Source organism: Brachypodium distachyon, chromosome 5, assembly GCF_000005505.3.
Source record: "Brachypodium distachyon strain Bd21 chromosome 5, Brachypodium_distachyon_v3.0, whole genome shotgun sequence".
NCBI classification, from domain to species: domain Eukaryota; kingdom Viridiplantae; phylum Streptophyta; class Magnoliopsida; order Poales; family Poaceae; genus Brachypodium; species Brachypodium distachyon.
This window is the reverse complement of record NC_016135.3, coordinates 11,455,964-11,596,653: the sequence shown is the minus strand read 5'-3', so window position 1 is coordinate 11,596,653 and position 140,690 is coordinate 11,455,964. Positions and strand designations below refer to the sequence as shown.

At 47.2% G+C, this 140,690-nt stretch overlaps 10 protein-coding genes across 15 annotated transcripts in view; 6 read left to right on the top strand and 4 right to left on the bottom strand.

Annotated features, from left to right (window-relative positions):
- LOC100821667 overlaps positions 1-2,196 on the bottom strand; it is a 6,078-nt gene extending 3,882 nt beyond the window's left edge. The window contains exons 1-6 of the mRNA XM_010241538.3: positions 1,940-2,196; positions 1,727-1,837; positions 949-1,046; positions 466-552; positions 220-350; positions 64-136 (exon numbers count right to left, since the gene is read on the bottom strand). Of these exons, the coding sequence (XP_010239840.1) occupies positions 64-136; positions 220-350; positions 466-552; positions 949-1,046; positions 1,727-1,837; positions 1,940-2,123 (684 nt within the window). The 5' untranslated portion in view covers positions 2,124-2,196. The remainder of the gene's footprint in view (positions 1-63; positions 137-219; positions 351-465; positions 553-948; positions 1,047-1,726; positions 1,838-1,939) is intronic.
- Positions 2,197-3,860: 1,664 nt separating this feature from the next.
- LOC112269512 lies at positions 3,861-5,124 on the top strand. Its single transcript, XM_024456365.1, has 3 exons — positions 3,861-4,280; positions 4,683-4,741; positions 4,809-5,124. The coding sequence occupies exons 1-3, from the start codon at positions 4,008-4,010 to the stop codon at positions 4,855-4,857; spliced, it is 381 nt and encodes a 126-aa protein (XP_024312133.1). The 5' UTR covers positions 3,861-4,007; the 3' UTR covers positions 4,858-5,124.
- A 188-nt stretch (positions 5,125-5,312) lies between these two features.
- Positions 5,313-16,663, bottom strand: LOC100821362 (protein LAX PANICLE 2). Its single transcript, XM_003579602.4, has 4 exons — positions 15,582-16,663; positions 15,332-15,382; positions 15,091-15,163; positions 5,313-6,054 (listed from the first exon to the last, which is right to left on the bottom strand). The coding sequence occupies exons 1-4, from the start codon at positions 16,271-16,273 to the stop codon at positions 5,893-5,895; spliced, it is 978 nt and encodes a 325-aa protein (XP_003579650.1). The 5' UTR covers positions 16,274-16,663; the 3' UTR covers positions 5,313-5,892.
- Positions 16,664-39,552: 22,889 nt separating this feature from the next.
- LOC112269373 lies at positions 39,553-60,193 on the top strand. The gene is made up of 4 exons (XM_024456043.1): positions 39,553-39,888; positions 52,029-52,254; positions 53,870-53,923; positions 59,674-60,193. Exons 1-4 carry the CDS (start codon positions 39,553-39,555, stop codon positions 59,937-59,939), a joined length of 882 nt encoding a protein of 293 aa, XP_024311811.1. The 3' UTR covers positions 59,940-60,193.
- Positions 60,194-79,956: 19,763 nt separating this feature from the next.
- LOC100833146 (serine carboxypeptidase-like 45) lies at positions 79,957-83,234 on the top strand. Its single transcript, XM_010241537.3, has 10 exons — positions 79,957-80,284; positions 80,815-80,916; positions 81,056-81,151; positions 81,273-81,365; positions 81,449-81,528; positions 81,648-81,929; positions 82,005-82,138; positions 82,256-82,348; positions 82,475-82,592; positions 82,706-83,234. The coding sequence occupies exons 1-10, from the start codon at positions 80,038-80,040 to the stop codon at positions 82,856-82,858; spliced, it is 1,398 nt and encodes a 465-aa protein (XP_010239839.1). The 5' UTR covers positions 79,957-80,037; the 3' UTR covers positions 82,859-83,234.
- Positions 83,235-84,719: 1,485 nt separating this feature from the next.
- On the top strand, positions 84,720-86,926 carry LOC100846360. Its single transcript, XM_010241536.3, has 2 exons — positions 84,720-85,250; positions 85,806-86,926. The coding sequence occupies exons 1-2, from the start codon at positions 84,819-84,821 to the stop codon at positions 86,691-86,693; spliced, it is 1,320 nt and encodes a 439-aa protein (XP_010239838.1). The 5' UTR covers positions 84,720-84,818; the 3' UTR covers positions 86,694-86,926.
- A 129-nt stretch (positions 86,927-87,055) lies between these two features.
- Positions 87,056-90,146, bottom strand: LOC100846665 (trihelix transcription factor ASR3). 2 transcript variants are annotated; one of them, XM_003579599.4, is made up of 3 exons: positions 89,109-90,146; positions 88,646-88,687; positions 87,056-87,604 (listed from the first exon to the last, which is right to left on the bottom strand). In XM_003579599.4, the coding sequence occupies exons 1-3, from the start codon at positions 89,758-89,760 to the stop codon at positions 87,315-87,317; spliced, it is 984 nt and encodes a 327-aa protein (XP_003579647.1). In that variant the 5' UTR covers positions 89,761-90,146; the 3' UTR covers positions 87,056-87,314. The 2 variants fall into 2 exon arrangements, with proteins under 2 accessions (XP_003579647.1, XP_010239837.1); XM_010241535.3 differs by having other exon boundaries at positions 87,056-87,601; positions 89,109-90,145.
- An 8,296-nt stretch (positions 90,147-98,442) lies between these two features.
- Positions 98,443-100,780, top strand: LOC100821064 (protein MHF1 homolog). The gene is made up of 4 exons (XM_003579601.4): positions 98,443-98,630; positions 98,742-98,813; positions 99,936-100,016; positions 100,275-100,780. Exons 1-4 carry the CDS (start codon positions 98,483-98,485, stop codon positions 100,400-100,402), a joined length of 429 nt encoding a protein of 142 aa, XP_003579649.1. The 5' UTR covers positions 98,443-98,482; the 3' UTR covers positions 100,403-100,780.
- A 21,549-nt stretch (positions 100,781-122,329) lies between these two features.
- Positions 122,330-131,116, top strand: LOC100846052 (protein MEI2-like 4). Of its 5 annotated transcripts, none has more exons than XM_010241532.3 (15): positions 122,330-122,818; positions 123,384-123,490; positions 123,687-123,732; positions 124,210-124,476; positions 124,761-125,179; positions 125,259-125,417; positions 125,552-125,668; positions 125,743-125,891; positions 126,880-126,986; positions 127,066-127,512; positions 127,796-128,435; positions 128,534-128,618; positions 128,719-128,787; positions 129,320-129,499; positions 130,480-131,116. In XM_010241532.3, exons 2-15 carry the CDS (start codon positions 123,422-123,424, stop codon positions 130,639-130,641), a joined length of 2,916 nt encoding a protein of 971 aa, XP_010239834.1. In that variant the 5' UTR covers positions 122,330-122,818; positions 123,384-123,421; the 3' UTR covers positions 130,642-131,116. The 5 variants fall into 5 exon arrangements, with proteins under 5 accessions (XP_010239834.1, XP_010239832.1, XP_010239831.1 ...); XM_010241530.3 differs by having other exon boundaries at positions 124,135-124,476; positions 126,895-126,986; XM_010241529.3 differs by having other exon boundaries at positions 124,135-124,476.
- A 1,391-nt stretch (positions 131,117-132,507) lies between these two features.
- Positions 132,508-134,779, bottom strand: LOC106865484 (flavonoid 3'-monooxygenase). Its single transcript, XM_014895578.2, has one exon. The coding sequence runs from the start codon at positions 134,590-134,592 to the stop codon at positions 132,790-132,792; it is 1,803 nt and encodes a 600-aa protein (XP_014751064.2). The 5' UTR covers positions 134,593-134,779; the 3' UTR covers positions 132,508-132,789.
- Positions 134,780-140,690: the final 5,911 nt, after the last annotated feature.

Sequence of the window (140,690 nt, the reverse complement as noted above, 5' to 3'; positions counted from 1 at the left end):
AATAAAGATTGATGTTGACCAAGATGAAACAACTATACTAGAGTATTAAATAGTACAACAGACCTTAGCTTTCTTAATATCTTCAATGCCCCCCAAGTAGTCATAGATCTTTTCTGAATATGGATTGAACATTAATCTGCACACATTTAACCTCAGACAATTGCAGCAGCTTGCAACATGGAAACCAGTATAATTGTATAAACATCAAGGAGCACCAACCCATTTATAGTGAAGTCCCTCCCTTGGCAGTTTTTCCAGCGAATATAATCATTCTTGCTACAATGTGGGCTCTTTGAAGTGTGTGCTTGATTGCCACTTGACCCTCTAGCGTAAGTATTAAAACTTGACACCTGCCAAGAAGGATGAGAAATGTCCAGTTGGCTGCATATGTTGTGTGAAAGAAAACATATTTCAATGATTGCCAACTCAAAATATCAAGCCAAATCAGGAACAATGTATACGAACCTCAACAATAGAATTATTGTCATGTACATGAACTATGGGAAAACGCCTTCCAACTATTACAGCTGATCCTGTAAAGGTGTCTTTCACCTGCAGGAGTTCAAAATAGTTCCTTTATTGGTAAAGTATCTGTCTTATTTTGCCATCTCAAAAAAAGTGTTGACAATTTCTTCTGCAACATAACTACAAAATATGACAACATACGCAAAAGTAAAGTTCAAAGAAGTATAGTTTTTCTTAGGCACTTCACATATTACGGATAGATGCATCCTTAAAGTATCACTTTATTTCTGCATGTACCAAATATACAGAAAACACATTACCTATGCTTGTTACAGTCAGCCTTTGCAAAATTATTCAAGAAGTATTACAAACACCACATTTCAGTAGAAACATTAGCTCCTAAATATATTCCACATGACTAGCCAATTTCTTTTTTAATAGAATTATTGCACAAAATAGTATGCTCGCCATTTGAGTTATAACCTGCCTAAGATCAGCTGTCGTTATTATGTCAAAATCTTTTGGGATTTTCTTCATTATGAGATCTCGAACACAACCACCAACCAGGTACACATCATATCCTGCACAACACAGAAAAATATCACTAACCCCGAGTGCAATAACTGAAAAGTTCAACTCCAATGGATACTCCACCTGAAAACATAAAATATTCACTTATCATTGTGTTATGGTCTTAGAATAAAAAGGAAAAAAAACACTACTAAATTTTGTGCCTGGCTAAGAGCAGGGAAACACAATGGAACTAAACTTTTTTACAAGATGTAGTAAGCAATAAGAATATTTTGCCAGAAACATTTCTTAACCTATTTAGTACTCCCTCCGTCACATAATTCTTGTCGAAATATTACATGTATCTAGACGCTTTTTAGGAATAGATACATCCATATTTGGGCAAATTTGAGACAAGAATTATGGCACGGAGGGAGTACCATTTACCCTTGAATGGTCACGCAAGCATTTCATGGAAAATAAAGGAATCCTCTATTTTACTAGCATCTACCGGTCCAGCTGTTCTTACACATCAACATGCAAGTACTAAACTAGAATGTTGCCACAAATTAACTGGAAACTCATAGTTGCCTCTAAAGGAATAACCTTTCACCCCAAAAATTTATTTTCGGGCTGGAAAGGAATCAGTCTGAGTGTATGAGAAATATTGAAATATTGACTCGAATTCAGTAGTAGTAACATTGCAGTGTTTCCACGGTAAGCGGACGACAAGACCTAAACCAAGAAGCACCTCTGCTGCGGAGGCGGTGGAGGACGTTCCATGCCTCGTCGGGGATCATGGACTCCTTGAACCCGAACCTCTTCGCGCTCACCTTCTTCCACTCGGGCCCCTCCGTGTCGTCTGCACAAAACCCAGCCCGTTCGGCAGGTAAGCGAACACACGGTGTAGCACCGCCACCGTCAGAACAACAGAGCATCCGCTGAAGAGGGAACGTATAATTACCGGCGGAGGCGGTCGATGGATTGGAGTCGGAGGGCGAGGGAGAAGGGGACGGGGACGGGCCGCGGCGTCGTCGGCGCGGAGTAGCGAGAGCGGCAAGGGGCGAGGGCGTGAGGCGGCTCGGCCGGGAGAGCGCGCCGAGCCCCGAGGTGGCAGCGAAGCGAAGCTCCGGCGAGCGCAGCGCCATTCCGGTAAGGAGGGGGCAGCGGCGGCGGCGGCGGCTCACGCGAGCGAGCGCGCGAGGGGGATGAGATAGGCAAACCAAGAACGCGAATATGCGACGCCATACGATACGACACGCCTCTCCTGTGCTGCTGCGCAGGGGCCCAGGCCTTCCAAATGGGCCTAGCCTCAGCCCATTCACTTTTTCCACGTCGCTCGACCAATTTCTATGCTTAAGGCTAGCAAAGGCTTGAAATGGGAAAAAAATCAAACCATAGATTAATGCAAATTAAACCATCTCATTCTAACATGAAAGCTCGTCATTTAAAAATTTTCAAGATCATGAATTTGCTATTAGTAATTCAAGATTCAATTCTAAAGCAACCCAAATTACCAGGCGATAAGTAACAATAAAGAAAATGAATCCGATTTCCCTATGCTAAGCACGCTTAAGACAGGTGCTACTATGGAAAAATTAAATAAATGGATCAAAAGATAATCCAAAATCCTCGTCATATTATCGAAAGACAAGTCGGCATAAGATGGCTCGAACGACAAGTCAATGTAAGGACCAACAAAATAGGCCGTGAGACTTGTAGCTGACGTGAATAAACCTATTTTGACTATAGTTTTAGAAAATTTAACATGTAACAAACGGGCTGCACCAGTGACCGGCTCATTACGTAGTAGTGTTTCTGTGTCAAAGCACATATCTGCAGTCTGATCATGCTGTGCAACTTTTCAATAGGCCCATGCATGTGTCCACCTTAGAGACTTGTCATTGTAATGAATTGCTTTAGATCACATTGTGAGGCTCATTTTGAGAAGAACATGGAAAAATTGTGCTGCGATCACTAGGATATATTATGACAGCACAGTAGCGTCCTAAAGCAAAGCAACAGACGCAGACGTAGAACTGAATGATGAAAGATGGTGAGATATTCCTTTCTTTTCCAACAAAAGGTGTTCTCGGTTTAGAGGCTCTCTTAGAATCATAAGACTTTTCCTCTATCACTCACTCAGTTCAGTGGCTTTCAGTATGCGAAAAACATGCATGATTTGGTGTCGTTTTAGCTCCCTAGTGGCATGTTGCATATAGCTTCTCTTCAAGAGTATGCCAGAATGGCTGTTGATCTGTCAATGTCCTGACATACATCGTTACACACATATGCCATCAAGGTTGATGGCCTTGCCATCTCCTGTTTCCCGACACCTGTTCACAGCTCTGCCATGGGTTTACCACAAATTGAAATATCTCTGTCCATTTTTATTTTTTTTGCAGGGACCATGTATAAGTTATTACACAATATTCTGGGAGGAAAAGACATCTCGTTGTCATCTGATCTGTTTCTTTCCAGATAGTTCTTACTTAGCCGATTCTGTTCTAGTTATTCAAGCAATGTGAATTGTGAACTTCACTACTCACTAGTGCGTGCTGCACTGTAAATGGAAATGCTTTTACACCAAGTACTTTTGGTTCTCTAGACTTAAAGCAAGTACATGATCATAAATTGCACACATGCTGCTTACACAGATATGGTCTCTGGGGGTCTTTGACCGTTGCATGGATTCCAAGCAAGCTGCAGCCTGCAGTGTACTGCTGAATCATCATCTTCATCAATATAGCACTCGTACATGATTTGACAAGCCATCCTTTTTGCATCACCTATAATCAGAAGCTTGTAGGCACGTATATTGTCTTTAACTTCTAATTAATTTTTGTTAAGCTTTGATGAATGCAGCAATTAAGCATGAGCATCCACTTGCAGTTCGTACAGAAGATGCGGTGGGTGGAACAGTCTCGTATCTTAGCTAGCTTTGTTTCTTCTCCGTGTTTTCCGTGATTCCATCTTAAATCAATGCGAGTCCTATTTAGTTGCAACATGGGAGCTCATTCCATCTTAAATCAATGCCTCGTGATAATCAATCTGAACTACTACTATTACTCGCTGCCGGGTGCACATCAGTGGGCACATTTATCATGTGTGTGATTTGCAGTGTGCAAAGAACCTTCTATCATGCAGTGCTCTACCTGATCATTCTGGTGTCTCTGGAATACTACAATCTACCTGAACTGAAGAACACAACTGGAAATAAAATGGACCAATCTGATGATGTCAAGCTTACCTTGGCTGATGTACTGAAACATACTACCGAGGCCATGTGGAGCATGAAGATGCAGGTACACTTCGTTTTCCCTTGATAACGTTATTCTGAGAGCCGCCTCGGTTTTGCTACTGAGTAGTGAGTACTGACGCCACGTTTCTTTCCTTGTTTCTCTGCGTTGTGAGCGAGCAATCAAAGAGAAGAGAGGGCACCAAAACCAACAACTACAAACCTTGTTGCTTGTTATCATTATCCCAATTGAATTGCCAACCAGGTCTATGGTTCAGGTTCAGAAATGTGGTTGTTAAGGTGGCCTTGTCAACTGTCAAGAGCGCACGCGCAAGCCAGCTAATCCCGGTTTTTAAGCCATCTTGCTGAGTTTTAACTTACGTACTCCGTAGTACTATACATTGCCTTAATGCTGCTTGCTGGGAAGCTCAGCAGCTTGTCTTAATCGTGTTTATTCTGTTTTTAATAGCGTTTATCCTGCGCCGATCAACTTGTCTTTCTCAGCAGCAGTGTGCGTTGCAATGCCTGGTACGTGTATCTCTGTCTGTCTGTCTGTGCTTTGGAGTTTCTTGACCTCACCTCATCGTCTCAGCAGGAGCATCATACTGGCGATGGCGACCCTGTACTGGTTGGTTCCTGACTGACTGTGAAGGGTATTCGGTGACACATTGACGTCTCATGTGGTGTAGCTTTCCATCTGGTTATACTACCTCAATTCTTGATTAGCACTCGCTCTAATTTATTTGTACTACTTGCTGTATTATCCTGCTCCGACTCTAAAAAGAGCCGGTGCTCTGTCTTGGCTTTTGTTCCATCATAGTGGTGCGTGAATGTTTCTGAATTTGATTATGCAGACTCATTTCACCTTGTCCTTGAGAGCTTGATGGGATATGGATGTTTATGTCAGTGTTTGTATTGCATAGTTGCATTATGTGAAATGAAATCTTTGGTGTTCTCTGCAACAGATATCTGATGTATTATTTTCATCAGAGACAGAAATTGCTGGGTAAAGTTAGAAGGGTAGAGCAACTGACAAATCTCTGAACTGAAAGATGCTACAAATTGTGTAGACCAACTGAATTTCTGTGGCACAAACCACTGAAACAAAAATAAGAGCTTCAAGGGACAAGTCATGAACAAATAAAATGCTCAGTGAGATGTCAAGTTTGTTCTCTGAAGGTCTTTAGTAAGGGGAACATGGCCTTCTTCCAACACAAAGAAAAGAAGCAGGCACCAGAGAACAAAATGTGACAGCTGGAATCTGAAATTAGTAAATCAGGTGAAGTGAGGGCCAAAATGACTTGGAAGTGCACTCTTCAGTGAAACCCCTTCCTCTCACAGTTTTGATTTGATCTAATCCTGTCAGGCAGCTTCCAAGCTGCTTTCTCTCATAATTCACTGGAGAAAACAAGCCTGTATATAAAAGGGGTGGCCAAGGAACAGCCTCCAGTGTGCCGATGAATTACCTCGCCGTTTGTCAAGTGAAAAAAACTCCATTCCACAACCTTCTCTTTTGTGGTTCATGAATAGATCAGCAGCAGCGCGATCCCAGGCGGTCAGGAATTGTCATCCGTCATGCCGCCTGTTGTCGGTACAGTCACAGCCGTACCGGCAAATGGTTAAAAGAGGGGGTAGAATCTACATTTTGTGAGTGACATCAGAAGGGAGGGGGTTGTCTACTACGTTCTTCTGCCATACTGCAAAACCATAATGTGGTTAGCGGTCGACATGTCTGGTGCAACCAGTGGCGACACGGCATCCCTCTGGCACCAGATGCTGTCACGGAGATGCTGCAGGGTCATGAACGGGAGGAGCGGGCGCCCTCGGCATGTAATCTCCACCTGCAGAATATAAACATTTTGCTCAATTCAGTTTCAGTGTTGAAAGTGAAAACCTACACTTCTTCAGAGAGAAACCAACATGATGTACATATGACTTCACACTGATGCACTGAAGCTACTGAATCGCGACCAAATCAACAAACAAGACTCAAGTGGGTTACAAGTCAAGCAAAAAAAAAGTTTAGCAGGACATCAATTACTGTTGCTTTTTTTAAGGTAAGGCATCAATTACTGTGAGGTGAGAGGATGGATGGAAGCATTGCATTGCATTGCTTCTGGTGAGAGGAACATAGTGATGTGATGGGACTTTTTCTTTGTGCAACCACACAAACATACATTGCAATTCCATTCCATGACTGCCTGCTCTATTTTGTATTGTACTTTCCTATTTTCGGAAAGTACAATACAAAAGAGAGCAGGCAGGTCCAAGTTATGCATGCCTGATGCTGATGTCTGATTCCCCTGTTAGTTTCTGATGATGGCATTTCATTACCTTCTCCTCCACAGCCACATGTGAGATGCCAACCCCAACCAACCAAAGCTAAACTATACTAAACGTGCTTGCAATTGCAATGGCAAGCACAGATCTGAGATGCCAAACTACATTAACTCTTGCCTACTCTAATTTATTACTTGTCCTGTCCATGGATGAATGCACTTGCTTTAACTAATCAAAACCTCGGGATCAAGTCAACGGGTGAAGTCCTAAAAATGAGTGTCCATCCATGCTAAAACAAAAAACTTACTGAACCTAATCTACCAAAGGATGCTGATTAATCTAATGGTTCTTCTTCCTTCCCAAAACTGACCAACAAGAGCGTGCAAGCACTCCAGCTTCTCTGACCGTGCTGCTCTACCAAACATGCCATTTCCATGGCATGACAAGGACATGCGGCCCTACTCCTGATTATGATTTATAGATGATATTGCACCACCGACATTGCCGACAATGACAGCAGATCGTGATACAGAGCCTAAAATGGACCTCGCGATTCATACTCTCTAAAATATTGAAAGCGAACTGATTAATAAGCGTGAATCGATCTGATAATTGGTCCCAAGGATAATGGCAGGTTTATGGCAGTATGCAGTACAGCACCTAGAGTAGATGCATGAAGGATGAATGGGGCTCCTCTGTGGTCACATATTTGCAAGTTGAAGCACCTTAACCTTTCAGCCTCCGTCCCCATACAATGCATCCATGTAGTAACCAACGCCAGCTCAAGTGAAAATGGTTATCTGGCCTGACACACTGTTTTTATGTTTCCATGTCGGTGTCAATAAATCAGAGTTTTTACTTCTGGGAAAAAAAATGATCTCCCTCATGAGGTAATCTTAACTATAATCCTTGTAAATTCAGTTCACTACACTTCAATTCCATGTTTTTTTCCAATTCGAATGATTTTGAAAAATTTCAGGAAAACATCCTTCACACAATGTACAGTGCAAGTACTTGCTTGTACGTCTCCTTGCATGAGTCAAGAAGTACACATATCAAAACCACCATCAATATCAACGTATTTTTGTTGTACATACATATCCTTTATCATTATATCAGTGGTCCTAGAAATATATATGAGAAATACGGCATACCTACTACCTACCTCCAGACAATCACGTATGGATCAGTGACCTCACCGAGAGGCTTATTTTCATTGGTCAAGATGTTATAAACATGGTACTATTTCAGGTTTATAAGGTCTACGCATATTTCCAGATTATCAATTTGATGATCTAAATATGTATTGTATTGCACAAAAACTATACCATTAAATTCGTATTCGAAAGAAATTTTTATGATTTATTTATTTTGTCATGTAATTATGTTTCTTTAGTCAAATTGGTGATTTAGGAAAACGTGTGGGCCTTATAAACCCAGACAGAGGGAGTATCTCCTAACATCTTGTATGTGTGACTCAAAGCATCTAATTGGATTAAACGTAAATTAAATCTGCACTAGCTAGTTGTTCTCATACTGATTGGGTAAAAAGTTGAATAGTCATAAATGTAACTCAAGATCGTGCAAATTAAGGTTAGCAAAGAATGGAACTGAATAGAATCTTGATCTCTACACTTCCAATGTGGTACGGTTTTTTCACACACCAAGCTTTGCGCAATGAACTAATTCATAAATGAAGATAACCCAACCTGAGGAGTACCATCTATACGTGTTCAGTAGTGTTCAGAAGTCAATGTTCAGTCTCAAATCAGTTTCCAGATAGAAATCACAACTACAAATCAATAATAGTAAGTCTAGTTATTTTTTTAATTACACCATACTACTACAATCAAGCAAAACAGGATATGTAAGGCAGAAAATATCAACTTAATTAAGAAGTTTGGTTTCCACCGGAACTAAGGAAGTTCACTGATTTTTCGGCTGAAGCCTAACTATCTTAGCTATCCTAGCCATCAGAGTTTTTCAGTTGTAGAATGAGTACTTATTTTAGACAGGGAAAGTTATGTAAAAAGGTTACCATAGTTACTATGTAATACTGTGAGGTCAGCATGTCTGCACGTGGCCGGCCCAATATGATGTTTCGAAGTGCAAAACCCTCTTATTTAACTACGAAGTAATTCATTTTCGTAGTGAACCTGCTCTTGTTTTAGAAAACTATAATTTACACAAGTCCCCAAAGATACGCACGGAGATATGAGATCAAATTTAGCTAAAGTCAATTCGATTGTCCTAACCATCAAAAATTTCCATCAGGTCCAAACTGGCTATAAGACAATAGGCATAACAATAATAAGCCCTAGTGCTAGGTCTAACATGATCATGTGAGCGTGCATTTTTCTGCCTGGAATGTAACTACCAATCACACAAAGCCAAGTTAGACAGAGGGTTACTAATAATATATAAAAGCCTAATCATGTACCACCACACTAACAACAAAACTACAAAAAGAAAGGAACACCTATTAATTAGATATACTGATTAGCAAATTATATACCAAGCGCGAATCTTTAGCCGCATCTATCGTGCGTATATGACGTTATTAGACGTGCCCAACACTTTGGCAGTAAGCAGAATTATTTAAAGACCCCATAGATCACTATAAATATTGCAAACCTTAAGGCCATGTTCACCATTATAAGCCAATCCATGATAGCTAGCTATCATATCATGCGCGCCAATTGTATGTACGATCATGCATGCATTAATTCATGGATCGGTCCTTAGTCCTTACAGCAATCGTCCACTAAATTAATGCAGTCAAAAACTATTATGTGTGCGTATCAAATTTGATTCCTTTGGATTATTGGTGTAATTTCGTACAGAAGTTTTCTATACTATATAAAATCTGATTGCATAGCTAGGCAGCTAGCTAGTGTTAATGTATAAAATCTTCTTATCCTATGCATCCAAACTATAAGAAAAAGGAACGATCACTAGTGCTGTTTAGGTGGTTGTACTAGTTGTAACAGCAGCATGTTATCACTAATTTGCAAGCCAAATTTGGCATCGACAATATAAGCATCATTTAAATAAACGGTTTTGCTATTTTTTAGGTGACTGAGAAATAACTATTTCTTAGTCGATGATCACAACCTTTTGATTCGATCATTGAGATTCGTGTAAAATTTATGTCAAATAGACACCCCCTTAAATAAAATTCCACGGTCTACAAAGTATAGCTGGCCACACTGATTTGGGGTTGCCATCCTGTGACCCATGATGCACATATATGCGCATGGGTGCGCGGCCGGCAAAACGTCCAACGTCCCTTAATTTGCCCCCGAAGAAGCACACCTAGCTACATCAATGTGACCCACGAGCTACCGCTGCTAAGTACTAATGGTAGTCGTCTACTACTGCCACTACTACTAGTCTAATCACGAGTCACTAGCTGGTACGATAATTTCCTATATTTATGTTCATATACATATAAGAGTACTTACTTAGGGTCAGCCGATCAGGGAAATAATACTTATGATCATGAGAGGAGAGGGGACCGAGTAATACAGGATTTTGCACATATTGCAGAGAAATTGATTGATGGACTTAAATTGGTCGACTGATGTGCTAGGTCCCAACCAACTAATGACTTACACACATAGGAGGAGAGCTTATATATACAGATCAATTCATGTTTTGGTTGCTGGCTAGCTTGGTGGCATGCATGCATGAACATGATGCATATATATTTGCATGTCATTATGCATATACTGCATAATAAACACTTAGCCCTGGCTAGGGAATATTTTCTAGCTAGCCATGGCCACAAACAAGTACCCTTCAACTAACGCTCCAGCCTTTAGTTTCTCCGTAATTTAATCATCGTGGGGGCTTGTACGTACTTGATTACTGGTTAAGTACGGGTGCAGTTTTAGCTGCTAATAGTTGGAGGGACGAGGCGTGCATGCAATTAATGCTGCACATCATAGTGATTCAGGTGTGCTTAAATTATTAGTAGATCTTGTTCTGGTTGGTACGTTTCTCAGCTAAACCCCTCTCTTAATTCCAATTGGCAAATTGGTAGGTGCACCAACGAAAGTGCTCAGTTAATTACTTATCCTGAAAATAAATAAATAAACTAAATCACTGCAACTTGCCGCCCTTCTAGCTAGCTAGGTAACCACTCTTTCTACAAAAAAACAAGGAGTACAGCATATATGCACATGGTCCCCCAGTCCATATATAGCGCTATATTGGGAGATCGATTACTGGAGGTGAATTAAAGCTAGAAATATATTTTCAGTGCCCTAATTAAATTAACTACAGTTAATTCTCCACGGCTCCTTGTGTGAAGTGCAGTGCTTCCCTCTTAATCCATAGCTAGAAACTAAGCACGATACGTCCGATCCAAGGCATGCATGCATGCGAGGGAATTGCAGACCAGTCCTAGTAGTAGTTAGTGGTCCATTTGGCTTTTGTGCTTCCGTCTATTCCCTTTCATTGAGATGCCTCACCCTTCACCAACTTGGCATTATTCTCTCTCGCTCTCTCTATACTATGCACACATTTTTGCATGGCCCCCGCCCCCATGCACATTTTTTTTTTAATTTCTCAAGATCTTCTGGAAACCAATCATATGGGCATAAAAACTAGTGATGTACGTGGTGGATCCATTTCATTGGCTAGCAAGGTGGGTCCACATGCATGCATGTGTAGTGAAACTATTCCACACACAAAGTGCACCCCACTTAAGGTTCTACGATTTGTCATCTAACCACACAACCAAAAGCTAGATAACTAAGCTATCTGACCTTCCCTTACTCTTAGGCTTTGTCGATCTGATAGGAATCTATGGAACTTGTAGCTGCTGGTGGTTCCACAGGGTGCATGCACGCTTAAGTGAGGTAAGCTCAACGATAGCATGACGGTAGTATATTACTATATAGATCATTAATTGAACTGATGAAGCAACGAGGCTTCATCGATGCATGTACATGCCAAAATTGTCGGTTGATATCTGTAAAAGTTGCTAACGTTGCACATGCAGACTGGCAAATTTGACAACATACAAATAGGAGAAATTAAACACAAATATATGGTCACCAGGTTAATATAATGACTTGACAACTATATAATCTACACGAGACACAATATAGGTGCATTGGATTTGATCTTTACAAAAAAAATCATCTTAAAATCATTTTGAAACGAAGGCTAGATGCGTGCCATATTAAGTGAATGACTAAGATAGCAATTGAGGAAAAGAGCATCAAACTACTAGAGACAAAGAAGAAAGTACAATTTATATATATGCATATATAAAGTGGAAGAGCCGTTTGGTGCATGCATGATGTGTTAGTATATTAAGTCATCCATGAACAGATGGAATCTTTTGATTAGCTAGCTAAGAACCACTAAGCTCTGATTAATACTACTACATATTATCCTAATCAAAGCATGGCTACATTCCATATTCTGCGTAGATTGTTAAATCAAACACGCATCCCTAGTCATGAGGAACTTTCACTACTAAAGACTGGCACACGTTTCAACCTAGTAAAATCATCACCGTCTCTTTCTAGAGAAGAACCTCCTTAATTATTGAAGTTCAGATATATAAAAGTAAAATTGGCTGGTAGAGACAAAGTTGACCCTCGAAATATTTATTTGCATGGCATCTTTTGCAAGAGATAATAAGACGAAGAGTGAATTTGTTATGCATGCCGACGGTTAAGCGAGGCCATTCAGGAGCAGATGATAATTATGCAAACAATAAGCATATTTCCTACATCAAGTTGCATGTATGTTCTGATTAAGCATATCAATCGTACTACTACATCGTGCGTGCATGCATGCTGATAGATAGCTAACAATAGTGATGATATATAGGTTATAGATGATTGAATGGCTTCATACGCCCTTTAATATTGCGAACTGCGAAGAGATAATACTTTAACCTTTTGCTAAGAACATTTTTTTTTCAATATCCTTGGGTGTATTTTCTGGATCTAATTTGTTTTTCAAAGCTTTCTGTATTTAAAATTCAGGAATTTTCGTTAGAGGCTAGTAGAAGAATACTGGCTACTTAGGGATTGCATTTCTACAATATATATATACTCGATCAATATTGTAATTAACCCCTTAAAATGATGCATTAGCCGAAGATATTTCAAAGCAAGTGAACTTTTTTGATAATGTTTATGTGCAAGATTGTACAATTAGTAACATCGATTACATGTGGAGGGTATAAAAATGTATAGGTTGCCGTTCGGCATTCCTTTATATAAGAACACGAAAATTGAGCCAATCCAAATCAAGCAGTAGTTTGCCTTATCTTGTTGTTATCTACTGGTCTCTGTCTTAATTAATACATGCTTGTATGGAGTACAGTACCACTGAGCTCCTAAATCAGAGACGAGGATTTGATAAATTTTGGAATTATTATATATTATACTCCATTTGATCTTTAAAAAAAATCTCTATTTGATACTCCCTACGATCCATAATAAGTGTCGCTGATTTAGTGCAAAGTTGAACTAAATCGACGACACTTGTTATGGATCGGATGGGATATGTATGTTCATTCCTACGTTCTCTGCTGAGCTCTTTGTTAAATGGAAAATTCTGGCCGGTGGTGACTGTTGACTTGTTGAGTGCATATACAACCCCAAGCAGAGATTTGACCTTCTACACAAATGCAAAGTCACACACTACAACAAATACGTACTATTTGGCACTAAGAAGGGCATGTGGTTTTGGTTAGCTAGTCAATTTCTAGAAATATAAGTGCACGATAAATTAACTACATAAATACGTGAATTTTCACAGAACTGAGTCAATTTTGTAGCCATATAATAATACATGATTTATAGAGTTGAAGAGTAGGATCCTGATGCGTTCAAGACTTGTATATATATATTCAGTATATGTCATTGTTCCTTTTTCTTTGAAGACTTTCAAAACCGGAAAATTAAAAAAAAAACGCATGCAGTGCTTTGTACCGTCGACATTTAAATACATAGATCTATGGGCGTCACTAAGTTGTTGCATATATTCAGTATATGCATTAATTAGTCACGTCAAAAGTTAGCCCATCTTTCCTTTCATCATTGGCCGGGGTACGGCATACATATAAGATTGGCCAGATAGTACGTAGTAGCGCTCTTTGAGATTCATCACAGAAACAGCAAGCAGGCACGGACGCACGGTAGTAGTATAGCTCGCTAGTCGCTAGGAAAGTATAAAAGGTCCATTAATTTGTGAACATAATTAACATAAAGAAATGTGGATAAGAAAAACGACTTTTTAGCTAGAGTATACTTATTATGGATTTTTTCTATATGCGTGTACGTACTCCTGAACAAAAAGAAGCCTATTGTATCATTGCAGTTACTGAGAACATTTTGCAGGCTTGATAGCCAGGCCTATCGAGTGCAAAAGTAAGCAAGATCTCCAGGTCATAATGAAAAGGATCCATCCCTGTACGTGATGGAGCAAAACATGGTGTGTGTTTGTGTTTGTGTTGGTGCGTGTACGTTGTTCGTGTACACGTACACATACACACACTATATATCCTTCTCTCTCTTTCTCACACACAGACACTCGAAAGCCCTACTTGATGCTTCCATATGGTGAGGATGGTGCATAGCTTTCAGTGATGCATGGTAGGTGAAGGAGCATTTTTTTTTTTTGCTCTTCTTCTCTTCTAGCTAGCTAGGGCACCATCTACACATCTCTCACAAATCACAATGCTAGTAGCTAAGCTTTACACAAACACAACCCCACACAAACACTGAAACACAGGCAGCAGATGTAGAGGAGGGCACACACTAGTAGCTCTTTGAGTCTTGACTACATGTATGTACATATATGCCTACTCCTGTGTCCTAGATGTGAGCATAGCCCTGCAGCCTCTGGTGCATGCATGCTAGTACTAGCCATTTGAGGCATTGCAGTGGGGATAAAAGGGCTCAGGCAATGATGAGCTCCTTGGCCATTTCCTGGCCCCTACGGTGCATAGGAAAAGAAAGAACAGAAAGGCGTGTGAGCGCTAAGCTCTACTACTAGTAGCTAGCCGAGCCGAGGCTCCGTAAGCTAAGCTATAAATAATAGCTTCTGTGTGTTTGCATGCACCCAGAGGGCAAGAAGAAGAAACAAGTAAAGTCCAATCGATCCAACACAACACTGGCCAGTGATAACTAACCATCTTACTAACAACATCTCACTACTTTCTCTCTTGTTCCCTCTCTCTCTAGGATGGATAGATGGATGGAGGAGTTCTTGTCGAGTGGTGAGGGGATGATGTGCCATCCAAGACGCACACCCCTCACCTACAATAGGAACACCCCCCCCCTTAGTGCCATGCTTAATTAGCATTTTATTAATAATGCTAGCAGGAGAGCAGGCATATGTATAATGTTTTTATTTTCTCTAGTCCCACATCCCCGTATGGTACAAGTCGTCCCTTTTCTAGCTGTAATGTTCTTTTCATCAGCGATGTTGGAAAAAGCAAGGGGGGAAACATGCACCTTGGGACTAAAAAAAATCGAGCATAACACAAAAGGCCGGGGAGGGGGGGATAAAACGCAAATGCTTCAAGAACGGATATTGGAATTGTAGATGTTGAGTATAAATACCTCTGATTCGTCTTCCAATCCAAGCTTGTTAACTAAGTACTTGATCAACAATCTAATTGGCATCCTCCCATCCCTGAAAAGTATCGAAAAGTATGAAGAAAAAAGCTTGTTAAACCCTCATATTTTCATACTGTAATTTAGAAGGAAAAAAAAGAACAGGGAGTTCACAGAATGCAAATGCAAGATATGACAGCAACGAATTCAGATTGTAAAGAAAGAGGAGAGACGGCAGTAGAATTACTTGATCCGTAAGTAGCTTCTTGGAATCTGAGGCAAGAACGGCTCCCTCCCTCTGCATAAATCAATGTGGCAATAACAGAAAGTCAAGTAAACACCGAACAAATAAGCTTATTTCTGGCGAGAAAGAAGAATCGAAGCAATAAGTCTAAGAAGATGCAGATGAAGAGTCTGCATTTTGAACACATGAAATGCTCGCGTGAGCTACAAATTAAAGAGGCTAGCTAAAATGCAGCAAGAGTATATACACTCACTGGTGGGGCGCGGCCTGGAGGACGAACCAGACGCCGGCGGGCACCGGCGGAGGCAGCACGACCCTGATCGTGTCGAAGCCGGAGGCGCTCGCCGTGGAGCCGGGCGCGTAGAACGCGCGTTGCGCTTGCGCCTGATGAGCAAACGGGAGAAGAAACGGCTGCTGCTGGTGCTGCTGCGCGGGGCTCCACGGCGGCATCTGCCATGGCGGGCCGGCGCGCGGCCCACCGTCGGGTATTTGCATCGACGCCTGCGGAATGCCGGGCCGCGGAAAGGCCCCCGGCGGCATGGGCATGTCCAAGGCCGGGAGCACGAGCATCTCCTGGCGCGGCCCGCGGTCCGCCGCGGCGAAGAGGTCGGCTTCTGTTCCGGAAGCAGAAGCAGCAGCGCTAGGGCCGAGGCCGAGACGGAGCCAATCCCCGCCGCCGCCGCCGCCGCCGCCGTTGCTGCTGCTGTTTCCTCCGCTGCTGCTCCCGCTGGTGCCCGCGGGCTGCGGCGGCGGCAACACAGCTGGCTGCTCGTCCTCTTCCTCCTGGGGAGGAACCTGGTGCTGCTGCGGCTTTGGGCTTTCCTGGTTTATGGGCTCCTGGGCCATGTGGTGCGGCTGCGCCGTCACAGCGTCCACGCCGCGGGCGACGAAGGGCGGCGTGCCATGCTCGTCCCGGAGCAGCTGCAGGTTCCGAGCCGGGACCATCCGGGCCGCCGCCGGTTCATGCCATCAGCCCGGCCGGCCCGGCCCGGCCCAGCGCTCGCACGCCAACCCTCCTATGCAACAATCCCTCCGAACAAGAGATCGATCGAGACGCGTCACGTGCGTAGCTCAGCCACAGGAGATCGATCAGAGGAAGAGGACGACCAAGACCAAGAAGAAGATAGCCAGATAGAGTGTATTAGGTGGGCACGCGAGGAGAAGTAGCTAGAGTGAGGAGCAGTAGCAGCATGGCACGGAGGCACCAAAAGACGGAGAGAGAGAGAGACCTCGGTTAGCAGATCAAATAGTTCGCGAGGGGCGGCAGAGAGAGAGAGAGGGAGCGCTCTGCCCCTGCTCTCCTCTCTCTGGCTTTCTTTTTAACTTTTGGGTCCTCGCGGCTCGCAGGGACAAAAAGAACAGAAGCTGCAGGCAGATATTTAAGCGCGGGTGGTCTAGCGCGAATAGCCCCGCCGTGCAGGGGCTTCCTTGGAAGAAAGAGCAGTCGCGAGTCACGGGCCCCACGCGGCAGCTTGTGTAGCATGATTTACCTTTACCCTACGGTGGGGTCGTCCTTGCGGTAAAAAAATGTTTGTTTTCCTTAGCCCTCCTTGTGTTGCGTGACGTGGCGGCACATGTGCTTCCGTGGGGGTTTCTGCGCGGTTGGGCTGGTCAACCGGGCTTTGCATGCCGAGAATCACCGACACGGCGGCACGTCCGATTTGCCAAACCAAATGACACGAAAAGAAAATAATGCAAAAGGTACGAGCTTCAGTATGACATAGGAAGCCCACAATTGCTCGAATCTTGCTCCCAGACTCGACCAAATAATATTTCCAGAAATATAAACGCCGGGTAAAACTACTAGCAGTAGCTGTAAGAAATTTCAGAAGTGAGATTGAAAATGTTTTCCCAAAACTAAAAAGAAAGGAAACAATAATTAGTAAGGGAAGAGAAACGATGTCATTTGCATATTCTTTTTTGGAGGAACCAACCTTGTGCAATTGGGCTGGACTCCTGGACCACGTTATAAACTTTGTTGGTACGTGGCCCAGCAAACTTATGACAATGCAAGTTTAGGCTAAATGACGATGCCTAGTTTCACCAAACCCTTTTTTTTTTCAGGATTCAACACTATCTTCGTGCAATTTTCGCCCGATCTTCGAGCATTGGTATGCATCGACGGTGTCGGGGCTACTCCACAAATCATACGTGCGACCACAAAAGTCACATTTGTTGACATGTCTGATAATATTTAGCCCTTTTTTGTTCTGACGAAAATGCTTTTGTTTTACCGTAGGATCGGTCGGCCCCTCGTCCGCACGTATACTCTCTGTAGTCCTTCACTATTGAGGCCTTAATTCCTCGGGGTTCCAGTAGTTTGCTCGCAACTTCCATGAGAACATATTTATGGTGGCAGCTTCCATGAGAACATATTCATCACGATCTTAACGAAGTTGATGTTATTCCTACTAAATCATATCCTCCAGCAACAAATAATCAACTTCCCATAGAGGGATTTCGGTCCTCACGACTTAAATTGGAGGGTGACATCATTTGCTAATTAGAGTGTCAATTTCTGGATAAGAGCAAGGTTAACAACACACTAGGCACTACAATTAGCCAACATGTATACTACTCCCTCCATCACACATTAAGTAACTCAAGTTTGGCCAAATATGGATGTATATACATCCAAAAAACGTCTAGATACATGTAATATTTCGTCACTTAACATGGAACGGAAGGAGTAGTTAGTTATAAATATGTGCTACTCTATACAATGCACCCGTCTCACTTTCACAAAGTTTTAGAAACTCATGCTGCAGCCGGCTCTTAGAGCAAGTACAATTATAAGGTGATGTCAGCAGCCTATAAGAGTTACAAAATATATTTTTTGCTTCGTTGGAAAAATAGAGAAGAAGCGGGCGCCAGCTTGAACACGAGCTCATAGGAACTTTGTGAGAGTGAAACGCAGGTCAAGTATTGATAAAATAGTACTTGCTTAATTATAGCCTTTTTTTTGCACAACTTGAAGCCAAACTATGCATAGTAACTATTGCGCTAGCTATATATGACATGGAAAGAGCCAGCACTCGACTATATTATTATCCTTCCTCTTAATTTATAGTCTGCTTCTCTACTCTCTCCTCTTCTCTCTCTTCCAACAAAGTAAAATCATGATATAATTAAACTCTTATAGCCTGCTTACATCACCTTGTTGTATTTGATACGAAGGAAACTCTAACGAATTAAGATGTCATGACAACAAGATATATCAAAAAAAGTTCTCATCCGGCTTCTGCATAATAAGCTGCACACAATCGAAAAAGCCCACAAGGTAAAATCAACGTGATTTATAACAATCAAGCAACGTGCAAATCAAAGAGCCTGGAATCGTAGACTACTCCGTCACCCGTGGTGGGTGAACACCTTCTCGATTGTCGTCTCAAATAAATACAACCGCAACGAGTGACCCATCCCTCCTCTCTCCAAAGCAACGACCAAAAATGGAGCCAATGAACCCGTAAAAGGAAGGATATAGTCATTTATTAAAAAAAACAATATCGTTTCTGCATAACCAAATCAACCAACAAAGAGCAGCCGCTACCATCAAAAGTTTACGCCTAAACTTATTACCTATACCATTCATGCAACTGCCAGAAATATTTGACACGCTTCGTGGTGGGGGAAGGTTAGAAGCCACTCAAATGGGGGACCATAAAGAACGGGAGCTGAGGAAACTAGCATTAAAAAAAGTAATTGTCCGATTGCCTCACATGAGAACATAAAACACAATCATGACTTCCATGGCAGTTCCATTTCAAACCGTCACCTTGAGCGGCACTTTAAGTCTCCACCATTGCTAATTCATCCGAGACACGTCAGAATGCACGAGCGCACTGTACATGGAACTAACCAAGAACATATCAGATTGATGTAAATTCTACTAGAAAAACTTCTTGGCCCTGGGTCAGATGGACCATTTCGAGCTAACGATTTCAAGCAACCAGCTTGGGGCCAATGATGTATCTCGAGAAAGTAACATTTGACACGGAGGAACAGACGACTTTGGCGATGGTATGATGCATGTCGCAGACGATACCAAACAAGCCTGAATATTGCTCACATACAAGCCGAGCACCCAACGAGATGTCCTCTTAGAACCGGACTAGGGATCCGTCTTGGATTTAATAAAAAGATTTGAAGCGTAGAAAATCACGATTGACGGTCGGCCCAAAAATGGGAGTCTCCTGGCTTCCACTCGACTTGAGAAAAGGCAAGAGAACCAAAATACTTATTCTGAAGCAAATTCTTCCATCTTTCATCAGCAGCTTGGAAACCAACTTTAATTTCGAGCAGGGGCCGAATTCTCATCCAGATCTTGAATCCCCACCAATCATTGTGGGCTACGGATTAGACTTGCACATATTAACAATCTCCTCTAGAAAATAAGCTTTAAGGTCGTCTCAGACGATGCCATAAACGGCGACAAGACTCAACTCAAAGCGACCCACTTTGTTCTGACCCTCAGCACTCGAACCCTGGTTTACTCTAAACACAATGCATCCTGGCTCCTCTACTGCCGCCAGGTGACCTCCCATGTGGACGCGGTAACGAGAACACTAAGAGCATCTCCAACAGTTGTTACTAATCAGGTACTAGATTGTGCAATTTGTGCTCTTGTTGTATCACCATCATGCTGCACTCTAGATGAATCGATCACCGTACACAAGCACGAATTTGGGGGAGGGGGGGGTAGACCATTTATGCAGTATAGTAAAGCTCCTTATGACATCGGAGTGGCATTTAGATGTAGGATTTAACAGCTTGTTAAGTGTGTTACGGTTGTAGTTATATAAAGATTAAATCTTCCAGGGCCTTTGTACTATTTTCTAGAGAAAAAAGAATTGGTCGAGATATTTCAGCAATAAGCCAATAACCAGATTCCACGAGAGAGTGCGGCTAACCACACGACCAAAGTTTGAATAAAACTTTTGGAACTACGGCCCTAAACGAAATTTGTATTTGAAAAAGGTTACTTACAATTATGCAATTAGAGAGAGAGAGAGAGGAGATTGTAGAGCCCTAGCCCGGCGGGACAGGTCGGCTTTTGCCCCTAGCACAGCTCTTAAAAAATTTTTTTTTTTAATAAGACTTACTAAATTTACAGAATCTTTCGGTAACTTAATCGGTGGTTTTCAACTAGTATATGATAGTTTTCAAGTAACCTTCTTGCCGTTCGTCCAGCTGTTTGCCACGCGTGCGGCCCTCCCCTTAAACCCTCGGCGCCGCTCCTCCTCCCTTGGTACACCGGTGCACCACCGCCGCTGCTCCTCCTCCCCCGATTTGTCGCTATCGTCGGCACCGCGCGCCGGATCTGCATCTCGTTGTGCCACTAGGGAGAGCCAACGCCAGTGAGTATTGCTTTTTTATTTTATTTTTGAACTTTTCTGCGAATTAAAAGGTTAAAATATTTTCTAAAAAATAGAAGCTGAAGAATTAAAGTTTCAGATAAGAACGCAGCCCATTTGGGTTTGTCGGAATTGCCCTCTAGGTTTGTTCCTGGTGGAGCTCCGCCCATTAATCTGCCCCGGTAGTTTCACTAATCACTAGTCGTGTTAGGTAGGGACGAGTGCATGGCTCTACTCCTGCTGGATCTATGTACGGCACAAGTTGGAAGATTTTGCTGGCTGGCCAAGTGGCTTGCATGCCGTTTTGAGAAGCGGACGGCACAACCAATTTGTTTGGCCGCGCGCTAAGCTAGATGGGCCACGGTACAACCCGATAGATCGACGCCTTTTGGTCCCTGGCTAAGCTAGGCAGCGCATCGAACTAACTAAACAATCGGAACAGATCTTGGTTTTGGATCTGGGATGGCACCGATTGAGGTGCTGCATGTACGTACGTACGTATAGAGGCATGTTGCTGCTGCTGTTGCGGTGATCTTGTCCAAGTTGCGCGCGCCAAGTGGTGTGGTGGGGTTTTGGTTGATAGATCATCGGTCTTTCCAGAGTCCAGCACTCCAGCTTTGGGTTGGGTGTGAGGTCGTACCAACTTATCCATGCAGCTTGTAATTTAATTAAGCCTCTCCCCTCCTGCTGACACTTGTCGATCCACAGCGGCATACACATGTGTTGTAACAACATGCTCGTAACTGGGATTTGCCGGTTGGATCCTTTCAGTTACACGACTTACACATGCATCCTTTACTTTGCAGGAATAGTTGCGCGCGCTTACACCTTTCACACTTTTATTCCGTGATTAGACACTCTCTGGCCTCTAGTCTCCACCACCTAATTTGGCTCACACCTCACATGCGGAAAACACCAGATTGGAACATAACTGATTGCATTTTGTACTCCGGCCCACGCATCAATATAGAATAGGCGTACCACAGAGATTCAGGCTTATTCGGTTTGCAGGATTTTAAAACCATAGAAATAAGAACGGCAAAGGATTGGAATGTCATGCACATTACAATCCATATGAATTTTAAATGAGATCTTACCTAATGTGTAAAATCCTTAGAAATTAGGTCAATTTACACACAATTCTTAGAAATTGAGCATCTCTATTCCTGTGAAATGAATACTACTCGTAGAAAAAAATTCTAAGGGTTGAAATCCCACGGAGTTCCTACGAGAATCCTTCAAACTGAAGGAGGCCCTAGCCGTTAAACTTTTATTTTAATACAGCATTAGTACCAAACTGTATTGCATCTTGACGCGTCAACAACAACGTAATTACTACAGCGGGCTAGTCCCCTTCAATCAAATAAAGAATGCAGGTACTACTGCAGTAATCAAACAGGACGGACGGACGGACGGAAAGGGCAGCCGTGAAAAGTCCACCGAAAAAGAAACAAAATTAGGATGTGTGGGAGTTGGACGGACGTGCGTGCGTAGGGTTGTGTGCAATCACTGCCACACGTGTGTGCTGGCCGGGTGGGTTACGAATCCCCTTGATCACCTCAGTTTTTTCTTAGTAAATGAAATTATTGGCACTCTCTCTTTTCTCGATATTACACATATTATGAAACGTACCCGTCGTCTCACTCAACGTCGCACGTCACGCACGTACCTATCGACGCATTTATGCCGTGCATGCCAACGTACTCCAGCTCCATTCCCCCCCTCATCATCCTCCCGTCACCACGCTCGTCATGCATGCACGACCGTCGGTCCCAACAGAGATGTTGTAAATAGGATTTTAACTGTTCATTTGTTGAACACAGTACTCTCTTGTGTATATTAATCCAACAGGTGGGCATGTGTCCATTCCATTGATTGTTTGGTATGGAGGGGCAACCGGCCGGCTGTGAAATGGCACCTAATTAAGCCGATGGAATATGTAGGTTGGGGCCGGAATGCATGCCCACAATTTAGCTGGCCATGGACTCGATCCATCGTGGAATAATACTAGTATGACGGTGGAGCAACTGCATGCAAAATCTAGCGATGCGTGACACGGCCGGGGCCTGCTGGGATCTGCGTGTCTCGTGTGAAGGGGGCTCTCGATCTTGCATGCCCGGCCACCTGATCGGATCAGTGCGGTCGATCATGACCCTGTCGTCTCCTTGTTTCATTTTCCTTCTCCGACCGACATGGAATTTCGGCGGACCTTAGTCCACTGGCCGATCGATTGATGAGATATATATTTTCGTCCGATCCATAGTCACTTTCCCTTTTTCTTTTCCTTGTCGTTGTACGTCTCAAAATTAAGGCCAAGTCCTCTGCTCCGGAGTAGTATCTTTTTTCTTTCACGCACCCACAAAGGAACAAAGTAGAGAGTCTACTCGCACGTATGTACGTATGGCTCGAAGTCGAAGAACGGACGCTGGACGCGTTCGCACGAATGATACAGCGGGTCGCAGTACGGAGTGATTGTGGCGCAGGACAGCACAGCTTGTCGTCTCCTTTTGTTTCTTGTTTGCGTTGTGTGGGCCGGGGCGCACGTACGTAAATCTGCCTAGGTCGCTGTTTGACGTGACACACGGAATCCCCATCACACAGTCGTTTCCACGTCCATTCCGGGGCTTCCAGAACGCACAGTGACCGATCGATCGAGAGAGATACACACAACATACTCTATATGGGATCACCAGCGTGCGCATAGGGTGGCACGCAAGCCGAGAGCTACAGCTTGGGTAATTCACCGATCTTATGTCTCTAAAACCTCTCGCCAGTTCTTCGTGCAGCCGCTGGGTAAATATATGCATGCCTAGCCAAGGCAGATCGGAACCACTGTTGGACAGAACGGGAACGGGAGTACTAGTTGGCACGAAATTCCATGCGCTGCATGGAACAGCGGATTCTTCTGCAAGCACTCGTGGAGGGAGTACTGTGCTGGGCACTGGCCGGCCGTGAAGCCGATCGACCTGTGAGCGCTCGATCTATAGTCCCAACAGCAAGAGGACAAGAATACGTACGTACCTCATGATGATTCCTCGGCGATCGAGCACGCACGCAATGCAGCTAGCAGCTGCACTGTGTCTCCGGAACGCAACGCCTAGCTATCCGCGGTTTGACTTTGCATCGATTGACTACCGAATTTTAAAAACAACAAGACAGATCAATTGCGCGCGCTTTCTTCTCCCATATATAGGAGTATTAATTTTCACTGTCTCGTCTCATCTCTCCCTCAGACAGGGGCCCTTGTGGCTACATGGATGTGACTGGACCTTGTTTTTTCTAAATATAAGGTTGCTCCCTGATCCATGGGTGCACTCGATCAGCTGCTCTCGTCGCCAGCCAGCCCCATCACTTATGATCTGCTGCGCCTACGAGCAGAACGTCTTTTTCTCTACTCCTCTGAACTCTCTCCTCGGTAAAGAAAATCCACCGTTACCCACCTACGCCGATATAAAGAGGGCTCGCGTGCAGAACAGAGACGCTCTCGATCGATAAAGACTTCAAAATAGATTAAGGTTTTCTTTCGTGACTTACCCCGGTACTCTTCAACTGGCTTAATGCTCAACCTCCAAACTAAAACAAGTTGTTTTTACAACCCCTTTACCAAATGGGCGGCCGCATGGACGCACGGTCTATGGTAGATAGACGAGTTGCAAGCTATTTTTTTCTTTTCTTTTTTCAAAAAAGAGGTTGATCCCGGTCTTTGCCTCTGCATCAAAATGGTTCACATAGCCGCGCTAAAAATGAGAGGAGAGATGTGACAGAGAAAAATGGAGAGAAATGAGAAGGCAGACGGAAAGACAGAACAAACCGGAGAAATAAAGAATGAACTCATGAGGCAAGGACTAATGACATGACACACAAATTCCTCCTTTGGGTCGAGAGTTGTAAATAGATCTGTTTTGAAGCTGGAGGCTCAAGTTTTTAAGTGCATTCAAATATTGTCTTACTCTAAATGGGATAAAAGACAATATAATTAAGTGTAGAGCTTATACTGAAGCCTTTATAACAAGTCGTGGTTCGTCAGCGAAGGACAATGGTTACGTGCTGCCACCGCCCCCAAAGTCGTGGTGGCCCACTTTTTGCCTCTTGCCATATTGGTTGTGGTTTTGCTTCCCCTTCTGCGCCAGCGGCAGTGTCTAGGTATGAGCTATATATGGTGGAGTTGTGTTGTTTGTGTGTTGTCTCTTGTGCTCCTAGGGGAGCTTGTTGGGTTTTTTCCTGACCCTCCGAGGCCTTGTTTGGCCCAGATGAAATTCATGAGACTTTGAGGGAATTTTAGGAATTCTAATTCAAAAATGGACTACAATCCTCAAAATTCCCTAGAAATCCCCCGAAATCGACTTACCAAACAAGACCTAAGGATGGGTCAAGGCAGATATGGCTTATTCCGTGAAGGGTGCTAGGAAGACACTGACTTGACGGGATTCTTCGTCGGTTGCATCCCGTGGGTAGCGACCACCAAGGAGTGCGGGACAAGGCGGGTAATGTTGCGGTGGCCGAAGAAGAACAAATGCAATCATACGGTAGATTTTTCTGGTTAATTGGTAGTAGTTGGGTTCGCACCGCTTGGCGATTTGGAAAATGGGGTGTTTGTTCTTAGTTTTGTAGTGGAGCAAAGAGAAGATAAGAAAATTAAGAATTGAAAACCACACATGGATCTGCTGAAGCACTACTTTTGCAACTTATGAAAAGAACTGAGACGATTTTTAAGAATTAAGGCTATTTTAAGTAATCCGCTCAAGATGCTACTCTTTCCGTTCCATAAATATTGACACGGTTTTAGACTAAACCTAGTTCAAAATCGTGACAATTTTTATGAAACGGAGAGTAGCAAGATACGGAGTACTTGATTAACTAACTGATCGCGAGCACATAGAGAAGATATCGATCGCACCGGCCACCAGCTGTAACTTCGTTGCAGAACTATCTAGCACTGCAAAGCCAGCCAGCTAGCCCTCTAGCCGATCTACTGTCGCTGCTGGCCTGCTAGGCGCCAGCGCGACCAGCTGGTCGTCGGCCGCAGCTACTTTCCTTCTTGCCGCGCCTGCTGGCCTGCATAGCTAGCAATAGCTAAAGTCCTACCTGGACCAGTTTATTACTCATACGTAGTACATGTGTTTTGGTACTGCTCCACTCGCAGCAAGCATGTCATGCATGCGTGCATGGCCGCGTGCGCGCCTTTGCGGTACTGCCTCGACTACTCGTAGCAGGGAATCTCGATTGATCGAGCCAGCAGTACAAAACCGGACGTACAGACGTACGTACGTCGTCCTCGATCGATTATACGCATGCTTGGAAATGTACGTACATAGACTTGTTCCTTTGTTTCTTCCTTCATGGAAGCTAGCTAGCTAGCTACTGCTCCTAGTACTAGCAAGGAAGGCGCTGATGGACCACAAGAATCACGTCACTGATCTGCATGCAGGAGCTCGATCCACACGTATCGAATTGCTTGAAAGATCACACACAATCGAATGAAGATTGTACTCCTGCGTGCCCTGGCTCAGCCTTTGGCTTCCTTTGGCAACTCCCCCCTTTGCAGTGGCAGGAGCTAGGGTGAAAACCTTTTCTCCCGTTCTTTTGTCCTTCTCTTTCGTCTTCTTCCAAGAGCAGGTCCCGTGTAGCTAGACGCGTCCACGCATGCGCTTTTCAGCCGCACCAGTTTATTTTGTTCTTTTTTGCGTTGCAGCGCTTGCAATAATGTGTACTGGTTCAGGCTAGCTAGATCGCTACTAGCTCATCTTTTGCAGCCTTACCGCTTACTAGGTCAATCATGTGGAAGAGCACATTAATACCAGAAGGTGTTCGGATGTAGCAGTAATCCCTCCATTCCTCGATACAACTTATACAACTTGTATAAATTTTTCTTATTTGTTCCATGATACATCTCGTTTTCTCTTAGTATCCGCATCCGGCCAATAGCTACTCACATCCATTTATTATTAACCCAATATGAATGGACATGCACTACAAACGAGAGATGCCTTGATTCAGGTGCACAAATCTATATGAGGTGTATTTTGGAATAGAAGAAGTAGCATTTGTTGATCAATCAAACAGATAAGTGCCAACGGAAAAACCTAATCAATGAAATATTTACCATATGAGCTTATTACCTATATCCTCCTTTCCTAATTGTAAGAACGTCGCCTGCCAAAAGGTCTTACAATTTGGAAACAGAGGAAGTATATTAGTAGAGAAATCTCTTTGGATGAAAACAATTTATACTATTCGTAGTATCAAGTCAGCGAATTGTAAGGCCTTTCTTCATGCACGTTTTTAGAGTAAATTTCACAGAACCACATCTTTTGTGACAGTGTTCTCACAAACCACAGTTGTTGCTAACAGTCTCACAAAATCACAACTCTTGGGGCAGCAAGTCTAAAAAAAATCCTAATCTCGATCATTAGGCGGCTTGATGGTGTTTCTGACAACCCGGGTCCACAAGTCAGTTGCCACGTCAGCCTTCCTGGCCCATCTCCAATGCCACCCGGGCCCACAAGTTAGTTGCCACGTCAGCCTCCCCGACCCGTCTCCAATGCCACGTTGTGGGCTCGGGTCGTCAGAAACACCATCAAGTCGCCTAATCATCGAGATTAGGGTTTTTTGAGACTCCTTACCCCAAGAGTTGTGGTTTTGTGAGACTGTTAGCAACAACTGTGGTTTTGTGAGACCACTGCTAAAAAAGTGTGGTTCTATGAAATTTACTTTTTTTTTCTTCATGCACGTTGCTCTGTGTCTTTTGTGTGGGGCATCCCACAAGATCATCATAGCATGCTCTCAGTCCAAGTCCAAGCCCCCTCCATGAGAAAAAAAAAACACAGAGCACCAAATTTCGGCAGCAACAGAGAGATCAAGGAGAGGTTCAAAAGGCTACATACAGATAGCGCGCGCGGCCGGGAAGATCAGCAAAGTTGGATGCTCTGATCGATCAGATCACTAGATCCTTTAAAAAAAAAAAGATCACTTGATCAATGACAGCACAATGCTTCACCTGGTGGACCATGCATGCGCTCGTTGGTCCATATTCTTATTCTTCATCTCATTGCATTATCGCCATGATCGATGCAAGCTTCCCCAAATGGCTCCCCTACTGGAATCATAGAGTCGGGTGGGCCGGGGCTCACTGCCTTTTCCGGTTGTCTACTCTAGTTTCTTGAGGCTTTTTTTTTACATCGCAGTCACTTTTTTTGTAAGAGTCTATGATCAACATCAAACTATCCTTGTTCCAAATGATAGGACCGCACCGTTTTCAAACTTGAGTTTGCAAAAATGACTTGCAACCGAGAATATACGCATATTGAAAAACAATAATTCCCGTACTGTCCCGATACAAGCATGCATGGCCATGCATGCAGAGGAATTGAATTGAACATGCGTATTGATGGCATATACTGTCGACCTTTTTAGCCTGGGAGTGAGTGAGTATTGTCTGCAGCCTAACAATTAATGCGCACAAACACATCTGCAATATGCATATATGATCATAATTATACAGGCTGCGGGGTCAAGTCGTACTACTAAAGCAGCAGCTCTGAGAGAGAGGCCGGCTGGGTACAATTACATCCACAGGAAGCAGCAGCATGTATGAGAATGATGGCCCTTGATTTGTGCTGCTGCGTGCCCTCTCATTCATGCATGCCCCAGCAGCCTGCACCGCGCACTGCAAGTCTGCACTGCGTCTGCATGCAACCTGCAAATCATCTCCGTTCTGCACAGTGATAATGTACACAGCCAGCGGTACAAACACCCACAAAACAACAACAACCATGCAGAGATGAGATCGAGGCATGCATGCATGCATTGCAGAGGAGCTCCTCAAGGCCATTTATAATGCACCTGGCAATCTACATGCCACTAGATTACGAGAATATAATGTACGTACTGTGCATATCGATCAGCATATATATGCCATTGATTGCATATGTGCTATGTAGGACTAGTGCTAGACTGGGTCGATCGACCTGCTCTGCAATGATGGTTCTACGACTAGTACGTACGCGTGTGATCTCGACTCTGCAAAATGGTGGGTCGATAGCTTGTGTGAGTAGCATCCACAGTGTCTTGAGTGCATGCATTGATGCGTGGATATATCACGATGGCAGAAAAAGATGTAGAGGGGCGCCGGGAGAGGAAGCGAGATAGGTAGACCGCTCGAGCAGTGAAAAGACGTGGCAGGACTTTGATCGGTCGCCTTCGCGGCTTTCCATATCATATGCTTCGATCTAACGTACGTACGTACTAGTACTAGCTAGCTACACGAATATACATGCTGATTAAGCAACCAGCTAGCAAGATAAATTTATCTCTACGGAAAAAAAGCTAGCTAGGTATAGTACATGCATGCATGTGCATGCCTAATGATCTAATCAAGTATGCCTACGTAAAGCTTTGTCTCTACCTGGGCGTCGCCACCCGGTACATAGAGACGATGGTTTTTTTTACTTTTATACGCACCTTCAATTAATAATTCATAAAATAGTTCCTTGTAGGATTTTTTTTATGGATCTTCCATGTTCAATTGTGACATTAAAATGGGGTCAAAGCTATTCGAATGAGTTGATTTATGATCGATACCAATTTGAAAATCTCAGTGAAATCATCGAAAAAATAGTGATATTTAATTAAACATTTCTCATTTATGTTTTCATTCTGGTTTTACTAAGATTTCAATTCGGTTTCACTAAAACATTTCTGCAATTTCATTGAATTTCAGTAACTTGAGGAAGGGTGCCATGGAAGCCTGTCCATGAGGCCTCATACGTAGAATTTATTTCCCGTGTTAATTAAAGTGATCTCGATTTTCAGAGTCCCTAGCTATTTTACCTTTACCAGGGGCATGCGTGCGAACCATGCAGCTACCAATTTAGTTTGGTCAATATGCAATCGATGGAAAATGGATGGGCAAGAAGGCACCGCATGACATAACAATCCCAACCAGTAATCATATACAGTACAAAACTCAAAGTCGCACCATAAGTATACGTACATTGTCGTTGAAGGAAAGGCGTGGGCCAAAATTTGAGGCATCCATCAATACATCTATATATGCTGTTACTGTTAGCTACTGAAGTAGAAAGTAGAAACACGGCACATGGATGCACAAAATTAATTTCTCGTAGTTCTTACGAACCCATGCGTACGTACGTTCATGGTGTCGGTAGGCTGAAAAGGAAAAAAGGGGAGAGAGAGAACTCAACAGCTTCACGATGAGATCGAGAGGGAGAGGGCAGAAAGCGAGCAATTGTCTGCGTGCTGCTGGCTAAGTGGCGTGTAGGCCCAACATGTGAGCCGTGGGCCGGGGTATACTGAATACCCGGAGTCCGCACGCGCGCTCAGGTGGTGGGTGTGGGCCCGATTTCCCCAAACCCATGCAGACATGAGTGGGCCAGACGTGCATGAGGGGAATATATTTTTTTCTGGCGTCCCCTCCCTGAGATCTATCTTCAATTCTTCGTCCCCCACCTTCACGTACTCTCCTCCTCGTTCTCCTCACCGGCGCTGGGCGCTGCGCCTGCGGCTCATTCTGGCTAGTACCTGGTTGGGGAGTTCCACCATTGACATGCATGCAGCAGCTCGCTTAGGGCCGGGCGCTTTGCAGTTGCAGCTGCAGGCCAGCTTTCATCAAGTCCATGGAGAATGAATGAATGAATGCACCAGACACAGGACGTACCGCGCGCTGATTAATTAATTACTCTCCTAGGTAGGACCACTTTTCGTCGTCATGTTTCGTACATTCACCGAAAGCACGTACGGCAACGCAGACCAATTAAGAGAGTACTCTATGTGAGTGCGCCGTGTGTGAGTTGGGTCAGGGCCTCAGGCTCGTTCGGATTAGGTTCACCCCAATGCAATTGAAGCTAACAAACATTATGTTTACTTTCTCACTACGTCCCATGCTAAGTGACGTTCCATTACATGTATCTAGACGCTTTTTGATCTAGATACATTCATATTTGGATAAATTTGAATCATATTAAGGAATATTAAACTGGTTTCAGACGCACTCGATCGAAGGGATCTCCTCTATTTTTCAAAAAATAATTGCTAATCACACTGTTCACTTGTAAATGATGAATGTGGCCCCTGGTGGCTTGTGGGTGACACGTTGTACGTACACTTACTCAGAGTCAGATGGAGGCACCTACAAATGGAACATTAATGTAAGGTGGGCTTGAAATTCTAGATTAATTATGTGTGGTAGACTGGTAGGGCTTTGTATGCCCCGATTCTTAACCGTACCTGTCACGCATGCATGCATGCGGGAGAACAATGCTGTCATCTTTAACTTACTATATGAACCCTAGGATTAGTGTTGGGGCATTGCCTTTTTGCTAGTTTTAATATATGAACCCATGCATGCATCTTTTTCTGGTTTTTGCATGTATGCTGCCTATAGACTATAGTTAATCAATTAATTTACTAGCTAGTACCATTAGCTACAAGGTTGCAACGCGTGCAGATCGTGTCGCGGGGCTTTGTAGATCGAGGAGACGTACACTGACTCGGAGTAAAAAGTTCTATGCATGTTGCATGCAAAGCATCTTAACCAAATTACTAATTAATACTGCTTAAAACCCTTACACGCATCACAGTACGGCCGGTGAAACAGCCATCATGTCTATCATTTCCTAATCTCGCGTGACAGAGTACACAAAAAAGGACACGGCTAGGGTGAATAAAATAAATAAAGAGCTAGCAGTTGTAGTAATTCCCCACTTGCATGCATGCAACTGTCTTAAAGATAAAGTGAGATTTCTTCACTTTTATTTTGCTCTCATGTTGATATTTACCTTGTGCATGCATGCATGAGTGCGTGTGTGATAGCATATCACTCTCTCCTATTAGCACGAGTGTTGCTTCTACGTACGTCTATATATGAACTTTGATATATCCCTGGAAGTTAGTGCACAAAACTTGTTATTACTAGCCCATAACGGAAACAAAAAGGAACACTCATGGCCCCTCTGGGAGGAAGAGGAGGGACAAGAAGAATATATTTGTAAAGGTGCTCCAAAAGCTAGGGCTCTTAACCCTGATTAATTATGCAAAGGACATAATGATGAGGTGTAGTGATGGTTTGAACTAGAAGCATACTGCCTGGCTACATGCATGCAGCATGCATGCAGAGGAGAAAGAAAGGAGGGAATATTTGGGGGCCAGTGGCATTCATGCATGCATGTCCCTGATCAGTTCGCTTCATCTATATTTCTGTGTCACAGCAGGTCATCAGGTGTATATTTATTTGGTAGGTGACAAGTATGGTACGTTTACAAGCAGTGCTAACACAACTAGCAAGGGATGAAATGGGGCAAAATTCTAAAGAAAACACATCATTGTATGCTTTTCATAGGAATGTGCGGGCTTTTGTATGCATGGTGAAAGCTATGAGTATGGACACAATAGAGCTTTCTATAGTTCTATAAGCTCTTAGTGTTCCATATTATTAGCATCTTATGTGTCTCTCCAACAGATTGAGATTGGTGTGATGGGTCATCCAAAATATAAGACATGCATGCATGATCGACCTTTTATGGTCTCCAATACACAAATTTGAGTGTATATGCAAAAACAAATTAGTAAAAGGAAATAATTACATGCATAAAAATATTATGCAAAATAAATACAATAATATTATTCTTATATGTGTAATACATATACTTTGACATATAAAACCCCGGGAAATGCATATTGGCCGGTATGGGTAACGGCTTGCACTGGGAGAGACGTTGCAAAATCCGCACTCATACTACCCCTGAATATAAGATATTGGAGCTTTGTCCTAGCCTAAGTCAGATTTCTTAAATTTTGACCATGTTTATTAAAAATGTAACTAACATATACAATATCTAATTAAGTATACTATACGTAAACATATATATGATCACTACTACAGAAAACCCTATCCGTGATCCCCTCCAATGGCGGTTAAAACGGACCAAAAAACACACCGCCACTGAAGGCCTCTTGAGGCATCCACGAGCGCCACAGGTGACGGTGAATATTGTCCCGAAACAAGTCACCGCCACTGGTGGTCCATCACCAGTGGCGGTGTTTGTCACCGTCACTGTAAATCCATGGAAACCCTAACAACCACCAGTGGCGGCCGTAAAAAAGACCCGCCACTTGTAGGCCACGCGATACATGATGGTACTACTCAGTCTTAGTGACCTTTCCTGAACCCCTTAAGCACCGCCCGATCATTCGTTTAGAACTCAACCGAACGGGGAACGCACTGAGCACCGAGTAGTAACCATCGGTAAGTGGAGTGGCAGAATCCCTTTTATGCTGGTCGGAACTCATGTAAACTACCGAGGTGGGACTAAAGAGGGGAAACTTGTGGGAGAGCACTAGTGGCGGGCCTCAGGTTTCCCGCCATTGCGCCTCCAGTGGCGGTTTATTTTTCCGCCCACCGTTGGAGGTCACCAGTGGCGGTTTATCCGTACACCCGCCACTCGTGACCTTCCTATATATAAGTACTGTGCGAGCCCGAAACTGTTCGAGCTCGCGCGTCTGTCTTGGACCAGCTGCAGCTCTGCTCCTCACCGGCGGTGAAGCCCTGCCAAAATTGATGGCGGCGGCTCGAAGGTAGCTCTCCCCCCCCCACATCTCCTTCTTCTTTCTCTCCCTTTTTCCTTCGCTTCTTCTTCTTCTTCTTCTTCTTCTTCTTCAATTTGGCCAAAAAGCCATTAATTGCGCGGTGGCCGGTGGTGGCAAATCCGGCCCCGATCTCTCTTCGGCGGCTCTCCCGGGCTGCTCCTGCTGTCTCTGGAGCTCCCCCTCCCCCTAGCGAGGGCCCTCCCTCCCGGATCCCTCTCTCTCTCTCTTTAATTTTGCTCCGATGAGCTCCCTCTCTCTAGCTCTCTCTCTCTCTAGCTCTCTCTCTCTCTCTAGCTCTCTCTCTCTCTCTGTAGCTCTCTCTCTAGCTACTTATGGGGGAGCTTAGCCCCTGGGGGTTAGCCCAAGGGTTAAGCTTAACCTCGGGACCGGTGTACGTGCATGTTAAGCATATTAAATGTGTGTTGACAACGGTCTTCGTGCCGTGTATTTCTTATGTGATGTGATACCGGCCGTCGTGCCGATGTGGGTGGGGGTAATTTGTTTTTGATGCAGGCATCAAATTTTGTAGTGCAAAATTCTATTTTTTTAGCAAAAGTCATGCAGAAATTTTCCATTTTTGTCGATCAAGCTGATTTGTTTATTTTAAAAAAAATTGTGTTGTAGCTCGATGGGCCGTGGTTGGATGTACGAGGACAGGTTACGTGTTGAGTGGATAGAGCGGCTGAAGACTTTTGTCGATGCTGGCATGGAAGATATGCATAGGAAAGGGGGTGATAAGATGTGTTGTCCCTGTGCGAGATGTCGGAACAGCAAGCTGTACAAGCCAGAGGATGTCGAGATGCACTTGCTCATGCGAGGATTTGTGTCTGGTTATTCAAGGTGGACTTCTCACGGGGAGGATGGCATTGAAGTCGATGATGGCATTGAGATGGAAAACATGGAGTTTGACGACCAGCCTGGTGAAGAAGCATACCGTGGCCAGGATCCAGTACAGTAGGATGGTTGAAATGCTGGACGATCAGCATCTGCAGAATCAGTTGGATGACCCCGAGGATGAGAGGGTGTCCCGTAAGTTCGAGAAGCTGAGGGAGGATGCCGAGGCACCGTTATATGAAAATGCCGGCGTGGATAACAGTGTGCTAGAAGTAACGCTCGAGGTTTTGCGTATAAAGGCAAAATACAACATCGTGAACTCGGGATTCACGGAGATTCTTAGTTACCTACATACGGTACTTCCTCCGGGCAACAAGTTGCCTAAGAGCACGTATGAGGCGAAGAAAGTTACATGCCCCCTCGGGTTAGAGGTCATCAGATATCATGCTTGTCCGCTGGACTGCATCATATATAAGGGCGACTACAAAGACATGCACAGCTGTCCAGTATGCAAAACATCCCGATACAGGAAGAAAGACCCCAATCCTGACGGCGGCGAGGAGGAAGAATTGAAGCGTCGTGCGGCGGCAAAGACGGTCTGGTATCTCCCGCGTGGCACCAGGCTGGAGCGTTGGTTCTAGAACGAGAAGGAGGCCAGGTGGTTCATCTATCACGACGTGACTCAGGCGGATATCGATCCTGAGGGCGTGTACCGCAACGATGATGGAGTACTCAGACACCCCGCAGATGTGGCTCAATGGAGGACTCTGGACGACGAATTTCCCGAGTTCGGCGCAGAGCCCAGGAACATCAGGTTCGGGATGAGTACGGACGGGATCAATCCGTTCGAAAACTTGAGCAGCAAACACAGCACATGGCTGGTGATCCTGTTCATATACAACCTCCCCCCGTGGCTTGTCATGAAGAGGAAGTACATCCACCTATCAATGCTCATACAGGGCCCTAAGCAGCCTGGAGTTGATCTGAACGTGTATCTGGAGCTGCTGAAGGATGAGCTCAAGGAGCTTTGAGAGAAGGGTCGAAAGGTTTGGGACGCTCATATGAAGGAGGAGTTCACTCTTTGAGCAGCTCTCCTGACATGTGTGCATGACTACCCGGCGAACGGGAACTCATCGTGCCAGTCAACACATGGGTACAAAGCATGCACAAAGTGCGGGGACGAGACAGAAGGGTTGTTCCTGCCATAATCAAAAAAGATTGTGTACATGGGACATCGTAAGTGGCTGGAGATGAAGGACCCTTAGAGGGATGATAAGAAAAACTTCAACTGGAGGGCAGAGAGGCGGCACAAACCGAGGGAACTGACTGGACATGAAGTATACAAAATTATCAGGGACCTCAAAGTCGTGGCCGGGAAAGCACAGCCGGCTGCTGGTCCAGATGGCGGCCTTACGTACAAGAGGAGGTCAGTGTTCTGAGACCTGCCTTACTGGAGATTCTTATAGAGCCGTCACACCATAGACGTCATGCATGTCGAGAAGAACGTGTGTGACAGCCTGTTGGGCTTGATGATGCACCACGCGGACAAGTCAAAAGATGGATCAAAGGCACGGAAGGACCTGCAGTGGATGGGGATAAGGGAGAAGCTGTGGCCGATAGAGGAAGAGGCGCCGCAGGTAACAAGGATGGTGAACGCACGATATATACGCGATGCAAACCTGCGTGTTACAGTCTGAGCAAAGCCGACCTGCATAGAATGTGCGAGTGTCTCCATGGCATCAAAGTTTCATCGAACTACTCATCCAGCATCAAGAAACTCGTTGACATGAAGAGCCACAAGCTGGTTGGCATGAAGTCTCATGACTGCCACATGATTTTCACGCAGCTACTTCCGGTTGCAATAAGAGGCTGCATGGAGCCATGGGTGAGAGAGACGGTCATGAAGCTCTGTGACTTCTTCGACACGATCGGCCAGAAGTCCATCACGGTGGACCATTGCCTGCAACTGAGGGACACAATGATACAGATATTGTGCGAATGTGAGATGTTCTTTCCCCCAACGTTTTTCGACATTATGGTCCATCTGATGATCCACGTCGCCGATGAGATCTTGTTGTTAGGGCCATCGTTTCTGCACAACATGTTTGGGCCCGAACGATACAACGGGGTGCTGAAGCGATATGTTCGTAACAGAGGGCGTCCCGAAGGAAGCATCATGGAAGGCTATCATGCAGAAGAGTGCGTTGAGTTCTGCACTGATTGGTTGGCGGACCGCAAACCCATAGGGGTCCTTGAATCATGACATAAGGGGAAGCTAGAAGGTGAAGGTGGGCTTGGCTGGAAGGATCTTGATGTGCATGCCCGCCAAAGAATGGACGACTTTATAAGAGCACACACAATGGTGCTGCAACTCACGCCAGAGGTCGAGCCGTTCATCGACATGCACATCGAAGAACTTTGAAACCTCAACCCTAACAGGAATGATGATTGGATCCAGCGAAAACACAATTCTACATTCGCCATGTGGCTCAAGGATCTTTGGTATCCGAGGGCTGCGGCGAATGAAGATGAGAAGATTGTTCAGAAGTTGTCACGGCTTCCCGACCGTAATGTCGTGACATACCAGTCATACGCAATGAATGGGCATACGTACTACACCAAGGCTCAAGACCGTAAGAGTACGTAGCAAAACAACGGTATAGTGCTCGTAGCTGAGACGGGGACCGACAACGAAGCCCATACTGAAGCGTACTATGGTGTGGTCGAAGAGATCTGGGAGCTTAACTACACCTTCACCACCATCTCCATGTTTCGCATCAGATGGGCACGCGATGTCAGGCATGAAGATCATAGGTTCACAACAATGATTCTGCCAAAAGAGGTTCCCCGTCCTCAGGTGAACGTCAAAAGAATCTTGGCATTGCTTGAACCATGGCAGTTTGCTTCCAAATGCAAACAAGTCTTCTTCATAGAAGACCCGATAACGAAAAACCACGTAGTCGTGAGGAGAGGTCAAAGGAGCATTGTTGGGGTCGACGGAGTAACTTCACAACAAGACTATGAAGGTTTCCCCGATCCCACAATCAGGCAAGAAGAAGAGGTGGCAAGACGGATGATCCAGACAAGAAAGAAGTCAAAATTACCCACACAAGACGGGGCCTACGCCAGATGCAGCCACGATGAGGTCCAAACGTATAAGAGGAAAGAGAAGACAACAAAGAAAAAAGACAAGATTGTCCAATAGTTCACTATTTGTGTAATTTTTATCAATTATGCTCGTTGATGATTTTGAATGTAATTTGAATTCTAACGAGGTTCGAATTTTAACTTGTTCAAATTTGAAAACAAATACTGTAAATTTGTTCGACATATTTTTCTAGTGTGAATGCATATTTTATTTGCTTCTTTCAATTTCGAAAACAATTAAGAGATATGGATTTTTAAGGAGAAAAAAAAGTTTATAAGCCCGCCCGGGTCAACTGAGCGTTTCGAGTTCGGGCCCAGCCAGGCAAACCCGGGAGCAGCCTACTACCTACTAGGCCAGAGCAGACCCGGGCCCACGGGGCTGTAATCCGAGCCCACAAAGAACAGACCCACAACCCCTTGGGGTTATCATGCGCTTGGAAGAAGAACTAGGAAAAGAAAAAAATATAGCGATAGTTTTATTCTTCGTCGCCGTAAGTAAATACGTAACTAGGAATATGGAAAATTGCATTTTTTGCATTTGCAATAATGCGATGGGCGAACGACGGGAATTGAACCCGCGCATGGTGGATTCACGGGAACCGGGCCCACGGGCCAGGCGAGGAGCACAAGAGACAGGCGAGAGGAATATTCGGAAGCTGATGGGAGAAGGGAGGAAAGCCTTATATGCTGGCCGAATAACTTGTAAAGTAGCGAGGTGGGACTAAACTCCCACCTCGCCTCACGTGGCAGCCCGCAGAAGGCCACCCGTGGCGGTGATTTCCTGAAACCCGCGACTGGAAGGGGTACCAGTGGCGGTGATTACAGGGAAACCCGCCACCCGAAGCAAGCACCAGTAGCGGTGATTTTCGTGAAACCCGCCACTGGTGCGTGCTACCAGAAAAGGAGGTAAAATTTTTTTTAGCCCGCCCGGTCAACTAGGCTATTTCGGGTTCGGGCCCAGCCAGGCGAGAACCCGGGAGCTTCCTACTACCTACGAGGCTAGAAGAACACGGGCCCACAGGGCTATAATCCGAGCCCACCAGTGCACACATAGGGTACCGGCCCCACAGGCCAGGCGAACGGAAGTGGACGAGAGAGCGGCATTTGATTTTATTCAGAATCTGCATTGGGAGGGGGAGGAAGCTATTTATGCTGGTCGAAACGCTTGTAAACTAGCGAGGTGGTACTAAACTCCCAACTCGCCTCGCGCGGCAGCCCGCAGAAGGCCACCAGTGGCACTGATTACAGGGAAACCCGCCACCGGAAGTTGGCACCAGTGGCGGTGATTTTCCTGAAACCCGCCACTGGTGAATGCTACAGGACTTAGGGATTTCCCAAATCTTGTCTAACTCACTAGTGGCGGTTAGTTGTATGAAACCCGCCACTGGTAATGATTTCAGAAGACACTATTATAATGCTATTATATTCTTCGCGTTCCCAAAAAATATAGCAGTTGTACTTTTGGGTGTATAATAAAATTGTTTGTTCCCAATACAAGTTTTAGACATTAATTCATAGTATTTCATACAAATTTCTGTGATTATGTGTGGCTTTGGTGCTAATTTAAATCCATAAAATTCAATTTTCATCAAAATGAGCTGAAACTTGGCATGGGAACACCTCTCAGTCTATTGAAGCCACATGGAAAAAATCCAGCCCAAAGTTGTTATAATGTTACAATTTGGATGTTGACTTATAAAATATCAAAGATATCTACCTAGATGATCCCAATATGGTATTCCTATGGGCTTCATTTGGAATTTTGACACCAAACTTCATATACAGGCATATTGTTGTGTGAGAAGCCTCCATGCCAAATATAAGACTATTCTGAGCAATTTTGTAATTTATAACAATTTTTAACAACAGTAAACACTACAAAAGTATAAATATTTCATTTTCAGCAATGTATTTAGCATTGAAATCTTTAGTGACACAAGAAATAATTATTATACACTTGAAAGTACAGGTGTCATAATTTTCAAAAAGACACAGAATATAATAAGAATATAATACTAGAGCCAAAATATTAACCAGTGGCGGGTATATACAATATCACCGCCAGTAGTGACCCTTGGGGTATATATTTGACGTGCGGGACTTAGCGAAATTTTGCATTTCCAGTCCCGCGTGTCCTAACCGACCAGCAGCGGCGACCATCTCTCCCGACGCAAGCGCAGCCCTGCCCGAGCCGCCGTCCTTCCCCTCCCGCCGCTAGCCCTTCTCGCCGCCGCCGCCGCCGCCCTTCGCGCGCCGCCACCTCCCTTCTCCCAAACCCTAGCCGCCATGAGTAGCTCCGCCGGCGGCTCCGGACGCTCGACGCGGAGCGGTAAGCCGCTGGACGCCACGGCCGCCGGATCGAGATCCGGCGGTGTTGCCTTGCCGCCGAGCGGCCCCCATTGCAGGGGGCACGGTCGGACCCGCTCGGCGACAACTCCGCCGCCTACCGCGACGGACGGGGCCGCCGACCCCGCCCCAACCTCGCCCGCCGCGGACGCTGCAACCACGGCCCCCGCGACCCCCGTGATCGCCTCCACCAACGACGCCACCACCACGGCGGCCGTCCCCACCGCCGACACCACCACCGCGGACATCCCCGCTGTCGTCACCGCCCCTGCCCAGGTAAGGGTTAGGGTTAGGGTTCAATTTTCTGTTAAATGGGTTCAATTTCATGAATTTGTTGTTGTTTAGTGTCAAATTATGGTTCAGTTTGATGATTTTGGTGTTAAATTGGTTCAATTAGATCAATTTACTGATGTTTAGTGGTAAAATATGATTCAATTTGATTAATTTGCTGCTAAATGGGTTCAATTTGATCAAATTGCTGCTGCTTAGTGTCAAATTATGGTTTAATTTGATTAATTTGCTGCTAGTTATGGATTTGTTTGATGAAATATGATTGAATGTGATCCCGACCATCGTGTCGGTTGATATGAGGAATGTGGGCCCGGCCATCGTGCCGGGTCGTTGAGAAGGGTCCGGCCATTGTGCCAAGGGGGTATATGTGGGTGGGAGTTTTTTTTATGCAGGCATAAAATTCGGGTAGACTCATTTGTTGTTTTACAGCAACGGTCATGCCAAAATTTTCTTGTTTTACAGCATAGGTCATGCCGAATTTTTCTGTTTTTTTAAAATTACTTTTATAAGTGTTGGATAGGAACCTCAGGCTCGTGTTGAAGAGGTGCCTGAGCAGCCACCGGTTGTGGAGGTAGAAGTCGAAGAAGAAGCGGGGGCATCTTCCTCGGGCTCGGAAATTGCCATGAGCGATGGCTTCGAGCATGGCGAAGAAGGAGCCGAGGAGCAGCAGCTCCTTGAAGGAGCAGCTAACGAGGAAGAAGCACAGCGTGCGATGTCTCAGGCTACGGAGTCGACTACTCAGTCGAAGTCCAAGCGGGGGGCGAACAAGGTGCCGACGGAGTCGTGGGTCGTTACCAAGCTAAATAAAGAAAGCTACCCGGAGGAACCAGTGGAGGCTGCAGAAAAATTCTCGAACACATGCAACGCCATCGTACGGGTATGCACTCGGATCTATCAAAGATGGAGCGACATCCCAGAAGATGTGAAGCAGGACTGTTACGAAGCGGCATGGAAGCGGTTCGTGGCTGCCAATGATGAGATCAGGAGACTGTACTAAACGTGTTACGTGCTTCTGTATATTTGCTGCTATTCTGTTTCTTTGGTGCTGTATACTGTGCTGCTGTATTCCTGCTATTTCTGTGCTGCAGGAATATTTATTTTTATAAATAATTCATTTGTTTTTTTTCCGAAAAAAACAGTACCAGTGGCGGTTATACACCACCGCCACTGGAAAAGGTTCTAGTAGCGGTGGCAAAAGACCGCCACTAGAAATTTCCAGTGGTGGGTAATTTGCCCGCCACTGATGTACTCCACGTACTTTTCGGGTGGTGCCGGAGGAATTTATAGTGGCGGTTTGTAAGTCTTCGGTGACGGGTATTTTACTCGCCATTGGTGATCTCGGTGCAGCAGTAATACCCGCCACCGGTGCTAAAACCTCCAGTGACGCAGAGTTGGTGGCGGGCGTTATCATCGCCACCAACCCCATTTTTTGACCGCCACTGGAGGGGTTTTCTGGAGCAGTGGATGACGGACTTTATAAACCTAATTAGAGTCGTAAGTGTTGGCAGATCTTTCTATTAACTTGGTCAAGCTTTAAGAAGATTGACTTTGGGCAAAGGTACAACATCTTAATTATATTTAGGAACAAAAGGGAGTATTAATGGTCAAAGTAATAGAATGTTAAATAAATTTAGTACTTTGCCTTATATTATGTTTTACTTTGCCATTTAAAGAAATTTGCTCGCCATCTTGTGTCTTTATTGAACCTTGTCATCGTTTGTTTTTGGTTCAAATAATGCATTGGTCCAGAACAAAGGTACTACTGAAAGCATGAAATAGCAGTACATATATAGACCAACACAATTAAACATGCATGCTTCTCTCATATTAGTTGATTGACTTATATAGAAAAATTAAATGTATATGTGGCATTAATTGTGTTGCATATATATAAGCACGAATAAAATAAGAAATAAGGAAAACTAAAGACCATAAATTTGCATTTAAGACATGAACAGGGATAACTTCTCAACCCTTTTGTTAACTTGGAGTACATGTCCTGCTTCTCCATTGTATGACGACAATAAAAAAGAGAGAATAGAAATACATGTACGTCATGGGTGTTGGTATGGATCCACGATCTTTTTATTTGAACACCACTTTGTTTCTTACTTCCCTGTGAGTGTAAACTTAACATTAACTATAGCTAGGTGATTTCCCGCGCGTTGCCGCGGACAATTCTGTTTGCAAATATGGACATGATGTTAAGAACAAGTGATAATATTATGATCAAACACAAAATAAATATGAATACCAAAGGCCCAAGCGACTTTATCAACCATAACACATATGCAACAAAACAATAAGAGTAATTTTGATGTGCATGAACATTGATAACTTCGGGGGGAAAGAAGCTTCAGGACCTAAATATCCAAAGTTCTTAGAAGACCAACATACATATAATGAAAATATGGGTACTTGGTAAAAATTTTGTATACAATGTGAAGGTGAAAAGTCTTAGGATCTACAAAGTTGAATTATCGAAGGGCCACCACAATGAATTGCTAGTGGGCTTGCAGCATATGATGTGGATGGTGATGTGGACACTTTGCATGCACATAATGTTGATCAGTAGGAACCAACTTGATGATGTGGACACTTTGCATGTTGTGCTTATTGGGAATCCAAGTGATGATGCGGAAATTTGCAAGCGTTAAATGACTTTAAGTGAGGATTAAGTTTACAGAGAGAGATTATTATAAATTATACCAGTGTTCTTCTTGTTGCGAATGGAATCATACGAAGAACGAAATGTCCCATCACGATACTGTAACGTTTAAAGCGCATATAGATCGATTGCAGACAGGAAAGAAATCCTAGGTAGCTAGTTGCATGTGTCGTCCTTGGTGCCTTTTAGTGCTAGGGGCGACAAACATGCATGCATGCAAACCGTACACGCATAGACAGTTAGACACACGCATGCATGCGTGCAATGCAAATACACCAAACAATTAAGTGCAAAGAGATCAAGGACGCGGGGGGGAAAGGTGAGAAGGAGCTAACCCAATATGGGTATCCAGATGCGTTGCTTTTCCCATCCACTACCCCCTAATATATTGATCGTTTTATTTAAATCTTTTCCTTCTTGCTTTGGTGGGCTTTGGCCATGCATGCATGCATGCATGCATGGATCAAGTGTGATGAAATGATCACCTCTCTCTCCCTCTCCCTCTGTCCACATTGTCTAAGTGCTAGATCATGAGAAAAAAGGGGACGGCATCACACCATCCCCACTACCGCTACTCGCATCATTGATCATGAATGCTGGAATGAAAAAAAAAACATGGTGCAAAGTGCTTCTCATTTTCATTTTCATAAGAGAGGATGCATATCGCTTTCAGTACTGCCCTAGCTAGTCCTGTATGCTTGTACAAAAAGGGATGCAAAACAGAGGCGTGTGTATGGCCCATGCATGCATGTGCATGACTAGCTATATGGAATTTTGCGTCGATGCATGCGTGCCTGTTCGTATTCGTTTAATATTATACGAAGAATGGCTGGGCTGAGCACAGCACGTACATACGTAGAGGAACGATTCTATAGGGCCATGATCACCGTTTGCATGCATGGCTCAAAAGGATACTACAAGGCTACAAATGTACAAATGTATACAACAAGGAGTACATTATCATGTTCGTCACTAGGTTGAAAGTTGAAGCAGATTACGGTCACCTTTGAAGGCTCCTTCCCTAATTAACCAGCTGACAACTTTATTCCAATTGCTGGGTTTTCTGCAGCTGCAGGTGTGGAAGGCCTCTGATTAATCTTGATGCCTTCTCAGTTCTGCACTTTCTTGGCTACGTTTTCGGTAAAAATTCCATAAAAACCATTGTAAAAGCTTTATTACCCTAGCGTACACCATCTAATAATGATGCACAAATTAAGCTAAACTATTAAAAAAAACGCAAAAATACACGAAGAGGTGGCAACGTCTAGCATGACAAAATATAGCCTAAGAATATCGGATGTTGATCGGTGATTCGATCGATCGTGGTGAGTGTACCTTTTTTTTTTTTTTTTTTTTTGAAACTCGTGGTGAGTGTACACGGCCGAACGTTATGACCTGCAATACGGTAACAAGGCCCGCGGTCGAAGTTGGGTTCTGGCGGCACGCAGACCAGTCGTACAAGGCCCAGGCACGGCACAAGCAAGTGGCCCAAGGGGCAGGCAAAAACCCACGCAGAGCAGATGCGGCCCAAACGAGGGCGGACAATGCTAGCTCAGACAAATATTTTGAATCATCACGGTAGTGTTTGGATGCAAGAATGAGGTGGAATGTAATGGAATGGGTCCAATAATTGAGATGATTCTTGTGTTTGGTTCATAGGATATTGAAAACTGGAATGGAACCACTTGGTTCCTCAAAAGGAAATATTCTTCTAATATGCCTGACCATCTCATTCCTCAAAAAAATAGGAATCACTTGGTTCCAAGTAGAACCAGTGGTTTCTATAATATATGAAAGTAGAACCCTATTGGAATAGAACCGTTCCATTACATTCTACCTACTACCTAAGATATCATGTCACGAACTTTCCTAAATATTGTTTAAGCTTAACTGTCAAGTTGATCTATCGATCTAGAGCAAAGGAACCCTATGGAAGAGTTATTTTCAGCAACTTGTATCTGTCGAAATTTTTATGTTCAAACAAATAATCAATTCATTTTTTTCGCTGAGAAAACAGATCAATTAGCTATTATAGGAATATGATTTGATTTTTTTGAGCTCAAGACAGTCGATTTCCGTCTCGCTCGAATAGAAGAAAGAATTGGCCATGTTTATAAGGAAAACTGGGACCAAAAACCCATACAATACACGGCTTATTCTAGGAAAGCCGTGCGGAAAACCCTGGCTACAAGCAACACACAGGACCAAACTAAAGAACAGGCCGCAACCACGAGGCGAAGCCCCTCTCGCTCCAACGACGCCGAACAGGGAACAGCTCCATGTGCCAGAAGAGGTAGGCAGAACTGGGCTTCTTCGACGACCAGAGCAAGGAGGGGCTGCCCCGACTGGAACCACAAGCGCATTAGCCAGCCCGTGCTACACGAAGCCGCCATCCTTGCCAAGCTAACTGCTCCAAGCATACTCCGTCGCCAGACGAGCGCTCCAAAGGCAACGCCTACAAGGAGGGCACGACGTCCGAAGACGCCGTCGTTGCTCGATCCGGACTGAATGATCTAAGCTTTCGCACGGAAGCACCTCGTCTGCACAGGGTGGGGATTGAAAGGGCTGTTCGACGATGCCTTCAAGAAGGGAGCGATGTCCGTAGACGCCGTCGTCGCCGGCACCGACAAGACGGTGCAGGGTTTTCACCCGTAGCCTCCACGCACCCACCGCGGACAGGAGCATACAGCCGCGCAGCGAGCCGAAGGCAAAGGCTTGATAGGGGCCACCGCACCACCACGAGCGTCGACGAAGGTTGTCGCACGCCACGCAGCCCAACCACCACCGGCCAGGCGCCGCAATCGCCCCACGCACCGGATGTGACGCCCAAAAACCCGGATGTGACGCCCACCACACGCTCCGCAACCAGTCGGAGCCGCCGCACTTCCATCTCCACCAGCCAGGGCAGCCACCACACCATGCCTGCGCACGCCAGCACGACGCGCCCCGCAACCAGCGCCAGCCCGGCCCAGGCCCAGAATCAGGTCCGCCCCGCCAGGCCCGCCCCGCGCCTCCATCGCAACCCGGATTTGGCATGCAAGGGCGCCGAGAGAGAGAAAAAACGCCCTGCCGCCACCTTCCTCGGAGGTGAACGGCTTCGCCGCCCCCCCCCCTCCGGTGACGGCGAGGTGGGGGAGGAAGGGGACGAGGCCTCAAGGGCCGGCGGCGGCTAGGGTTCCCCCGAGTCGCCCGAGGAGGACGACACGGGGGGATACTGCTCCGAATATGATTTGATTGATCCACACGAAATGTCTACGATACAATGTCTTTAGAAGAAGCACTTTCATATTGAAAAAATTAAAAGCCTTCAGATGAAGCAGTTAGGACTAGGTGGGCCAAAGACAGCATGCCCATATAGATTCGTTCCACTGATTTGGGCTGGAAAAGGCCACATCATTTACCCTTCAGCTTTGTGTGTCTGTTGGTGTTGTGTTCGACTTCCCCCTAAAAAACAAGCACCGTGTAGTACTTCACTTCCCACTCAGGCAAGCACCTGCATTGCATCAAGGAAGGAGGCACATGAAAAGAAAAGTACGTGTCATTTCTGCTAAAAGGAGGCGCATTATCGGTGGCAGAGGGCGAACTTAAATTTTGGTGCGGCGAAACCGATCGATTAACATGGAAGTAACAATGCCTAAAGCAAAAATACAACGGTTACACTAAGGTATAGACACAATACACATGTCAATAAACATGGCGAGGAATATAATCTGTGCGCAAACATATCTAGATAAAAAAACTAAACAAAAGTTCACCACAATTTTTTTATCGAATATATTTTTACAAAGAACAATAACATCCAAACAAAAGATTTGATCGGTGCCTTGGCCAATTAGAATTCAGAGGGACTACGGAACAGGCGGGCAGAAATACGGTTCGACTAATTGGAGGCAGGAAGGAACACGAGAGCTAGCTTTTCTATCCAGACCCTGCTTCTATTCATAGCGATTGATGAGACGTACTAGGCGCTACGCCCCTGCGCATTATCATGAAGCAGGCAAGATGACAACCGTCGGGGCCCAAGAAGAAGCTTTAGAATGACTGATACGGCATGGATCCACTTCTCGCTCACTCAGTAAGTTACTGTACTGGTCACCTACTACTTTAGTGATAAATTAGCAGGACCCATCAGAACACAGTTCATTGAGCAATTTACTTGCACGTAATTTCGCAGATGCATGCGGAGTCGGTTTGTGTTGTGCAGATCGGAGGTGTTGTACCCTTGTGTGTTCGAGGAACAAGGAGGCCCCGAAAATCTGGAAGGAGACGACTGAGGGGTGGGATCCCAAGTGGAGGTAAATGCACCGTCAGTTTATGAACTTGGCGCGCATGTGCAGATTAGTGACCATACTCACAAAACGTCAAATTCGAGTATTACAACTTGACACGTACGAGTGCGCGAGATCAAAAATACGAATTCGTATGTTTCGACGCTGACGTGGACGAAAACGATTCGATTTCTTTACAAAGGACACCCTGAATTAATATGGGAGGGGGTAAATTACAAAATTGCGATGAATAAAGAAAAATCCCCTTCCTTCTTCCTCTAAATCCCTAGCCTGAGGCATCCGACCTCCTGCAGCGCCACGTCAGCCTTGTCGTTGATACCGCTGATGGCTGCCAGCACGATGATGGCACTCTCCCTTGCAGACGACCTTTCTCCTACCGGCTGCGGTGCCAGCGGCGGCCGTGCAAATCAGCTCTGTGGCCATCGTGTGCCGATGCCACCACCGCCGCGCTCGCCTGCACCGCCACCTCCCTAGACCCTCTCTCCAAGATCCCAGCCCGGCAAAGAGTCTGTGGTGCACCGCGTGACGAGGTTCAGTGGCTGGTTGGCGGCGGCGCTTGTGGCGAGCTCGTGGAAGTCCTCAATTCCTAAAATTGGTTGACGCGAAATGGTAAGTGGGTGTAGGATGTGCTCTATCTTGAATTAATTTGAGAGGGGAGGGCCGTGGCAGTCAGCATCGTCGGCGAAGCATCTCACAGGACCTGAGGAACACGGGCTCCACCGGGCTTGGGGCTACCGTGGGTTGGAATTGAGGGGAGCAGGGATGTTCACGCGGCACTTTGAAGCAATAATGGCTCCGCGAGATGCTGCCGGGAGCCAGCTTTATGCGCAATGCTGCCGTACATGCAAAGTGCTTGGTGCAATGACGGGCGGCGCGAGAGAGGAGGCCGGGGCAACAGCAAGGTGTGACGGGCGGTCACTGGGACAGGAGGTTGGTCAGAGCCTTGTGCCGCCGTGAGGTTGCGCGGATAGTCCGTGCCGCCGGCGAGACAGCTGCAGCAGGTCGGCCGCCTCGGGACAGGAATTTGGAGGAGAAATGAAGGAGATTTTTTTACACATCGCAATTTTGCAATTTACCCCTCCCATATTAATTCAGGGTGTCCTTTGCAATAAATCGAATCGTTTTTCGTCCACGTTAGCATCGAAACATACAAATTCGTATGTTTGACCTCGCGCGCTCATACGTGCCAAGTTGTAACACTCGAATTTAACATATTGCAAGTATGATGACTAATCTATACATGCGTGTCATGTTAATAGACTGACGGTGTATTTACCTCGTCCCAAGTGCCAAGTCACATGCCGAGCCGGCGAGCACACAAACGCATATCGGAGCCTACTTCTTTTAATCCGTATCGTGGAGAGTATCAAGGAATACCAATTCTGTGTGGGTGTCAATGTAACGTCTGTAACGTGCGGGAGAATCTATAGAGACGGCTTGCTCGGAGTAAGGTAAATATTTCGACATTCTTTTCAGGTAAATATTTCGACATTCTTTTCAACAGTTCGCTAGAAGGCTGATAAGCACATATAATGCGTGCTGGAGCGGGGGAGAGACGGGTCGCAGTCGCAGTCCCACGGGCTGCAGGACAGGACGCAGCGCAGCTGCAAGCCATGCTGCCGCGAGAGGCTTTTGTCAGTCAGCTGTGCGTGTGTGTGCAGCCTTTTGGACCGCTCCTGTCCATATGCCCTGTGAACCATATGCTCCCTTCAGCAGTGCGATCTCCCCATCTTCCTCACCTCATCATCATGCAAGTGCAGCCAAAGCCAATCCAAGCATTCAGTCATTACATGGAGAGAACGTCCCACTCCGTCGTCAGTATCTTTGTGGGCTGTGGCATAAAGGGCATCGGCAATTCGCATTCAGCCCGGCATGCGCTCCTCCTCCCCTGCAGCTTGGCTGCCACTCATGGACCAACACAATAAACATCAAGGAACTACGACTAATACGGAGCAGTGTGGAAACACTTGTTTTGATAAATTTCCTGATTCATACAAATTCGTTGCTTTGTTGCTCAGATGCAGGGATCTACTATGTAGCTATAGTGTGCCTGCTTTCCAGCTCGGCTGGATCTTGCTATGACCACAAGTCCACGAGTGATATCAAACAAAAGAGAAAATGTCCCTTGACAGTAACGTATGCTCATGTCGACATCACCTTGGTTTTCTAGCCTAGCCTTGTAGTAGTATCAGTGTATCGAAATTTTGAGCCAGTAGCCCCCGCCTGACGGTTTCAACAAAAATAGCCTTCAAAATGAATTGTCAAAAGAAGCCTGGCAGAAGGCCCAAAAGACGCCACCTAGTGCCTTCCACCAACTGATCAGGAGCCATGCATAGGGCTTCCTCCAATGGCATTGGATTTAAGCATTTTCCGCCCATGCGATTGTCATGAATCTGGTGAAGCACACTCAGATGGCGGAAAACGTTACGTGGCGGCTTTTGTGACTTCCGTCGGGCTACTTTTGTCAATTGGTTTCGAACGGGGCTACTTTTATAAAAAAACGTTAGCCAAGGGGCTATTGGCGCAAAAAATTCTCAGTGTATCATTGTTCGGAGTTGCCCTCATATGTCACTATTCTTGATCACAAACAATAGGTGCATTCTTTTCTGATTCCAGGACCGGCTTCTCCTAAAATCTGTCCTCGCCTAGTTTCCTGGAGAAGCCGCATCATAAATTTAGCTAGACTTCCAAAATAGTTTAGACCAAACTAGTTTAGTAGCCTAATCAAATTTAGGTGTCTGCTTCTCCAAGAAGTTGGGGGAGGACAGCTTCTCAGAGAAGCCGGTGCAAAAAGCTGAAAAGAACTGGCCCAATATTGTGTACCTTAAGTCGTTGGAGTTGAGGGCAGTAACTTGGAGCATCTCCACCCCCCCCCCCCCCACCCACATATGAAGTCTGGCGTTAGGCCATATGGGGGGCCGGCGCACACAGTTCATTTGAGTCCGAGTCGTGACCCATCCGCATCCCTCAACGCCCCCAAAATACAATTCAAACATAAAAGTTTTGTCGCCACTTCACAGGCCAGCCCAAATCATCAAATCGCCCAAATTCACAAGTCTCGGCAAACAAAATAACATCAAACTTAAATAAAGTAAATCACTCGCCTTGATCATCCTCCACCGAGGCTGAAGGCACTTCCGAGCTCGCCGGTGGTGTAAAAGTGGCCGGAGTTGCTGTGTTGGGCGGTGATGGCGCCGATGGTGCAGAGATAGCCGGAGTTGCTGTATCGGGCGCCGATGGCGGAGTCGATGTCGCCGGCGCTCTCGCTTAGGCCAAAATGAGCTTGCGTTGCCCGTCGTACCACACCTTCACCTCGTCATCCATGCCGGTGGTGTTGCGCATCAAGATCGCCAAGTCCTCCCGCCTCTTCTTCGTTGCGACGTTCGCCTTGAGGATCTCGAGCTTGTCGTCTTGTTTCTTGATATCTTCGGTGCTGCCTCGCCGGCCGCTCCACCCTCAATCTCTTCGGTGCTGCCTCGCCAGCCACCACGAAGCTAGGCTCTACATACTTCTTCGGCAGCATGGCTTTGGGGCAGCAGCAGTGGCGGCGTCTGTGGAGAAATGGGCGGAAATGGCGGGAGTTGGCGTCCAGGCGGGGAAAGGGGAGGGAGGGGGGGGGGGAAATTTGGAGGAAATTTTGGATTCTCTCGCCGACAGGGGTGGCCCGCCTTGCTTTTCGGCTTCAGCCGGCGCCCCCGATCGCCCTCCAGCGAGTTGGGTGCGGTCTGGGGGTGCCGGCTAAATTCTTGGACCGCGTCGGCTACTTTTCAGATTTGGGGGAGTCGGCTGGGTTATTTTTTTGACGCCGATGCCCCCATTTTGCGTTTAGGGGGCCTATACAAGGGCCGCCTGGAGATGCTCTTAGCTTTTTATTTTTGTGCACAGTCACAGAGGCCACGAGGGAGGCGCAGAGGGCACGGGGCAGCATGGCAGCGGCGGTTCGGGTCGCATCTGGGCCTGAAGCGGACCAAATCTGGGTTGCGTGCGGGCTCCGTGGTGGCTGGCTTCGGTGCAGTAGTTGCTGCTGGCCGGCGGCGCCTGTTTGGGGGCGAGTGTTGGTGGCACCGGCTTGGGCGCAAGATGGCTGTAGACCCGACGGAGCGAGGCAGCTGGGGCTTACTCGATGCGATGGCGGCGAGCTGGATCTGGCCTTGGTGCAGGCTGCATCTGGGCGTGATGTGGAGATGCCACCGCTACTGCTGCTCGGGCTTGATGTGGGTCTGAATGGGCAGCGGCGTGTTGTGTGCATCTGCAGATGGTGGGCGTCGATGTGTGCAGAGTTGCAGCAGCGTGCTTCTTCCATGTAGCGCTGTGGTCAGAGCCGAAGCATCGTGGAGCTTTTCTGTGTCCATTTGTGGTGAAGTCGGAGTCACCGGTTGTGAGAACCATGTTTTTAACTATAGATTTGGTTGTGCATCAAGCATTGCATACACATGTGCATATGCATTTTTAATTCACTTAAACTGAAAATCAGTTACAACAAGAAGAGAAAAACTTAAGTGAATACTTATTGCCACTGATTAATTGTGTTTCTTTATTTTTTATGAGTGTTGTATGGTTGATGTTTGTGAATAATTAACTCCAACCAGATAGAAGTCGCGACCCGCAGCGTCTAACGCTTAAGACCGCAGGGTCACATAAGTTAGTAGTTTCACCGGCATATTTCGTTTAACTCGCAGTGTTAATTACGAGGGTGAAAATGCATCAAAAGTGAAACGTATATATTTAATTTGAAAATATTTCTCGTTAAGTATTTTGATTTAGAAAATATTAAAGGGCGACATGGCTAAGACCATGAATTGACTTCTAAATAAAAATGCTAATATATTTGTGTAAACCAATCTTACGGAGAAATTTCTTGGACAAAGTAATAAAATTATTTCATTGCTTAACTATTTTCCCACATGTGAAATTGTGATTGAAAAATAGTTTAGAAGTATTACTAATTCTGGACTCGTACTTATCCATCCACGTGAGCAGTCAAACAAAACCAATACTCTTCACGTTAGTCTCACAAGAAACAAAAATCTGAAAAACAAGCAATTGTCCAGCTGAAGCTACAAGCAGGTGAGTCACTTCAAGCATGCAACCACTCAAGCTGAGACACGTCCAGCACCGAAACTGCAGGCCACGTATTGGTCTTGTAATAATTCCATGGGGGTAAATAGAAGTACAGGAGACCATTATCCTCGCCTTCTCGTCTCGGTGAAAATTCCCCACAAGAACCACAGCTCAGGCGCCGTGGCTGTGACCTAGGGGAGCTAACCACCTGGGAGCGCACGGGCTGGGGAGGAGAAGGAGTCGGGGAGGAGAAGGCCAGGGATAGTCGTGCTGTAGCCGGAGGAGAAGTGGTTAGTAGCAGAACAGCTAGGAGGAGGACCAACAGGACAAAAGGTACAGCCTGGGAATAGAAAAAAAATACTTTTTGTTGTCCAAGGGAAAAACTGAATGTTTTGCTTGCTTGTGTGTTGTTCTGATGCTTGAAGAGGGGTTAGAGAAAACCTCAGCTTGTTTTGGTTAGTGTTCTCTGTAGAAAACAGAGTTGTGTTGATTTCTTATTAAGCATTTGGGTTTACAGTAGAAGCTTACTTCAGATTTTTAATGCCATCTTGAGGTTACACAGGAAACCATGCTTTCTCGTTGTCAAGGTTTGTACTGTCAACCTGTGTATGTAGGTGTGCCACACACACATGCATACAGTTCAGTTCTGGGAATAGCTTAATGTTCAGAAAAGAAGTTGGGAGCATAGATTGTTAATTCTACAAGCACTACTTCGTAGTCTATCTAAATGACTGCAATACATGCCTTGTTTGTAGGATTGAGTGCTTAAGTTGTAGAGAAAATTAGATCGAGGCATGACAATTAATTTCTATGATTCAGCATTAAGCCTGGCAAGTAATTTTGGAATATTTGTACTTCAGTACTTTGAAATTGGAATAACCATCAATCAGGGAGGAAGCTACACTCCTGTAGTAGATGTTCATGTTGTTGAAGTAAGTACACAGACACACACACACATTAGAGTACATATTTCTGTACGAAATTGTTTTCACCAAAAATTACTTTCTACTAGTGTCTTTATCTCTCCAGTTTTGTTGTTTGAGCAAATATGCGTGCCAACTCTGAACTAGGACAGTAGCAGTGGATCAATTAACTGACATCTTGATTGATGTATGTTTATATATGTTTTTCTTGCATGATTGATTGATTGAAGGGTGCAAAATAAGTTAAACTGAACCTCTGTACTTTGGATTCAGAGAGTTAGTAGCATGTAGCTTCTTTGGTAAAGAGTTAACAAGATCTTGAAGGCTGTAGCTTATCTTCAGTTTCCAGTGCAGTGTAGCTAGAACCCAAAAAACCACCATCAGGTTTTACATCTAGATGCTTTGTTCCTAGATTTTTAGTAGACTTATTGGTTAAGCTTTGCAAAGCTTTAATACACCAACTAGTGGGGAACCAGGTCAGGTTTTTGAGAGTAAGATAACCATGCCAAATAATTGTTTAGTTCCAGGATCCAAAATCTTTGAACCATAAGGTGAGTTGTACCATTTTACAGAGTAGTGTTAGTATCCAGTAGATGGTTAGTAACACAGTTATGCACAGCTATCCTTAATGTCCAGAAGCAGCAACCACTAGGGATAAATCCCAATTGTCTAGTTAGCTAACACTCAAATGTCCAGAACCAGAAAGTTAATCAAGTTGGGTTAGAGAGACCAGTTCAGCCAGTTTGTTTCTATTCACCAAATTTCTGTGAGTGAGGAACTTTGTTAAGTGAGTTGTCAAACCAAAATAAATCAGAACCTAATTATTGAATTAGCTTTAATGCTTTAAATAACAATGAAAGTGCAATGACAATAGCTAAAATTCTTAAAACTGTACATGCAGGTGTTTCAAGTATCTTGATATGATAAAATTTATATAGCACTGTCATGAGCATAATCATCTGCATTACATGCATTCGATGCATAATTTCTGGAACAAGTCCTTATCGTACTTTCTCTCTTTTCAGAAGCGGGAGTTCAGCAAGCAAACCCGTTGAACTCCATTACCTATTTGTCACCAGGCAAGTCCAGTTTCTTGTTCATGCCCTTTGATACTGTTTGAAAAGTTTCCATCTCTTCTATAACTTGCACAAAATGAAAACCTATTTTCTAAAGTGAATCAATTAGAATAGTGACCACCATCCTTGGGCGTGATCATGGTTGGTGGTGGAACTCTGGAAAGGTGCCGAAGGCACAATGGAAGGCGGGTTCCACTACAATGGGTTTTCATATAAGGTTAAACAACAATTGATTACCTGTGCTTAAGCGTCGTAGCGACCGCGTTGACCACATACCCTGTATGGGCAGGGTAAAGCCAAAGTACCCTTGTCCTATGCCGTACTACCCCCGGGAGAGCAAGACCTTGGTAGTTGGATCTGTAGTATCAACTACTAGGAAGGTAGTCTGGTCTGGGACCAGCTACAATGTGTTGGATCTGTAGAATCAGCATGAGACCGGTAGTACCCGGCCTGTTGAGCGGGACTACGACACGGTGTATGGCAGAAAGACGACGAAAAAGCTTTGTGATTCAAGAGTCTGGTTGTGAGTGCGACGGCATGAACGCCATGACGCTTGGTCCTTTGTGGGTAAAGTAACGCACCTCTGCAGAGTGTAAAAAGTTTGACCTGTCACTCCATGCTCCTGGCTGGAACTACGAACGCGGCAGGAGAGGTGTCCATCGGGAACTCTAGCAGCCTGTAAGACAAGGGATCAATAGCTCTTTGAATAATAACCTGACCCTCTTACCTTACAAAATGCATTCTTTTGGAGAACACCTCTGTTCTCAGTACATAGTGCATCAAATACTAGTTGCTATCCCTGGACTTGTTGAGTACCTTCCGTACGCAGAGGAAGAAGTGATGTACGTCGAAGTTGGAGAAGAAGTACCAGCGGAGCCACCGTCAACGAAAGTCGACGAAGGAGTGGACTACTACTACGAGTACCGCGAAGACAGCACTGACATGTAGATTAGTTAGTAGCTTTGTGAGACGAGTGTGTAGTATGACTTTTGCTATACCAAACAGAACAGTTTTAAATTCCCAGTACTTTTGGGAATCAGTTTGTAAGATCCTTTATGTTGGCACTTCAGTTTGTATGGATTTGTAATATAAGTTTGTAATAATGGACCGCTGCAATGCTTCTGTTGTATGTTGTTGATGAGGCGGCACTTCATCTTCAATTTGTCAAAGATCACCATATTACTCGAAAGGGTAGTATGTGGGTCGTTTCACCGGTATGAGGGTTGTGTCGAGGACGATGCCACCATGGTGGACGCTCGGCGTGTTTCTTGCGGCATGGCAGCGATGGTGCTTTGCGTTTGGTGGGATCAATGTGCGGCGATCTGCTTGGGCGTTGGTGATAAGGGACGGCCCAATCTTCTCAGAGAGCAACTTGGATAACTTGTATGATTCTATGAATCTTCCGGCTGTTCACCCGTTGCCGATGCAACGAGTTTGCAACCCAATGAAAATTCGCAACACCACATACTTGCGCTGTAGTCCGCCAAAGTGAATTGACAAAGCTACTTACCGCTGCGGTGGCTGAAATGCACGTGTGTGTGATGAAGCGAATTTTGTGGGTCAAGACAATCACATGACAACTAAGGTGTATAAGGTGGAGCTTGGTTGGAATACCTAACAACACCAGATTCACAAGGCCTAGTGCTGATCGTATGACACAAGACTATCCAAGAAAACACACACGGTGGAGATAAATGGAGTAAAAACAACTATAGGAAGAGCTGAAAAATATATAATACGTCGAAGGAAAGCTCGTTTTGCAATGCACAAGGAGAGACACTAGCAAAATCTCAAAGTAAACGGGCACAAGATTGCTCAAACTACAAGTACAAGGAATAACACAAACGTTCTGCCTCTTTTCTTCACTTCTTTCTTCTTCTCTTATTTTTTTATTCTCTTTTTTTTTCACTACTACTATCAGCCCACAATTGTACGGACTGTGTGGACACTAAGTTTTTTTTATTTCTTTCGGCCACAAACGTCGCACCGCGGACGAAAATTCTAACGGGACCAAAAATTTCAGGGAAAAATCCTAGAAGAGCAGCCCGTGAGCAAGAAGGTATGCTAGTCTCAAATAGGTAAGCTTTCGCAAAGATTGGTAGGCTATCAAACGGAAATCTGAAAATACTTGAAAACAGTAAATCATGCCAATGGGATCGGAAAAGAAAACCGACCCCAACGGGAACTCGGATCGGAAACTTGCCGACTGACAATAGGACTCGGATTGGAAACAAGAAAGCGATCTAAGACTTGGACACAGAATCAGCAAACCGACTTGGAGTAGAACTCGGCCACGATCGGAAACACAACGACTCCGACTAGAACCTGGTAAAAACTGATTTTGCCGACTTCAAATAGAACTCGGAAACATAAACCTATAAGATCTACTAAACGGAAGACAAGTTACGCAAAGGAAAACGACCAGCAACTAAACACAATTAAAACGGTGCAACAAAGGCTATGGCAAAATCTAACCTAAATTGTATTTTTATGGCTTTTTCTGGATATGACGAAAAACAAATCTAACTATGGATAAAATTATGCACACCGAGTAAACACTGGAAATTTGATACCAAGATGATAAGGGACGGCCCGATCTTCTCAGAGAGCAACGTGGATAACTTGTATGAATCTACAAATCTTCCGGCTGTTCACCCGTCGCCGATGCAACGAACTTGCAACCCAATGGAAATTCGCAACATCACACACTTGCGCAGTAGTCCGCTGGCCACAAGCGGTTTCGCAATCTTCCAATTCCCAGCGGAACGACAGATAACGCTCAAAATTTCAGTAGATAATAAACACCCTATCGAAACGAATATGGTGTATAGGTTTGCAGATGAATGCTTCTCGCATTTCAACAGAGTCTCGAAAATAGCTAAAACGTGGTCTAACCCTAACACTAGGCGCACCCTCGTATATATAGGTGAGAGGTGGCTGGCAACCATACGTGGACTCGGACTTCAACCCAAACATGGTTCGACTCAAACCGATACAACCAATCCTTATTAGGATTTGGCTCAAACAAGGACTCGCAGGTCCGGGCGCCCCTTAGGCGTGTCGAACTCATCGTAGGATGTCCTGGTGCGCCTCATATTCGTACTAATCTTGTGGTGCAACCTGGGCATATCATTCTTGTGGTTGGCTGCCCTTTGCACACAAGTTGTTCTTCTAACTTGTATCCTCCATCTTCATTTGTGGTGCACCTGCCTCTCTCTCCTCCCTCGCGCATATCTTGATGTTGAATAACAGCACATGATGATCCTCGCACTCGGCCTCTTCTCCTCCACGCGTCATGCTTGCCTCAGCCTCAAACCTGATCACACAAAGATACAAAGACTCAGGCAGTATAAAATTCTCATGAATATAAACATTAGGTGCAGCTAGGAGTGAGTCACCAGTTGTTCTAATAACTTGGCACGCGCTCGTGTAATTGGTCCAATGCGTAGATCATTGGGTTTATCTTGAACAGCAAGATCATCATTAGGAAAAGATGATGAAGAACTAGGGATGCCCTCATCAGTTGGTGTGTGGGCCGACTGTTTGGCATAGACCGACGCGGGCTTCAAGCGACTATCTTGGTGAGGGCTTCGTGCATGGTCATTTGTGGTGAAGTCGGAGTCGCGAGCTCGAGGAGTGATGTGTGATGACGATGACACTTGAGATAATCTCTATGGCGGTTTTTCTCCTCGACAGCTTGTGTGGAGTGCCAGGTTGGCTTGGTGCCCTAAGGACTGTCATCTGTGACGGATCTTGGGAGCGTTATAACGGTTTTTTCCCGGTTTTCCGTTCATTAACCGGGAAACGGAACTTCTTCTTAATTAATGAGATGAGACAAAGCTTTTGCCTCCATTTTGAAAAATATATATGTTAGAACACACTAGATGATTAGCTTTCGGTTTTGCGGTCTAATCTTAATTTGCTGTCCTAAAATGAAGTTGAGGACTCCCCGTGCTGCTCCCAGGCTGCACCGGGAGAAAACCCTAGCGCCGCCCCAACCCTCCTCCTTGCTCCCTTCCACTGACGATGCCGCTGGCCTCAGAGCCGCGGTGGCGGCAGGCCTCCGCTGACAAAGGGGGTGGGGGGGATCTCTCCCTCTCTGCGTGTGGCGCCGACACTCATCAGGCTCAACTAGGACGAGGATGGAAGGCTCACTGGTGTAGGGAAGCCAGGGCTGCGGCCTCTTGGAGAGAAGGCGGCGCTGGCTTTCCCTCTCGGAGAGGCTTCGTGCAGGAGCAACGTCTTGGCCGGTAAGTTGTCTGTCTTGAGCATGGTGCTCAGATCTGACTGTGGCGGCGCCTCAGTGACCTGCTGCGCGCGGCAACGTGCAGGGCGCTCAAGGTGTTGGATTGACGGGGACTTCGGGTGTGTTTGGTTTGCTTTCAGTGTTTTGTTCATTGGCCAAAATTTGGCGGTTGTTTGGATCATTGCCAACTATTTGGCAAGCCAACGTCCTTTAGCCAACTCTAGTTCAATATTTTGGCCAAAGTTGGCCAATTCAAGGGAAACCAGAATTACAACCAATTATTTGGCTTGCCAAATTTTGGTAGGCCAAGTGTGGGCTCAGACCAAACACACCCTTCGGTCCCGGTGGAGCCCCGTTAGTTGATGTACGGTGGTGGCGGTGTACCGTAGATTTGGGACGGTGGCGCAGGGGTGTCGTGACGGTGGACATGGCTGCTGTCCCTGTCGCCGGGCTTGGCTTGCCTCGCGGCTGGGGTGCTGTGGTGGTTATTGCGCCTCGTGGTGAGTTGGTGGTGACGACGAACGCAATATTCCCGTGGCGTTGTTGGGTCTTGTGCCTTGGTCGGCAGCAGCCTTTTTGGCTGTTCCTTTTGGTGGCAGGGGTGTGCTTCTAGGCGAAAGCTTTTGTTGCGATGTGCTCAGAGCCAACGACAGCAACACTCTTTGGTGTAGTTTTCCTCCCTAGAGGCGTCATCGTAGATTTCCCCCCTTTCCAAAAGCAGGTGCTTGGCTCAAGAAATGTTTCGCTGATCCCTTCGGTGGGACTGCGTATACTGCAAGCTCATGAAACTTCATCATGATCCAACGACGACGCAATCTCTGGCAAACTTGAAAACACCGAATACTGTTCGGAGTCAGGTGGAAAAGAGAGAAGGAAATATTATGCAATGCCCATCATGCCCTTTTTTGTGAAGGGGTACAGAGTGATCTGGACCGTCCTTGTGTTTTTTTAGAGGAGGGGGGAGGGGGGTGTAGGAGCAAAAGTTCATAAATGTTCATGTGTTTAATCTTATTTTGACACATGACCTATGGAGCTATTTCAACCCTCTCCGATATAACAATTTGTTGTTGCACTCGAAGTAGGGGGTATTTATCCATAAAGGAGCATGTACGACGGTCTTAGGAATGAAGCATTATATATTTGACAAGGTTGAAACAATTAGTGATGTTTCTTTACTAGGTTTGTTCGCCTTGATGAAGCGCGTCCTTGTCCTACGTTAGACATATGTCGAGGCAGTCATTATTCTCGAGCTCGCATCGAATGGGTCCTTTTCGAGCTATGAGATAATGTCCTTTGAGGCCCTCTCGAGCTCGGACCGAACAGGTCTTTCCAAGCTACGAGTAAGGATTCCTCGGGACCCTAACAGCCTAACCTAATCTCTCGACACTTAGTCCAAACCGAGCTTGTCTTTCTAGATTCTGAACTAGAATTCTTCTGGAGCTCTAGCTTTCTCTCCCCTTGATTGATGAGGACATCCCCCACGTTGATACAACCGCTGCACCTACAGCTACAATACAAGGACCTCTCACAAGAGCTCGTGCACGCCAACTTAACTATCAGGTACTTTCGTTTCTTGGAACGATTCCTTCCATACATGAGCTTATGATGCTGCCTAAATCAGATGTGTTTGTTACACTTAGGAATGATGGACCTAGCATGGGTGAGAGGGACAAGCACGGGAGCATGATCACGCATGGAGAAGATGGTAGCAAGCGTGAGAGGTTTGAAAATGATGCCGCAACGGGAGATTTCAGAACTTTGAAGCTACCATAAGGAGAGATGGTGCTGCGTCACCTCAAGTTGGGCTAGGCCCATGTAAACCGACCTATAGAGGGTTCGGCCCACTTCCCAAGGCTGGCCGCATACCCCTCTATATAAACCACTTCTAGGTCATCGTTTAGACTCGGATTTTGTTTAGTTTAAGACTTAACCATTACTAATCTTCGCCATAGGCACGAGAGTCAAATCGACCTCCTGTACTACGCACTTGCAGAATCCCACCTATAAAGCTTCATCTTTATTCGCAATATCTTGATTGCATCTATTGTTCTTGCTGGTTCTTCGGTTGCTTTCAGGGATTGATCCTTCGGGATCAGGTTGATCTAGCTCCGGCGTGGTCAATAACCTCGGAAGTTGGTGTAGCGATCGCTAAGGCGCAATGTCTCGCACGTTTGTAGTCGGTTCGTCAACTTCGACCTCCACCCAAATTGATAGCTATCCTCGTCGAAAGATCAGGCCACCTTTACCCTGTCATTGATTTTTATTCCAAGTTAGAGTAACTAGTTACATGTTAACAGAGGGTTTATATAATCTATGAATCCATGACAAAAGACATGGTTAACCTTGATGGAAGGAAAAAAGTGATAGCAAATGTAAAATTTTGGTCCATGCTTTACGGTGGACTAAATGGATAAGGGAGATGTTCCATGGTGGGCCATTTTTCTTATCGACTCATCCACTATACTCTTGCGCGTAGCCCCCTCTTCTTCTTCTTTTTTCTACTTTCCCCGTCCCATATTAAGTGTGGCAACTTTGTCTAGATACGCATGTAACCACACACCAAAACCGTGGTCAGAGCATGGAGTGTGGCACAAGTCGAGCATTAAATGCTCCGACAGGGAGGAGGTTACCCGTCTAGTCAACCTACAGTGAGTAGCTTGCAGTGAGTAGCCCGCAGTGAATCTAGGACATGTGTGGCCCTAGCTACAGTGCGTCTCACCGTGCATGCATGCCAGCGCAATGGAGGCAGCTACCTTAGGCCTCTGTTCGACGCGTGTCCTAGGGCGCGTCCCCATGCGGACTGTGGCACCTGTGGTATCCCCTTGAGTATAAAAGGAGGACCCGCGCCACCGGTCAGTGGGTTCCGATTTTCGAAGGTTAGACTCGAGCGTAGATTGCAATCCCGAGAGATTTAGTCCAGAAGTAGCAAGTAGCCACTTAGCAGAAAGGGAAGAGAGCGCTCGGGGGCTCCCCCGGCAACCTTGTAAACGCTTGTTCATTGAGTAATAAACACTTAGAAGCAGGACGTAGGGTTTTACACCTCCGGCTGGCCTGAACCTAGGTAAACCGACCTGTGTATTGCAGCGCCCGTCATTGGCCTCACCGGTGATCGCCGGAGCGATCCCCAACGCCCACTGCCGAATCAAAAAGGGGGTGCCTCGCATCCCCGGTTTCTAAGCCCCGGGCTATGACATCTGGCGCGCCAGGTAGGGGGGCGTGCGGAGAGCTCGCCGGTAACCGCCTGCGTCATCATCTACAACTACATTAGCTTTGTCTCTTCTAATGGCAGAACTCGTCGCTATGCCTCCCAAGCGGGCCGGCGACTCTCGGATCGATCCGCGTGGTGCCCCAGAAGTGCACACGCGGTCACATGACGTGCAGCCCACGTCGCAGGATCAGGAGAACCCTGAGCCTGCCTGGGTGCAGCAGCAGCAGTCACGGCTGCCACCGCCACCTCCTCGGTCGTCGGCAGACAACCGGCTGAGGGGGCCTGTGGCTCCCAGCGCCGGAGCAAGTCGCGCGAGCGGCCATGATGCCGCACGCACCGGCCAGCGAGTCCACTCGCGGGTCGAAGACGCGCAGCGGCAGCTGCGCCAAGAGCACAGCGCGTCGCGTGCGACGCCGACGGAATCTCGCCCCACTCACCCGTAGGCACCGGGGGACAGGGCGGAGGGCAGCCGGTCAGAGAATCGGCAGCCTCCCGTCCAAACCCCGGCGGAGGCCATCATAGCCGCGCGTGTCATGGTGCGCTACTAACCACCGCAAGGTACGCCGGCGCATGAAGTGTGGAGCGCGGAGCTGGACGCGCTCCTCGCACTCGCCCCCCAGCAGCCGCAAGGCGAGGGCGCCCCGGCCGGTTTAGGCCGGGGGCAGAACCCGGGACGCGGAGACGCGCCCTGCATCTCAGGGCATGGAGAGCACCCTCCCCCACAGGGAGGGCAAGGAGGCGAGGATCCCAAGGGGTCCTCGGATTCATACCGACCGTTACACGGGGTGACGCGCGGGGTATCCTGAACGCCTGCCAGCAAGAAGACCTCCGCCGGCGCTGGCGTGAGGCAGAACGCCAACGCCCAGGAAGAGCAGGAGGATGATCCCATGGGCGCCGAGGACGGCTGTGCCGCATTTACTCGCGAGCTGCACCGGGTGACATGGCCCCGCAAGTTCCGAGCACCGGCGCTCGGGATGTATGACGGGACCGTGAACCCTAAGGATTTTCTCCTGACCTACACGTTGGGGATGCACGCCATCGGCGCCGATGAAAAGGTCAGGGCCAACTAGTTCCCGATGGTCCTCAAGGGATCAGCGAGGACCTGGTTGCTCAACCTGCCCGCCGGGTCCATAACCTCCTGGGCTGACCTGCGCGAGCAGTTTGTGAACACGTTCCAGAGCGGTTACAAGCGCCCGGGAACCATGGCGGAGCTGCACGCGGTTGTGCAGAAATCGGGGGAGACGTTGCGGAGCTTTATCAACCGCTTCTCCAGTCTCTCCTACTCCATTCCTGAGGCGGAGGCTGCCGCCATCATCAACATCTTCACCATCAACGTCCGTGACCCCAAGATGCGGGAGAAGCTGAGCACGCACCGGATCCGGACGACGCATGAGCTCTACGCCTTGGCGCACAAGTGCGCCATGGCTGAGGAAGGGTGCTTGGCGCTCGAACTTGCACCTAGGGTTGCCGCGAGTCCCGCTGAGGGCTCGCAGAAGAAGGGCTCCTGGAAGCGCAGCGGTAAGCAAGTGCTTGCCGCGGAACCAGGGGCTACCTCGAGGCCTACGAAAAAGGCCTCATCCGCTGGCGAGTCTGGTGGCAAACCAGGCGATGCGCCCCGTTGCCTCATCCACGCCAATGCCACCCATGACGTGCAGGATTGCCGCATCCTACAGGGTATCAAGCAGAGGCGCGAGCAGCGCCACGAGGAGCGCCGGGCAGCCGGCGCCTACTTCAACTGTGGGGATATCGGGCATCTCTCCCGCGATTGCCCGAATGACCCCAGAGTTGGAGCGAAGCCTGCCTGCGGAGATGCCGGCAGAGAAGAAGCCCAAGGGGGTCGGGTCCAAGCCCGCATCGGCAGGGACCGGCCTCCCCGGGGACGAGACAAGGCTCGCGCTGAGGAGCAGCGCAGGTCTGATTACAGCGAGGGCGACAAGCCCGGCTTCCAAGAGCCCCGCGGCGTCGCCTGCATCCATGGGGGACCTTACGCTCTCCCATCCTATAGCGCGGTAAAGCGCCTCACCCAGGAGGTGTGTGCCCTGTTGCCGGACATGGAGATGCAGCAGCCGTTGAAGTGGTCGCACGTGCCGATCACCTTCAACTTTGACGATCACCCATCCCGGCAGCTGGGGTCAGGGGTTCTGCCCTTCGTGGTCTCACCGATCATCAACAACATGACGGTGACCAAGGTGCTGCTGGACAACGAAGCGGGGTTAAACCTCCTGTCCGCCAGGTTGGTGGAGAAGCTTCAGCTGCCGCTGGAGCAGATGAAGCCCACCGACCCGTTCCGAGGGGTGAACCCCAGGATCGTGCGCCCCCTGGGGCGCATCACGCTGCCGGTTACCTTCGGGTCCCGGAAAGCGTTTAGAACTGAGCACCTCGTATTTGATGTGGCTCACACCCCATTGCCGTACAACGGGATCCTTGGTCGGCCGGCGCTGATCAAGTTCATGGCGGCAACACATTGCGCCTATGGCGTGATGAAGATGCCGTCCACATACGGAGTCCTCTCCATCAAGTGCGATATCAAGGACGCGGCTTGGTGTGTTGGCGAGGTCGTCAAGGCTGCCGCCGCTGCCGATTCCGGTGACGAAGGCGTCGCCGGAAGCGAAGGCTCGCTGCTGGGCGATCACCCCGCAGCGAAGAAGGCTCGTGTTACCCCACAACCACTAGCCGAGGGAAGCACAAGCTCGAGCTCACGCCCCGGCAAGGACCAGAAGCTCAAGGAGGAGGCCGCCAAGGTGAAAAAGCTGCCCCTCCAAACCGGGAACGAGGAGCGCACTGTCACCATCGGTGCGAACCTCGATGCCAAATAGGAAAGCGCCCTCATCACTTTCCTCCGGGAGAACTCCGACATGTTCGCTTGGGAATCATCGGATCTTCCTGGAGTCCCTAGGGAGGTGATTGAGCATCGACTGGCGGTGCGTCCAGACGCCCGCCCCGTCAAGCAGAAGGTCCGCCGGCAAGCACAGGAGCGCAAAGACTTCATCAAGCAAGAAGTGGACAAGCTAAAGGCTGCGGGGGCTATCAGGAAAGTACTCTACCCCATTTGGTTAGCAAACCCAGTTGTAGTACCCAAGGGGGGAAAATAAACCGCGCATGTGTGTAGACTTTACCGATTTAAATCGTGCATGTCCTAAAGACCCTTTCCCTGTACCCCGCATTGATCAAATAGTAGATTACACTGCCGGCTGTGATTTGTTGTGTTTTTTGGATGCTTTTTCCGGCTACCATCAAATTAAGATGGCAGTCGAGGATGAGGAGAAAATGGCGTTCATCACCCCGGTTGGCTGCTACTGTTACACATGCATGCCTTTCGGGTTGAAGAACGCGGGCTCAACATTCTAGCGTGCCTTACGTGAATGCTTGGGACCCCAACTAGGCCGAAACGTTGAGGCCTACATGGATGATATCGTCATCAAGTCAAAGCGCGGGGACTCGCTTATTGATGAGATGTGGGAGACGTTTGATAACCTCCGCAGGATCAAGCTCAAGTTGAACCCTGAGAAGTGCACCTTTGGTGTAGACTCGGGGCAGCTTTGGGGCTTCTTGGTTTCACACAGGGGGATGCAAGCCAACCCAAAGAAGATAAAAACTATCGAGAGAATGGAGGCTCCCCGCAAGGTGAAGAAAGTCTAGCGTCTCAACGGCTGTGTTGCCGTGCTGGGGCGCTTCATTTCAATGCTGGGCGAACGCGCCCTGCCTTTCTTCAAGGTAATGAAGAAGAAGGGCCCAATCGATTGTACCCCCGAGGTTGAGGGGGCGTTCCAGGACCTAAAGCGGTACCTGAAGTCGCCGCCTATCCTCGTCGCCCCCAAGCCGGGCGAGCCGTTGCTGCTCTACCTAGCGGCGACTGACCAAGTGGTCAGCTCGGTGCTTGTCGCCGAGAGAGAAGAAGATCTCCCGGGAACCGCCATCGAGCCAGTGGCGTCGACACCACGCAAGTGGCTCGTGCAGCACCTGGTGTACTTCGTCAGCACGGTGGTGCGCGACGCCCGCGTGCGGTACCCGCAAGCGCAGAAGCTCTTGCTAGGGATTCTGCTTGGATCCCGCAAGCTATGCCACTACTTTCAGGCGCACCGCGTCACGGTGGTGTCAGGGTTCTGCCTCGAGCGGGCCCTCATCAACCGAGAAGCCACCGGGAGGGTGGCCGAGTGGAGGATGGAGCTGTCGGAGTTTGATCTGCACTTCAAGAACACCAAGAGTATCAAGAGTGTCGCGCTGGCTGATTTCGTTGCAGAGTGGACCTCGACGGGCATAGAAGAAGAGGAGCCAGAGACCAGCCTGCCCGGCAGGCTGGACGAAGGCCTTTGGGTCATGTACTTCGACGGCGCGTTTAGCCTGCAGGGGGCTGGCGCCGAAGTCATCATCGAGTCACGCACGGGAGACCAGTTGAAGTTCGCCATCCAACTCGACTTCCCTGAGTCCACCAACAACACAACTGAGTACGAGGGGTTGCTTGCCGGGTTGTGGGCGGCGATCGTCCTCGATATTAAGCGCCTAGTTGTCCGCGGGGAGTCGCAACTAGTGATCAACCAGGTTAACAAGGACTATGACTGTCCGCAGATGGCAGCGTACGTGGATGAAGTCCGCAAGCTAGAACACAAGTTCAAGGGTTTGCGATTCGAGCACATCAAGCGCAATGATAACTTCGCGGCTGATGAACTGTCCAAGTGGGCGGCAGAGCGCCGGAAAGTAGTGGCGGGAGTGTTCTGGCACAGGCAGACTGCGCCTTCAGTCACTCCCAAGCCGGCTGCCGGGGAAGCCCCCCCGGCAACCGAAGGAAACCCCGCAATAGCGGGGGTCCATGCCGTCGATGTGGTGGCATGCATGAATAGGGAAGCCCCGCCTTAGGCGGCGGACATCCCCCGCTACCTCAAGGGGGAAGCCCTCCAAGAAGACGACGTTGCCGCAGAGCGCGTAGCCCGGCAATCCAAGATGTATGCTCTGGTAGACGAGAATCTCTACCGGAGGCGTGCAAACGGAGTAAAACTCCTCTGCGTCCCCCAAGACGAAGGGCGCGCACTCCTGCAAGATATACACCGAGGCACATACTCGCACCATGTGGCCTCCCGGGCTCTAACTAGCAAGGCTTTTCGGCACGGCTTCTACTGGCCTACAGCACTAGCCGATGCCGAGCAACTGGTCAAAACGTGTGAGGCGTGCCAGTTCCATGCGAAGAAGAGTAATCAGCCGGCGCAAGCCCTGCAAGTCATTCCATCCTCCTGGCCGTTCACGGTCTGGGGGCTAGACATCGTTGGCAAGTTGCCAAGAGCGGTTGGCGGCTACGAGTATCTGCTCGTGTCCATCGACAAGTTCTCCAAGTGGGTGGAGGTGGAACCAGTGCGGAAGGTGACTGCTCAGGTGGCCATCAAGTTCTTCAAGTGCATTGTGTGCCGGTTTGGTGTGCCCAACGGCATCATCACCGATAATGGCACACAATTTACAAGCGCCGTGTTCCAAGCTTACCGTGAGGGCATGGGCACCAAGATCCACTTCGCCTCTTTTGCTCACCCGAGGAGCAACGGATAGGCGGAGAGAGCTAACGCAGAGGTGCTGCGGGGGCTCAAGACGAGAACCTTTGACAAGCTCAAAGGCCACGGGAAGCACTGGATTGAAGAACTCCAGCCTGTGCTGTGGTCGATCAGGACCACACCTAGCCGGGCAATGGGTGAAACTCCTTTCGCCCTTGTCTACGGGGCAGAAGCGGTGCTGCCCCTCGAGCTCAAGCATGGATCCCCACGGGTACGCTCGTATGGCGAGCAGATCCAACACGAGCAGAGGGTTGACGATCTTAAATTCATCGAAGAACTTCGATGCCGGGCTGCTGTACGAGCTGCGCACTATCAGCAGGGGCTCCGCCGTTATCATGACAGGCGAGTCCGTACCCGGGAGCTCGAGGTCGGGGACCTTGTCCTACGCCGGATACAAGGAACGAAGGCCGGGAACAAGTTGGCTTCAAAATGGGAGGGCCCCTTCCGGGTAGTGCAGGTGACCTGGCCGGAGACTGTCCGGCCGGAAAACGAAGAAGGCTTGCCGGTGCAAAACGGTTGGAATCTTGAGCTCTTGCGCAAGTTCTACCCATGAAGCGGCGGAGCCTGTCCCACTGGTGAAGCTGCTGCAGCATGCCTCTCTAACTAGTGTAGCCGGGCAACCCCTGATTGTAATCCGCTAGTTTCTATGAATAAAGATAAGTAATTTCCTTTGAATTTCAAGTTGTCTCATTATTGCATGTTTTTCTTCTGTCTCCTGCTCTAGGTGCACAGAAGTCTTTTTCCATCCTTGGCTGTGAGCAGGGGGCTGTCAGAGCCTCGAAAACAAAAATCCCGTTGCGGATCACTCCGGCACAGGGTCGTGCCGTTGCCGGGTTCCCTGCACCACGCAGCAGCTGTGTCTTGGAAATAGGAGAGTGCTCACACCCAAGTTTGGTATCGACCCTTCTGTGCCCGGGGGCTGGGAGGCAGGAGGGCTATCTGTGATGTCCCTTTTTTCGTGCATATCGAAATTTTTTGCAGCATCTCGAGCTTGGTAAGGATCTGACATGCAGGATAAGGTTAGGGGTCAGACACACTGTGATACTCGTGGAGTACTCACGGGCCGCGTCGTCTAGCGGGCAGCCACTGGTGCATGGCGACCGCTTCAAGGTTCTTACCGCAGCAGCGTGTCGCCACGTGTGCCGCGGTGGCTCGGCACGCGCGGCGGCAGGATTCTCCACCGTGCCTATAAAAGGGCATGGTGGCCACGGAGCAACTCAAAGCAAAGCTAAGAAGGTGGCAGGTGATGCAGTAGAGGAGCGGTGGTGGTGCATTTTTCCGCGCACAAGCGCCGAGGGTGTTCCCTCCATCGCGTCCCTGCCACATCACTCCACCAGGCGTCTCCAAGGCGGGGGCTGCTGCAGAGGCGTGATGGGGGTGCATGCCATCAGTGCTTAGCGCCGATGGGTGCACTGCCATCGCGGCCTTGCCGCATCCCCCCAGCAGGCGGTTCCAAGGCGAGGGTTGCCGCAGAGACGCTGTGGTGCTGCATTCCATCAGTGCTTAGCGCCGATGGGTGCACTACCACAGCACCCTTGCCGCATCCCTCCAGCAGGCGTTCCAAGTGTAGAGTCATTACGTTCAACTAGAGAACAGACAGCTAAGTGCATTATCCTAGGCGCCTAGCTTTCGAATCTCAACGCTGGCTCGTTGGTGTGAGTTGGGCCTTGCGTGTGGCTGGAGTGTTGGAAGGACGCTTGCGGGGGGAGTGCGCTCCTCATGCAGCTTGTAGGTCCGTCCCGCAGGCGCGTGCTTGGGAGTAGCTAACCCGCAAGTGGAGTATCTCGCCGCTGCTACTTAACCCCAGGTCGGTACTGCAGGTCCGTCCCAGGTCCCTGGTCTAGTTAAGTGGGTAGCGTGCGAGTCCCCGGCAACACAAAGCATAACACACGAGGACAGGAAGACCCACCCCGCGAGTCAATTTCAGGAGCAAATACCAGGTAGAACCAGAAAGCGGAGTTTCTAAAACTAGCAAATGATTACATGGGCTAATGAAACCATAATTGTTTAACGGTGCCAAGCGTCACTTGCAGGAAACAAAAATAAAACAAAAGATAACAGGGGACTACGACGACTTGTTGCCGGGGTCTTCCACTGGGGGCTCCGGCTCCGGCTTCTGCTGCACCCGCTCCACCACCTCGTCGACGAACCTACCCACCGTCCTGGTGTGGGAGGGGCCGTCCTCGCTGTACGACCACGCGTCCAGCAACGCCTCAAAGGGGAAGTCGGGGTGGTAGTAGTGCTCCCGGGGGAGGATCGTCTCGGTGATCTCCCTGGCACACGATGCTATCTCCCCGTCGCACAACTTGGAGATCCACACGTCCAGCGCCCCGAGCTTTCCCACCATGTCGGAGAAGAACGGGATCAGCGTGCTGACATCCGTGCCGTCCACCTTCGCCGCCTGCAGCTCGAACCTCGGCAGCAGCGCGCGAACAGCCTGGGCGATCTCGTGCAGCTTCTCGGTCTCCCTCCGCCGCTGCTCCGCCAACTTGTCGTGGTTGGTGCGTGACAACGCCACCGCAAGCTTGGCCTTGCGGAGGAGTTCCGTGAGCCACACGATCTCCTTGGCCTTGCCCACATTCTCCTCGGCAGTCCTGACGAGCTCGCCCTGGGCAGTGGTCAGCTCGGACTCTGACATGGGCGCTCTTTTCCTTGGTGGAATTGAGCTCCCCCACGAGTTCACGCTCCCGGGTCCGGAACTGCTCCCGCAGCTTCTTCCCCCGCTGCGTCGACGCCACTGCCACGTCCTCTATAGCCTTGGCCTGCTCCTCCAGCTTCGCGTGCAACGCTTGGAGTTGGGAGGAGTAGCCGCTGACCAGCTCGCTCTTCTTGTTGAGGCGAGCTTGAGCTGTGTCCAGCACGTCTTTGTGCTCCTTGTCGGCCTTCTCCCACGCTGCGGCCAGTGTGTCCAGTACCTGCTGGTGCTCGACGCGCTGGGCCTCCAGCTGCCGAAGGAGCTCCGCCTCGGGGACGATTGGCGTAGTGGCCTCGTCCCTGGTCTGCGGGGCCAGCCGGGTCTCCTCCCTTAGCCGGGAGAGCTCGTGCCTCTCCCTCTCGACATCCAGCCGCACCTCACCCAGCTGGAGCTTCACGAGCTCGTGGTGCTCCCTCACCTTGTTGAACGAGGTGACGAACGCCAGCTGCTGCTCCTTGATGGCGTCGAGGAATCGGTGCCCCTGATCGTAGATGCTTGCGTCCCAGGTGATTGGGTCCCAAGTCGCCCCGGCAAGAATGCCGAGGTCTGGGCTGGAGGTAGCGGCGGACGACGACAAGACCCCCGCCGCCATGGTTTGCAGGGGGGGCTGCCGGCTGCTCCTCATCCACGTCCTCCTCCACACCCACGCCCGTGGGTTGCGGGTCCGGTGGAGGGGCCGCGCTCCCGGCAGGAGTCGTCTCCTGCTGGGCGGCCGCAGGACTCGCGCCCCCAGCCTGCAAGGCCGGGGACGTGCCGCTAGGTCCTGCTCCGGTAGCGGCGGCGGGCGCCACCAACGTCGCGTCTGGGGCAGCGGGGCTTGGCGCGGGAGCCACTTCCGGCTCATCCTTCAACTCTGCGTCCTCGACGTCAGAGGTGAGGTCGATCACCGTATTGTCCGCCCCCTCTGTCCCGGCTGCTGCTGCCGGGTTGTCCCTCGCAGGCTGCGTTTCGCCTGCAAGCCAAGGCAAACACATGGTTAAGGGTCAACGTGCAGAAGGAGCATGTACAATGGAGTCAGCGGAGCGGTCTGTACCTGCTACGGGCTCCTCCTCCTCTGGGACCGGGTCGGCGGCAGGCGTAGTGGAGGTGCCGTTGGTCCTCGTGCCGGTATGACTGGCACTGGCACTGGCCCGGATACGCAGTTTCTTACTGGGTGCGACGGGTGTAGTGTCGGTCCTCCCCCTCTTGCCGACTTCCGCCGGAGCGCTGTCCCTGCAAAGCGTCAACGAAGAAACGAAGGAATCAGGGCAAGCGCAACCTCATAAATAGAAGGGGGGCGAAAATGTCAGCTTACCTTGGGGGGTTGAGCTTGAGCGAGTAACCCGTGAAGATTCCCCGCTTGTGCGGGACCGCGGACCCTCGTGGAGGTGCCGCAACCCCAGTTTCCGCGGCAACCCCCGGGGCGCCTGCAACCGTTGCAGGGGTAGCTGCTGCCATCGGCGCTGCCGACGCAGCCGGGGCCGCTGCGGCAGCGGGACCCGCGAGAGATGAACTCCTGCGGGGGTGCCCCAGCCGGGGCTCTTGGTCGCCGCACCAGCGGCACGTCGTCATCGTCCTCCACCTCCGCCTCGGGGAGGACCGTCCGGGCACCGGCAACGCTGCCGGAGGACTCGTCACCGGGCCAGCTAGAATCCGATCCCCCCTCACTCTCCTCGGTCACTTGCTTCCCACGGGCAGCGGGTGGCGGAGGCTTCGGGGCTGGGACCGGGGGATCGGACATCAGCCCCCACTCGTTGCAGGGTGGGTAGCGGCCGATGATGTCGTGGAGGCCTGCGACGCCGGCGTGAAGGATGGAGACCCCCGGGGGCAGCTCCGTGAATGGGACGTCCTCGCCAGTGATTCCCTTCACCCACTCCTGGATCACCTCCGGCGTCACACCCACGCTTTGCAGGCGCGTGGTGTCGCCGGGCCCCGTGTACATCCACGCGAGGCGGGACCGCAGCTGCAGCGCCATGTCCAGATCGGTGAGCCCCGCTAGTCGCAGGGCCTTGATCTTCTTGATGATGGGAAGGAGTTCTGCGTCTCGGCTGTAGTGGTCCCGCCAGCTGCCGTTACTCGCCGGCAGCTCGGTGGGCGCATGAATGAACTCATCGGGCTCATCCACGCGAACCCAACACCAGCTCCCGCGCCACTCCTTCTCGATCTTCTTCTCGCTCCGCACGATGAACTCCGACTTCATCTTGTTGCGGGCGCGGAACGAGACCCCCGACGACATCGCTCCCGACTGCTCGACGCGTGGGTAGAAGTAATGGCGGAACAACGCCACCGATGGCATCACCCCCACAAACCCCTCACAGAGAAATTGGAAGACGGCGAGAAGGAAGAGGGAAGTGGGGTGGAGCTGCGCAACCTTAAGCTGGTATGCCGCCATGAGAGCATGGACGAACAGGGAGTACGGAGGTACGAACCCAGCGAGGATGAAGCGGCCGAACACCCGGAAGTCGTTGTCCTCGTGGTCGCTTGCCGGCGGGGAAGATGAGCATCCCGCCATACTCGTTGAACGAGGTGGCGACGGCGTGCCAGATCTTGTCGACCCCCACGCCGTTGTTGCCGGGCTTGAAGAAGGCCCGCGTGGCCCTCATCTCCCGGTTCTTCTGGTCCTTCTCCGACAAGGGCTTCTTGGGGGTTTTCTCGCCCTTGTAGACCACAGAGCTCGTGGTACCCTTCTCTCTCTTGGGGGCCTTGCACGCCATGGAGAATGTGGGTGGCGATGAACAGGATTAGGGAGCGCGAGGAGGAATGGGGATGAGGAAGATGAACTCGGGGCTAAGTGATTGCCCCTCAGTGCAGCGGCGAGGTTTTATAGCACCCCTGCGTCGAGCAACGGATACATCCGCACCCTACGGGTGCGCCGGGGATAACTACGTTTTAAGGGGGGAATGCGAGACGTGGCCTTAACAACTGCAATGCTTCATGTGCCAAGAAATGAGAAAGATAGCGATTCCTTAGATTGCACTTGTCATTTTCTCAAGATCATTGAGCACTTCTAATGAAAAGGTAACTTTCCAAACAAATCATGCCATCCACATGGTGACATAGGTTTAGGGCATTCGTTCCATGGGAACTGATATAAGTTGTATGCATCTTTTTTTTTTCCGTAACGGAGAACAATGTCCCATGACTTCTTTTAAATCTGGCTAAATTCACAAAGCCACACATTTGTTGTGGCTAGTTTTACGGAATAAAATGTTAATTCTCTCCCAGAACCTCGACTCTTGAGGCAGAACTTCTCAAATAACCCAAAACTTTCAGTTTAGTGACATTTACAGTGTTTTCGACATGTAAGTGCCTATGTGGCAAAAATACCCGGTTGATGATCCGACCCATTAACACCGGCAGATCCGCAGGGATTTTGGATACAGCCCGTATACTCTTTACCTTCAGCCGCCCCACCCCCACCCCCCCCAAAAAAAAACAGAAATCTAAGTACGGCCATACACGCCCAGGCGCCCAACACGTCCAGCCCATGATCTTCACCTGGACCTTCTTTGCGTTTGTGTACGTGAATCATTCACTCTGGCCCGGTTAATAGCACAAGAAACAAACCGATGCTTGTATGGCTGGGGTAAATTGCTAGTTGCAAATTTAGGTAAAATTTTTGCCCTTGGACCGCCCTGCCCCAAGATGGGGCAGATCCTAGATCCGCCACTCATTAAACCCTATCTAATCTGTGAAACCGGAGGAGATCAAGAACAGGTCGAGTAAAAAGCCCACTAAGAGTTGGCATGTCACTTGCATGTGGGCCCATCTGTCGTAATCGCGGTCAAAAATCACTAAACCGGTATATTTGTTTTTTTTTCTGAGAAAGAATGTCACGGAAGTTGTGATTTTGTGAGAAAATTAGCGTTAACGGCGATTCTGTAAAATCCTTATCACAAAATGTGTTTTTTTTAAATTGTTCTTTAATCTGCCTATTTAAAACCAGACGACTCAGTGGTTCACTATAAGTACCAAAAATATTAAGTCACTGAACCTATTCACACTTTTTGACTATGTAAGCAATTCTAAACCTATTCACACTTTTTGACTATGTAAGCAATTCTAAACCTATTCACACTTTTTTACTAACTGAGCCATTTGCACATCTCGCCACCTAGATTCTCAAATATACTCCTTCCATTTTTAAATATAAGATGTTCTAGTTTCGTCTAAATCATATGTTTTAAAGTTTGACCAACTTTATAGAAAAATCTAGGAACATCTACAACTCCAAATTAGTTTTATTAAACACGTTATGATGTATATCGCCATAATCTGTTCTATACCAAAGGTGTGGTCAAAGACCGATGTGTTCGCATTATTATTGAGGGGGGGGGGGGGGTTGCAACAATCTAGCAAGCATGGAGATGGTAGAGAAGCTTTCTCTCACGACACGACCCCATCCTCAACCGTATCATATTCAATGGATTAACAACAGCGGCAAAGTTAAGGTAACACGTACCGTTCGTGTGCATTTTACTATTGCTACATATGCTGATTATGTTGAGTGTGATGTTGTTCCTATGCAAGCATGTGCTCTTTTACTTGGTAGACCATGGCAATTTGACACAAATTCGGTACGCTATGGTACCACAAATCAGTACTCTCTTGTTCATAATGACAACACTATGGTACTTCCTATGTCTCCTGCAAGTATTTTAAAAGATGATCTTGCTAGAGATAGTAAAGCCATAATGAGAAAAAGCTAAGTGAAAATCAGATTGTTGCTAAGGAACTTATGCCTTCTGCAAGTACTTCCAAATCTGAACCTAAACATGTTAATGAAATTCGTTTGAAGGGTACTTGTTTGCTTGCTAGCAAATCTGATATTTCTGAACTTGATGTTAGCACTACTACATGTTATGCTATTGTTTGCAAAAAAGTGATGTTTTCATTTGAGGACATGCCTCCTTCTTTGCCACCTGCTGTTGCTAACATTTTGCAGGAGTATGTGGATGTTTTTCCACAAGATGTACCTCCGGGACTGCCACCTATTCGTGGAATCGAGCATCAAATTGACTTAATTCCTAAAGCATCGCTGCCCAACCATGCGCCATATCATACCAACCCAGAGGAAACCAAAGAGATTCAACGACAAATTCAAGCACTACTCGACAAAGGTCATATTCGTGAGTCCCTTAGTCCTTGTGTTGTCCCCATTATTTTTGTACCCAAAAAGGATGGTTCGTCGCGCATGTGTACTGATTGTAGAGCTATCAATAACATCACCATTCGTTACCGGCATCCTATACCACGATTAGATGATATGCTAGATGAATTGAGTGACTCTACCATGTTCTCTAAAGTTGATTTGCGTAGTGGTTACCACCAGATTCATATGAAGCTAGGAGATGAGTGGAAAACAGCTTTTAAAACTAAGTTCGGTTTATATGAGTAGTTAGTAATGCCTTTTGGTTTAACTAATGCTCCGAGCACATTGATGAACGAAGTTTTTTACGTGCTTTTATTGGGCATTTTGTGGTGGTATATTTCAATGATATTCTCATATATAGAACATCTTTGGATGAACATTTGGATCATTTGCGTGCTGTTTTCAATGCATTACAATATGCACGTTTGTTTGGTAACCTTGAAAAGTGCACCTTTTGCACCGATCGGGTTGCTTTTCTTGGTTTTGTTGTTACTGCACAGGGTATTGAAGTTGATCCCGCCAAGATTGAGGCTACCTCGACGTGGCCGTCACCAAAGACGGTCACCCAAGTACGGAGTTTTCTTGGGCTCGCGGGGTTTTATAGGTGCTTTGTCAAAGATTTTGGTTTCATTGCTGCACCGCTGAATGAACTTACAAAGAAAGATGTTCCTTTTGTTTGGGGCGATGCACAACAAGCCGCGTTCATGTTGTTGAAAGACAGGTTAACTCATGCTCCTTTATTACAACTTCCTAAATTCAATAAGACATTTGAACTTGAATGTGATGCTAGTGGTATTGAATTGGGAGGCGTGTTGTTACAAGAGGGTAAACCCGTTGCATATTTTAGTGAAAAATTGAGTGAACCAAGTCTGAATTATTCTACTTATGATAAAGAATTGTATGCGCTGGTTCGGACATTAGAAACTTGGCAGCATTATTTATGACCGAAAGAATTTGTTATCCATTCTGATCATGAATCTTTGAAGCACATTCGTAGTCAAGCTAAGTTGAATAAGCGTCATGCCAAGTGGGTTGAGTTTATCGAATCTTTTCCTCATGTTATAAAACACAAAAAGGGTAAAGATAATGTTATCGCGGATGCTTTGTCACGTCGTTATACCATGCTATCTCAGCTTGATTTCAGAACTTTTGGATTGGAAACCATTAAACAACAATATGCGCATGATGCTGACTTTAAAGAGGTTTTGCAGCAGTGTAAAGAAGGGAAAACTTGGAACAAATTCGTCCTCACTGATGGATTTGTGTTCCGTGCTAACAAGCTATGTATTCCAGATAGTTCCGTTCGTCTTTAGTTGTTGTAGGAGGCGCATGGTGGAGGGTTAATGGGACACTTTGGTGTCAAGAAGACGGAGGATATACTTGATGTCCACTTCTTTTCGCCGCGGATGCATAGGGATGTGGAGAGATTCGTTGCTCGCTGCACGACATGTCAAAAAGCTAAGTCACGCCTTAATCCACATGGTTTATACATGCCTCTTCCTGTTCCTAGTATTCCCTGGGAGGATATTTCGATGGACTTTGTTTTATGATTGCCTCATACACAGAAGGGGAGGGATAGTATTTTTGTTGTTGTGGATAGATTTTCAAAGATGGCACATTTTATTCCTTTTCACAAGAGTGATGATGCTGCACATGTTGCTGATCTGTTCTTTCGTGAAATTGTTCGTTTACATGGTGTACCAAATACTATTGTTTCAGATCGTGACACAAAGTTTTTTAGCCACTTTTGGAGATGTTTATGGGCTAAGTTGGGACTAAATTGTTGTTTAGTACTACATGTCATCCCCAAACTGATGGACAAACTGAAGTAGTCAATAGAACTTTGTCTACTATGTTGCGGGCCGTTTTAAAAAAGAATTTAAAATTATGGGAAGAATGCTTACCTCATGTTGAATTTTCTTATAATCATTTGCTGCATTCTACCACTAAGAGGTGCCCTTTTGAGATTGTGTATGGTTTTGTTCCTCGTGCACCTATTGATTATTGTCTTTACCATCTTCGGTTCAAAATAATTTGGATGCTACACAGCGTGCTGAATTAATCTTGAAATTGCATGCTACTACTAACGAAAATATAGAACACATGAATGCTAAGTTTAAAACTGTTGGAGATAAGGGACGAAAGCATGTTGTGTTTGATGTTGACGATCTTGTTTGGTTGCATTTACGCAAAGATTGTTTTCCTGATTTGCGCAAATCAAAATTGATGCCACGGGGTGCTGGTCCTTTTAAGGTGTTAGAGAGAATTAATGATAATGCCTACAAACTTGAGGTTCCTGCATATTTTGGTACGGTAAGTCCGTCATTTAACATTGCAGATTTGAGGCCATATTTGGGCGAGGAAGAAGACATTGCGTCGCGGACGACTTCAATTCAAGAAGGGGAGGATGACGAGGACATCCCCCACGTTGATACAACCGTTGCACCTACAGCTACAATACAAGGACCTCTCACAAGAGCTCGTGCATGCCAACTTAACTATCAGGTACTTTCGTTTCTTAGAACGATTCCTTCCATACATGAGCTTATGATGCTGCCTAGATCAAATGTGTTTGTTACACTTAGGAATGATGGACCTAGCATGGATGAGAGGGACAAGCACCGGAGCATGATCACGCATGGAGAAGATGGTAGCAAGCGTGAGAGGATTGAAAATGATGCCGCAACGGGAGATTTCAGAACTTTGAAGCTACCATGAGGAGAGATGGTGCTGCGTCACCTCAAGTTGGGCCAGGCCCATGTAAACCGACCTATAGAGGGTTCGGCCCACTTCCCAAGGCTGGCCGCATACCCCTCTATAAACCCCTTTTAGGTCATCATTTAGACTCGGATTTTGTTTAGTTTAAGACTTAGCCATTGCTAATCTTCGCCATAGGCACGAGAGTCAAATCGACCTCCTGTACTACGCACTTGCAGAATCCCACCTATAAAGTTTCATCTTTATTCGCAATATCTTGATTGCATCTATTGTTCTTGCTGGTTCTTCGGTTGCTTGCAGGGATTGATCCTTCGGGATCAAGTTGATCTAGCTCTGGCGTGGTCAATAAACTCGGAAGTTGGTGTAGTGATCGCTAAGGCGCAACGTCTCGCATGTTTGTAGTCGGTTCGTCAACGTCGACCTCCACCCAAATTTATAGCTATCTCATCATCGAAAGATCGGGCCACCTTTACCCTCTCATTGATTTTTATTCCAAGTTAGAGTAACTAGTTACCTGTCAATAGAGGGTTTATATAATCTATGAATCCATGACAAAAGACATGGTTAACCTTGATGGAAGGAAAAAAGTGATAGCAAAAGTAAAATTTTGGTCCATGCTTTATGGTGGACTAGATAAGGGAGATGTTCCATGGTGGACCATTTTTCTTATCGACTCATCCACTATACTCTTGCGCGTAGCCCCCTCTTCTTCTTCTTTTTTCTACTTTCCCCGTCCCATATTAAGTGTGGCAACTTTGTCTAGATACGCATGTAACCACACGCCAAAACCGTATCTAGATAAATGCGTATCTAAACAAAGTTGGGACGATTTATATGAGATGCAAGGAGTATTTCTTTAGTCCTCTTCTAAACTTGGTCATGTCTTCACTAGTAGACTCCATTGACCATGCCTTGTTGACTTGACTTTTTCTGTGTTGCATCTTGACCGGAGGTGATTTCTATAGAGTTGGTTATCGCCTCATAGGATTCGAGGACATAAGAAATTTTATTTCACTGTAATGCTATTCTTTCATGTGCCAAGAAATGAGAAAGATAGTGATTCCTTAGATTGCACTTGTCATTTTCTCAAGATCATTGAGCACTTCTAATGAAAAGGTAACTTTCCAAACAAATCATGCCATCCACATGGTGACATAGGTTTAGGGCATTCGTTCCATGGGAACTGATATAAGTTGTATGCATCTTTTTTTTTTCCGTAACGGAGAACAATGTCCCATGACTTCTTTTAAATCTGGCTAAATTCACAAAGCCACACATTTGTTGTGGCTAGTTTTACGGAATAAAATGTTAATTCTCTCCCAGAACCTCAACTCTTGAGGCAGAACTTCTCAAATAACCCAAAACTTTCAGTTTAGTGACATTTACAGTGTTTTCGACATGTAAGTGCCTATGTGGCAAAAATACCAGGTTGATGATCCGACCCATTAACACCGGCAGATCCGCAGGGATTTTGGATACAGCCCGTATACTCTTTACCTTCAGCCGCCCCCCCCCCAAAAAAAAACAGAAATCTACGTACGGCCATACACGCCCAGGCGCCCAACACGTCCAGCCCATGATCTTCACCTGGACCTTCTTTGCGTTTGTGTACGTGAATCATTCACTCTGGCCCGGTTAATAGCACAAGAAACAAACCGATGCTTGTATGGCTGGGGTAAATTGTTAGTTGCAAATTTAGGTAAATTTTTTGCCCTTGGACCGCCCTGCCCCAAGATGGGGCAGATCCTAGATCCGCCACTCATTAAACCCTATCTAATCTGTGAAACCGGAGGAGATCAAGAACAGGTCGAGTAAAAAGCCCACTAAGAGTTGGCATGTCACTTGCATGTGGGCCCATCTGTCGTAATCAAAATCACTAAACCGGTATATTTGCTTTTTTCTGAGAAAGAATGTCACGAAAGTTGTGATTTTGTGAGAAAATTAGCGTTAACGGCGATTCTGTAAAATCCTTATCACAAAATGTGTGTTTTTAAAAAAAAATTGTTCTTTCATCTGCCTATTTAAAACCAGACGACTCAATGTTTTAAGTGTACCAAAAATATTAAGTCACTGAACCTATTCACACTTTTTGACTATGTAAGCAATTTTAAACCTATTCACACTTTTTGACTATGTGCAATTCTAAACCTATTCACACTTTTTTACTAACTGAGCAATTTGCACATCTCACCACCTAGATTCTCAAATATACTCCTTCCATTTTTAAATATAAGATGTTCTAGTTTCGTCTAAATCATATGTTTTAAAGTTTGACCAACTTTATGAAAAATTTAGGAACATCTACAACTCCAAATTAGTTTTACTCCAAATTAGTTTTATTAAACACGTTATGATATATATCTTCATAATATACTTATTTATTTGATATTGTAGGTGTTAATAAATATTTTATAGATATGGTCAAACTTAAGTTGTCTTAGAATAAAGTTAAAACATCTTGTAATTAGCAAGGGAGGGAGTACGTATTTATTGCCACCCATCCATTTCCGAGTCTTCACCTTACCACTTTAGAGCATTTACTCGCTCATCATTCAGCCCTCTCTCTGTCCCTCTCTCGCAGCAACATGCAGCTGGACACCATTGCTGCGGCGGTCTGTGCAGCCACTGTGCTGCTCATCACCAATGGATTCCTCTCCATGGCCAGTGCGGAGGACGAGATCAGAGGGCTGCCGGGGCAGCCGCCGGTCAGCTTCGCGCAGTACTCCGGCTACGTGGCGGTGGACGCCGCTAGGAAGAGGTCGCTCTTCTACTACTTCGCCGAGGCCGAGCTGGATCCGGCCACCAAGCCCCTCGTCCTCTGGCTCAATGGAGGTAATTAAGTTCACTAGCTGATAGAAGCTTCTCACTGTTTCGTCTTGTTGAATTATTGGTGTCACTTGGGAGATCGCACAAGAAAGTGAGAAACATCAGTGTGGAAATTAAGAAATGTTGGTGTTGTAGTGGGAGGGGATGGGGAGGTGGGAGAATTGAGCTCAATTTTCTGCGCAAATGAGCCTAGAGCCATAATTTTTGTGATTAGTCCTCACTCTAGAAAAACAAAAGTATATTTTTCTGGGGTTCATAAAAAACAGAGAGGAAGTGTCCCAAGTTGTTAAAAAGGGGACCTTTTCACCTTTGTGCACTTTGAATGTTTTCAAGCAAAGTATGATTTTTAAGTACTAGATGACCTCTTGAAATTGCAATTTTGCAACCAGACGATTCATATGGAAGACTTGTAGGATGATAGCCTCTTCAATCATAGGAATGGAGGGGATAGCTCACCTGATTTATGATCAAGATTTCTTTGTCTCCCCATGTTCGGAGTCCTCTGATGATGTATATGTATGTGTATTGGTGTGTAGGACCTGGGTGTTCATCTGTGGGAGTTGGAGCATTCTCAGAGAATGGACCATTCAGGCCCAGCGGCAATGCTCTTGTGAGGAATGAGTATAGTTGGAACAAAGGTGAGCACTTCCCTCTTGTAAAAGTTGCATCCACACCAAAGCAAACCTTTTGTGTGCTCTCTTTTGTTGTGCAGGAAACAAAAGGAGCCATGAGCCATCACAACTTAATTTCTTCTTGGCATCTGTTGATCTTTTTCAGAGGCCAACATGCTGTATTTGGAGAGCCCTGCAGGGGTGGGTTTCTCCTATTCCACCGATCCATCCTTCTATGGGGGTGTTGGTGACAGCATGACAGGTGTGACCTCCATGCTTGCAAAGTTGTATCTCAATTTTCTGTGTAGGATTGACCTGCAAGATTATTTTGTTTTGAGAGGTTTAAAATTTCTAAAGCCGGAGCCTTTCAAAAATATCTAAAGCCAGGGACAATTTGAAGTTCTTGCAAGGCTGGTTTGCCAAGTTCCCACGGTACAAGGGCAGGGACTTGTACATCACAGGAGAAAGCTATGCTGGTAAAGCCACTCTTCTTGATCAGCTTCTTGTTCAATTCTGAATTCTCCCCTTCGTGTTTTAGTTACCATGATTTTTTCCTCAGGCCACTATGTCCCGCAATTAGCGCAGCGCATAGTCGAATTCAACAAGAAGGAGAAGCTGTTCAATCTGAAAGGCATTGCCGTAAGAGATTTACTAAACTTACTATAATATAGTGTAGTTATAGAAGCCTCATACATAAATAGCGAAACAAAGTATGCTTATTGCCTCTCTTTTTTTTCTTCTCCTCGCTGATACAATAGTTGGGAAATCCGGTTCTTGAATTCTCGACCGATTTCAACTCAAGAGCCGAGTTCTTCTGGTCGCACGGGCTCATATCAGATTCAACTTACAATATCTTCTCAAGGGTTTGCAACTACTCACGGTATGTGAGCGAGTATTACCACGGCTCGATCAGCCCGGTTTGTGACAGGGTGATGAGCCAAGTGACTAGAGAGACCAGCAGATTCGTCGACAAGTACGACGTCACCCTCGATGTTTGCATTTCTTCAGTCTTGGCGCAGTCCAAGACCCTGACCCCACAGGTAACATTCCAGCATTCACAGATGTCAAGGAGATGTGACCGTTAACCGCGCCTTTCACGAACTATTGTGCCGCAGTCTACTCAGCAACTAAGCAGGGAGCTTGATGTGTGCGTCGAGGATGAGACGATGAACTACCTCAACCGAAAAGACGTGCAACAAGCGATGCACGCTCGCCTCAACGGCGTGCCCAAGTGGACGGTTTGCAGCAGGTGTGTGTGGATTCTCCGATTTGCACATCTAATCTGCAGCTCCTACATCTCCTATACAGTTAGTGCATTCCTTCAGCAAAGGTTACAATGGTGCCAGTTTTTTGTTGTCCGATCCAGTGTTCTTGAGTACAAGCAACTGGACCTCCAGATCCCCACCATCAACACCGTCGGCATGCTTGTCAAGTCCGGCATCCCGGTGCTGGTTTACAGGTAAAAATAAAGAACTCGGAAGTTATCACGGCAGCTAGCATTGGTGTCATGTCAAGGGCTCAAGGCAATGCAGAACCTGACCTGATTACTGCAAAATGCTTGTCTGATTGTCTCTCTGCACCGCAGTGGTGATCAGGACTCGGTGATCCCCCTGACGGGCAGTAGGACGCTGGTGCACCGCCTCGCCAAGAGGCTCCGGCTCAACGCCACGGTGCCCTACCGGGTCTGGTTCGAAGGGAAGCAGGTGTGCTCCTTCTTCATCTCCGTCCTCTGCCCCAAATCACCATTCGGGGCTGAAACTGAAACTGAAACTGAAACAGCGGTTCTCCTCTTCTTCTTCTTTTCTGGGATGTGCAGGTTGGCGGGTGGACGCAGGTGTTCGGCGACGCGCTGTCCTTCGCGACCATCCGGGGAGCGTCGCACGAGGCGCCCTTCTCACAGCCGGAGAGGTCCCTCGTGCTCTTCAGGGCCTTCCTCGCCGGCCGGCCGCTGCCGGAGTCCTTCGAGTGACCAGGATTATTAATCTGGGTGGTGCTGCTGCTACTGCGGGAAGAGGATGTTCGTGTTCATGTATGATGTACAATCGTCTCGAGGCTGCAAATGCAATCTGGGTTTTTCGCAAGTGTAAACCATATGTGCTTACGAAGAGAAGATGTTATTTGCGGTGCGCGGAGATGCACTGGAAAACACACTTTCGCACAGGTGAGCGACGTCCGTGTGTTTTCTCCGGTGCAGAGTACTAGATGAAATTGTATAAGCACATCTATTCATTTCGCTAAGTTTTCATACTCCGGTGCAGAGTATGAAAACTTAGTGGTGCGGATTGGTATTATCATTACTAGATGTTCTTTATGATTGATGTGAACAAAGAAGAAATCCAATCAAACCAAAGGGAGCCCGTTCACTAATGCGCACGTAATAAAAGGCTTCTCCGCTGATACACCCCTGCCAGAACCACCGGTGGAAGCAGTGCCTGACGCGGCTTCTCCTTCAAGCTCAAACATTCCGTGCAGCCGCCGAAGTGCGACGGCACCTCGAACCACCGTCTTCAGGGCCTCGGTCGCTACCACGGGCGACGCGGAATCATCTCCATCGGTAAAGCTAGTCTGAGGCCTGAGGGACGTAGAGCATGGTTGCGTTTTTTTTTTTCTTCTAGAACCAGCTTTTCCGAGAAGTTATCTTCCAATTTCTTGGAGAAGCCACCATTAATTTTTGTTAGACTTCCAAGCTAGTTCGAAAACTTAACCAAATTTAGTAGTGGGCTTAAACGCTCTAGCTTGTGAACTTGCTAGATTAAGTAGAAATGGTCCTGGCTCAACATCCTTTCTGGGACCTGCCCCGGAGGAAATCTATGATATGGTTGAACGATTGTAAGCACCTGATAATTGAATAAATAAAAATGTTTTTTCCTAAAAAAATTAGAACTCGGCTTATCCAGCAAGCTGGGAGAGAGCGGCTTCCTAGAGAAACCTTAAAAAGAACTGGGTCCATGTCTGGCTAGCACACATGAAGTCAATGTTGTGGTCAATGTCCATGACTCAGGTTTGGTCGCGGTACTATTGTGGTCAATGTTGATGCGGGGCTTTTCAGTTCGGACTTCGGCTCAGAGGAAGAGAGTAGGTGTGGTGATTAGAGACCATTGGGGCACTTGTCTTGCGGCCTGTAGTGAGCTCCTTGATGATGTGGTGCAGCCTGAAGTAGCAAAAGCTTCGGCACTTCGTCGCTTAGAGGTGGGCTTTTCCAATGTCATTTTTCAATCAGATTGTCTTTCTCGGATTCGACGAGTTCTCTTCCTAAAGTGGATCAAAAAAAAATTTAAGAGGAAAAGTGGATCGAATTTGATCGGCATGGTGGTGCAGGACATCAAATGCCAAGTCTCATCCCGGTCTTCTGTTGTTTTCGTCATGTCTGTACTTGTAATGTCTTTCATACTTAGGACTTCTTTGATTCGCATGATTTCTAAAATAGAAGAATAGAAAATACATAGGATTAGAGGGCACGCACTCATGAATCCTATAGGAATAAAAGACTATATGAATTAGCATCAACTGTGTTTGACACATCACATGAGAAAAAAAGATTTGTAAAAAAAGATTTGAGTGGATGGAAATTTTCCTCCAAATAGAGTGCACATGAATTCATAGCAAAGATTCCTAAGGAATCTATTCCCATAAAATCAAACGATCAACAAAGCAAAAATTTCAAAGGTTTCAAATCCTCCAAAAATCCTAAGACTTTCTTTGATCAAAAGAGCCCTTATTCTTTTTAGGCTAGCCCATCTCGTCACCGACTCGGAAGCCCAAACACAAGACGAACACGAGTCGGCCTCTTCAGCTTCAAACTATAACCCGGCAACCGAAGCCCCCTCAGACGGTCAGACCATAACCAAACCCCCATCTCAAACCACACGGTCCAGGACGAACCTTCGAGACTCTTCTAGACGGCTGGTGCGCTGCATCGCGTTCGATCCATGGCGGCCGAGGGGGGCGGAGGAGGAGGAGGAGGAGGCGGGGAGGGGTTCGAGGAGCGGGTGAAGCGGCTCTTCGGGTCGCGCCTCTTCGGCGACGTCCCGACCTCCTCCTTCCCGGCCGCTTCCTGGTCCGTCGCCGCCGGCGACGTCGAGCGCCAGCGCTGGGCGCGCCCCTCGGAGGCCCGCGACGAGGAGGAGGAGCGCGCCGCGGCCGACCGGGCCGACACGCCGTGCGCCTCCGCGTTCTACGACGCCAACGGGTGCCTCCGCGGCCGGAGGCGGCGGCCCAAGCAGGACTTTGAAGCCGACCCCGACGACGAGGACGAGGAGGAGGATGAAGGCGGGAGAGGTGTGGACGGGAGGAAGGAGGAGCAGGACGAGGAAGAGGAGGTTAGGGTTTCCATCGGCCTCGACCCGACTCTGGATCGGGAGGTGAGAACAAATAACTCTTGAATCTATTTGATTTGATTTCGCCATTTCTGTACCTACTAATCGATGCTATGTTACTTGTAGAAATTAAGGTGTGGATTAAGATAGTATCGACCCATTTGGCTTAAATGTTCTCTAGTCTCCTAACTGGGTGTGCCATGATCTAGAAAAGTAGCTAGGTAGGGAGGATTAGGTTATTCTTATGAATTGTTGCTCACTTCATGTCGTTTGCTTGTGATTTTCTCTTCCGTTTCTTGCATTGAGACTTGTCCAGAGAAATGGCGCAGGGGATAAAACCTTAAGTATATTCCACAGTTTGTATAGAACCTTAAAGGCAGTTAGTTATTTTGAAGGCTTTTGCTAGTACTAGTAGTACTTATAACCCATAAAGTATGAATGTTGTAGGCTTAAGATGACATTAACCTGATGTAACACTATGATTATTAAATCTGATTCTTCATGATGGGATTTTTACTCTTGTGTTTGGGATATTCATCTCTGTGCACATTGTTTATGTATTGTTATGGCTTTGTTCTTATTGAGTGTCTTATCTTTCAGGAAGAGGAGGACAGATATGATAGAGCGGCATTTGGTAGAGAGGATGCTGCAGAACGTGTGTACATGAGTGAAATCATGGATGCCGGGATTAACATGAGCATCAATACTGTAGTGCCTGATTTCCTTGATGACGCCGTTGACGAGATTTGTGGTTTCTCTAAGGATCCTCGGGCAGATCTTGGTGCAGCATCTGCAAGACTCAGAGAACACAATGGTTCAGTTAAAGGAGGTCCTCATTCTCCAACTCGAACTAAGGAGTGCCCTACTGTTGAGACGCAATCAATGAAAAATCAGGACATCAGTGTGAAGCCTATACTGAAGAGGAAGGAGGAGCATGGCGATTCGAAACCAAGGAAACGTGTCAGGTTTAATGCTGATTTGAAAGATCAAGCAGTGGAGCTTTCTGAACATGAAGATTCTCATATGGTTCCCCAATCCATGGATGTGGTAACAACAAAGGACAACTCCACTCCATCTGGGTCACCTGGTGTTCCTGACTACATTAGGAACCCTTCAAAGTACACCTGCTACACTTTGGACACACCAGAGAGTACTGATGAGTCTAACAGGAGAGCTCTTGCAGACTTGCACAATATGTTAGGCAGATCAGATCCCAACAAGTTGCAGCCTGAGACACCTTTTGAGATTCCTAGTTCACTCACGTTCATTCCTCGGAAGAAATCAGTTGATGCCATGGTGGTGGATGAGGGCCCCAAATCTAGTGATGCAAACTCATCTCTTGTTAGTCCGGCAGCAATATCTTCTGATGGAACTGATCAATGTGAGATGGATGAGGATGACCCTGAAGCATCACCGCCACCACCGATACAGACCAATTCTAAGATGAACTCACGTCGTTATAGATCAAGTAGAGCAGATGATGACTAAACTTCATGAATCTGGAGCCCTCTGTCAATGTATGTTTAAGAAAGTTTACAACTTTAAGGTTCCCTGACCCGTATTTAGGGGATACTTTGGTGTACCTATGCTTCGGTTTTGTGATCCGAGCTGACCAGCTGTTGTTAATTACGATGTTATTTACAGTTGTTAATTCATGTTTGGATTTCTTTTACTGGGAGCCACAGTTGATGAAACTTTATCAAGTTATACTGATAAGCTGAGTATGATGAACCATCTTTTGCTTCTATTTTGTAGTTCTGTGACAAAAATAGTGTTCTGTCATTTCATTACTTCATGTGCATTCAGGAATCAACTTGTAGAGAAACAGAACGTTTCTACAGTCCAGCAGATAAGCACTAAGTTTCCTCCCCAGATTCTGATTTACCAAAATACACGATGTTAGGGTATTGGGATGTACAAATGCTATCAAGCCACTACATCTCCATGAGGAATATATGACATCTTGAGGTTTCTGACTGAATTTCAGAACACATATAAAAGAAGATTTGAATGCCAAGATACTCTATATCAATCTGTACATTCTTTGTCATGCTAATTCTGTTCTTATTTGCAGCATATTCACTTTGCTCAAGACATTTATATTGGCAATTACAGCTTATCAGCGATTCTGTAGAGGGCATCGGCCACCTTGCCAAGCACACTGAGCAAGCTACTCACTTGGTCTTTCCTCTGTTCTCTATCCAGTTGGCAGTTGATGTTCTGAGCCTCCAGCTGCGCCGCCACCATCCGACTGCTCTGATCTAGAATCTCAATAAGTTGGCCCTGCAGGTCAGTTGCTTCTCCTGTGGTGTCATCGCTGCGCTGCCTCTTCTGCCCGCCTTGCTCTGGTGGTGGATCGTCCATAATTTGTTCTTGTTGCTTGCCTTTGGATGTAGCTGCTGTCAGAAATTTAGATTGTTAATTGTTTGTCTCGGACCGCTTGCACAGGTTGGTTGCTTAGATTTAGGGGGTGGATGTCTGTTGATTTGGAGGGAATGCATGGTTCAATTTAGAAGAACTTCAACTCCTTGCTGAAAAAAACTAGTACGTATAAAACTTCTCATGAAGCGAATCTGAAGTTTTAAGCTGTGTGTTCTTATGCTTTTGATTTCTTTCCGAGTTGCATGTTAGTTGATAAGTATCTCTAAAATATCCACATATAAAAAACTAATGACCAACTGGTTAGTTCTTTTTTTTTCTCAGTAAAGGAAAACAGTGGGCTAATGACAGTGAAATTGAATAGACTGAAAACCCCAGTGGAACAGCATTTTCTACTTTCGATCATTTCAGAATCTGCCCAAGACTTAAGAAAGCTCGGTAAAAAAATTCCAGGTGGATCAACCGTAATATAATTAATGACTGAAAATAGCTAGAAAAAGGCCCTAGTCAACATATTTACATTGTGGTGAAATGATTCTGAATCACCGGTGCCTGAAACCTAAATTGGTACATTTTTATGTCACCTAGAACCGAGTAGTTCCAGGATAGCTTGGTTCTTTTTCACTCTCATAATTTCAGTTTCAATTTCTTTTGTTCCAAGTAGAATTGAATAGTTTCAGAACTACTTGGTTCGTTTTCGTTATATAAACTCAGTATCAAATCAAAACTGTTGCTTCTTAGGTGAGTTTGCTGTGCTTGCTAATATTGCGAACTGAAAATGAGCAGCAAGCGATGATTGCTGCCTGTGATCGTTTAAAAAATAAAATGTGTTTTCGCTTTCATACTTGCTGCATTTCTATGTCGACTGCATTACAGCTTTAGATTTTAGACACCACGGGGTGATACGCGTTTTAAAATATTTTGTGTTGAAGAATTTTTGGCTGATGAAACCAATGGAACAGTAACAATATTTTGCATAACAAATTTGATGATAAGTCATAAAAGTCTGAATAGAAAAATCCAAAATGCTTGAACCGAAACAAAGATCCAGGTAATACTACCTTTCTCTGAGCTATCTTGCACAGGTGCCTCGTTCTTCTTGTCTGCAACCAACACCACAAGAAGGGAAAACTATATCACCAAAGAATCGACCGACCAAACTACGCCAAGTCACAAGAGTCTACGCAACTACACTTGTATAAAATCCAGATATGAGAAAGAAGAGATAATTCACGATACAAGCGAAAAGAAAACTAAAAAGACCATTGTCACAAAACCCCAGTAAAGTTCATCAAATTATTGTGCATAAAACTCAATTCTTCCATGCAGAAATTGCATAAGAAAGAATATGAACTTTTCCTTTTTTAAAATCCTTTTTAAATATAAGTAAGAAAAAGGATGAACTCCAGTACTGTGCGATAATAAAGTCACGCTTTTACCGCCAAGAAACATAACAAACAACCAGCTCAACCGCATCACATCAAAAGTTCTTCGCATGCAAGAATCGGGCAGCAGCACGCTCACCGGGTACCGTCACGGCTACCACCGCGTGGGCAGGGGCCGGAGAAGGAGACGGAGACGGAAGAACCGGAGCCGGCGGCGCGACGGATGCTTCGTCGTCGTCATCCTCAGACGAGGCGGACGAGGACGTGAAAAGCCCCTCCTCAGGGACACCACGGCCGCTGTTCAAGGCCTGGGCCGGCTTCTCCTTCCCCTCCTCTTCCACCACCACCACCTGGGCCTGGGCCGCGGCATTCCGGGAGCCGCCGCGGCCCTCGATGATGTCGTAGACCTCGCGGTCGAAGAAGCCCGGGAGCCGCCTCTCCCTGCGCGCGTCGTTGCGCATGGCCCAGAAGGACACCTCCTTGCCCCCGGACGGCAGCAGCAGGGAGCGCTCCCACTCCCTGATCTTCTTGTAGTCCCCCGCCAGGTTGCTCCACCGCTTCCGGCACTGCACGGGGCCACGCTCCACGCCGTGCCGCCGGCAGTACTCCGCCACCGCCGCCCACTTGGTCGGCTCCGCCCCCGCTAGCCCTCCCGCGCCCCTGCCCCCGCGGCCCCGCCCGCGCGCCTCCACCACCCGCTTCCCCTCGATCAGCACCAGTATCTCCTGCCGCGTCCACCGCGGCAGCCGCGCCGCGCGCCCCCCGCCGCTTCCCTCGCCCGCGCCAGACATCCTAGCTTCTTCTCCACGGCCCGGCGGTGCAACGAGCGGGCTCTCTAACTGTAGGGGAAGGGAGAAGGGGAGGTGCGTGCGGCAAGCAAAGCAGCGGAGGGAGAAGGGTGCGTGTCGTAATTCTGAAGCTGGGGGTTTGGAGAGAGCGTGGCCTTGATTATGAGTTAAAATAATGAGGATTAAGTGGGGGGTTAGGGGGTGGCTCCTCCCACCAGGGAGGAGAAAGGAGTGGTTCCGGGGATTAGAGGAGGGTTAAGGGAGGCTAAATATGTGGCTTAGATTAGGAGTTGCAAGGGGGATGGAGGTGCTGCTTAAATTGTTGCTTCCGGTTTTCTGCGATTGGGGACTTCGTAGGGCCGGTAGTAGACTAGTACCGTTGTGATATTCATGCCTTTTCTGATGTGATAGAATAATTTGCAGGGTCGTCTTAATTTATGCCGTACTTTCTCGCCAAACAACTTGTGAAATAACTTCGACTATTTGCCTCGTTTTCTTTTCAGAACTTCAACCATTTGATTCTGCCATCGTTTTCATAACTGTTCTTGTTGTCATTCAGTGTACAACTTCACCACACTCATTCCTGGCTCCCGGAGTCCTACCAATTGGGAGGTATAGATATATGTTAACCAAGGTTGCTTTGTAAGAAATTACTTCCTCCGTCCCATATAAAATGACGAAATATGACATGTATCTAGACGCTTTAAGTCGTGGGACGACGGAGGGAGTACTTGAAAAGTTTGAATTTGATTCAAAAAGAACCAGGAAATAGCAGAGCAATCACCTTTTATTTTATTTCCCCGATTACTACAATAGCCTACTTGCGGTTCCAGAAGGAGCTATCAGGACACTGTAGCACAAGTAAAGGATGTTATCGGTATGGGCAACGTGACTGCGATGCAAAAGTGTAGATGCACCTAAACTATGCACAAAATGGTGTGCACCTACTGTGTTAGTAGTCAAGTTGCAGTACCATTTCTTAGTTCAAAGCTCACTCTTAGAAATATATATAGGCTTAGTCTTAGTATACCTTTCATGCACAAGTGAAATTGTATCCATACCAATAAGTGACTTAGATTCTTATACAAATTTACGTCATTTATTTTGGAACGAAAGGAGTAGGTTATTTCTTTGCGTGGGATATGTCCGTGTTCGAATCCTTTGCTCGTATTGGGTGGTCATCGAGAAGGGTAGGTGTTCGATTTGGTGTCTACAAAGGCATGCGTTTAAAAAAAAATTGAACTAAAAGGCATCCAAACTCTCCTCGTCCAAGCAAGGCATGTAGCAGTGAAGTCAACCTAGGGGGTGCGGTTAAACCTGTCAGTTAATTTCCTTGTGAGAAATATCTGATCGCATTGCTTGGATTTGGACGACCGAGCGATCGACTTTTATCCTTCAATATATGTTCCTTTCAGACGATTGGCTCTCCTTGACCTGTTGCTGCGATATTGTCCAATCAGATCGCCGGCCGGATTGCCAGGTCCCGTTTTTGTAGGTAAGATTGTGTGAAGGACGCTCTCTCACTCAATCCTAGTTTCTTTTCAGTAGGGATGGGTGGGGGCGTAGCGAGGGACGTATGTCCATATCTGCCTTTAGGAGGGGTTGCCAAAGAAAAGCTTTCCCCAATCTTCCAGCGAAATATAGTCTTGCCTCTGTTCCTAGATATAATATGTTTTATCTCAACGAAACGAATATGAAAACCTTCATGAAAAGAGAAAGTACGTTCTATTTTTCTCCTAAGTTATTCTTCTTCAAAATTGATCAATTTTATAGAAAAATGTAATAATATTTACAATATCAAATAAGTATGCTATGATACATATCATGATGGATTTAATTAAACAATTTTAGAGTTATAGATGTCGGTTGAATTTCTTATAAACTTGGTCAAACTTATACTTATGAAAAAAAATTAGAATACGGAGTACTTAGAGTACCTTACACGCCTAGAGGTACACTTGTTTGTGTGATAACTTTGTCGAAACTGAATTTTATAATTTTGTAAGCACAATAGATTGTTTTGTTTTGTCAATTTTGCCAAACTTTCAGAGCTTTCTATGATATACTTCGTATTTTTTCTTGGAAGGAGATTTGATTAATTAGCACATAAGTGATAAGTGTTTGTAGCACTAGATGCTCACTCAACTAATCATCAAGGATACATGTCAACTTGGGCGTCAACTTGTGCTACAGTGCAATAAGATACTGTTATCTTGAAAACAAATCTCAACCACGACACCTCTGATCCTGTACCGATCAATTTATTGTCAAAAATAAATTTAAAGAGGACAACTACGGAGTTGATACACCATATCATCCAGAAAAAGATGACTGAAAACGCAAACATTAGCAGGCCTAGTCAAACGAGGTGTAGGTGTGAGTTGAGAGGCCTCCCTCCCTCCCACTAGTTATTTCTTTGTAGTGTACCTTCGTGTTCGACGAGAATAGAATTTTTTGCTTCCGAATTCCAATTAGATATCTTTAAAAAAATGCAAAAAGTACATCTTGTGTCATTCGATAGCTATATGTGGGAATTATTGGCGCAATCTGCAAACATAGCATACTGTACTTATAATGTTCCGAAACTGTGTTTCTGCGTGCAACCTTGACGGCTATCTTCTTTGGCTGTGTGAGTCAGTGAGTGTGGGTGGCCAGGTCGGCCAGTGTGGTCCTTGGTGCGGTCATGTTTCGTAACGGCGCTTTGGACATTTGTTACGGTTTCCGTTAATTAATTGGACAATTCTATTCTTCTTAATCAATGGACTGCGGTTTGAAAAAACTGTGTTTCGTGTATACCTTGCAAATATGTTCATATCATGCAAGAAAATTTGCAGTCTGCAAAAGGCATTGATGAGGCACTCTTGCCCAGCTTGAAAAGGAGTTTGCCCATGTCAATCTCTTCGTTTTGGGACCCTGACGCCTTTGTGTGAGCAAAGGGGGCACTGCCCTTTCAGGTTTCAGCCACTAGAAGAGATAGATTGCAACCCCGAATGGCCACCATGACCGGAGCTGGATGGATAGATACATGTTGAGACTAGCCCCGCGCCCCCAGAGGATTGATGCTGATGGAACTGTTCACAGGCGATCGATGGTGATACCTTCTCTCCCTCCTGGATTTCCCTTGGGAAAAATATTTTTTCGAACTGAACTGTCTTGGGTAAAATTCCTGCACCCAAGATTAGTTTCTGCCATCGTGTGCTAAACTCTGTGTGTAGGGCGAAATTTGTGATGTGACCAAGCTTTTTGTAATGAAATCAGCATGCCTCTGTGTTTTCTAAGCGCAATCATCAGTGGGGCCGTATCACAACAATAACCAAATCCACAACTGCAAAGTACTTTTATCCTCCATCAATGCGGGACGCAAGTTTGCGAATTAAATGGCGCTTGGAAGGATTTGATTCCTTTCTCTCCATAATTAGGACAAACAACCCACACAGAGTGGGTGGATTAGTAGAGTCGTCCATAATAACATCAGACTTCATCCAGTTCAATAAAAAAAAACATCAGACTTCAGAGAAGGATCTAACGTATCAGTCGTTGGGTCGGCTGCACTGACCTAGCTAGAGTTTATATATCTGCGACTCGACTAAACAAGAATGTATGAAAAACACTAGCTCTTTTTTCTAAACCCCAATCATTATCGGAAAAAATATCACCAGAATTTCCCGCGCCCCAAACAGCCCTAAATCACCCAATTACAGCTGACGTAGGTCAATTAAACAACACAATTGTTCTTTGTTCTTTTCTCCCTTTCATCAACATATCGTTGCCTCCTCCCTTTCGGTGCAGGAAGCATATAACCCTATCCATTTGCACTCATGTGCTTAAAATAAAAGGGCACTACATGTCGTGGTGGTCTCACGAGCCCTATCATCTCTGATGACGACATAACACTGCCCTTAAGCTTGTGTAAGGATGATGACTTGCTGATGGCAATCTCTCTACTGCCTTGGCTAATGGCAAAGACTCGTTGCCACAAATTTTCTTTCGTGACCCATACTACTCTTTTCAGCAGCCAAGAAATATTTCATCTTCTTTTTTGAGAATTCTCTGACTGTTTCATCTTAATAATGAAATGGCAGAGAAGGACATCGTCAGAGTTTCTGATGGAGAAAAATATATAAAAAAAACTACAACTATGTATCAATTTTAGTTGGGCCTCACAAGAAGATAGATTGGACAAAAATGTATCACTGGAGAAGCTTATGCCCTATGAGGGCAGGGCAGTCCGACCCAAACCAATGTTTCTTTCACGGCAACCAATGATCTATTGTTGATGATGATAGGTACACCTGAGGCCTACAGTTAAAGACTAAAAGAGAGAGAAATGCTTAAATGTGGCCCCATTTGTTCTCTTGTATTATGCTTTGAATCGGTTCTTGGTTGCTCGATCACTTTGGATTAGCTAAGATCTACGAGGCAGATACCCATATTGTGCTAAATATGGTTTCATTCCCTACCCAAAAATGGAAACTCCTGGCGGAGCCTTTTTGAGCTTTGACTGATGTCCTTCCTTTAGTGCATTTTTTAGCTAAAACCTGAGCGACTTTGGACCATGTATATTTGGGTTTCTGCTTTGGTACCCTTCGGCAAGAAGGGCACGATGATAAATTTAGAAAAAAAATTATAAACTTGATGGAGAACCAAACAGGCTACGAGGACGCTGGAGGGAGGCAGAGGCGCAGTGCGAGTAGGTAGCAGCGGCTGAGAAGGGAGGCGACAGCGCCGGAGGAAAGAGCGGAGGCTGAGGAGGAAACCGGCGGCGATGCCGCTGCGAGGAGGGATGTGGCGGCGCAAGCAACAGGTTCGGGGATGGGAAACTGGGAGATGGAAAAACAATCTGATTTTTTTGTTTTATTTTACCAACTTGAAAAGTTTATAATATCCTTTTTGAGTTTGGGAGGGGGCGGGGGTGTATCGAAGCAGGCGTCATATTTTTGACAAATTCTGCTCTTTGAAAAGGATTTAGCCGGTTTGACTTTGGAGATCACTTTGAATCAAAGGTTTCCAAAGAAATTTTGATCCTTAGGAAATTTTCCTGGCTCATTTGATTCCTAGTGTAAACCATAGGATTCATTTGCACTAGATTACATAGGGAAAAGTTTCATCCACTCTAACCTTTTGATAGGTTTTTTGTGTTTTTCATGTGCACAATCAAACATCTATTCAATCATGAACTCCCTCTGTTACTAATTAATTGGCGCCGGTCTTTTTGCAAAAAAAACCCCGTAAATTTCCGAAATAAACCTGCAGTCCACTTCTTCGATTAAACGTGGACTGCGCGTTAATTCCGAAAATCAAGGAGGGGGGGGGTCGCAAAAGTTCCAATAGAACGTGGACTGCGGGTTTATTTCGGAAATTTACATAGTTTTCTTTGAAAAAAACCGGTGCCAATTAATTAGGGCCGGAGGGAGGGAGTAATTTAAGATGGCATAACATGCTAATCTTGTTTTTTGATAATCTCATGAATCAAAGAGGCCTTTGCTTCAGCATATATGTTTCCATGGAAGAAATCACCACAAAAGCAGAACACAACAGAGATAACATGTGAATGACTGCCACTGTCAGCCAAAGAGATAGTCTGATGAGGACATCCCAACTAATGATACAACCACAGCCCCTACAGCACATACACCTCAAGTACCGGAGATACATGGACCAATTACTAGAGCTCGTGCACGACAACTAAATTATCAGGTACTTTCGTTCCTCGGTACTTCATTTAATATTAATGAGAACATGCTGCTGCCTAAGATGGGTTCTTTTATGTGTTTTATGAATGAAGGACCTAGCTTGCACCTCAAGGATCAGCGTTGGACAGCAAACCATGGAGGTGGCAGCAAGGTGGCGGGAGCTAGCTCAAGTGATGATTTCAGAACATTGAAACCGCCATAACGAGAGATGAGAAGAAGGCCGCATCCTCTTCATCAATGGGATTTCGGCCAAGTGGAGGATTCTCCCTCCAATGGGTATCTATGGGCCAAAGATGAGGGTTATAACCTTGGTTTATTGGGCCTAAGGCCATGTAATAGGGTCCAGCCAATTTTTAGATGTTTTCGTTGTGTTTTAGGAGGATTCCTAGGCCGTTTCGGAGTCCCTCAAGGACCTGTCCGAAAACCACCTAGTTCCCCTCCTATTTATACCCCATGTGCCCCCCATGGAGCTTTGGGTTTTGATTAGATAAAGTTTAGCCTTTGCTACTTTCGTGTAATCGCGTGTGTCGGTTAGACCACCTGTTTTACCGTCATCAAGACTCCAACTATATTGAGTATTCAGATTCGTGAACCTTCATATCTCCTATTCGCAATTTCAGATTGCTTTTCATCTTGTTCTTGCTTGTTCTTCGATTGCTTGCAGGAACAAAGACCTTCGTGGTCAGGTTGATCGTGTCCCCGCGGGATCAATAACCTTCTGGAGTTGGTGTATCGATCGCTAAGGCGCTGCCTCCTAGGTTGTAGTCGGATCGTCAACGTCACCTCCTACCAAATCGATAATTAGGTATCTCATCGAAAGATCGGGACACCCTCGAGGCTATCAGTACGCAAGTCTAAAACTGATGATAACACAATAGCAAGATCCTTCAGATGGTCTGCACAAGTAGGAAGGTCTGGTCAAAGTAGAAAATCTGCTCAGCCATACTCATAACTCATCCAGGAAGTACAGACCACACCAGAGATCACATATGAGAAGGAAGTGCCAGCACTAAAATTCATACGCTCCCGTCCCTTGATATTTTGCAGGACCGACCAATCCTGCACTGTTGTGTAGCAGAAAGATGACAACAATGACGGCACGAAATTCATTTTGGACGCAGAGCCCAGCTGTAGACATCCAGTGACATCGGCGAGGAGTCATGCGGCCATTGATGCCCCTCCCGCAGTCCCGCGTCCCGATTGAGATGTTTCCCTCTGTCCTCCTTGATTAGTTCTACATCGTAGCTGCAACTCATTCCTTGTTACTTATAATCCGTTGCCAGGAGGCAACACTGAAACAGGCACTCATGTAAGTACTCGCGCTTTGGGTCAGTACGCATCAAGCCTAGCGGTGGAAGGAGTGGGAAGCAGAACAGCGGCGCAAGCTTGCAGCAGTGGCAGGGAAGGGCGGAAGCTGCAAAGGATGGGGAGAATTGAGCGAGCTCGATTAGGTCCCGCGAGCAAGGAGCGGTAGCAGGGAAGGGGCTGTGGGCGGCGAGCAAGGACGGCAGAGCGGCGCCGTCGTGATCACGAGCAGGAGGAATAGGGAACTAGGGGTATTTTGGTCATCAAACTTCACCGAAAACTTGACGTACCGTCACCGATACCGTATTTTGTGCGTGAGGGGTTCGGAACTGTGATCAGCATTTTGCTCCCTTAAAAAATTTCAGAAAATACTCCAGTCCTCATGGACTATTTTTCAGAGGGCAAAAATGCAAAAATCTTAGCTAAGCTGGCACAGGTTACGGACCCATGCGTACAACATACGGTACCGGTGACCGTATGTGAGATATTTTCTCAAGTTCATGGACCGTATCTTTTGATTTTCAAAATACAGTGACTAAATTGAGAATTGAAACCAAATTCAGTGACCGTGAGTGCACTTTACTCAGAGTAAAGCACATCCACAGAAAGCTGAAAACTCAATTTAATCACTGCATTTGGAGATCGAAACTTAAGATATTTAAATTTGATGAAACCTCTCACATATTGTCAAAATATTCATACTTGTTTCCTCGCCAACTCGGTGGGCATTTTGCGTTTTAGCCCCTAAGAAATCTCGCGAGGACCCAACAAAATTTCTCCATCACAGTGGCTTGTTCGTCGGGGATTTGAGGAAGCGGGCGAGAGGAGATGAGCGGCGGCGGCAACAACAACAGGCGGCCGCAGATAAAAGGAGGCCGGCAGTAGTGGGCAGCGGGTGGAGAATGCAGGCGGCAAGAAAGTTATAAAGTGGCAGCGTGGTGGGAGGAGACACCAGCAGGACAAGAGAAAGCCGAGGCAGCAATGCAGGGAGTAGCGGCTAGTCCCCAACGGCGAGGAGGAGACGGTTAGGCCTCCTTTGATTAAAATGATTTTCATAGAAATTTTGAAAGCTTAAAATCCTTAGGAATTTTTCCTACGTTGGTTGTTTGATTCGTAGGATTAAATCATATAGGAATTTTTCCTAAGGATTCATTTGTACTACATTTCATAGAAAAATTTACTTTCACTATAATCTCCTGGAAGAAATCATTCGGTCTAATTAAACAAACTTTGATGCAATTAGGACTCGAGTAGACATGACATTGCAATCCTACATTTTTCTTATTCCTTTACTTTTTCAATTCTACAAATCAAAGAGGCCCTTAATTATTAATTTTTGTGTTATCTTGTGATTAAGGGCACATCAACTTCTATTGTTTGATAAATAATAAACAAACAAAACAAAGATTTACCAGTATTTACATAGCACAAGGGTTAAAGCATAAAAGTATCATGCTGAGCTGTGAAAGTGATGTACGCATATTGTAGAAATACGGCCATGATGACTGTATGCGGAACATTTTATCAGTTTAAATACCTCAAGTATTTTCAAACAAGTTTGGTGTTTAATTGCTGATAAAAGAGGAAAGGAATGAGAAATGTGTAATAAAAAAGGTGGCGTATGTAAAATTTTCTTTTTTTTTCTGTTTATTTATGAAAATTTCTGAACATAGAAATCCAAATCCAGGGACCAAATAGGACGAAAAAAAGAAAAGACTGACGCCCCCATGGACCAGGACGTGGAGACCCTTGCCGAGGACGACGCACTCGCAGGCGGCGACGGCGGCGAAGCCGAGAGATTCGAGGCGGAGGCGGAGGCCGAAATCCTCCGCGACCGCCTTAGGCTTGCCGTCATCAACATCGCGACCTCTGAAGGTACCGTTAAAATCGCACCACTTCTGGCGTCCAGTTTCCGCGGTCACTTCTTGCTCTTGGCATTGAGATGGGGATCCGGACAAGTTTGTATCTGGAATGTCTTCTGTGCAGGGAAGAAGGCGGGCATGGACGTCGCGGACCCCGTCGTCGCCTGCATCGCTGATTTGGCCTTCAAAAGTGCAGGTTCCCCCTAAATCCCTTCCCCTTTTGTTGTATTTGCCCTTAATTATCTGCTCCCATGTACTCGGGCGATCAATTTTAGTCCGTCTCTCGGTGTAGAGCAGAACTAGCTTCAACATTTTTATGATGGTGGAAAAGTGCTGGTTGAGTACTTGAGTAATGGTGGCTAGTGTTACCTGCAACTTGGTTCGTGGTTGCAATGTTTAGTGGATTTTAGTTGAAAACTTGAAATGATGCGACTTTGTGTCGAAATGAGGCGTACAGGGAAAGATAACATGGCTCTGTGAGCCACTTCATGTTTGATTTTTTCTTGAATGCCTGAGAGCATTAGATCTTACAACAAGATCATGTTTGATTCGTTCTGAATGCCTGGAGCATTATGTCTTACACCACGCTCATTTTTTATTTGTTCTGAATGCCTGGAGTAGTGAACTTTTTTTTATTTGTCTGTTAAGAGAAGTCTTTCAGACTGTTTGTTGCTGTTTCATTCAATATCTTAAATGTCATGGTAATAGTAATGGGTTTATTCTTATACGGTTATACCGTACATATGGGATAAAGACACCGACCAAACTCTAAGAAACAATCTCTGTTATAGCTAGTATCTTTGCATCTGGCTCGCACACGTTTTAACAGTATTAGACCTTGTTGAATGTGAAACTATGCGAAGTGCTTACCCATTTAGGTAATACTTATAGGCACACTTATTTGCAGTCTTGCAGACATCCGTGGGTTATATGATACACTTGAAAGTAAGCTCATTAACATCAAGTTGCACTGAAGAAGATCATACAATCCTGTCCACAAACTTCAGAATAACATCTTTTAAGTGACATACGGTATCAGATAGAAAGCAATAGTTGAGACCAAGCACATAAACTTTTAGCTTGAGGCTTTTGCAGGAAACTATATTTGTCGCCATTTTTTATTTTTTTTTGCTTAAGGAGATGCATCAGAACATGAGGAAGTAGGTTCTTACAGCAGCATGTCTCAAATAATAGGGGTAGCTAACTAGCTATACTAAACTGCCCACTTTTACTCTATTTGCAGAATAAGAATGGTTCTGAATCTTGTTGTTAGATTTGCATCCATGTGTAGTATAATTATTATCTTTGCAATGCGCAGAGCAGCTGGCTAAAGACGTCGAGCTGTTTGCACAGCATGGTGGTCGCAAATCTATCAGGATGGAAGATGTTATCCTCACAGGTAGCATTCCATGTCTTTACTAATCCCCAAAAGCGAACACAAATGCTTCATGCAATAGCTGTTTTTTTGTGTGATCAAATTTAGCTGTTTTTTTACAAGGGTTATTAGAAATACTTGTATACTCCAAATTTCTTACCACTTTTGAATAGTTAGTTGCTAAACTACGCAGAAAATTTCTCCTGATACTCTCTTTACGGTTCTCCCAAATTCACAATACATCTTTTTCTCACTGATTATTGGCATTGCAATGCATTCCAGCGCACAGAAATGAGCACCTTATGGGCCAGTTGCGGACCTTTTCTCAAAATCTGAAGGGAAAAGAGCCTTGCATGGGAAGGAAGAGAAAGATATCATCCAAGAAGGCTGATAAAGTGACTGAAATCTGATTTTCGATACGCGTCGAATCACCCGTCTCCTCCCATTGCGCAAAGATAAATGTTGAAGGAAGTGCGCAAGCACCCAAATTCGGGAGATTGCTTACATACATGCAGGGCGCTGTTCCCAGATTTCGAGTGGTAATTGGCATGTCGAGAAATCTGTTGTTGCACGAAATCTTGTGATGCTGGGGTCTAGTGGTACTAGCATGTTCAGTTGTTCAGAAATCTGTCGTTGCACGTATTCTTGTGCTGCCATCTTTTCTAGCTCGACTGACTTTTGCGCATGGAGCACTAGTGCATTGTGCATTACTGAGATCACGTAACTGTGTTTGTGACCATTTGTTAAGCTCGATCAGCCACGGGAAACTAATGGACAACTTCAGAGCCTGAATCAAATCAAACTAACGGAGCACTTTGCACAAAAAAAATTGACTCCACTTTTTTAATTAATTGTGTGGCAACTTTTTGAAATTAATTTGTGTGGCAACTTTAGTGGAGTACTTTGCATGTGGGATGTGGAAGAGGTCAGGTACTTTGCAAGACTGGAAGTGTATTGTTGGGCCAGAAGCCCAACTTGGAGCCCAGACTGATTACGCACTAGAACAGCAGGTATCTGTTTTCGCTCAAAAAAAAAAAGCAGGTATCTGTTTCCGGTCAAAAAAAAAAAGCAGGTATCTGTTTCCGCTCAAAAAAAAGCAGGTATCTGTTTCCTCTAAAAAAAAGCAGGTATCTGTTCTTCAGAAAAGTTTCTTTTAGGGAAGGCTGAAAACATTTTATTGGGCATGGTGATAGGTTCCTGCTGATGGTAAATTGAATTTATGGCAATGAGATGATAACATAGCGAATGACTTTCTATCCACCCTTTGCACCCCACTATGAAACAAACTACCAAACGCGGTGAAAAAGATCAAACAAACACTCCTACCAAAATAGCTTCCCTCCTTTTATTACCAATAAAATATAAATAATAGATTTTCCTTTTTTTGAAAATAGCAATAATAACCTTTCGGTGTAACAATATTCTAACTCTTTTTTCCTATATGGTTTTTTTTTTCGGGTAATCCTAAATGGTTCTTTTCTGCACCTAGTCAGAAATCCGGCCCGTTTCAAAATATTGACACTTATGCACATGGGGTTGCGCCATACCCGTGCAGAGCTCGGCGCCACTATGACCGAACCTGACCACACCGGATCCCGAACATATTCATCCAAGTTGTCTATTCGTTGTACATCACATTTCTCATCTGGGGAAGATATTCGCTTGCATATCAGATACAACTTTGATGACTGTAAGTAGAGATAGAAAAATAGTTGATGGAAAAAGGAGGCACTTCCGTACCTCCGTTCCGTGGGATATAAAACTCACTGACGCCCTTCAGTTTGTAACCATTTTTTTCCTATCGATTGGATAATCTAGTCACTCTTCGTGCCGATGTCATCTCATTGACCCACCAAGCACTGTCTATCCAGTCTTGGATAATGATCACAGTCCAAGAAAAGAAAATGATTATTTCTTCTTTTCTTTTTCATGTATTCCTTCCGTCCCGTATTAAGTGACTTTCTATTTTATGTATCTAAACATTTTTTATACAGAAATACATCCATATTGGGACAAATTTGATTCATTTAATATGAGACGGGAGAGTATTTTCTTTTCGGTTTTGCTATTTCGTAGTCGATGATAATTCAATCATTTAGATTGTGTAAAGATTAATGTAGCTCTGATTGATGAGAAAGTTTTATTGAATGGATATAATTATCGACTTAGGCAACCGAGAAATAGTCACTCTCACTCCCCTTTGCTTTTTCATGCAGGACTATTTTCTTTTTCACCGAGGACCGCTTTTTCAGAGGCATCTTTCACAGGCCGCAGAATGGGCGGTGCAGGTTTGGAGAGCACGGCCGGCTGCGGGTCTGCAGCCTGCAGGACCGTGAGCTGGGGAGGAAACAGGGAAAGTGTGACGGGAAGCATTTGACCTGCGACTGCGAGAAGCCTTCGCTGTCTTTCTACCTCACCCAAGTACCCAAACCAATTGAACGCGGCAAGTCGGCAACTAATCGCCCCGTAACCACTCGCTGCCAAAGGAAATCTCCAGCTGGTGGAGGAGCGCAGCGCCACCCACCCCAATGAGGCCCAGGCCGGGTGATTGATCTGATCGGGGCACCGGATCTCCCACGGTGTTGCCGCCGCTCGTCGCGCGGTATACTTTCTGATCAGATTATCGAGCTTTCTTCCGTGGAAATTGTCGAGCAGTAGTACTTGGTTTTAACGGTTGTTGGATGCATGTTCGTGGATTGCGAGGGGAACCAAGTGTCACAGTCCACCTTGATGCTCCTGGTAACCACTTTCAGCTGCAGCCTGCAGCAGGATCAGGGCCATGACTGCCAACTGCTGGCCACCGCCACGGCCCACTCTCTCCGATGTGGACAGGTTCACGGTCTCTTCGGATCAAGCAATTTCAAAGATTTTTTTTAGAATTCTACTAATCTACATAAGTTTTCCTTCTGGATGCGCCTTCCAAACCTCAATCTGTATACATAATCTCTACTATGCTTCTTTTGCCCCAACTAAAACAACTTATACACATGGGGCACGCAAATTGGCATCGGCGTTAGCGCCTTAACGATCTTTATAGTTGGGAAACTCTCTGACCACGACAATGATTGGGCACCTGATTAAAGAAAACAGCAGAAAGAGAGCAGCGCATGGTGGCATCTTCCATCGGTCAGTCGCTAGCTACTGCCATCGATGACCGATCCATCATGCGGTCTGGAAAGATGAGCTAATCTTGTCTCTCCTCGCCGTTCTTTTGCTTAATTAATCTCTTCTCTCTATAATCAACTCGCGCCCCAATATATGCCTCCGTGGGTCACTTTTATGTGACTAAAGGTTTTTAGGTCAGTGATTATGCGCCTCTGTCCAGGGACTGATTTGGATGCATCAAGGACTTGCACCGTGGAATTAGGGACCTCAAGTCACTATTCTCTCCTTCTACATACTAACTCCGTCCGCCTTTACCAGGCGTGATTGTATTTGCACTAGTAGCAAAGCACTGCTTTATGGATGAAACTCCCCAACATTAGGGCCCACTTGCATTCAGTTCATTGGCTGTTTTGATTTTGTTGCCCAATCGACTGAGATGGATACATCGCTGACATCCTGCTACAGGGCCTCAAAGACCAAGGCGTCGGGTATAAGTGGACATTGCTGCTCAAATAAAACGCCTCGTAAAGACGGACTGAGGGAGTATCTAAAGCCAATATTGAAAGTTTATATCAAACTTCGACCAGCTATTAGATTGATAGTATGAGGTTATTGTAATGCAAAAATGATATTGTTCATTTATTAAAACGTCTAGTGGTATAAGTTTTTTTTCCGAAATAGTGGTATAAGTTTTATATAAATATGCCAAATATTATTTGTCTAACAATTAGTTAAAGTTTTGAATACAAAATCCGTATTGGTCTTATATATTTGAATGGAGGGAGTACAAAACATACATTGCTGCATGACATGCATTTAGACTTTGATCCACACATATTAGATAATAGAAACGACTAGAGGTAATTGCACCACTGACCCAACAACTTTAGATGTGCGAGTAGCTTAGACAAACAAGTTGCAAAATGAGCAAAATTAGTCCTAAGTTGAGAGTCAGATTGCTTAAAGCAACAACCCACCCTCCAATTATTGCGCATCCCACTCACCTCTTGAGATGTGGCCAGCAGGTCCGGAGAAGGCGACGCCGGTGAGGTGGACAACATTGGGCAAAGTCGACGCTCTCGGGCCCGCCACCCCCGTCCTCATGGGCCTGGCCCTCGCTGCCAGCCTCTCGCAGTTCGTGTGCTCGACCTATCTGCCAACCGCCTCATCGGCGCGCTCTCCTTATGCGCCTCCTGTGCCGCCACGCTCCAGGAGCTCTCCCTCACCGCCAACTCCTTCACCGGCACCCTTCCCACCATGCTCTTCGACCTAGCGGGCCTCCGGAAGGTCTCCTTCGCCTCCAATGGCTTCACTGACTGGTGTGTGTACAAATTGTTCCTGTTTGAGGGGCTTTTTTGCAAAATTTCCATGGCCCGACGGGACTCTATCTAGCTGCCATGTGTCCAATTCGGACTACTTGGACTAAAATGCTCCCGAATCTCAATTTTCAGAACTAGTTTTGCTCATTTTGCAACTTGTTGGACTAAATTGCTCCCACCTCCTAAGTTGTTGGGCCAGTGGTGCAATTATCCGGTGACATCTCTCACACGCATAAAGAACTAGCCAGAATTATAATTTTGACATAATTAAACCAAACAAAAAGGAAACAATGTGCCTAACATCTCTCTAGATGTACCTACATTCATGAATCATGATGTGCCAAAGGATACAGATGAGTCCTTAAAAAGTAGCATGAGACAATATCGAAAACATGTGCTATCCCGGTCAAAAAAAACATGTGCTATCTTTTTTTTACGGGAACATGCAATCTTGGAGATGAGGATCAAAGCATTGTGTTATATTTTTTAGATGATCAGCATTGTGTTATGTCCCCGTACCACATGCCAATAATTCAACTAATCATTCCTCTTCTTTATGCGCAAGACAAATCAAGCGTGTACATTTAAGGACCCACCTTTTCTCTAATCAGCCGCACTGTACTTATGCTCCCAAAATTCTGTCAATCATGTTTAGATTGTCGGATTATAAATCTGCATTGGCTAGTTTGCTTGCCCATGGTAGATAAAATTTTGGGCGAAACTCTAGCGTTCACTAAATATATTTAGACAATATTCACATAATGTTACTCACTCCGGCACATAATGTTACTCACTCCGTCTCATATTAACTGACTCAAATTTGCTCAAATATGGATGTATCTGTATGTGAAAAGCGTATAGATACATGTAATATGAGTGAGTGTGTTCTCGAACGGTACATGGTTTCAAAATTCTGACGGCTCATTCTTGCGATGCAACAACTTCTTTACCACCGAAAGTCCAATCCAAGAAGCTAACTAAACTTCACCATGGAACCGTCGGGCTCAGGTGCAGTACTACGTAGTCGAATAATAGTAGCAGCCGATCCATTTCGCATTTCCAGACGGGGAAGCAAAGGGACATGGCCGGGTTCGTTGCGTCACAAGATTCCTGACGTGGTAGCCCGATCAGAATCTTTGAGGTCACAAAATCAAGTTCAGTTTGGCAATCCTACGTGGTCCAAAGCGTTCAAACGTGCGAATTTTCATCTCGCGAAAAGATGCGCGCATTTTACTTTCCGCCTCCGCTTTAGCTATAGCTAGAAACAAGAAGCATAGACTATCCAATAGACTGTTTGTCTATGTAGGCTTTTATTTCTGGGCAGAGCTCCACTTTCACTGAAAGACGAGAGAGCAAGTGACACAGTAGCGGCAGTACTCTCCGTAGTGGGCAGTCGGCAAGGACAAATGGGCGTAGGTGGTTTCACGGCTCGCAAGCGGCCAACGGGTCCCTCTTGTTTTCGTTGGCTTGCCTTTGGCCGGTGCGCGCTCTCGCTCGGATCTTCCCGTTTCTCCCTGAAATCTGGACGCACGGAGCTACGGATCGGATCCGAAGCAAACGCGGGTGGAATTTGATGGGATCGCTGAATTTGTTGGGACGCTACGCTACCAGGTCTAGTTGTGTGTCGTGCATTGTGTAATTGTGGAGGGCACGCACCTAAACTGAAGAAAACGAACTACCGAGTTCTAAGCAAGACGAAAAAAAAAATGTACCTGGAGTGGAGCAGCCATCAAATCAAGGGAGAACAAATTAGCATACGGACTGATGTCACTGATCACACGCAGGGCCACGACACGTCAGTATCCATCCGGCAAGATATGACCAGGCAATGCAAGCAATGAGCCGAGGCAGAGCTGCTGTACTCGCCTTTTTTTCCGAAAATCTCCGGGGCTCTCCATCGATAGATGTACACAGCTACTTTTATTGCGAAGTTTTAAAGAAATATGTCATCAAATGCACCGATCAGCGATCGTGGATACAAGGATAAGCCAACGAAGTAAAGCAAACATAGCGATTCTATGCTTCTAGACGACTAGTACATCGCCAGCCAGGTCGGTTGAAGATATCCCGAGATACCATTTCCAGCCGGTTGCATCCAGTATCCAAAGGTGCCCGCTGGTGCGCAGGGACCAGCAAAGCCCGAAAACGAATCCAGTGTGTGACTTTGAAGATAACCTGCAAAAAATAGGAGTTATTGATCGATTAAAAATAACATCATTTCTACAGTTCCAAATAGCCCAACAGAAAACAGAAACTCTCATCTGAATTTGAGCTTTAATAATTTTTTTTCACACCATTAAGCCAATTGACAAACATATTGGAAATTGATGTCGGTGGAGACAAATTAAAAACACAGAAAATGACGCGTCAAATAATACGTGCAAGGGGACAGGAGACAAAAAAAATGTTGTACAATCTTATCAGACTCGCAAAAACAACACTTTAAACTCCCCTCCCAATTTCGTTTCGCAATATTATCTTTTGTTAATAAAACTTACTATCAAAAATCGACTTTCGCGTCTAAGCCAGAAGCAAGAGAGAGGGAAGCGAATAATAAATGATCGGGAAGTACAATGGGGGAATCGATCAGGGAGGGGCCGGGCACTTGTCCTCCTTCCTGTTCCCGTGCCAGGCTGAATAATTACTGCAGCACTAGGAAAGGCATCTGGCGCCACTGCTCCTCGTGTGGTGACCTATCCGGCCAGCCTCCTCTCTCTCTCAACTTCTCAAGTCTCGCTCGCTACTGTTGTGCCACTGTGCAGCATGGCGCGGCGTGGGCGCTCACGAAAGCGAACAGGGGTGCTGTCGATCTCAAAGCTTTCCGCGTGACCAATTGCCCAATTGGACGGAGCTCTTCTGCGGATTGTAGCTGCGTGCCGTGTCAGCATCGATCAGGTGGACATCTCCCATCCTGGATCCTGCCTGCCTCTTCAAGCGAGCAAAATGGTTCGCTCACTTTGGAGAAAGAAAAACCTAGTAAGGACATTCAAATGAAAAAAATCAAAGTGGAACCATGTGGCATGATAAATTCTCGTTGGTTTTAAAATGCAAACGTAGAGATAACTAGCAGTGACTCTCTTCTTTTAGGGAAAACTGGCATGAACCTGGGGGCCATAAATGGCAGAAAAAGTTTGGAGGATAATGTACCTTCTGCTCTGCTGATGTCAGCGATTTAGTACCGTAGTACTACAGCGTAATGTCATCTCCCACCCAAGGAAGGATTAATAAAAGAACAAACACTTTCAGCGCTGGAATTCCATGTGTTTGCACTGCGCAGGAGGATTCCATAAACTTAATTTTTGTGTGGCCTTGTAAATCCGGAAATCCGATTCTCGACTGAATTGGTTTGATATAAATAAATTTCAGTTCGTGGTATACATGTAACAAACGAAGAGGACGCGAGAAAGAGAGAACAGCAGCGGTCGCACGGGCCTGAGTTTGATCTCAGCTCATCAGTCCATCCGACTCGTTTGCTTACCAGAAATTCAGAATCACCCAAACCACACTGGTGAAAATGAAAAAGCAACGGGTATCGCCGTTTCCGTCCCTCGACTCTCCCCCGCCATCTCCCTTTCGAGAGCGAAAGACAAAAAAAGGAGGGGGTAGGAAGCAGAAAAGGCCGTAGCAGTACGAGAGGAGTAGCCTGACCCAGTAGTGACCACCACCGCCCCCACATGGAACGAACGAACTGGGGCCCTGCACACAGCAGCAGCCGGGAGCGAGCGAGACTGCGAGAGCATCATCATCACGCTAGTGGTCCCCGCGCCATCCGTTTTTTAAAAACCGCACACCCGACCGGGCCCACGTCTCAGCAGGGAGCAAACGCCCCACCCGCGACGACGCGAACGACATTGCCCCACGCTGCCGGATCGCGATCGGACGGCTGCTGCTCGTCCGATCTGGATGGGCTACCTTATCTACACTGTGCTCTTCTCGATAGATCGGTCGATGGGGGCGTGGCGTGCCGGTTCCGCAGACGCGACGGGGCGCCATGCGTTGCACGCGCGCGCGCGAGGTGCGTTGCACGGCAGCACGCCGGCCCATGGACGACGCGCACGCAGAAACGGTGGGGGTGTGCTGGACCCGAACGGCCTCGGTAGAGACAGACAGCACGCCAGTCTTCTTCCGTTCCTGCGCTGCTGCGACGACTCTTCCGCACGCTACCTGCCGTACTGAACTGGCCAGGCAAACCAAACGGTCGCGTGCACCACTCAGCCTGCTCCCATCTTTTAAAATCTCTACCCCTTCTGTCTTTTCTTAAAAAAAAAATCTACGCGTTGAGCTCCGCACAGGCTAGTTTCACTGATTCTTACGCTCCCACGTAATTCAGCGCTTGCTTGTGAGAGAAGCCGTGGCAAACAGTACAGTAAAATCCAAAAAAAAAACCAGTGAGTGAGCAGTGAACACTGCGGAACCTGCTCCTTCGATTCCTCGGAATCTTCGGAATAAACCCGTGACCCGGTGACCGAACCCAGAGCAATACGCATGCATGCCCCTTTCACTGCGTACGCCAACTTTTACCCGCTGCTCTACCTCGGCTTGCCGCGGTCGCTGGTAGGCGGGGTCAGCCAGGGAGGGCAGCCAGTTTCGCCGCGACACGCGAGGCGCGAGGCCCCACTGAAACGCGACAACCAGACGGTGGCGGATGGCTTATCCTCGGAGAAGCCGCGGGGCCCACGACTCCACGAGAGTGACTGCATTTTTTATGCCCGGTAAAAGCTGAAAGGACGAGATTACCCCCCGGTTATTCGAACGCTTTGGGCGCGGGAGTAGGCGGATAAACTGTTTCACACGAATCGGGGGAAAGAGCCATACGGGATCATCTGTGGGCCGTGGCAGCGGGCAGCCGGCAGCCGGTGCCAAACGTATTACTCGTCTGTTCTTCTAAACCGCCGATTTCATGTAAACGCTTGCGTCACGACTGATGAAAATGGACACTATATACTATTCTGGATGACCTTCGTTTTTTTCAACTCATTTCACAAATTCGATCGTCCTCCTGTTAAAAATTTGAGTAAATTTCACAAAACCACAAGTTTTAAGGCCTCCTTTTCATCGACCACCACTTTGCTAATTTGTCCGCAAAATCACACGTTGTGCGTCTAATTGTCACACCTCGTCCAAAATGGAAACTTAAACAATTTTGACAGTTTTTCTTACAAATGGGTGCCGCCTATCAAGCGCCACGTCTTTTTCATTCAACCCCTTGCCTTTTTCTTGTTTTTCCTCATCCCCTCATCATTTTCTCACCCCCCCCCTTTTGGTCGCATTACACCGTCGGATTTAGGAGCCATAAGGCCATCCACGAGCTCGATGCAGAGATGGAGGATGGACAGATGGTAGGAACTTAATTACCTTAGATGCAGGGTCCTAGGCCTCGACAACGGCCCTCGGCTCGGCCACCTTCCACTCCGCCAGGTCGTCGCCGGTTGTGCCATGGCTGAAGTTCTGCTTCATTTTCTCCCTAGCGCCGCAATCGATGTCTGCATGCCTCTTCGATCGATGGTTCTCTTCATGCAGCTAGACTGACTAAACAAATACGTTTGGAACACCTCCAGCCGCCTGCTTGCCCTGCAGCCGCAGCCGCCGCCCGTCGCGCTGGCTCCTAGCGCGGCCGCTAGCAAGAACCACGGTCATCATCCTCAAGCTGGCGCCTGCTACGTACACCATGGGATTCGGCAAGGGCTTCATTTTTCCCGTCAGTGGAGGTTCATCGGCCTTGGACGAGGTTCAAGAAGAAGACAAGGGAACGAGGAAAACAAAGAAAAAGTCAAGGGGTTCAAATGAGAAATACATGGCGTCTATAGGTGGCCAACGGGCCTGGCCCGGGCCCGGCCCGGTGAAGCCCATGAATATAGGGGCCGTCCCCCTTAATGCGTCCTCCCGGCCCTAGCGCGTCACGAAGCCCGGTAGGGCTGGCCCGGGGACGTTAAGGCCCGCGGGGCCTAGAGAAAAGCCCTTGGGAAACCATGGCCCGATGGGCTTTTCTGCTCCTGACAGCCACGTAAAAAGGTCAAAAAGGCCATGCGTAGCAACAATCAGACCTCTTGGCTTCGCCTAGAGGTTAGCAGGTGGAGGAATTGAAGTAGAGGTCTTGGGTTCGAGTGGAGGCCGACGCATTATTATTCTCAAGACACAGGCAAAATATTCATTTTGGGCAAGGTGAGACAATTAGACGTCCAACGTGTGGTTCTACGAACAAATTAGCAAAACTGGTGGCTCGGTGCGAAGTTACCTCAAAACCTGTGGTTCTGTGAAATTTACTCTAAAAATTTAGTAAAATACAATGGTTGAATTTGCACATGCTTTACCGTTGGGCCTCCTTTTATCGTCACGGATTAAGAATTTTGCCACCACTGCTACAATTTACGTGCTTGTGATTGTGAACATTACAAATTCAAGACATAGCTTGAAAGTATGTCAAAACAAGACATAGCTTGAAAGTATGTCAAAATTAGAATACAAATACTCTATCGACCGCATAGTAAATCAACAAATCGATTCAAAGATACAATTGGAGACAAAGACAACCTTGCGGAGGATGCTTTGCGACCTCCAAATTTAATCCACGTGACCATAAAGCCAATCTCAATGTTTTACCATGTACCATAGCTAAACCATATCACCAAGGCAAAAAACTAACGCGGCAAATCAAGGTATGACACTTAGCGCTAAACCCAAAACAAAATTCACAATTTTTCATTCCCAAAACTAAGAGAATCTTCAGCAGTAGCCCCTAAAACAAGGCCTCTAAATCTTGAATAGGGGTTGTTCCCTAAATATTTTAGCACATATTTCAACTCAATCTTCAGCAGCAGCCCCTAAATATCAGCCCTTATTTAGTTTTTCCTTTACACTGACTAGTGGGACCCTATGTCAGTGGGTCAGTTATTTTCCTCATCTCGTCATCTTCTCCGAAGAGGCCAAATCAAGGGCTCAGGCGGCGGTACGACACCTTCTTAGGGCGCAGGCTCAGCTAGCAGCCGACGAAGAGCGCCACGGCGGGTCGGAGTGCGGCTAGCAGAGGGGTGAGGAGGCCACAATCGCGGCTAGGTGCGTGGGAGGCGAGGCGGACGTGCGCAGCTCGCCCTAGTCGTCGTCTTTTGACGACCCAGGCCATATCCGAGTCCAAATCGAGGGCGCAGGCGGCCGCGCGACATCCGCCGAGGACGCGGGCACGAGGTGTCGTGCAGGGAGGCAGCGGCCCGAGGCGGTGAGGCAGGGGTGGGCGGTCGGAGGCGGCGGAATAGGGCTGCTGTGGTGCAGTGCGCGATGGTCGAGGGCGACGACAGTGGTGTGGGTCGCCGATGACCGTAGGCAAGGGGGAGAAGTGGAAGGAGGGGCCGATGGGAGGAAGAAGATGCGTGGGGAGAGAGAGGAGCATCTTCCGCAGTAGCCCTTATATCAAGGCCCCTAAATGTTGTTTAGGGGCTTTCCCCTAAATGTTTTAGCCCTTATTTCAGTTCCATCTTCAGCAGGAGGCCAGGAGCCCCTGTATTCCGGCCCCTATTCTATTTTGCCATTACAATGACATGTGGGTCACTTCTGTAAGTGACACAACACACATTTCTTCTTCCCCCAACCCTTCTTCCCCATGGAGGCTGGTGGGACAAAAAGAAGCGGCAGACGAGGCCCTGGGAGGCGGAGACGGCGCATCCAGTGGCGGCGGCGGAGGCAGCGGCGGGGAGTTAGGCAAGAGGCGAGCAGCGGGGAGCCGTGCCCTTCCTCCTCGAGGGCGCCGGCGGGTGCGGCCGAGGGCGTTGGAGGCGGCGCGTCCAAGGGTGCCGCGATGGTGCACGTGGGTGCGGGTGGACGCGCACGATGCGGAGACATCGGGCCGGAAGCGAGCTGCCTCGACAGTAGCGACCGGCGGCAAGGCGCGGCGGAGGTGGCGGTCAGTAGGGGCATGCTGGGGCATCGACAGAGACCGGCGAGCGGAGGGGAGTGACGGGGAGGGGAAGGGCCGTAGGCAGCATCATGGCGCGGTGAAGAAGCAAGGCGACGGGGAGACAACCCTGCTGGGTGCAGGTAGGCGGCGGCGCTGCGGCGAAGCGATGGGGAGGAAAGACGCGCAGGCTGGCGGCGCGGAAGCAGAGCGGTGATGCACCGCAGCAGCGTTGTGTTGACGGGAACCAGAACGAGAGAGCAGCGATAGCAGGCGATGAGTTTAGGAGAGGGCGGCGATGGGATTCGCGGTAGCAGCAGCGACGGGATCAATAGAAGTCGTCCGAATCCCGAGCAGTTCCATGGGAGTACTACACAAATGTAGTATCAACATATGTCAAAAAATATAGTATACACTTCTCTCCTATACCCTCGATCAACCATGACTTCAAAATCCGTAGTATCCATTGAACCTGGATCAACCATGAGTTCAAAGTATCTCAAAATTACTATATAATTTAAGGAAGGGAGGCTTATTGATAGTTGCTCTGACTCTTTGGGCTTTTGCTTGATTCGACTTGATAGGTGTGGGGAAGGGATAGAATTGGAAGGATTGAACGAACGACCACCAACTCTATATATGGATGTGGAAGGATACCCCTAAAGTACGTATAAACCCATGCTTTCTAATTTGCACCACCATGGTAAGGAGACATTATTTCCACTACAAGCATTCACCATGCCAACTAGCACATGGATACTAGGCAACACGAGCAAGCAACATCTTAGTAGAATGACCACAGGCAGCTATAACACACAAACGTGCAATCCCCAATGAAGCAAAGAGAAATGTCAAGCCAAGCATGCTCTTGCGGGTGACAACACAAAGTGAAGGTGGACGAGATACATTGTCTAGTATGTTACATCTTTAGTTTCTGTTAGAAACACCATGGCATGAAGTGTGATCTAGTTTCAATACTACCTTATTGTCCGGACGGTTCTGTTATATATTTAAATAATTTCCATTGAGATGATAACAAGGCAGCTCTCTATCATTGTAACACACTTTCTAAAACAAGTTTGATGTCGCATTATTGTATTTGAGTGTATTATACCATATCTACTTACCACATAAACTTAGGGCATGACCATGTAAGGTAAGTTGATGCAAAATGCTACAGACGGGTCTAAAGAATGAAAAGAGCGAAATGTGTTTCTTCCTTGTATACCACTGGTGGGGCCCACAAGGACATATTTTAACCCTCCATAGCACTTTCCCCAATCATCCGCCTGCCGCCCTTTACATTGTGGACCCCTCACTTCACATCCAATCCACCGCCACCGCAAAAATCCAACGTTGCCGCCAGTACTAGTACCAACCAAATCGCCGCTTGCTTCAATCCACCGGTGCCGAAATCGACCCCCCTCCTCCTCCCAGCCACCACCACCAACGCTTGTGGAGGGTAGACGAGGTCGATGCTAGCGCTGAGTCACTTGTACCAACCAAATCGTCGCCCCACCTAGCCCACCGCCACCTCGCCAAATCCGCTGCGAGCATCCCTCCTCCTTCCCACCCAAGCGTATGCGGGGTAGGCACGGGCAGTCGTTGGTCAAAATCGTCTGATCAGATTTGCGCCTCAATTGGTTCCCGTCGCTGATCTTCCCCTCCAACTCGTTCCGGTCGCGGATCTTCGCCTCCAACTCGTTCCGGCCGCGGATCTTCGCCTCCAACTCTTTCCGGTCGGGGATCTTCCCCTCCAACTCGTTTCGGTCGCGGATCTTCGCCTCTAAATCGTCCCGTCGCTGATCTCCGCCTCTGACTCATTCCCGTCGCACATCTCTGCCTCCCACTCGTTCCGGTCGCAGGTCTGCGCCTGCAACTCGTTCTTGTCGTAGATCTCTGCCTCCAACTCGTTCCGGTCGTAGATCTGCTCCACCAACTCCTTTTCGTCACAGATCGATCTCCGTCTCCAACCTTCCCATCGCAGATCGATCTCCGTTCCAATCTTCCCGTCTAATCTCCAACCACTTGCCGTAGACAGATCTCCGTTTCCAACTCTTTGCCGTCACAGATCACCGCAACGTGGGATCCACTATTGTCAAGTTTGTGTGGAGTCAACCCAACTAGTTGAGATGGCTCGACCCACAATTTCTTTCCGTCCGTGTGCTCCAAAGGTTAGGACCTGCTCTAAACATTTCTTAGCACCAGGTTAGCATCGAGTTTTGACCAAACATTAGCCATGCAACATACGCTGAAATTTGTTTCTAGAAACTTCACTCATTGTCAGAATAAAGTTGAAACACAAAACAAGTTTTTTTGAACGGCAGGTGGTACAAGCAGAAGCGTGCCAATCTAGTCCGAAACTGATCTCAATTGTCGGAAAAAGACCAAGGGAGGATACCTCTGAAGAATGTCCATACTAATCCGTGGTCACTTGGTGCACGGAGGAGGGCCGCTCCGCGAGCTTGTAACGATTTAGCCACAGCACCACACGCAGAAGTGTCATTCTTTCAGGTGAGTTTCTTGTTGGATTCTTGAACGTGCCGATCTGTGTGCTGGGTTCAATTTAACTGAGATATCTCTTCCCTAATTGGTTCATCGACAAGTATGTTGTTACCTCGGGTGTTTCCTCTCCTATTTCTTTTAAGAACACCTATGGGTTCACAATACCGAATAAATCTGACATATAGTATCGGACTATCTGAGCACTGGGAACATGGAAGGAAACAACCCGCGTGTCGCATGGGTACACTCCACAGTATGGAGGAGTACGGCAATTCTTCAAGCCTGGTAAACTCCACATGTCGCTCACACCAAGCGTCCATGTCTCCCCAATTCCCAGATCAGAAACCCCATTCCACACACACGTCCGAGCAGCCACCGCAACGTACCTAGGTCGGGGCTTTTCCGGCTCGCTATCATAGCGCCTGGTACGAGCCGGACATCATGGCCGCCCCATCAAAGGCCGACCTCGCCTACCACTCGAAAAACATTTGAAAATTTGATGGCCCATTATAAACACCTAGTCGATCAAACATCAATTCCTACATAGTAACATCAAAGTATTACTGAAACTATGACACCGAAACAAACATTTTTTGAACCTTAAGAAATGAAATTCGAAACCCTGCTGTCAATCTATGGAGACATGCTAGCTTTTTTATCTCTCTCTTAAACTACAAAGACATGCTCTCTCTCACTCTCAAGCTACTACATGTTCAACCTGAAGCCAGCGGTGGCGGCGGAGAGCCGGGGGTAGCTAGCTGCAGCTGGTGGTGTTACGTTGTTCTTGTTGTTGGCGTGACGGTGGCCCGGTGGCGTGCATTGATCAGGTTCTTGCACTTGTTGTTGTTCATCCAGTTCTTGGAGGCGCGGCTGGTTACACCGATCTCGTGGCATCCTTCCTCGATGGTGGCCAGGTGGCGCTGCTCGTAGCTCCACCCGATCCCGCGCGACACTTCCTCCAACTTCGTCTTCTCCTACATGGTGAACTATGTGCGCCGCCTCTTTACCTGCTCCTATGCCACCACCATCTTGGGATCCGGCGCCGGGTAGTGATGCTGCTGCTGCTACAGCGTTCAGCACTCGGTCGCCCCCCCCCCCCCACCGCAATAGCAGCGTCCGGGGCCGGTGGCGGTGTCGGAGCAGCACAAATCGGCGTCGGTACCCATGGTGGTGGCAGCGAAGGAGCAGGTAAAGACGCCCGCACATATTTCACCACGCTGCAGAAGACAAAGATGCAGGAACTATCGCGTAGGATCAGGTGGCGCTACCCGCAACGCAACCTGGGCACCATCGAGGAAGGGTCCCATTAGATCGGCGTAATCAGCCGTGCCTTCAAGAGACTGGATAAACAACACCAAGCGAAAGAACCTCATCGATGCACGCAGTCGGCCCTTTGTCTCCGCCAACAACGAATCAACACCACCAGCCACAGCTTGCTCCCCCCCCCCCCCCGTCTGTCCCACCGCTGCCACCGGTTAGTTTTGGCTTGTGCTTCATCTTGAGGTGCTTTTAGCCCTCTAGAAGCACGAGCGAAAACAAACATGTAAAAAGCTATACAGTGCTTATGAGAAGTTCTTCTTCAATTTCAATCAGAAGCAGAAAAGCACCTATTGAGGTGCTTCCCCGAGCCTCCCACCTGCTTCTGGCCCATCCCGCTCGGCTCTGCCCTCGATTGTTCCCGTATTTACAACAAAACTGCCACATCGTATATAAGGTAAAAAAACATTTTCTGTCGATTTCGGGCATTCCCGCACCCCGTGCATAGGCGCCCACCGACCCCCCTCCTCCTCCCTGCCGGCATCATCAACGCCTGTGAAGGGTAGACAAGGTCGGTTCTGGTGCCCGTGTCACTCGTACCAACCAAATTGTCACCTCGTCCAGCCTGATGCCACCTCGCCTAATCCGCTGCGAGGATCCCTCCTCCTTCCCACACAAGCGTATGCGGGGTAGCCACGGGCGGCCGTCAGTCAAAATCATCTAAGCAGATTTGCGCCTCAATTGGTTCCCTTGCGGATCTTCGCCTCCAACTCGTTCCGGCACACTGATTCGCCCCGTCCATCCCTCCCTCTCCTTCACGTGCACAATATGGAGGAGTACGGCCATTCTTCATCCCTGGTAAACTCCACACATTGCTGAAAGCAAGCCTCCATCTCTCCCCATTCCAATATTAGAAACCCCATTCCACACACACGTCTGAGCAGCCACCGCAACGTACCTAGGTCGGGGCTTTTCCGTCTCTCCATCACAATGCTAGCTATGGGCCGGACATCAAGGCCACCCCAACCAAGGCGGACCTCGCCCACCTCTCGACAAACATTTGAAAATTTGATTGCCCATTATAAACACCAAGTCAATCAAACATCAATTACCTTATGACCTGAAATTCGAAACCCTGCTGTCAATCTACGGAGACATGCTAGCTTTTTGATCTCTCTCTTAAACTACAAAGACATGCTCTCTCTCTCTCTCTCTCAAGCTACTACATGTTCAACCTGAAGCCAGAGGTGGCAGCGGAGAGCCGGGGGGGGGGGGGGTAGCTAGTTGCAGCCGGTGGTGTTACGTTGTTCTTGTTGTTGGCGTGACGGTGGCCCAGTGGTGTGCATTGATTTGGTTCTTGCGCTTATTGTTGTTCATCCAGTTCTTGGAGGCGTGGCTGGTTACACCGATCTCGTGGCACCCTTCCTCGATGGTGGCCAGATGGCGCTGCTTGTAGCTCCACCCGATCTAGCGCGACACTTCCTCCAACTTCGTCTTCTCCTGCATGGTGAACTATGTGCGCTGCCTCTTTACCTGCTCCTATGCCACCAACATCTTGGGATCCGGCGCCGGGTAGTGATCCTGCTGCTCCTACAGCGTTCAGCACTCGGTCCCCCCCACCGCAACAACAGCGTCCGGGGCCGGTGGCGGTGTTGCAGCAGCACAAATCGGCGTCGGTACCCATGGTGGTGGAAGCGAAGGAGCAGGTAAAGATGCCCGCACAGATTTCACCACGCTGCAGAAGACGAAGATGGAGGAGCTGTCCCGCAGGATCAGGTGGCGCCACCGCAACGCAACCTGGGCACCATCGAGGAAGGGTCCGACGAGATCGGCGTAATCAGCCGTGCCTTCAAGAACTGGATGAAGAACACCAAGCACAAGAACCTCATCGATGCACATAGTTGGGCCTTCGTCTCCGCCAACAACGCATCAACACCACCAGCCGCAGCTTGCTTCCCCTCGTCTCTCCCACCGCCGCCACCGGTTTGTTTGGGCTCCTGTGTTTCATCTTGAGGTGCTTTTAGCCCTCTAGAAGGACAAGCGGAAACAAACAGGTAAAAAGCTATACAATGCTTATGAGAAGTTCTTCTTCAATTTCAACTAGAAGCAGAAAAGCACCTCCTGAGGTGCTTCCTGAGCCTCCCACCTGCTTCTGGCCCATCCCGCTTGGTTCTGCCCTCGGTTGTCCCCGTGTTTACAACAAAACTACCACATCGTATATAAGGTAAAAAAACATTTTCTGCCCATTTCGGGCATTCCCGCACCCCAAGCCCAGGCGCCCACCGACCTCCCCTCCTCCTCCCTGCCGCCACCACCAACGCCTGTGAAGGGTAGATGAGGTCGGTGCTGGCGCCCGTGTCACTTGTACCAACCAAATTGTGGCCCCGTCCAGCCCGATGCCAGCTCGCCCGATCTGCTGCGAGCATCCCTCCTCCTTCCCACGCAAGCGTATGCGGGGTAGGCACAGGTGGCCATCGGTCAAAATCAAGTAATCAGATTTGCGCCTCAATTTGTTCCATCGCGGATCTTCGCCTCCAACTCGTTCCGGCCCACTGATTCACCCCATCCATCCCTCCCTCTCCTTCTCGCGCACAATATGGAGGAGTACGGCCGTTCTTCAAGCCTGGTAAAATCCACACATCGCTCAAAGCAAGCCTCCATCTCTACACATTCCTAGATAAGAAATCCCATTCCACACAGATGTCCGAGCAGCCACCGCAACATACCTAGGTCGGGGCTTTTTCGGGTCTTCATCACAACGCCAGCTATGAGTCGGACATCATGGCCGCCCCAACCAAGGCAGACTTCGCCCACCTCTCGACAAACATTTGAAAATTTGACCCATTATAAACACCAAGTCGATCAAACATCAATTCCTACATAGTAACATCAAAGTAGTACTGAAACTATTACACTACAACAGACATTTGTGGAACCTTCCGAACTTAAATTAGAAATCCTGCTGTCAATCTACGGAGACATGCAAGATTTCTCATCTATCTCTTAAACTACGAAGAGGTACTCTCTCTCTCTCTCATGCTACCACATGTTTGACCTGAAGCAGGTGGCGACGGTGGGGAGCCAGGGGGAGCTAGCGGCGACGGTGGCCCGGCAGCGTGCATCGATCAGGTTCTAGAGATTGGTGTTGTTCATCCAGTTCTTGGAGGTGCGGCTGGTTATGCCGCTACCATCAGTGCAACCTGGGCACCATCGAGGAAGGGTCCCACACGAGATCGGCGTAATCAGCTGTGCTTTCAAGAACTGGAAGACCAATACCAAGCGCAAGAACCTTATCGACGCATGTCGCCGAGGCTTCATGTCCGCCAACAACACATCAACACCACCAGCCGCAGCTTGCTTCAATCCGTTTCTCCCACCGCCACCACCGTTTTGGTTGGGCTTGTGCTTCATCTTGAGGTGCTTCTAGCCCTCTGGAAGCACAAGCGGAAACAAAAAGGTAAATCCTATTCAGCTCTTATGAGAAGTTCTTCTTCAATTTCAACTAGAAGAAGAAAAGCACCTCCTGAGGTGCTTCCCGAGCTACCCACCTGCTTCTGGTCCATCCCGCTCGGCTCTTCCCTCGGTTGTCCCCGTATTTACAACAAAACTGCTACAACGTATATAGGGGGTAAAATAACCATTTTCAGCCCATTTCGGGCATTACCGCACCTTATGCCGAGGTGCCCACCGATTCCCCCCTTCCATCCATCCCTATCCCTCACGCGCACAGTGCGAGGTTGCGGCACCTAGGGTTGACCGCCTGCCCTCCTCCACGTCGGCGGCTCACCGCCGTCGGCCTACCTCGTCGGAGCCTACTCCCTCCGGCCCTTCCCCGGAACGCTGGCACCCACTTACCTCACCATCGAGCCAGTCGCCACCAACGTCCCCGTCCTCGGCTGCCCTCCACCACCTCGCCAGCGTCCACCCTGCAATCCCTCGTCTCGTCGGAGTCGCGCCGCTCCTCCCCGACCATAGTCGCCAGCCCACTCCACCGGATCTCGTGCTGTCACCGGCTAACGCCACCGCCTAGCCCCGCCGGTCCAAGGAGAGCCCCAGCCTCCTAGCTCTCTTTGTTGCTCCACTGCTCCCTCATTTTCTCTGTTGCTCCGCTGTTTCTCCATGCTCTCTGCTAATTGATGGGAATATGAGATATATGCTAATTAGTGGTGTATGAGATGGACGGAAATACTTTCTATGTATGCTTGTATCGGTGGGTGGGATGACCGTAATTCGGTAGGGATGTATGGATGGGAGCAGTAGCATGTATGGATGTTCAGAGCATGTATTCGGTAGGGTACTGTAATTTGTCATCTCCATATTCATGGAAAATATGGTTCTGTGATGATGTATCATAGGTGTAGATCCCCTTGTAATTTTGCAAATCTATGTTGTCGGACGCATCATAGTTACTCCCTGCGTTTCTTAAATTAGGACGTATATTGTTTTTTTGACCGAGCCTTTGACCAAGATTTAGTCTACTAATATCTATGTTTTGTGAAATAAAAACGATTTCATTAGATTCATATTCAAAAGTACTTCTTTATTTTTATGATTTATATCGCATATGTCACACGTTGATGGAGTAATCTTTGGTCAAACGTTGGGTCAAAGGAAACAATATAGGCGTTAATTTGAGAAACAGAACGAGTATCAAATAAGGTGATGTTTCTGTCCATGCAATTATTGTTAAATTTCAATCAAACAGATAAATTATGCTAAATCAGTAATTAGTAATCATATTCGCCATACAAGGGCATTCTAGACTTTCAGCACCAATTACAGATCCACCAGCTGTACTGAGAAGTAGGTTACCAAATAGTTTTTTTGTCTAGCTTCAGCTGTCCAGCAGCAGCTGCTCAGGTCAGTAGCTCCAGCTGCTTCTCGAGAATCTGGAACTCCAGCGGTCCAGCCTTGGTCGATCCACACCAGGCACGCTCATCTTGTACTGGTAAGGCCCCGCTTGGATGGTCGTTTTCGGCCCGTTTACCGGTGTAAATTACGGAGCCTATTTTTCTATAACCCAAACCGAAAAGCCTGCTTGGATGGTTGTTTTCGTATTATTTTCCACCCGTCTCCGGCCCATTACACCGGTAAAATATGACAGACCACCTTAGGCCTAGTATCCTTCCGACAAAATCCATCGGGGTGTTGACGGGAACCAGAACGAGAGAGCAGTGATAGCAGGCGGTGAGTTGAGGAGAGGGCGGCGACGGGATTCGCGGTAGCAGCAGCGACGGGATCAGCCCGACGGCCGTGACGGGATCAACCGCGCGGTGGGGGCGTCCACGGCGACGGGATCCATCGATGCTAGGGCTGCTACGGCGACGAGGGGATCCGGTGCTCTGGCGAATGGAACGACGACGCGGGGTCTACGGCGGCCTAGCGGCGGCAGCGGACGAGGGGATCCGGCGGCCCAGCAACAGCTGTAGCCAACAGCGATGACGACGCATACCATCCTTCTTTGATCTGATCGATTGAATTTTCCTGTGAATAACACCACACTTCTTCAATTTTGTTGATTTGATCTGATGTTTCTGGTTGTGCTGTGTTCTCAAAAAATTCTTGTATTTTATCTCACGGTGTTCACCCAAACACTGAACACACAGAGGTGTTTTGATTCACCTGTAATTGTGAACTGAGCCTAGGTCTGGTGGTGTGGTTTCCTGTGGTGGAATCAGTTCATCCAGGTTCAAGTTTTAAACTTGACATGGGTGCTCACATTTACCTAGATTTATTCCATGATTTAAGTGACGCTATTTTTTCAGTGGTAGGTAACGTACCCGTCAACTGCGAAGCGCCTACGATGACTTCGTCAATTTCTCAAAAACTGCCGGTTCAGTTTTTCAAAGGTGCTAATAAGGACATGATGTGCGTGTGTACATTCATAAAAATCATTGTATGCTCGCGTATGAGGGTCTACGTTTATCTTGTGTTTCTCAAAAAGGATTCACCCGTAACTTTGGTGGAGAATATTTCATATCTCCCAGGCGGGCCTAAGCGTTATCCTGTCCCACGCCAGACATCGGACGCGCGTCCAAAACGCCGCTTCCGGCCCTCGGCGCACGCTCCCATGTGGGGCCCACTGGTCCCTCGTCACTGACGCGTGGGAATCCCTAGCCCGGGCACATGTGTCAGTGCCGTGAACCGAGGAGCGCAGGAGTTATCCGGCGCCTGGCGGTGAGGTGCACCGCGGGTGAAGCTACCGCGCCTCGGGGACCAAGCGGGCGCGATATATATAGGACCCGCGCCTCCTGTTTCGCGTTTCCATTTACTTCGATTAATAATATAATAATATAGCATTTCGCCGCTTTTAATATTAGATTTTTTTGGCCCGTCGTCTCCGCTTCGTCTCGTCCCGTCTCACCGCGGCCAGTCCACCACCACCGCCACAACAACCAGCAGCTCGCCGCAATCCCTCGCCGGAGAAGCCCTCCCGCGTTAGACGCCGCAGAGGAGGAAGAGCAGGAATGGGGAGGACTGGAGGGATGCCCGCCGCCGCGCTCGCTCTCTAGGGTTAGTTGCGCCCGTCCTAGAGAGGTGGAGCTCACTATCTGAGCTCGGCTCGGCTCCCCTGTGGGGGCATTAGTTGCGCGGTCGGTGCGCGCCCCGTGATCCGCCCGTCTGTGAACTCCGGTAAGGGGGGAGCTGCTTTGGCTTGCGCCATGGAGCCGTCTCCTCCGCGCGCGGCCATGGTTGCGTGTTCGCGTTAAGCTGCAGGCTGTGGCGAGCGGGAGGGGATCTCGGCTGCCGATCTGGTGAGGATTCTTCCGTTTTTTCGATTTTTTGCGTTTATTTTCGAGCAGAATCAGGGTGCGTTTTATGTGCGGAGAAAAATGGCGTATGAATTCCCGGTGGTTGTTGTGTTTATGGCGATTTTTGCGTATTTTTGTCGCTCTGTTTGATCTGTGCTCGGTTCGAGGGATGCTTGGATGCGCTCGTGCAGTATTTTGGTCTGTTCTGCCTTTTTTTTGAACATTTCTGCCTTTTATTTTGATCACAAGTTGCTTGTGCTCTTCAAGCTCGTCCAGGACGAGGGTGCATTAAATTTCCGACCTTTTCTGTACTGGTTTATGGCTGATTATTTCGGCGACTCTGGATCCTGCACGGAATTTTGCAGAATCTCTTTTCAAATAAGAATTTTGCATAGTTTCTCCCGTGTTCCATAACCCTGTTTTCTCGGGAGGTCGAATTACGTTCGCGAGTAGGCATCCGGACCGCATTTCTTCAGCAATTTCTTGCATTTTCTTTTCGATCCGCTTGTATAGAGCTACTTACCATAAGTGTTGAAATTTGGTACTCCATCTGTTTATATTTAAAAAGGTCCGTGCCAACGAGCCAGCAGGATTCCAACTAGAGCCATGGAGCAGAGGCACCACATGCCCACATTCCACCTCCCTGCGGAGTCCGAATCCTCCCTGCCCCACGAGGTAAGCCAACTGCTATAGCCAAATTATTGCCCTTATCCTTCCATATTTGCGCTATCTGGCTTAAATGATGGCTAATGATGGACTACCTCCTTTCTTTGGGGGTGAGGTAATAATTGTTTAGTGTTCGGGTGACCAAATTATTATCATTAACAACTAGAACTAGGCTACTTTTTTATCATATCGGATTCTTTTGTAGAGGCCAGTTGGACCTTTGAGGCAGGAATCTTTTCCTGGGCATGTTGGTGAGTGCCTGATCATTTGGTGTAATTTGTGGTTGCTTGTTAGTTTTCTCCTAGGGGAGTTCCTCTCCTCTAAATGTTGCCTAGCAGAAAACTGTTTACACATGTTAGTTGGAATGTGGGGCATCCGAGGTTCCATATCTGGGACAATTGATCGAGCAAGATCTGAGGATGTGTATGGCTTTTTTCAGATAGCTTAAGGTAGCTTTCTTGCTATATATAGACCAAGCAGCTGATTTGGTAGCCACATGTCCTCACAGGGGGTATTTTGGTATTGGCTGATTAGAGTCGATGTTGCCTACACGAATCTCCCATTAAACAATGCTGATGTTTCTTTACCACTTTTTTGGGCTTGGTGTTTGTGTTCGTTAGGCTTATGGCTGATTTGCTTATTGTAAAAAACAGAAAGGTTTTCATTGACTTGGGGAAGCAAGTCTGTTGCATCTTCTCCAGTTGATAAGCTCAACCCCGTTGGTGCAGAGGTTGTGAATCAGTTAGAACTTATGGAACCATACAAGTTGATGGACCAGAAAACTTCCTTTGGTGAGCACAAGTTGCTGGGCCAACAAAGGCATGCAAACCTGCCCCCAACCGCCTGGAGAGCTGATCAAGATCCTGCAGAACAGCATGATTCATTTTCGAAGCCATTGGCTTTATTTCCTCATGTTAGGAAGGGACATTTAAGTGCGATCCATTATGAGAATGGGCTTTTCTCAAGCTCCCTTCCAGACATTTTTGACAAGAAATGTGAGCCTTTGTACTCTGTCTCCTGCTTTTCCACTTCATTTATAGTACTTCATAGCACTGAACAATGAATTGTACATCTAAGTAATAGTTTGTTAATCAACAGTTGCGTAGAAATGAATATGAATAGTAAGATTTTAGTTGCTCATTCGTAAGAGTCTTGCCTGCTCCATCGATTGTTTCATTCTAGTCAAGTCTGAGCTTTTCATGCTATACTGAAGTGAGAAATGAGACAATCTTTAGTAATACTGGTGCTTATTTTTTATATTCCATTTGCTGCTGTGCAGTGAGACTAACATCACAGAATGGACTTGTTGGTCAGCCTGTCGAAAAGGAACTCAACAATGTTGATGACGAGCCTTTTGAGTTAACTCAGGAAATTGAGGCACAAGTAATTGGCAATCTGCTCCCTAATGACGATGACTTATTATCAGGTGTTCTTGACAATGTGGGGTACCCTGCCTGTGCTAATAACAGGGATGACATGGATGATGACATATTCTATACTGGAGGTGGAATGGAATTGGAAACTGATGATAATAATAACAAACTGTTAAAACTTAACAGTATAGCCAGCAACGGTCAGACTGGGTTAAATGGCATACTGTCTGGCGAAAACCCATACGGGGAACACCCCTCGAGAACCCTCTTTATTAGAAACATCGATGGTATTGTTGAGGACTCTGAATTGGAACTCCTATTTCAGGCGAGTCTTCATATTCCAGCTAGACTTGTCTCAACTCTCAAGGCAATAACTTCTTCTAACGATATTTACTTTCTTTTAGAAATATGGAGAAATCCAAACTCTTTACACTGCCTGCAAACATCATGGTTTTGTGATGGTATCTTACTATGATATAAGATCGGCAGAAACGGCCATGAAGGCACTTCAAAGCAAGCCATTTAGGAACTGGAAACTTGACATACATTACTCTGTCCCAAAGGTATCCCCTTAATACATCGCCATTCTGACTAGATGCTGTGATGCTTTGACATTGCTTACTCTGATGTTATTGTGTTGTTTGATTCCCAAGAATGTTTACAGTTATACACTCTAATGATGACTTTGTTCCTTTAGGAGAATACATTAGAGAAAGATAATAACCAGGGCACACTTGCCGTGTTTAACCTTGACCCGTCTGTAACTAATGATGATCTTCGTCATATATTTGGTGGCTATGGTAAAATCAAGGAGGTATGGGCCTTGCACTAACTAGCTTGTATTTCATCTGCAAAACTACTTAGTACTTACTATACCTTCTTTTTCAGATTCATGAGACTTCACAACAGGGTCATCACAAATACATAGAGTTTTATGATGTCAGAGCAGCTGAAGCTGCACTTTATGTGTTAAATAGGAGCGATATTGCAGGAAAGACAATCAAATTGGTGCCCTGCTGCGTGGGAGACACTAAACGGTACACTGTTTGGCCATAATTTTTCTCACCTGTCTATTCTTAGTGCTTTTAGTCACCTGTGCATCTCGGAGGTTCTTGTTACATACCGTATGTCAGCACAAAGCTATCTGGGTTTATGGGAATTTGGGAAGTTTATATGAACTGTATTTTCAACTTGCAAAAGCTCTGAAGTTGGTAAACATTTTCTTGGGATGTATACACTCATTTGATCGTCCTTTGGCTATTTTAGTTGGAGTCTGTGTTTGCACTTGAATTTGAAGTTGGTTGTATATTTCATCTAGTTTTTAGGGCTGCAACAAAGTTTAGTTGCGTGGACCAAATGGTTAGCTGTATAACATTTTCCATTTGACGTGTCGGAAGATGTTAATGGAACTTGATGCAGAAAGTCCCCTCTGGATCTTTATTTATTTTTCTTTACTCCTATAAAAGACTCAGTTGGTGGCGGCGGTCCGTCACTTTCAGACTGCGTCACTTGTTTTCTTTTTGCATCATTATTGATCTGGCACAAATCATTGAGATGTGAACGAATATGGATTATATGATCTAAGATAATAGAATAGTATAAAATTCATTTTAAACATGTATTTCTTAAATCCGTAGCAACGCACGGGTATAGTTCTTGTATTTGTTATAATAAAGATCTGAGTTGGTGGTTGTCCGTTCACTTCATTAAGATTATTCTCTATATTGTTATGAAATTAATGTAATTGCACCCATTCAATATGGTGGATATACATATCACAATCTTTTGACTACAATAGACCGGATTGACATACATTTTGAGATAGTTATTATTCAACATAAAATTTGGATACACAATAGGGAAAAGTGCATTTAAGCAACTTTATGCAAAATAGTGAATACAATTCCGTAACAACGTGCGCGCATTTAGCTAGTTACTATAATGTATGAACTTTATTTCTGAAAGAAAAACGAATAACATTTGATTTCCTTTGTACTGATGTTACAACTGTAATAATAATGCTAGGTTTCTTCATAACAGTTTGATGCAGCATAGGCCTCCTGGGTTGGAGCCGGAAGACTTTGGTGTATGCAAACCAGGAAATGCAACTAGTCCGCTGACAAATTACTATGGTATGCAATTTGAATCAAATAATTAAATATGTTTCTGCTCCTAGTGGTATTTACTAACCTGGATATGGCATAATGCAAGGTTCGGTCAACATGGCATCCACTGGCCCTGAACATGGGATTTCTCGGGTTGTACGTACCAGAGTTCAGCCGCCAATAAACCAATTTAGGGAGAGAAATTTTCTGGATATTCCCTCAATTACTCCGCAAAGCCAAAGCATGTCCTCTCCTGTTAGAATTGCAACTGCAGGAACACATAAGAACCACTCTGCTCTTGGTGAGCATGGTCATTCACTTGGAAGGATGAATGGACACTTGAACTATGGATATCAAGGGATGGGAGCTTTTCATCCTCATTCACTTCCCGAGTTTGACAACAGCCAAAGTAATTGTATTCCTTACAACCTAAGCACAATACCACCCATTGGAGTTAAGAGCAATTCTAGAACTGCTGACGGAATTGATAGCAGGCATTTGTACAAAGTTTGTTCTGCTAACCTTAGCGGTCATTCTTCTGGTCATAGTGAAGGTACTGAATTTGGGTGACCTTTTTTGTTGATGCATCCATGTTATTTTTCTTTGGGAGAAAACACTGTTTCCATTAGGTTCATTTGCCATCTCAAATCCCTCTCCCCCTTACTGTTCTTTTCTCAAAATTTCCACTTTAAACACACATGTGCTTTGATGTCAACAATAAGAAGCTTTGATAGTCTCACGTTAATCATACTACTTTGAAGCTTGCAACTATTCTTGTTAGAGACAGTGCATGCTAGTTATTCATGCTTACTTGTTCATGTCTTATGTTCTTGTAGCACTCGGGGTTTCAAGAACAGGAAGCTGCCCCCTCCATGGCCACCAAGTAGCATGGAATAATTCAAATAACTCCCATCATCATACCTCTTCTCCCATGCTGTGGCCGAACTCGGGGCCATTTATCAATAATATACCATCTTGCCCTCCTACGCAAGTTCATGGAATTTCAAGAGCATCTCGGATGCTTGAAAATGCCCTTCCAATGAATCATCATGTCGGTTCTGCACCAGCTGTCAATCCATCAATCTGGGATAGGAGACATGGGTATGCAGGGGAGCGGATGGAAGTACCAAGCTTCCATCCTGGGAGTGCTGGAAGCAGGGGTTTCCCTGGTAGTCCGCATCTGCATCAGTTGGAGCTCTCTAGTATGTTTCCTCAGAGTAGAGGGAACCCAGCCATGTCCCCAGCACATATTGGTGCTCGATCTCCCCAGCAGAGGGGGCATATGTTTCATGGAAGGAGTCATATAGGTCCCCTTCCATCCTCATTTGATTCACCTGTTGAACGTACAAGGAGCCGAAGAAATGAGTCATGTGCTAACCAATCTGATAGCAAAAGGCAGTATGAGCTTGACATCGAGCGTATAGCCTGTGGCGAGGATTCTCGGACTACACTAATGATAAAGAATATCCCAAACAAGTATACACCTGGAACTTGCTGATTTTATTTTAGTGTATGTGCAACTGTCTACAATTTAAGTCATGTTTTGATGTTCCTATTCCTCAATTGTATTCCAGGTATACCTCAAAGATGCTTTTGACTGCTATTGATGAAAATCATAGGGGAACTTATGATTTTATCTACCTGCCAATTGACTTTAAGGTGAGTGTAGCTTTTCTTTGTGACAGCTGTTGCCTTGCTTATACTTGCTTCGGTATTGCTTGCGTACAAGGGCCTAACAGTTGTTAATGTGCATTTTCAGAATAAATGCAATGTGGGTTATGCATTCATCAATATGATTACTCCAGAGCATATTGTTCCATTTTATAAGGTGGGATATTACAGTTTGTCAAATGGCTGCAATATTATTAGTTAGAGCTTAATTTTGAGCTTTTTAATTTTTATGCAAATACCTGTTGCTGGATCTCCTTTTTGCTTCCCATTTCTCTTCCCTTCTCTACCTGTATTACTGTCATGCATACATACAATTGCACGTGTTCTGTTTATCACATGTAGTTGTAACTTTAGCACTTCTGAGCATTTCCTGTAACTCTTAAGTTTAGTAAAATTCAATTCTCAATTCCTCGGTGATTGCGCCAAGAACTTGAGTTCCTTTTGGATTTCCTTTTTGATCAATTATAACAGCTGCATTGTCATATTCCAGAGATACCGAAACAAAAAAATTCCGCGGTCGAACTACCAGAATGTCTAGAAATGTAGCGCTTAAACTAGAAAGGCTTTTTTTGGATGGAAAAACTATGACTTCGTAGTTTAGTTAGTAGAAACCTAATAGGTTAAAATTCCGTCCAATAAAACAGAATTATAATTTTCGTTACATGAATGATATATACCTGCTCTTTCAGATATTTCATGGGAAAAGGTGGGAGAAATTCAATAGTGAGAAGGTGGCATCACTTGCATATGCTAGAATCCAAGGAAAATCAGCTCTAATTGCTCACTTCCAGAACTCAAGTTTGATGAATGAGGATAAACGTTGCCGCCCTATACTCTTCCACTCACATGGTCCAAATGCCGGAGATCAAGTATGTTTTCTGATTGTCCATATTTGCTATATAACTATTTTGTAAAGGGTGTTTGTCTGTGTACTGCTAACTAAGTGGCTTGTACCTATCTCAATCTCGTCATGGGCAGAAAATTATCTTGTGATACATGGGTCAAGGCCACACTCTGATCAACACTTCTAGTAGCATGAAACATTACCAATAGTTAGCCAACAACTGTTGATTAAATTACTGGTGTTTAGTTGAATTCATTCTGCCGGTATGAGTTTTGTTATTTCTTGAAAAAAAATTAGAGTGTACTCTCAGTGATAGATTGTATACAAATTCAAGAATAATGCTAAACATCTAGAGAATTTGCTATACAATGAACTTAGCATGAACGGCGTACCCTGGGTCTTCAAAAGTAACCCTGAAACCAAAGCAGAATCACATGCCGATGCCGTAGATAGTAAAACATTATAACTCTTTTCTAAAGCTTACGAAAGTTACTTATGGATTAAACCCCTACAAATCAAGGACTACAACGTTAAGGATTTAAGTATAGGCATCTCATTCTTGTTTTCTACTGTTGTTATGTTTGCTGCGTCTTTGTAATGACGGTACGGGCTCATCATTCTTTTCGTAGATGGTGCTGTTTGGATGCACAATGTGATATAAAAGGGATATGAGTGGACTAGGGAGCGCGAAACTAAACTTCGCATTGCCATGTCTGACCTTTGGTAGTGCTATGAGTTTTTGATAGAGAATAGAGTGCATACATGACAAAAATGCCCCTCCGCGATGAGGTAGCCCTCACTTCATTTGTGGGTAATTTTGTAACATTATTACCCAATGTGTCCAACCAAAACCCTTCCATCTGATTGGGAAGTGGTATGTGAGTCCTCGTATCCCATTCCCAAATTCTCAAAATCAAATGATGGATGGAAGGTATTTTCCTGCTTAACGAGTCTGGACTCTGAAATGATACTAAGCATACATATTTTGTTGTTAACTTTTCTCAGGAACCGTTCCCTCTGGGAACACACATCCGTTCTAGGCCTGGGAGATCCAGGATTTTGAGCTGTGAAGACAGCCTATCGACCTCCGCCAACAGTTGGACTCCCTCCAACGGAAGCAGACACACTTCAGGCTACCCAAAGGAGGCTGACCCGACCACAGCTTGAAGACTGAAGCACTAACCACAACATCCAACCTTTTGACCGTTGCAATCCCGATTTCACATTACCATCCTTTCCCACCTTTTTGTTTTTTTCGGTCTGTAGCTATTTTACTTCCATGTCGTGGGTTAATGGAGGCTCCCTAGTTGGCTGCAAATTTTGTCGCTGACGAGAAGCAAGGGGATGGACAAGAGGTTGATCCCAGTTTCTCATGAGCATATATGCGTATTAACTGAAGGCCGCTGAATGTGAAACACCCAGGGAGAGCTCCGAGATTTTGGACTTTTTAGGTATAATGCAGTGTTGTACAGGCGTTCCTAGTAATAATGCATGGCCGGCGACAGCGAAAGCAGAACGACTTTAATTTGTTTTGGTGCTGTTGTATGAAAGGCAGGCGTTCCTATTAAGAATGTGCCCCCTTGCATCTTTTGAAACTGGTTTGATGTTAATTTGTTATGCTGAGGGAGCATTATTTTGTTTCTGGGCGTGGCGCCTGTGCAGTGCAGTGTCAGCCGCAGCTTCAGTGTTGTGTGGCTAGTGGCTAGCTTTGCACCATAATCTGTTGCCCTACTATTATGCATATGTTTCTATTCTGTGGCAAATGCAAATGCCGTCTCGCTTGAGACAATTCTTGTTCTCTGCCCCGAGAGATGTAACTCTCGCTTTCTTTGTGCCTCTGCCACATAGGTGACTTCCAGTGCCTCCTTTTGCCGTTCTGTCCGTGCCTACTCGTATGTTGGAGGGTCAGGCTCTTGCTGTTTCCACTCAGGAGTAGGACCAGCGTGCGAGACGGCGGTGCCACAAGTGGCCGCTGCCGTTCTGGTCGTGGGCTCGTGGCAGTAGGTGATCGTTAACATCCCGGTTCAGCTTCGGTCACCGACCCATATTAGTTTGCTTTGATGATTCGTCCTAATTTTCTTCAGCATCGTGATGATTTGTCCATTTCTGTCAAATCCACTTTCTAATTTCATGAACCCAAAGAAGCCACGGAAATGACCCGCTACCGCTTTCAGCAAAATTCAAATTCTCTGTCTGGTTGGCCCAATCGTCCACAAGGACTACAGGAGTTGTTCGTCCATGTTTGTTTGGACACGAGGGACCAGAGGAGCTATTGCCGGCCACACCCACACCAAGGGCCACCAAGTAGCCATATCCTCTCTACCTTTCCTCCCCCTGATTTTCGATCCGCAGAAACCCTACCCGCAGTGATGCTTCAATGAACTGAGAGCGCACGCGATGGAGATCGACATTGCCTATACGCTGGAGCCTGAGTCTATCACCCCTCGCCCATGGCTCTGCTCCAAATGATCAACCCCCCTCCTCTGGGCCCCATTATTTTAGGTTGTTACTGCTGAGGAACCAGTCGATGGGGAGGGAGGGCCACCAATACGTGTGCCTCCCTGCAACTTCTTCCTCCACTTAACGTTAGTTGTTGGATTTTATCATCTATCTATTGGGCCTGTATAAAGGAGAGGATGACCTTGTACATACTGTTGAGATCAGAAAAATTAATAAAAAACTCATGCTTCTTTCTACCTCTTTGTGTTCATCTACTTTCATGTACCTTGTGATTGTGTGCGATTAACTCATTCGACTATGATCTTGGTGCGCAACCACAGGACCGGCCAGATGGCAGAGGTTGCACAACAGTTTCCTCATGTTTGATGTTTTTTTGTGCGTCTCTGGGTGAAGCAATCCAAAACATTTTTTTTCTCTCGGAAAGGAGGGAGTTACGTAGCCTCTGCGCCAATCGATGCGCACAACTGTCCTTAAGTCGCATAATCTATTATTAGTAGACCACCGAAGCTAGTTGAGAAACTGTCATGCTACCATCTGGCTGCACACAGTAGCCAAAGAATCCCACATCGCCGCTTGCTGAAATCCAATGATTAATGAGATAGATAGCCTGCCAAAAATTTGGAACTTTCGGCACATGATCTAAATGAACAAGGGTCCTCAAAGACATGTGAAGCCCCAGTTGTCTAGCTTGTCTATTCTTGAGAGTTTTGGTTTAACATGCATGTATGGTCCAAGAAAGACAAGACCTGTCCCTTTATTGAAGCCCTCATGGCGATGTGAATGAACATGGCTGAAATTGATTTGCAGGGATTAATTCCTCTCCCTCATCTCAAGGTTCCACAAAACCCAAGCTAGCTAGCCGGCGGAATGCAGCGTGTAGAGGTGAGCGGGGAGCTTGGGCTCGAGGACGGCCTCCAACGGGAACTTGCGCGACGTGGTGAGCCCAAACACCTCATCCATGCCCAGCTCCTCCGCCGCCACGCCGTCCGGGAGCCTCCAGGCGAAGCCATGGATCAGGTTGGCGAGGCATATTTGCACCACCTTGATCCCCAGGCCGTAGCCAGGGCACATCCGCCTGCCGGCCCCGAACGGCAGCAGCTCCATGTCCTGCCCCACCACGTCGACGCCGGAGTTGCCCCCGCCCTCGAGGAACCTCTCGGGCCTGAACTCCTCTGGCTTGGGCCCCCACAGCGCGGGGTCGCGGGCGATGGCCCACACGTTGACGAGCACGCGCGTGCCCGCGGGGACGTCGTAGCTGACGCCGTTGCCGGAGACGAAGGCCGGCACGGTGGCGTCCTCCTGGGCCTCGTGCGGCGCCAGCAGAGTCCCAACCGGGTGCAGCCGCAGCGTCTCCTTCACGACAGCCCTCAAGTAAGGCAGGCTCTGGATGTCGTCCTCGCGCACCAGCCTGCCGCGGCCCACGACGCGGCCCAGTTCTTCCCCTGCCGCGTCCATCGCCGCCGGGTTCCTCAGCAGCTCCGACATGGCCCATTCCAGCGTCACGGCGTTGGTGTTGGTGCCCCCCGCGATGAGGTCCATGGCCAGAGCCTTGACGCTGTCACGCTCAAGCGGCTCTCCCTCTTCGTCGCCGGACTCGATCTGCCGCCGCTGCTGCAGCCGCAGGACGTCCGCCATGTCCTTGGCGACGAAGCTGCCGTCCCCCTCGAGTCGCCGGCGCGCGTCGTGCTCGTCCAGGACGCGCTCCATGAACGCGTCCAGCGCCCAGGCGACATTCTTCATCCTCCCGACGTACCCCTGCAGGTCCAGCCAGCCCAGCCACGGCACGAAGTCGCCCACGTTGAGCGCGCCGTTCAGGAAGAAGAACTCCTCCATCACCCGCATGAACTCCTCCGGCTCCATTGCTGACCCCGAGCCCGCGTCCTTCCCCACGTACTTGTTCCCCAGCACCATCCGCGAGATCATGCCGAGCGTGGCCGCGAACAGGTGCTCCTTGACCTTGACCACCACCGGCATGCCGATGCCGCTCGCGTCGTGGAGGCCGCGCAGCAGGGCGCGCACCTCGTCGCGGCGGATGTGCTCGAACGAGCCGAGCCGGGCGGCGCTGAAGAGCTCGGCGAGGCACACCCGGCGCAGGCGGCGCCAGTGGGCCCCGTAGGGCGACCAGAGCATGTCGGAGTAGTTGTACGCGGTGTGCCTGCCGGCCGCGGTTCTGGGCCGGCCGGCGGACGCGGCGTCGTGGGTCTTGAGGAAGAACCGGGCCGTCTCCGCGGAGGAGCCCACCACGACGGGGAAGGAGCCCAGGCGGAGCTGTATCAGCGGGCCGTACCGCTTGGAGAGCTCGCGGAGGGACCGGTGCGGCAGCGCGCCCAGCAGGTGCAGGTTGCCGATGATGGGCCACGGCTTAGGCCCAGGCGGGAGCCTGTATCTGTGTCTGTGACTGTTTCTCCCGTGCCGGAGAACGAGAAGGAGAATGGCGGTGGCCATGAGCACGGCGAGGAACGAGGACGCCCATGCTGCTGGCAGTGCTAGCTCCATAGATTTGAACTGCATAGTTAGCGAGAAACTTTGATATCTAACTTGCAAGATTGACGAACGAGGCTGTGAATTTATCGAGCATTCCGGCGTGATAAATGGGACAGGCCGTGTCGTGCTCGCGGCACAGTGTACATCAGTGGCCATTGATGCGCTCGTGGCCATGCATGGCGAAGAAAAGAAAAGGGGGTGAGGGAAGGGCTGGCGTCGGTCCCATATTAAATAACTCAAATTTGATTAAATATAGATGTATATATGTTTAAAAAAACGTTTAGATTCATGTAATAGACAGTCACTTAATATGAGACTGAGGGAGTAATTTTTAGAACCTCGTGGTCGTCATTGTGGTCTTTTTTTTACGGTCATTGGGGGCTTGTTGCGCGGTGGTTTTTCTTGCTGTCGTCAGTGAACATGCATATATTTACTGTTGGATTCGTACTCTGCATTTGGCAATGGCCATGCTGCTAGGTCGTACGTCATATATGGACGAAAATTCTCTGCTATTGTTGGGCCTTGCATCTTCCCACAAGATTCCATCGCAGTTACTCCGTAGTATTTTTCTGTCCTAGACACCTCTTTCCTTTCGAAGGAGTAGCTAACCAGGTTTGCCATGTGGTTAAACGACTTTAATTAACTAAGACTTAATTTAACATCTTGTCGTTTTTTAAACTTTGTTTTCTTATGACCCCGATGAGCGCGATGAACACAGGCTCCATCAAACGGCACTGGAGCATTCAGCATGGCATAGGAGGCTTGGCGCCACACATGAAGGGACCATTGTAGGACTTCACATTTCTGCTTGTTTAACATATGGTGGGCCACCTATAGTGACGTCGAGGTTCATAATTTGAGGCATTGGTATTCAGAAAAGTCTACAACTAAGGTAGCCTTCCAACTTAGAAGCTCCGAAGAGTCGACTCGAAGCCTTGGCCAATAGGCTTGGCATGCCTCTAGTATGCTAGTATGCATTCAAGGGGGTCGGCACTCCTATCAATGGCGCTGAGGTAAACCTTGCTCCCTTTTTAGTGGCTTACCTGCTTCTGTTGCTTTGTAAATACAATACATGATATCTATATGTATACTAATGGGGGAGATTTGTCTTTGAGGTAAACCTTGTTCCCTTTTTAGTGGCTTACCTGCTTCTATTGCTTTGTAAATACAATACATGGTATCTATTTGTATACTAATGAAGCGGAGCGATGGGGGAGGTTTGTCTTTGAAGGCAACGGGGGAACTGCTGCGTGCGAGGCTCCCCTTCTCCGCTGGCCGTCGACCGGCGCTGGCGTCCACCCTCGCCCCCATCGCCCCGGCAGGGCCACCCCTGCAATCTGCCCTGGTCTCCCTGTCCGGGCCATGGGTTAGCTCCCACGGCCACCACCGCTGCCGGCCACTCCGGTGGCAGCGGCCACCAAACATCTCGGTCCTCTTGCTCCGCTGCCGGCCGCTCCGATGGCAGCGGCCACCAAACATCTCCGGCCTGGTTCCGCCACCGGGCCGCGCTCCATCCATCCGCCTAGTTCCCTATTGAAGCTCGATCGGCATGGCACCTTGTGCCTCTTCCCCGGCCATTCGGGCCGGCTTCCTCTCTCCTTCGACTCCGAAGATTCAGCGTCGTCCGCCGTCGTCCCGTGAAGCTCCTGCCATGCGCACTCCGGGAGAGGCTCTGCTCCACCTCGCGCTTTCGGACTTCGCCTCGCCGGTCTGCTTCCCTCTGGCTCCGCTTTCCCTGTGCTGCTCTCCCACGTCGGTCTGGATCACACAGCTTCAATCGGATCACCCGCTGCCGCAAGGTACGATCGAGGAACTGCTCAACTACTAGATCGGTTCCTCCTTTCAATTCCCATTGTGCGTTCGTTTGGTTCGGGTAGATTCTCGATTTCAGTAGCAAATTTGCAAGTCGCCAAGTTCATTATTTCGCTGCAAGGGATTCGCCATGGGTCGACCGTTCTGGGCTTCCACGAGGCTCCCCCTCGGTTGAACGTTCAAATTTCAAATTCTGTTGTGCTTTCCGGTTTCCCGCACACGAACGCCTTGGATCCGCATGGGGCTGCCGATATTGGTCAACGGGTTCCCCACTCGTCCGCTTCTGCCTCTGGCGGCCTCTTTGCTAGGTCTTGTCCTCTTGCTGCCGTCGGCTTGTAGGAGCTTTTGGCCGGTTCTGCCATTCCTGAAATCTCTGCCGATAAGGCTGTTGGGCCTGCCCCTTTTGACTACGGCGCCTCCTTTGGCCGCGATCTTGTCCTTTCCGCGGTGAATTCTTTTTCTTCTGGCCCAGCTATTTCGAGCCGGCTCTTGCCCTTGCAGCGCCAGTCAGGCCCTTCGGCCGCCGTGCCCTTGCATGGATCCAGAACTGCGCGCGCGCCCATGCATCGTAAGCCTCCCCTCACCCTTGACGTCCTCGCGCCAGGAATCCTGCCGGCTCCCCACGGACCGATGCCATGGCTGTCTCACTGCGTCTCCTCCGCGCTCATCCCCATGGCCGATTCGTCCATCACGGGACGCGATCCTCTTCTGCTGCCGCCTGCTCCCTTTGGACCCTTCCCGTGTCTCCCCCTACCAAGTCCTTTGCTCAGGCGCTCCTCTCCCCGGTCCGCTATTTAAGCAGCCACTCCGCTAGTCGCTTCTCAGCCACTCCACCATCAAACCCTAGTTGGCTACACCGCTGCCATTGTTGCTTGGCGCCCGACCACCTTGTAGACGTCTGCCGCGATCCGGTTCGCTGCCGGCGCTGCTGGGGCTTTGGACACAGGCAGTCTTCTTGCCGTCAATCAGGTTTTCCGTCTCTTCCCCTTCTTCCTCGTTTTCTTCTATTGCGCGCCAATCCTCATCTACCGTTCCCTCTGTCTCCATCTCTCAGGTCCCAGACTCCTTTGCACCTGCTGGCATGTCGGACTTCATCCCCATCGACGACGCTGTGGAGATCATCTCGTCCGACGCCTCCTTCACGGACAAATTTATGGTTCACGACCTGCCGCTGGTCGTGGACACCGAGGAGGACCCCGATGAGGTCGAGTTCGAGCCGGCCAGTGGGGGGAACGGCCCGCTACCCGAGCCTTCTCTCTGCTCCCCCCCCCCCCCCCGCCGGCCGCAGGCGACGGTGAGTCCGACGAGTACGAGGAGTTCTACTCCGGCGAGTTCGACACCGACTCTGGCCACGACACCGTCTACGGCAACCCTCCGTCTCCCAACGCTCGCTCGGACTGCCTCGATGTTTTCATGCCCTATGTTCCACTAGAGCACTAAAACAACGTCGCCTTCACCTTCCTTGAACCACCCGCCCATTCCCCAGTGTTTTTCATCCGTCGGGCCCTTCAGTCCCGCGAGTTCCATCCCTCCGTCTCCCTTCGCCCTTGTTCTCAAGGCGCCGCTTTAGTTTGCTTTGGCTCCCACTATCAAAGAGAGTTTGCTATCCGGAACGGGCCTTACATCGACCGAGAACGCAATGTCTATCTTGTGCGACATGATGAAACCGAGTCCCACTTCCTCTTCGACCACCTTGACCTCGCAGCTCTCTCCATCGATGATTACCCTTTAGAACACTGGTTCCCGAGCCACATCCTCACCTCCACTTCCCCATACGCCAACCCTCATGAAATCGACCCCATTTGTATCTCAGGTGTGGATTACTCGGCCGTCCTCGTCACTGTCAAAGCCCGTTCTCTTGCCGTCATTCCCAGGCAGATTGCCATCCACGGTTACTCCAGCGACGACACCATAGCCAACATCTCCATCATCCACTCCCAACACCTCCAAGCCATCCACGACAACCCCTTTCCGCCACCTCACCGCCGTGGCTCCTCGGGTGGCCGCTCCGACGATAGCGATAGTGTTGGAAATATGCCCTAGAGGCAATAATAAATTTGTTATTATCATATTTCATTGTTCTTGATAAATGTTTATTGCCCATGCTATAATTGTATTGATTGGAAACTCAAATACATGTGTGGATAAATAAACAAATACCGTGTCCCTAATACGCCTCTACTAGATTAGCTCGTTGATTAAAGATGGTTAAGGTTTCCTAACCATAGACATGTGTTGTCATTTAATAACGAGGTCATATCATTAGGAGAATGATGTGATGGACAGACCCAAACCTAAACATAGCTTTTGATCGTGTCACTTAAGTTTAAGTTGCTTATGTTTTATTATGTCAAGTATTATTTCTTTAGACCATGAGATCATGCCACTCCCTAGTACCGGAAGAATACTTTGTGGGCATCAACCGTCATCTCGTAACTGGGTGATCATAAAGGTGTTTTTCAGGTATCCCAGAAGGTGCTTGTTGGGTTGTATGGATCAAGACTGGGATTTGTCACTCCTTGTGACGGAGAGATATCTCTGGGCCCTCTCGGTAATATAACATCCTAATGAGCTTGCAAGCATGTGACTAATGTATTTAGTTGCGGGGGTATTATATTACGGAACGAGTAAAGAGAACTTGCCGGTAACGAGATTAAACTAGGTATGGCGATACCGACGATCAAATCTCGGGCTAGTAATATATCGCGAGACAAAGAGAATTGGATACTGGATTAATTGAATCCTCGACATAGTGGTTCAACCGATGAGATCTTCGTGGAATATGTGGGAACTATTATGGACATCCAGGTCCCGCTATTGGTTATTGATATTTGATCATGTCCACATGTTCTCGAACCCGTAGGGTCACACACTTAACGTTTCATGTTGCTTGGGTTAGATGAGATAAATGATGATGATATCGAATTATGATTCGGAGTCTTGGATGGGATCCTAGACGCAACGAGGAGCTCCGGAATGTTCCGGAGATAAAGATTTATATATGGAAAGTTGTTTTCAGGGTTCTGGAAAGTTTGGAATATTTCCCGGTTTTGACCGGGAAGCTTCTAGAAGGTTCCGGAGGGATCCGGAGGGTTCCACCTTGAGGCCCACCTATCCCTGGGCTAAATGGGCCTGTGAGGGAGCACCCTGGCCTTAATGGGCCGAGGGGCTAGCCCACAGGGCCCATGCGGCCAGGAGGAGAGTCCTGGCCGCGGGAGAGTCCTGGCCGCGGGATAGTCCTGGCCGGCCACGCCTCCTCTACCCCTATATAAATAGAAGGGGGGGCAAGGGAGAGAGACACCCCAAGCTTTCAGTTGGATCTCTCTCCCCTGAGCCCTCCTCTCCTCCTCTTCTCACGCGCACGGCGTAGCCCTGCCCGTGAGAATATTCACCATAGTCACCACGCCGTCGTGCTGCCGGGATCTCGTCTACCTCTCCCTCTCGCTTGCTGGATCGAGGAAGGAGGAGATAACGTGAAGCTGAACGTGTGGATACCAAGGAGGTGCTGTCCGTTCGGCACTGAGATTGATCTCATTGAAAGTTCCACTACACCAACAACGATCTCGTGATCGTAACGCTTAGCGGTCTACGAGGGTATGGTGTTCATGATCCCTCTCGTTACATACATCTAGTATATATATTCTTGGGTTTCTTCCGCACTTCTCGTAGGAAATTTTTTGTTTCCTATGCAACGAACCCAACAGTGGTATCAGAGCTAGATCTATGCGTAGATGTTTTGTACGAGTAGAACACAATTTAGTTGTGGGCGTTGATGTTCATATTGCTACCTCCTTTGTGCACTATCGGATTTTGCGGGATAGTGGGATGAAGCGGCTCGGACCAACCTTACTTGTCTTCGCACAAGAGACCGGTTCCGCAATTAACATGCAACTTGTATTGCATAAGGCGGCTGGCGGGTGTCTGTCTCTCCCACTATAGTTGAAATCTGATTTGCAATGGGAGGCCTATATGGTTAATAAGCAATTTGTATATCACCGTTGTGGCTTTTGCGTAAGTAAGAACGGTTCTTTTAGTGCAGCCCCTAAAGCCACGTAAAACATGCAACAACAAAGTAGAAGCGTCTAACTTGTTTTTGCAGGGGCATGTGATGTGGTATGGCCAAGATATGATATAATATATTTGATGTATGAGATGATCATGTTTTGTAATATTTCACGACTTGCATGTCGATGAGTTTGGCAACCGGCAGGAGCCGTATGGTTGTCTCATTAATTATTGTATGACCTTCGTGTCAATGATTTAATCGCCATGTAATTGCTTTACTTTATCGCTAGTAGTAGCAATAGTCGTAGTAGCAATAGTTGGTGGAGGCAACTATACATGACGCCCGAGGACCTAGGCGCCATGCTGGTGATGATGGAGATCATGCCCGTGCTTTGGAGATGGAGATCAAAGGCACACGAAGAGAAGGCCATATCATGTCACATTATTTATGCATG

Excerpts from the sequence above, each read along its gene's own strand:
- LOC100833146 (XM_010241537.3), top strand. The coding sequence starts at position 80,038 with ATGCAGCTGGACACCATTGCTGCGGCGGTCTGTGCAGCCACTGTGCTG. Across the intron at positions 82,349-82,474 it reads ATCCCGGTGCTGGTTTACAG|TGGTGATCAGGACTCGGTGA; the intron begins GTAAAAATAAAG and ends TCTGCACCGCAG. Across the intron at positions 82,593-82,705 it reads TCTGGTTCGAAGGGAAGCAG|GTTGGCGGGTGGACGCAGGT; the intron begins GTGTGCTCCTTC and ends TGGGATGTGCAG.
- LOC106865484 (XM_014895578.2), bottom strand. The coding sequence starts at position 134,592 with ATGGCCACGAGCGCATCAATGGCCACTGATGTACACTGTGCCGCGAGC.
- LOC100846665 (XM_003579599.4), bottom strand. The coding sequence starts at position 89,760 with ATGTCTGGCGCGGGCGAGGGAAGCGGCGGGGGGCGCGCGGCGCGGCTG. Across the intron at positions 88,688-89,108 it reads GGTAGCCGTGACGGTACCCG|ACAAGAAGAACGAGGCACCT; the intron begins GTGAGCGTGCTG and ends TGTTGGTTGCAG. Across the intron at positions 87,605-88,645 it reads GCAAGATAGCTCAGAGAAAG|CAGCTACATCCAAAGGCAAG; the intron begins GTAGTATTACCT and ends AATTTCTGACAG.
- LOC112269373 (XM_024456043.1), top strand. The coding sequence starts at position 39,553 with ATGAGTAGCTCCGCCGGCGGCTCCGGACGCTCGACGCGGAGCGGTAAG. Across the intron at positions 39,889-52,028 it reads TCGTCACCGCCCCTGCCCAG|AAGTACAGGAGACCATTATC; the intron begins GTAAGGGTTAGG and ends GGGGGTAAATAG. Across the intron at positions 53,924-59,673 it reads CATTACCTATTTGTCACCAG|CTACAATACAAGGACCTCTC; the intron begins GCAAGTCCAGTT and ends CTGCACCTACAG.
- LOC112269512 (XM_024456365.1), top strand. The coding sequence starts at position 4,008 with ATGCCTCGTGATAATCAATCTGAACTACTACTATTACTCGCTGCCGGG. Across the intron at positions 4,281-4,682 it reads TGTGGAGCATGAAGATGCAG|CGTTTATCCTGCGCCGATCA; the intron begins GTACACTTCGTT and ends TGTTTTTAATAG. Across the intron at positions 4,742-4,808 it reads AGTGTGCGTTGCAATGCCTG|GAGCATCATACTGGCGATGG; the intron begins GTACGTGTATCT and ends TCGTCTCAGCAG.
- LOC100821064 (XM_003579601.4), top strand. The coding sequence starts at position 98,483 with ATGGACCAGGACGTGGAGACCCTTGCCGAGGACGACGCACTCGCAGGC. Across the intron at positions 98,631-98,741 it reads CAACATCGCGACCTCTGAAG|GGAAGAAGGCGGGCATGGAC; the intron begins GTACCGTTAAAA and ends TCTTCTGTGCAG. Across the intron at positions 98,814-99,935 it reads TTTGGCCTTCAAAAGTGCAG|AGCAGCTGGCTAAAGACGTC; the intron begins GTTCCCCCTAAA and ends TGCAATGCGCAG.
- LOC100846360 (XM_010241536.3), top strand. The coding sequence starts at position 84,819 with ATGGCGGCCGAGGGGGGCGGAGGAGGAGGAGGAGGAGGCGGGGAGGGG. Across the intron at positions 85,251-85,805 it reads ACCCGACTCTGGATCGGGAG|GAAGAGGAGGACAGATATGA; the intron begins GTGAGAACAAAT and ends CTTATCTTTCAG.
- LOC100821362 (XM_003579602.4), bottom strand. The coding sequence starts at position 16,273 with ATGGTCCCGGCTCGGAACCTGCAGCTGCTCCGGGACGAGCATGGCACG. Across the intron at positions 15,164-15,331 it reads AGAAGCTACTTACGGATCAA|GGATGGGAGGATGCCAATTA; the intron begins GTAATTCTACTG and ends GATACTTTTCAG. Across the intron at positions 6,055-15,090 it reads GATTGGAAGACGAATCAGAG|GTGGAGATTACATGCCGAGG; the intron begins GTATTTATACTC and ends TATATTCTGCAG.
- LOC100846052 (XM_010241529.3), top strand. The coding sequence starts at position 123,422 with ATGGAGCAGAGGCACCACATGCCCACATTCCACCTCCCTGCGGAGTCC. Across the intron at positions 123,733-124,134 it reads ATCTTTTCCTGGGCATGTTG|AAAGGTTTTCATTGACTTGG; the intron begins GTGAGTGCCTGA and ends TGTAAAAAACAG. Across the intron at positions 129,500-130,479 it reads GTCCAAATGCCGGAGATCAA|GAACCGTTCCCTCTGGGAAC; the intron begins GTATGTTTTCTG and ends AACTTTTCTCAG.